The sequence below is a fragment of the Hirundo rustica genome, chromosome 1 (genome assembly GCF_015227805.2).
Source record: "Hirundo rustica isolate bHirRus1 chromosome 1, bHirRus1.pri.v3, whole genome shotgun sequence".
Lineage (NCBI taxonomy): Eukaryota > Metazoa > Chordata > Aves > Passeriformes > Hirundinidae > Hirundo > Hirundo rustica.
The window spans coordinates 28,700,292-28,844,470 of record NC_053450.1 but is presented as its reverse complement, the minus strand read 5'-3'; the positions used below and the strand labels follow the sequence as shown (position 1 = coordinate 28,844,470).

The following is a 144,179-nucleotide window of genomic DNA, read 5'->3' as shown; positions in this document are numbered from 1 at the left end:
GTGAAAAAGAGGATGTTTATTCCTGTAGTGAAGATCTGCCACTTAGGAGACCTTTCGACTGAGCATTGTGTTAAACCTTCCCTGGTACTTTATGTATGGAATTGTCAAAGTAAAAACACATCTTACTCTTGTGTGGGCCTGACATTTTTACATCTGAAGAGATTTTAGCCTGCTAGCAGTGCTAACTGTTTCCCAAGCAAAAAGTTCTCGAGAAAACTTCTTCTCAAAACAATCTTGGCAAAACAACTATCCTTTCCCAAAACAATCTTTCTCCAGGTGGTGCTTTGCTGTTTCTCTAGTTTCACCACTGGAATTAGAGAGGTGTTGTTCCTATTCACCAATCATGTCGGGTCTGTATCGGAACACCTTATAAAAGGTGGTAAGAATTAGACAATAAAGCCTTCTATGCTCTTTGCCTTCTGAAATATTTGGAGTCTTTTGTCTTTCTTTCGTGTCCTACAGCGACACTCTCGAACGTGAAAACAAAAGTTAACAGTTATGACTGCTTAAAAGGAGGCTTCTTTCTCGAGTTCCTCCTTGTCCCAGCAGGGCAACAGAGAAAAACTCCTTTGAGAGCTCTAGCTGTCAAACTGGTGACTACCAATGAGCAGCAGTGTATTGTGCTGATGCACTTGTCTCCATAGTTCTGCTACTGTTTGGATAAAAACTGGCATGAAAAGACATCCGTGGCTGATGACATTGACAATGGCTTCCGTTGAACACTTCCTTAAAAGGAACCTGGCCTCTGTATTGCGTTATTACTGGCACAGGTGGCAATATTCATAGTCAGAAGAAATTCGTATCCTTGGCAATGCTGTAAAAATGGAGATTTTTCCTTATGCAGGGAGGAAACTGTGGCTTTGATGGAAGCTTCTTGTTCAGGCACCATAACACCTGTTGAGAAGATGGGCTATAACAGGTCTCATGTTAGGAAGGAGGGACCATATCACACATTCTGATACTGCTACAACTTAGAAAAAGCAAAAACCTTTCTTAATACTTGTCTGGCTGGGTACCAGGCTGGGAATTTGCTCTAAGGCCCCAGGGTAGCTAGAAGAAAGGTGATCTAACTCTGGAGCAGACAAGAATAGGTAAAGGAATGCCATCTCTGCTCACAAAGTTGTGACTTTCACTTCTGATTAACATTTGAAACAGGTGAATTGCCTTGGACTTCTGCTTAGTCAGGAAAAGGTATAACTAAGGTTCAGTAGTGGTATTTTCCTCTCTCTTGGGGAAGGAAGTGAGCAGGAGAAAAAACCAGGTCCTTTTCCCTGTGCTAGGACCAGGACCAAGTTGATGCTGCCGCACTTGTGATTGTGGCTTCAGACCTCATTCAGAACTGAGAGTACTATTGCAAATGGTGACTTTGTTGAAGGAGTCAGATTTGCCAGCAACAACTGATCTGTTGTTTCCTTGAGTGTGTATTGGCATTACTTACCCCAGTTACACTTCTAGACTCTGACATTTGGGAACCTCAGGCTGGTCTGCCCCAGCATCTGCTTTTTTACGTTTTGTGATTCTGGGTTCTTTTATTTCAGCTTGAACTTTAGGCCAGCCAGTGAGTCTCCACACCCTTTAATAGGTTTCCAATATCTGAAAACAGAACCATGAAAATGAAAACATTTAAAAGGTGTTTCTGAAACACTAAGCTAAGTTTGTGGTAAAGCTTTTAAGAACAGAAATGAAATCTCATAACTCTGAGGCATAGTAAGATCAAGCCCCAAACAAAACCCAGTGGTTGACTCCATTAACTTGCAATTAAAATATGCATAGTTACGTTTTCTGAACTTGCTTTAAAGATGAAGAAAAAATGCAGATATGACTGGAGGGTACAGCAAACCTCTGGGCCTTTGCCTTCCCCTGAGAGACAGCTGAGATTCTGCCTTTTCTCAGCAGATGGCATGGCAATAACATATGCTCTCAAACTTCTGTGGCTCATACAGGTGATTGCTATTCCTGAGGAAAACCTGGACTTCGCATACTCTCTCCTGTCATGCTCATTCCTGGAGCAAGGCAGTTGGCAGTGTGAATTTTAGGAACTGCAGGCTATAAGTTAAATAAATATCAGAATATCAGAAAAGTAAAAAAGGATGAGTATTTGCATATTGGGTTTGTTGTTTTATTTCATAGCAATGAGAAGAAATGCAGGTATACTAACTCCTACAGGCACGAAGGTGATGGGCTTCCAGAAGCTAATGTGGACATTTCTGTATAAGATTATTCAGAATGTCAGAGGTCCACCTCATATATCCTGTATTCAGTAAATGCCATAGTGGGATTAGTGATAAATTGAACTTCATGAATGATGAATGTTTGTATGAGAGAAGATCTTAATTTTCTGGCTATAATGTAGGCATTGCAGAGGCTTCATGTTTCTAACTACCTATGGATTTCCGTGATCTAAAGAACAAGTTTAAAGTTGAGCACGTAAACCCTTGCTGTTTTCCTCTCTACCTTCCCCCCACCACACAAATAAAAAGGCAATCTTCTTTTCTTACTTTTTTATCCCTAAACTTCACTCTAAATTTAGGTATTGCAGCAGAGTTGCAAATGAAGAAAGAAGTATGTTTCCCAAAGCACTTTCAGGTTTCCTCTAGCAATTTGAAGACTTGCTAGAAGACTAGACTTGCTAATACTATTCTGAAAGTCCCTTTGCAGTCCTTCCCCAGATGCTCTTCTGAATTATCCCAGATCACCCAGCTGAAACCCTCTCTCGAAGCCTCCATCAGAACAAAGGAAGAAAACTGTTGGTTACATCTACTTTGGGACTGCCCAAGAGGACTCCATCCCAGCTCTGCCTTGTTCCTGCAGCTCATGCAATACCACCTGTTTTATTTCCATACAGATCTGCATTTAGAAACCTTGTACTGTTTTGTTAGTTTGTTTCTTGTTAAATATTTTTTATCAAGCTGAAGAAAAAAATCTTCAGATAGGGATGAGAGAGTAGCGCATATTGGCAGCATGCAATATCTTCTAAATTTACGCTATTCCTGTTCAGTGGTTGTCCTTCTCTTAACAGTTGCCCTCTTGTGAAGAAAGAGCATTTCCACAATTTTACTTGTTTCTAACCTAGCAAAAAAAGAATGAAGTTTAAGAGCAATATTTCAACAAGACTAAAAAGACCCTATACAAAACATTTAAGCTCTGCTGAACCTAAGTAAAATATACATGGTTTTGGCAGCCCAGTTTATGATGTCTTTCTGCATGCTGCAGTTTCTGGCTTCCTATGCTTTCAATCTGACAGCTTGCTCTGAAATTTGCAGAGAACTCCTCCTTGCACTTGCCAGAAAGCTATTATTGCAGATGCATTTGGATCACCTCCAAAGACCCAGTGCTCTATGTAAAGGAAAGTAAAAATATCCAGATATGAAATGCCCTTCAGAGTTGAAGCCTTCCAGAGGGCAGGCCTCTCCCTGCAGCGTGGCGAGGAGCTGGTGGGTGTGAAGGCTGGCAGCTCCCTGGCTCTCTACAGCAGTTCTCTAATCCTCTGCAGCTGACTGCTGCCCCGGGTGCTGCCAGCTGAGGCAGGGAGAGGCAGCCTGCAGCTGCTGCCCAGCCGCTGACCTGCCAGGGCCAGTGGCCTCTTGCAGCTGCCCTCACTGCAGCCTCGCTGCTGGATTTCATCATCACTGCCAACCTCATTTCACCTCACTTTGTACCACATATAATAGATTTGGAATCAAAAGGAGCTCCGAGGAAAGTAATGCTAAGGATCTCTAAAGCAATCTGTCATACCTGCCCTTCCCACTCTGGACAGGTCTCTTGCCAGAAGCTAGACAATGCTGTTTATGTTCGACATGTGAAAACACACATCACGTCTCCAACAAGGGAGTGTCTGTAAAATGCATTGCTTAATATAAGGTAGTAATGCAGATCCTTGTTGAAATGCTGTTTTGGGACTAGAAGCACAGGGCAGCTTGCACAGGGAGGATGGAGTTTGTGCAGCAGCCCTCCTAACACCATCTTCAGCACATGTGGGCAAAGAATGTCCTACAGCTCTTTTGTCCAGATACCTAACTACATCCAAGCCTTATTTTTGGTACACAGGGTCTCTAAATCTGCTACCCTGAAGCCCAAAAATTACTTTAAAATTCTGTCTACTTTTTCCCCTGTGGAGGATTCCATCACAGCTGGCAGGCTTGGCAAATTGTGTGTCTCTATTGGTGATGCATGCCACAAGGCTAAATGCATGCTTTTTTTTAAGAGATAATGTTTCTTCCTCAGCTCCTGCAGGTTCCTTGTTCTCTGACATAATTTTATTCTTGCTGACAAATTATTTAAGCTGTACATAACTTAATTGCTTTTATGGTCTGATGTGGGTTTATGGATTGTGTTCTAACAATATTTTCTGCATTAGTTTTGTTAATGCAGCTTCTGGTAAGCCAATACTAACTTGCTGAAACTATTGAAGTATCAATACAACATGTATCTGAAAATCTCTCCTGTCATTTTAATTTAGAGCCTGGCTTATTTCTCCTTCAAACTACTTACCCTAAGTAAGGCATGACTGTGCCCAGTCATTGGCACAGTCACCAAGTCTTCCATGAAGAAGATCCCTGCCCAAGAAAGCTGATACACTGAGTGTGTTTGTGGGGGTGGGGTATGCAAGCTTGAATTCCCTTAGTCTGAAGTGGCTACTGAAGCTATATCACCTGCTACTCAGAGAGTGGGAGACAGGGAAATTTTGTTCAGCTGTTTTTGTTACTTATAGTTGTTATATAGTTCTTCCTCTGCCTATACAACAGCTCACAGAATCACAGCTCACAGACTCATTTAGGTTGGAAAAGACCTCCAAGATCACTGAATCCAACCTTTGACTGATTTCTACTTGACTGATTTCTAGAGCACAGCACTAAATGCCATGTCCAGCTGTCTCTTGAATATTTTTCCAGGGATGTTGACTCCACCACCTCCCTGGGCAGTCCATTCCAATGTTTATCAACTCTTTCTGCGAAGAAAATTTTCCTGATGTCCAAGCTGAACCTCCACTGGTGCAGATTGAAGCTATGTTCATTTGTCCTGTCACTGGTTGCCTGGGAGAAGAGACTGACTCCCACCTTGCTACAACTCCCTTTCAGGCACCTGTAGAGAGTAATAAAGTCTCCCCTGCACCTCCTTTTCTCCATGCTGAATACCCCCAGCTCCTCCTCATAGGACTTACGTTTCAGCCCCTTCCCCAGCTCCATTGCCCTTCTCTGGACATGCTCCAGCATCCCAATGTCCTTGCTGTGAAGGGTCCAAAACTGAACACAGTACTTGAGGTGTGGCCTCACCAGTGCCCAGTACATGTGAACAGTCACCACCCTGATCTTGCTGGCCACACTACTGCTGATAGAGCTCATTGGCCTTCTTGGCCACCTGGGCACATTCAGCTACTATTGACCAGCACCCCAAGGTCCTTTTCCACTGAGCCTGCCACTTTTCCCCTAGCCTGTAATACTGCATGGGGTGGTTGTAACTAATGTGCAGCACCTGGCACTTTGCCTTGTTGAACCTCATACCACTGGTCTCAGTCCATCAATCCAAGTTCAGTCTAAGACTGAATTTTTAGCTGCAATTTTAGCAGATTACATGGATTGGCTCCTTGATTACCATTATATCTGCTTGAATACCATTATATCTGAACCCTCTTTGTATTTAGAAAGGTTGAGAGATTACTTTTGCTATCTCGCCCCCTATAGAAACATACATTTTCTGAAGTGGAAACAGCATTATATCCTTCTTGTCTTGCCTTACATCTTCTTCTCAGACAACACGGTATTAAGCATTTGGTCCCATTAGCAATAGAAGAACTCGGCCACAAAACACAATGTTGGAGAGTCAAGCCAGAGAGCTTTATTTGCCAGTTCCAGCAAGTGTCTAGTAGGATTATGATTAGACTTATACTACTTGCTGCTAGTCAGAAGGTGTGCAATTTGGGACAGTACTGAAGCTACTGTGTCTTGCAGACCATAGTGACACAGCCAAGAAAACTACTACCCTCTGATTCCACAGGGTGAGGCTGCCATATGCTCAGAAGTGCTTAGCTGCTACTAAATCCAAACTAGTCCAAGTCAACATACTGGCTCATCCTTGGGTGAGCATAGCTGTCTATAACCAAACAACTCAAGATGGTTGATGCCACAAAAACACTGTGTGCTTAATATGATCTAATCTAGCTGCATATCTGCTCTGTGAAACAGAAAATATTGGAGATTGCTTTCTCAACTGGTTAAACAAATTACCCATATGTTTCCTGAACATTTGCTGGTACAGAACCTAACTATAGTAACTGTTTAAAAAAAAATAAATCTTTCTGGTTGGCAGCTAGCTCTACGATCAAAGCGCAAGACACTGAACCCAGTATCTGCACTGGCGCTTGAAAGTGCTGTTCACAGAATCATAGAATATCCTGAGTTGGAAGGTACCCATAAGGATCATTGAGTCCAGCTCCTGGTCTTGCACAGCACCATCTCCAAGAGTCACACCATGTGCCTGAGACTGTTGTCCAAACACTTCTTGAACTCTGCCAGGCTTGGTCCCTTGACCACTTCCCTGGGGAGTTTGTTCCAGTGCCAAACAACAGATGCTGAAGAACCTTTTTCTAATATCCAACCTAAACTTCCCCTGACACATCTTCAGGCCGTTACTGGTTACAGGTAACAGGTCCTGTTACTGGTTACCAGAGAGAAGAGAGCAGTATCTGCCCCTATGCACTAACCCCCTGCAGTGTTACAGGCTGGGGACGGTGTGGCTGGACAGTGCCCAGGAGGAAAGGGACTTTGGGGGACTGGTGCCAGCAGCTGAACATGAGCCAGCAGTGTGCCCAGGTGGCCAAGAGGGCCAAGGGCATCCTGGTCTGGATCAGGCATGGTGTGGCCAGCAGGAGCAGGGAGGTCATTCTTCCTCTGTAGCTGGCACTGGTGAGGCCACACCTTGAGTGCTGTGTCCAGTTCTGGGTTCCTCAGTTTAGGAAGGACGTTGAGATGCTTGAGTATGTCCAGAGGAGGCAACGAGGCTGGTGAGGGGCTTGGAACACAAACCCTGTGAGGAACGAATGAGGGAGCTGGGGGTGTTTAGCCTGGAGAGAAGGAGACTCAGAGGTGACCTTATCACTCTCTACAGCTTCCTGAAGGGTGGCTGTGGTCAGCTGGGGGTTGGTCTCTTTCTCCAGGCAGCAACTGACAGAACGAGAGGACACAGTCTCAAGCTGCAACAAGGGAGTTATAGGCTGGATATTAGGAAAAAGTTTTCCACTGAAAGAGTGATAAAGTACTGGAATGGCTGGTCTGGGGAGGTGGTGGAGTCACCATCCCTAGAAGTGTTTAAAAAAAGACTGGATGTGGCACTTGGGGTCATGATCTAGTTGAGATACTAGAGATGGGTTGGACTCGATGATCTTGAAGGTCTCTTCCAACATAAAAATTCTGTGATTCTGTGTGATTCTGTGATTCTCTTCTTCCTCTCACGAGGAACTTGTAGACTACAATGAGATCTTCCCGCAGTCTCCTCCAGCCTGAACAGACCAAGTGACCTCAGCCACTCTTCATTTGGCTTCCCCTCCAGACCCTTCACCATCTCTGTTGCTCTTGTTTGCATGCTCTCTAATACCATAATGAGTTTTCTTATATCGTGGTGCCCAAAACACTTGTCCAAGTCCACAGCACTTGAGGTGAGGCCTCCCCAGGACAGAGCAGAGTGGGACAATCCCCTCCCTTGACCAGCTAGCCATGCTTTGCCCAATGCCCCCAGGACACACCTGACCCTCCTGTTCCAAAGTTATTAGGATGAGGCTAGAAGTAAAGTCTTATCCTGAGGGGACCCATATCTTTCATAAACAGTTGGGCAAGTGTGGAATCTAGAGTAAAATTCCTACATTCATAATCAACCTGAATAAGTCAGAAGAGGTGGCCTTTGGATTCACATTTACTTAAGGTGAAATTTGTAAGATTCCCTCAATTCCTGATGTATATGACAAAAACCAGTATGTTAAATACATCAGTACTTTAGGTTAGCAGAATATTATTTTAAAGTTACATAATTAACACCATCTTGATTAGTTTCTACTTATGTGTTCTAGAAAAAATGAGGACGCGACACTTGGGGATACGGTTTAGTTGTGAACATGGTGATGCTGAGTTAACACTTGGTCTTGATGATCTTACATGTCTTTTCCAGCCTTAAAGATTCTGTGGTGCTATGATTCTACTTGTACCATATTCCTGTTATGAAGATAAATGCAAGATTATTAACACTGCATACTAAAAGAACAGTTTAATTCTAAACGGGTCATTTAATGTCATATTGGAGATAAAAGGAGTTCAGGTCGGCAAGCACACATACCAGGGTAATTCCAGGTTAAAAGGTTGCTTAACATGTGAGAAGAGACAATGACTTTTAGGTACTTGAGTCTGCAGTGATGTCAGCCAGCTGAAGTCTCAAAATTGAATATTGCTGGAATGACCAAAATAATCTATGGAAACACCTTACTGAGTGCTCTTGTGCAACAACCACCAAGAGCTGTTACCAACTATGTAATTTAGTCTTCACACTGAAATGGCAACTTTCCTATTCATTGTAAGAGAGTGTCAAGTGCAACCAGAGTACTTCAATCTCAAATTTCTCTCTATTGCATTTCAGAGGCAAGCTGATCCACCTCCTGCTTCACCCTTGTTTTTACCTTCAAATTTGATTGTATTGTTCAAAGGAACACATTTGAACAAGAAAAATTATGTTGTGCATTGATAGAAAACATTCATTCTGAAGAATTAATGGAAGTTAAAAATAAATATTCTGAAATAAATCTCTTTGGATTGTTTCGTTTAGTACTATTCAAAGTCACAATGGCTCAAATGTCTGTCACTGGATGGCCAAGTTTTTGATCTGTTTTTAGGCAAGATGGCAGTCTGTGTTGGATAACCTGGGCTAAATTAACACCTAACTTCTGCAGAAAGCATGTCCCTCACACTTCAAAACCTAGCTTCTGCTCCCTGTCTGATTACTAACGAGACTCTTCGGAGAGCAGAAAGTACACAAGATTCTTTATCTTCTCCTTTTTCTTCCTTTATTACACAAAGCTGGCAGAAAAAAACCTTTCTCTTTTGAGAAAATAGAGCAGTTGATGAGCCTGAGATGTGCCTGTCTGTGATCATGTGTGATCTGCTTTACGGTGTGAACAAGAGAGCCGGGGTGCTGCCAGGAACCAGAGTGCTCAGAGAGGAGAGTGACTCTCTCTCTCCTAAATTAGGGCTTGTTAATGCCATCAAGATGAATGGAAAGGCAGGCACTCACTCCAGAGAGCTACATCAAGGAGACTGATGAAAACAGAGTTAATTGTTTCTCAATCAAGTTTGTGAAAAGGCAAAGACAAAACAGAAAAGAATTGTTGCATTATTTATTCCTCTCTGGGTATATTAGCAACTTTTTATGCTATAAAGTTGCTTATTTTTTTTAAAGTTGCTTCTATTTTTTAGTTTCCAAACTCAAGCCATTGTATTTTGGAGCCTTTGTCTTTGCTGTGTCTCCTCAGGCCTAGATATTCACATCTCTCTTTCAAGTATTGGTGACTTTTTCTCCCTTCATGTGCCTATCAAATGACGAACCTAATAGGGTGAATATGTGAAGCTGGGTAAGAACAAGGCAAGGCTCCTGAACTTTTAAATTTTTTTAACACAATATTAAAATGAAGCCTTTTACAAATTTGATATAACATTTCCTTTAAAATCAAATAACTTTATTCCTTTTCCTGACTCTACAGAATTCTTTTAGTACAGGTGAGAAAGCAACAACTTCCTTTCTCAGTAAAAGACTGAAAATCAAGTTTGTTTTCTGGGCCATGCAAGTAAAAGAAATGTCACATATTTGTTCACCTCACCAAGGAATGAAACAAGTACATGGTGGAAGGTAAGTATTTCCAGCTATAGGGACCAAGCAAATCAACCACACCTTTTTCCCTTCCTTGAAAAACTATTTCTACAGCACAAGGAAGAAGGATCTTACTCCTTGAGTTTTATAATAAAATTATTTTTGGGGTTTATCCAGGGATTTATTTCAAAGCAATATTTATCTTCAGGCATCTGGAAAAGATGAGCTACTTGCTTGTGTCTGACATTCTTACTGGAAGTTCTGTGCTGTGATATTGCTGCAATAAACCAGCACATATAAAAGAGTCTCATGATCTGATTAAACTCCAAGATCAATCCCCAAGAATATTTGGACTTTTTAAGCAATCCATTTCTCAAAACACTGAAATAAATGTCACTGTAAGTCTGCACCTCCCAGTATCAGAGTAGTAGCATGTACCTGTGAACCATAAGGAGTTGATGGCTTGGATCTTCAGCTTTAGCTGTGATAATTAAAGGCAGATAACTTCAATTCATTCATAAGGTTGTCATTTGCTGAGCTGCAGCACAGGTAATTCACCAGCTGTTCTGTAGTCACCAAGAGAACCATCTGTAATTGGACTACGTCCTTGTGGCCCCAGCCTATGTCACACAGAGGATTTAACCCTAAATGTTGCTAAAGAAAAGCTTAGTAATTTCATATTTTATGACTACTGTGATTTGGCTGATATCCAGGATGAGAGTGTCCTGGATAAATGTGGATGTCTAGAAAATGGGTATCTATAAAAAAGCAAGTCACCTTGGATTCTTCTTTATACAGAACAAAGCGGTGGCTTACAGACTACGAATGCTCTCATTTTTAGGTCATTCCTTATGCTAGAAGAATACTTTGTCAGCTGTGTTAATATACTGTAAAAATAAGCATAAGTGCTCCTATGTGAAGCTCTGTAACTCCATTTCAAAACCTAAGATGAGATACACTCTCCATTATGACAACAATGATGAGCGTTGGATGCACTCAAGGTTTCATCCATTTGCATTAATGGAACTTGACCAGTTGAGGATTATAAAATTATGGTTGTCCCTACCCCTAGTAATTAGTGTTTTTCTCTTGAATCAGAATCTACATGACAACTGAGTGTAATTTTCCAATCATATTTTGAAACACTGGTCAGCATTCAATCTTCTGTGTATAAAGTTATAAATCCTTTCCTTGACCTTCAATTTCTTCTTTTTGTCTTTGTTATTCTAATATCCAGATGATATCTTAAGTCCTAAGTAACTGCTGCTTTGTATCCCTGCAATCATCAGGGAGCTAATAAAGTACAGCTGATGAAATAATCTCAGCAATGTAACATTTAAGTCAACAAGGAATAATAACTATATTGCAAAGACTTTTGTATATACTGCAAGCCTGATTGTAAGAATTTTATGTATTTTTGGGAAAGAAGAACTATTACTAGATAGAAGGATTTTTTTAATACTCCCTTGACTCTTTTTCTTTTTCTTTTTTTTTTTTTTTTAATTTATTTCTTAACAAAATATGATAATATTCTTCTGATTAGCTGAAAAATAGTGTTCAAATTGTTAGCAAATATGCTGTGACTCCCTTTTGTGGAAGTAGAAGGTTTAATATGGCACACAATTTCCACAATTTTGAGCAGGTGCTGCAGTATTTAAGAAAGAATATCTAATGACTGAACAAGAAAGCACCCTCACCCTCAGCCCCCCTGTCAGCTGTAGAGGCAGTCAAAGAGGGGGAGGTAGCCACAGCAACCCCCTTGACTTTTCTAGAATTCCAGGCAGTGTCTAAGAAATTCTGAGAAACTCAAGTAGTCTCCTCCTACTTCACACCTTGATGTGATTGATATGCCTATGGCTTCTTTTGAATTTTCTTCACCCAAGAGGGAAGGATATGCATCTCCTGGGGTGACTTTTTTGATGCTTGTATCCCCAGTTGTCTGTTCTGTTTATGCTGTATTTTAAGTTTTGAGAGTGAAGTGGGGGTATATAAAGTTGTATATAAAGCTGTATATTAAGTTTTGAGAGTGAACCAAAACTTAAGTTTGGTTTTGAGAGTGAAGTGGGGGGAAAGAAGAAGTGAGCAGTTTGTTTGCAGAAATTGTATTCTGCTCCTGGACTGTGCTGTCTGCAGCACGGACAGACAGCAGGACAGAGATCTCCTTTGCTTTATGGTTAGTTCTTAGCTAGCTGAGGCAGAGAAGTTCCCTGGACGGTTTTTTCCCCTTTTTCTTGAGACTCTTTAAACCTATCCTGGACTGAAAAACCCAGAGAGACACCCAGGGCTCACAGCTGCAGCCCACCAGAGCCTGGACCTTTTCCAGCACCAGAGGCCCTGCTAAAGAGACTGAGCGAGCTGAGCTACACCCCACGGCAAGGACTTTCTCAATTTTGCCATCTCTGTTCATAGCGATGAGAGTTTTCTATTGTTTCATATTATTCATTTTTATGCTTGTGGGGACTTTACTTGTTGAATAAACCTTTTTTTCCTCTTTTCTCTAAGGAGATTTTTTCCTGAACCGACTGGGGAAAGGCTGTTTGGGTTTGCTTCCCAGAGGGACCGCATTCGGAGGTTTCTTCCCAAATTTGCCCTAAACCAGGACAGGTCCAGAAAAGATTATTTCAGTTATTTTAGACTTGGTTATAAATCAGGACCTGTTGTTCATAATGTACCTCTCATTTTCATTGACTCCATCATGTTAATTTACCTGAAACTTGCCCTTCAGTGGATCACGTTCCTGGTGTTTGGACCAACTATCCAGACAAGATGGATCATTTCAACAAGGCACACGCTGAGCCACTTTCTCACTGGACTGGAGGCTGAGAAAAGGCTTCTGTCCCCTCTGTTGTCTGTCTCTTGATTATGTAGTTTGTGTTGTCCTGTTTCTGGACCTGTTTGGGTGACTTGCTCTCCACAGACACATTGCTGTGAGGAATAGCAAGGTAATCACAAGCCTCCTGCACATGCTACAGTGATGCTTGAGATTACAGTGGTATTTCAGTTTGCTTCAAGGGATAGTGTTTTTGTTCTACTGAACCACAGAGGTTTGGGTTCATATCACTTAATTTCAGCCATTTCACCGTTAATTAGTCAACTTAGCCATGTTAGTCCACTAAGCTCCAGACAAGGTGCAGTGAGACAGTCGGGTCCAGGCCACATACTAATGGGGTATATTTTACAGCAGGAGGCATGTGGAAGTAAATTTATCTTTCCATTGGCTACAGAGGGAACATGAATAAGTATCTTAAAATTAAACCTCCTTCTTGCACAGATTTTGGTCTTGCGAAATCCAGGAGTGATTATCCAACACTCAGAAATGCCCACATGCTACCCGTATGCTGCAGATCAATCACTTAACTGGTCTAGTGTAAAACTGCTGGGCAGCAGTCAGTACTGACTCAATCTAATAGCTTTATTGAAATGGAAATAGAACCCAAATAAATCCAGTGGATGACACAAACACTGGCAGAATGATAAATTATGACAGACGAAAGGTTGGTAGTGCAGCATGAGCTGGTAACAAACAAAATGTTCTGCAGTGTGCATTAAAAAAAATGGAATACTGGAAAAAGGTACATTTGTAAAGGATTTTGACCAGACCACCAAATGTTATTACCAGTGTGACAAGCAGGGCTAATATGATCATTGGGGGTGTTAAGGAGAGTACAATACTTGTTTGGTATAAAGACTGATGGATGCAAAATGAGTTGTGCAAATTTTCTGAGGGATAAAAATATGTCAATCAGTGAGGAGCATATATGGATTGAATAGCTTATGAAAACTAAGACTGAGAAGCAAGCTGAATACAGTACAGTCATTTGCCCTCACTCAAACACACAGCAAAAGGTTACTGTTATGTTGATATAGCTCCTCATTCTGATGTGTAACAACATCCAGTGTCTCCAAATGGAAACAGGAAAAATTAAACATAGTATTTAGGTACACTCCCTAAGCAACTGAGATTAACAAAGCCTGACAGTTTTTCTCTGTATCTAGTTTACAAGTCAGTACCAGTTATTTTCTTCATCATCATCATCATCATCATCATCTCCAGAAGATATTTTTTAATCAAATTCAAATTATCTATTCCACTTGCAGTCATTACTGCGTGAAGTTAAATTATTTAGGAAATACTGAAGTCTGGTCAGAAGAATACCTTAACTTCTATGAATGTAATATAGAAAACGTGCCCCTTACGGTTTAATTAAAATCCTTGGTCATGTCTGCTCCTCGGTATGGAATACCTATTTCCAATTCAGCATCTTTTTTTCTAAAAAGCATTTGGGTTTTACAAATGTTCTTGCTAATAAGCTGCATGTCTTTCCTCATTTTTCTGTAACTATAGGCAATTTAATGGAATTGTTTCATTTTTACTTCTGTTTTACAGACACGTGGTGTGTTTTGCTTGAACTCATCACCCAGTGTGAAGAAGATCGTGTTGCTTTAAAGACATTTTTTGTTTTGATGGCAAAAATATGTTTTTCAGCACTGTATTTGGCTAGTCTGCCTGCTTTCCTTGAGGATAAAATAAAAATTAAAAAAACCCCCAAATTATGTAAACTTGGCCAGAAAAATTAGCAAAATCCTGTGGAATTGAATATCCTATAAATACAAAAGTGGCACTGATGGGAAATGCAAATATTTCATAGCATGTGATCTTGAAGAGCTCTTAGCATCTGAAATATTTAATTTCCTGCTGAGGCGAGGATGTGATTTATCATTTATTAAAGTCAGTGACTCTTATTTGCTGAGTAGGAAAGACGTTTTCCAACACTGCCATCCCCTGATGTCTTTTACAACTGCCTTAGATGTGCTTTGTAGGATATTCTATACACGTGTGGAATGTGACCCTGACCCTGACCCTGCAGTTATGATCAGAATGCACTTCAGGAGGTGTGGGTAAAGGCATACATTAAAACATCATCATAATGTGAAATATTATTAAGGGCAATGGTTCATTCTCCTTTTCAGCTTTCCTAGTCAAATAAAATAGTGCTAAAAACTGATCACTAAATGGGGAACTGAACACAAATAAGAATACATGCTTTTGGCACATGTACTGACTTCATAAAGAAAACCACATGCATAATAGCACATAGAGCTGTAAGGATTCTGCGCATCAGCTCCATTTACTGCCAAAGTTACTCATGACCAGACAAGCTGAAATAGAAGACTTAAACATCCAACAAGGATTAGGCCTGAAAACAAACTAAGAAGAGAGGCAGATTGACTCATTTCTCTAGCAATACTCTTCCAGAGTCCAGAGAGAACTGAAGAATGAAGATAACATGATATTCCAACTGGTTGAATCTTGTTATCTGAGATGTTGCTTACACAAAAAATGAATCTGTGAACATTTTGTTGGTGTATAGTATTCACCTGCAGCTTACAAGCAACCCATCCCATTCCACACTGAAATGAGAAAGGATCACAAAATCCAGGTGGGCCATCCCTGTCCTGGGGTGCATCAGGCACAGCATCACCATTTGGGCAAGAGAGTGGATTGTACCGCTCTGCTCTGCTCTAGGGCAGCCTCACCCCCAGCGCTGGGGGCAGTTTTGGGTGCCACAATATAAGAAAGATATGAAACTATTAGAGAGTATCCAAAGGAGGGCCATGAGGATAGTGAAGGGCCTTGAGGGAAAGCTGAATGAGGAGGGGCTGAGGTCACTTGGTCTGTTCAGCCTGGAGAAGAGGAGATTGAGGGGAGACCCCATTGTAATCTGTGATTCCTCGTGAGGGGAAGAGGAAGGGCAAGCACTAATCTCTTCTCTGTGGTGACCAGTGGCAGGACCAAGGGGCCTGAAGGTATGTCAGAGGTTTAGGTTGCATATCGTGATAAGTTTTTTCACCCAGAGGGTGGCTGGGCACTGGAATAGGGAAGTGGTCACAGCACCAAGCCTGACAGAATTCAAGATGCATTTGTACAATGCTCTTGGACACATGGTGTGACTTTTGAGGTCTCCTGTGCAGGACCAGGAGTTGCACTCAACAATCCTTGTGGGCTCCTTCTAACTCAGGTTATTCTGTGATCTTGAGTCAGAGAAGCCAGGGTCTCACAGAGATTTGGTGCTCAGGAAAAAAGGACAGCAGCTGTAGAACCCATGAAGGTTGAGAAAGAGCAAAATGCAGCATCCTGCTAATTCTGGGGGTTGATACCAGCTGAGTTACTGCCAGGTTGCCTGATGTTAAAAGAAACAGGAGACTTTTTCCTGAACTTGCATCCGAGGTGCCTGGGTGGTCCAAAGCTGAAAACAGCCCAAGTCATCACGTGCATTGCATGCTGTTGACACAGACATGTGAATGTTCCCTGACAAGGAGGCTGTGACAGCTCTGCTTCAGACTGGAGGCTGCTCACACATGCAGAGATGTCCGTGCCAGTCAGCACCACATTGTGCAAACAGCTGCATCTACCTGACCATGCACCTGCAAAACCAAAACCTCTCCCAAGCCACTTGAAGATGAACCACAAGGCTGAAGGAAAAATCCAGGATTTCACAGAGGAAGGAAAAATCCAGGATTTCACAGAGATGCTAATTAGACTGAGCAAGCTGAAACAACTCCAGCTGATAAATCTCATGAAAAATATTTGCAACATTTATAGCTCTGTGCACTTTGCGGAAAGCCATTAGGAACTAACCCCAGAGCCTGGTCTTTCACATTTGCCTTTTATTTATTTCCAGCATAAGTTTCTCACAAGTGGGAGATGGGCAAAAATAAAATATATAATGTACAATTCCTGCTATGGTAAGTGCCATTATGACTGTTGTTTGATGAGGTTTTCTCTTCAGCATTGCTAGCACATTTTGAACCCTACCTCCTGGCTTGCTCAGTGCTGGATAAAGATGTTTTATAGAGGATAGTTTTGCAAGTAGTTTTCTCCTGAAAATATCACTGATTTTACAATTCATAAAAATTGAGACAAAATAACCTCTTCAAACTTCATGCCTTACACAGTCTGAATGAAGGACCATCACAGGAAAATCTTGCTTGCAAACCCCTTGGGATATTCTGTAACATCACTAGGAGAGCAAAAGTTTTCAAGAATGAAAAGCAGTTGTGTTCTTAAACTGGTGCAGCTTGGTGTTCAGGGAACACTTCACAGAACCAGAGGGATTTGGAAAATTATTATTATTATTAGAAAATATGCCTATGATTAGTTGTAAAATGTCTCTATATTAGATTGCAAACAGGAACATTGCAAAAGAGATTAAAACAACTAAACACTGTTCCACCCCCCTCCCTGAGTAATTTACTTATTTCTAGCAAATGAAGAACAAGTGTCTCTGCTCGTATCTTCTATGTCTTTCAAACGTTGACTATTTTTAAAGTGTTCTTGGTATGTAAAAGGATTTTCATTAAAATACTGTTTCCTTGCCTTCTAGATGCAAAATTTCATCCTTTTGATTAAGGTTTTGATGTTACTCATCAAACATGTTTCCCATTTTTGCTTATGGAAAATAAAAATAATCCTTAAGATATTAAAACTTAGCTTACCTTTTAACACTATTTCTTTGATAAACATAAAATTTTTTACCAAAACTGCTTGTGTCAGAAGATTGACTTATGGGTTATTAGTAAGTGGATGTAATAGCAGAGAGCTGACAATTCTCTTCCATTTGAAGCAGATTACACAGCCCATGCAAACCTCCCGAAACAAGTTACTCCCTGCAGTCTAATTTCCAGCCTTTGCTGAGTCTATTTTTATTTCTTTGCCTACAAGATAGTCTACAGATATTCTCTTTATTCATAGTTATTGCCACCTTATTCTTGCAGGTAAGATAGTAAACTTTCTTTTCACACTTTCTCTTCTGTCTGTTTCTCTTATTTCTGTTTCTAAGTTGTCAATAAGTTTTTAAAAAAGATAATATCATATATGCACTCACATATATTCAATACTTTCACATGTATACATATATGTGTGTATATACATATAAAATATACATACAAAACATGTCTTATTAAGTTCTTTCATATATTACAATAATTTTTTGCAGGAGGTTGATCTCAATTTCCTAAAGGGTGATCAATGACCTTTCTGGATATGGTGAAGGATAAAAGAAACAAGTGCTTTGGTATCATGATCCAAAGAAGATTCATTTGCACTATGTCCCTAGGTGACCCTATCTGTGTGACACATAAACCCCAGAATTTTCTAGTGAATGATGACACATGCTACTTAGGCAGAGCTGATGTTAAAAAGTGTCTCAGAAGCCAATCCATAAGCCCTTCACTTTCATATCTCAGTCTTCAACCCCCAGTATTTCACTTTTCCGATTAACAATTCAGCTGAGTCTGAATTCCCATTAACAATATTCATCTGCTTCCTACTCCTCTGCTCCATTCTCAGTCATAAGAGGGCAAGTCTAGATAGGTGAATTGGCAGTTTTGCAGGGAGGCTGATGAGGCTGATATGGCTTCCCAGAGACAAAGGATGCTCAGTGCTATAGTCCTTGGCTGAGCATCAGCAATAGGCAGGAAGTATGAGAGGGAGGGAGTGGGGAAATATCAGTAAATATTAGTAAACCTGGGTTTAAGATGTGGCAGATGATGGCTTAAGGTTAGTGTACAGTGATGCTGAAGAAAAGAGCAGAGGAAAAAATGAGAGCTCAAAGGACAAGAATCTCTGGGTTTGAGAACCAGATTATACAGTCTCAAAAGAATTTTTCTGGAGCCTTTGAAAGACAAAGCAGGGGTGAAATGTCTAGGGGCACTGACTTATTAAAGAATATGGGTACTGATCCGGTATCGATACCCAACTGTGACGGACAAAACCTCCAACAGTTTAAAGTTAGAAAGTGTACGTTTATTACGACCCGGGCAGTGTGTGGGATACCTCCCAAATACACACCGCAATTTACAGGTGATCACAGAGTCCTTTTATTTACAAAGCATTGAATACCCAAAACACAAATGCATATTCATAACCTTGGTACATCCCATTCCCCACTTAGTATGGTAATTAGCTAAAAGTCCATTGAGCATGCGTAGTTCGTTCTTTGAAATGGGTCAGTGGTCCTTTTCATGGGGAGGGGTCCACAAAATGAGGAAGTAAAGAAGTCTTCCTCCTTCTGACCTTTCTACCTTTTCAATGCAAATGTGATAAATGAACCCTTGGTAGAACTCCTATTTCCTGTCTTCGTGACTGTTCAACGGGTTTCTGGGCAGAGGAGGCCTACAATTGTCTTATGTTCCTAAAAGTTATTTATCAGTTTCTGTATTCTTCATTATAAACAGAGCTAACCAAACATAAAGTTGACAAGTAATCAGTTATTCTAATATGGAAGAGTGATCCCAAACCCAGCTTCTCTTAGTTAATGACTAACTTTTAATTTCAGCAAAGCTTACCAATCTACTTTAGTTAATTTCAGCAAAGCTTACCTCTAACTAAAATCTTAACCCCTCTAAAATCCTTAATTCTCTAAAGTTTATGTCTCAGCACTGGGAAGGAATGACTGCCATTGAAAAGGGAGTGAAGAGATTCAGCGGTCTGCTAAGAGTACAGAAACAGTGAAATCACTTCTGTACGTCGGCAGCAAACAGAAAAGAAAATAAGACAAGTATTAAGAGCTCTACTCAAATAGTCTGAGTGGCTGGAGGAAAACCTAGCCAAACAGCTTCAAATATCCAGAGAAGGAACATGAGTTGGCAGTTATCCAGGCAGTATTCAAGGATTTCTCTGTGTAATTGATGGAGATGCTGTTGTCAAGGGCTGAAAGCTGTATATGTGTTTAAGTATTAACTAAACAACTGCCCTTGCCTTCTGCTGGTGCTACGCGTTTTTGATCCTGCTTCTCAGTTACGGCATACAAGGGCAGGAGCTGGGAGACCAGCAGGTCCCACCAGGCTGTCTGGCCATTCCACACGTTTTGTACCACGGTGCTTGTTAGCGTTACGTTTTTTGCAATAGCCATTGAGAAGGTGAATAATTTAACCTGAGTCAGATCCCAGATCCCAGTAGAGGAACTGAAGGAAAAATAAGTTTCCTGGGTAGAGAGATGTGCTGAAATTCTCACTTATGCTTTCTATTGCTTAAGTCCTTCCTTGGTGTTAGAAGCAGGAGCTCGTTCTGTAACCTTTTACTATCTTCACCATTGGGGTTCTAACTATTTCACTTGATGTAGGTCATCTGGCACATTGCATTTTAAAATTAATTCATACTTAATGTCTGCTGAATGAAAGTAAAGAAATTGACCAAATAATTATTTTAGAATTCGGCAAAAATCTTCATGTTTTTGGAGTGGCTTATTTCCATGGGGATGCACTATCTTTAATATCTTTATTATCTAATGATTTAAACCAACTCGCTGGTTGTTGAGGACAAAGGTAAGCTAGTTCAACTTTCATAAGACTTTTCTTCAGATCTGAAATGGATGTAACCATAGGAAGACTAAGGTTGGTTTGGAAGTAAAGATTTTCTCAGAGGAATTTCTTACTTCTGAATGGCTGTATTTATCATACTACCTTTTATTCCCTGTGTGTTACATTCAGGTTCCAGAGTAATTTATAATCACAGAGGACAGCTGAAAACTACTGTTTGTTTGGGAGTCACCTTGAAGAGTTTTCAGACCGTCCAAACCTGTCATTGTGTAAAATTTAACATGATATGGTAGGTGAACATAGCCCACCCACCACTCTGGAGATTTAGGAAGCTTTGTTAGACCCATGCTTGGGGAGAGTGAGGTTGGATGGATGGACCGCTGCTCAGTGCACTGTGCAATAAAAGGACACCCAAGGAGGGCTTGTGCACAAATCATGAGAATAATGTAAGCAACAGAGAGTGATGTAAGCAATTACAGCTCCTAAGATTAATATTTCCTGCTGGAATTCTGTTGCTTCATGATGCTCTGTGAAAGGTCCTGGGAAACTCAGGTGCATCGAACCTTAATCCCAATGAGACACATCCCACTGCAGGTAATGCTGACCAATTATTCAAGCTACCAGTGAGTTATTTCTGGTGGCCAACTCTCCATGCCCTTACCATTTCCCTAATCCTCTTTTCACTAAATCATTTTCTAAATAATTACTTCAGAGAGAAAGTAGTACCAGATAAAGCAGGATTAAAATACTGATCTTCTCAATGAGCTGAGACTCAGAAAAATGAAGGTATCTCGCAATATGAAAGCCACTAAGATTTAGTTTACTTCTGCTGAATAGGATTAAAAGGATTTTGACAACCTGCTGATGTTTCCCCTAAGGCTCTCCTCCCCAACACAGTACCCCAGACAATCATGTAGAAACCTATTGAGGAAATTGAAGAGTACTCTGAGTTTGAAGTTTTAAAATAAATCTTTAACTGAGTCATAGACTGTGTACAAAAAATACTGAATGATGTTCAAAACCTGATGATGGATATGGCTTTGTGATGTGGTGAAAACTTGTTATTAAAGAAGCGGTTATATCACCATTAGGGCATAACAGTCCAAATACTCTTCCCACACCTTCACAAGACATAGGCAGTTTGCCCTCGGGAATAAATCTGGAAAAATACATGCACCCTCCAGTACTTAATGGGAACCTTACATGTGCAGGCAGGGCTGGCTGATAAAAGTCTCAGATGTACCAGCAAGGCTGGCAGATTGCTGCAACTGCATTTTCTTTCCAGAGAAATTAAGTTTTATTTGTTTGTTTCTTAAATGTAGCAGGTGCCTTGCTAAGAAAAGCAGTCCAAGCTGTGCCAAAGGAACAGGAACTGATGATGAAAAGAGCCTGTAGCTGTGTGGCTTCATCTTTGGTGAGCATAACTGTGCTTGTCACTGCTAAGATTGATCAGTTGTGAATTAAAAAAAAAAAAAACAAGAAAAAAAAAAGAAAAAAAAAAGGGAAAACCCCCCCCAAAACCACAAACAACCAAAAAACCCCCTACCTTACCATTCATCATTCCTAGCAAAACAAGATATATTATGCTGTGTAGAACAACAGAGCAGGCATTTCTTGCTTTCACAGAAGATGTGAAATTCTGTTATGACACAGATGTTGAAGTTTTCTGCTATTCAGCTTATTTTTCTCAATGTGAATTATTCTGTGCTATTATCAAGTCATTTTGAAAAGCATCTAAAACCAATCAAAGCACTATAATAGATTTAACCTTCCTTGTAGTTTTCTTTAGACTATTTTTTTCCTAATAAATGTGACCATTTTCTGATTCCATCAGCTTTGGGATTATTCTCCACACTATCTGCACAGAATATCTCTACTCTGCTATCAGTGTTTCCAGCTGATGGTTTTACCTGCATTTCTCATTCATAGCTTCCATCAAATCCCATGGGAGACAGATGCTTTCATTTAAAATTTGAGTTTATAGCTTTGCTGACTACAAAAAAGCCCAAACCAAAACCCCACTGAAGATGTGTACCTGAAAAGAAAAAGCGCTTAATTTATCAGTTTAAAATACATATATTTAAAATTAGTCATATGAAGCCATCATTGTTTATTGGGGATTTTTAATATTGGGGACTGACTACACTGAATTTCCTTATATATATATTTATTTCTCTATAGCGTGGCTAGTCAGAGTTTGGTGTTGACTGACTATGTCTTTGCTAATGTCACATATGACCTAGTCTCCTCTGGCTTGTACCATCAGGGGACTCTAAATTTCTGCTGATCCAAACCCATGAAGACATTTAAGAGAGTGGTGGGCTTTGTAAAGATAATAGCAGTGCTTACAGAAAACCTGATCTGTAGAAAGAAAAAAGTGGACTAACTTCTGAGCCCACCAGGTCTCCCAAAGTTGTCTTTGATTTTCAGCCTTTTATGTACAGAGATCTGCAGGTACATCAGCGCTGTGGGCTACTGCCCATGAAGCAAAAGGCCATCCGCTCAAAATCACACAAACTCTAACAGCAGCTCCAAAACCTGCAGTTTTGTCAGTGTGTCCATGAGTTCTGCAAGCTGTAGCAAGATCCTGGTGAGCTGGGTTGCTCACTTCTGTTTGAAGGGCTTCCCACCAGGCATTAGGGCTGGACATGGCTCATTCAAGGGAAATTAGGTGTCAGCTCCCAGACCTGGACAAGTTCCCAGCCATGGGCAGTGTAGTCATCCTGAACAACTACAGTGGCCAACAGTACCAGAAGCACTGGCCCCCTGTTCTATTGCCATGGTAGCCATGACTCTGGACTCTGTCCATTCCTGGCTTTCCCAGGTCGCACTCGTGGTGTGAGCCATGCATGGTGTCTCTCCCTTCACCCATTACTGGTGGCATTGCAGCCTCCACTGCAGAAGGAGTTCTGCTGAGGACAGGTCCCAGATCCAGAGGGAGATGCAGTAAGCTGGTAATGGGAAGACGGCGAGCAGACCAGATAAGCTATACCTACAGCACCCATAATCTTATGGACCCATTATCCAAGAAACCTCGGAGTTATGGGTGATAAAGCAATACTTTCCTGATATCATCACAATGATAGATTCAAACGGGTTTCTCATCTTCATACATTGTGCACGTATACACAGATAGCTGGGTGGGTTATTTGAAAAACAATTCCCTGGCTCTTTAAACTTTGCCTTCTCTTTGTTACTACATGAGAAAAAAAAAAACCCCAAAACTACAGGGCCCAACCTACTGCTCTCCTATTTTGTGCAGTAAGGGAAGGCATTTTTGCATTTTGGAGACAAACTCTATCAAAGGACTCAGCAAACAGAAAAAAAGGAATCCTTGCCTCGCTACTTCTCTCATCATCTCCTAAAATGAAATTACCTTAAAATAAACTTAATTTTCATCATATGGTTTCATTCCATTTACTTCTGTGCCTTTAGAGTATTCTGAATTGCAATGCATCTAGGAGAGTGAAAAACACATTCTTCAGATAGATGTTGTAAGTGTAAATTTTTGGCTTCTGATTGGGTTTTGAGAAGACAAAATCCTCGAAACCAAGAAACAAAGCACAGAATTTATGAAACATTCTTCAGCTTGGGATAAGCTTAGTACAGTTAGCAATACAGTTGGCATAGCTGCACTGCAGCCATAAAAAGGAAGCAGCAGGTTTTTATGAAGCCAAATGATGCTGTCAGACTGATGGTTTTAGGCAGAAAAAAAGGGGTTTACTTTATCTTGATAAACACGACGTATATTATTGTAGAGTATATTATTGTCTGGTAATCAGAAACAATGAGAAAAACAAAAGAAAGGGTCTGGCCCACTGTGGATGAATTATAAAATACCTGGACAGGGAAAGGCCTCTAAGAACAGTGTGAATAACACCCATCATACTGACTGAGGGCTGCCTGATCAAAGCAGAGCACAAAAGTGCTCTGGCACTGGCTGTGATTTCCTTTGGAAACTACTGATGGTTCATTTTAAGAGCACTGAATATGGAAGGGTCTAAACTCAGGGGACTCCTATAAACCTGGATCTCTCCCTTCATCTTACATACGAATACTACTGAGCATCCATCATACTCAGTATCACCCACTTGTAATTAAAGAGTTTGTGGATAGGAGCAACAGATTTTAACAACACTTTTAGGAAGAAACATTTTCCTAAAAATAGCGGACACCCGAATAACTTAACTAGTAATTTTTAGCTCTCCATTTTCCCTCCAAAATGTTGTTCATACACAGCAGAACAGCATCATAGAGGCGGGCTGAGATGTCTCGCTTCCGCAATGTCCTACAGCTTTTCAACTAGGTCATGAGTCTTAAAAGGAAGCTTTGATGTGCCAAATTAGGTGTAGAAAGTAATTTGGCCTGGGTTTCCCATTTCAAACTATGCAAGATATGAACATCCAAGATTCCTTGTTAGCTGTTTTCGGGTACGAGCAAGAAATTATCTGACTCCAAGAAAAGAACTGGACTTTAACTGGATAGATGAGCTTTTCCCTGACCTGGGTAAAAACCAGGTAAATCTGAGCTGTATGGGGATTCTTACACTCCTTGCCTACTTTGAGTTGCCTCCAACCATGCTCAGTTACTATCATCTCCATGTTCTGGCTTTTGTGGGTGCTGACTCTATGACCCTTCCTTTCCCCCTTGCTCTTTGTTCCTGCCATCCCTGCTGACTAAAGGAAGGAGACCTGAGACAAGACATGATGTGGTCCAGACAGCTGGAGACAGGCTCCCTGGAGCCTGCTGGGACACACTTTGGCCACACTGTGTGCTGATTTTGGCTGGCATAGTGCTAATTTTCTTCACAGCGGCTGGTATGGGGCTGTGTTTTGAATTTATGCTGTACACAGTGTTGATAATATAGAGATGTTTTTGTTACTGCTGAGGGAGGCTTGCACAGAGCAAAGGTCTTTTCTGCTTTTCATACTGCCACACTGGTGAGGAAGTTGGGGGTATTTGGGAAAATGTGAGGAGACACAGCCAGGACAGGTGACCAAAGGGATATTCCAGATCATATGATATCAGTATATAAAATGGAGGGAAGAGGAAGGAAAGCTGGGGGTACATTTGGAGTGATGTAATTCGTCTTCCCAAGTCACTGTTCTGTGTGGAGGGGCTCTGCTCTCCTGGAGATAGCTGGACACCTGCCTGTCCATGGGTATCAGTGAATTAAGTCCTTGTTTTGTCTTGTGTGCGTGGCTTTTGGCTTTTTTTGGCTTTTTTTGTCTTTATGTCAGCCCAGGAGTTCTCTAGCTTTTACCCTTCTGATTCTGTCCCCAGTCCCTGGTGTGAGTGAGTGACTGTGTGGTGCTTGGCTGCTGGCTGGGGTTAAACCACAACATCCCACCCAGATGTGTACCCATATTTCTGTGTGCCTCAGTTCCTGCTTTGCAACTTGGCTCCTTTTTCTCCAGTTGCCCAGTGAGCACCCATGAGCTTTTAGGTCAGTCCTGTTGTTCCAGAATACTTGTAAAATTAGTTTCAAATATTTTTTCAGGTCAGCATGACTCTGGACAATTTATTTATTTATTTATTTATCTATCTATCTATCTATCTATTGATCTATCTATCTATCTATTTATTTATTTATTTTAAACAGGAGTATCTCTTTATATTTTCCCAGCATTGCCTAATAGGTAGAGAGTTTGGTTGCATTACAAAATGCCTGGGCTGGGCTGCTTGCATTTTGCTGCAAATGTAGCTGAGAGTAGAGAGAGAATGTCCAAAAACCTGAGATCAGAAATCAGCAGGTCTTGTTTTAACAAGCAAGTTGAATCCACTACAGGCTTTTTGCTGAGTGCGCAAACAACAAAGAATAAACTTCAGTGCCCAGGTGGTGCAACTGCTCTATTCTCTTTCCAGTGGCTCACATCTGACAGCTTGATGAGCTAAGCTGCAGAAACAAATGGGACACCTTTCGCTGCCTTCATAAATGTCTTAAAAACAATTTTCCCCACTTTCACCTGGACAAAATCCAAGCCACTGCATTTGGCGCAACATGCCTGTTCAAGATCAGGATTTTCTGTATGTGACCTCAGTTCTACCATTTTGTTAGAGGTTTAACTAACTCCATAATTAATAGCTAGGGTCCTGATGGTGTTGACATAACAGAGGTTGGAATCTCGAGTGCTGTAGTAGTGGTGCACAACGGTGATTAGAGAACTTCTCCATTCCCTCCTGGTGCCACAGCAGATGAGAAACCTACTATTACTTGCTACTATAAATATTTATATCTTCCAACTCTGCAGCAAGCCCTAGAGGAATGAAAGTAAATTCTGTTTTCAACTTTGAAGTGTCCTTATACTTATGATATAAGCAGAAGTTTTGATTTCTGCTTCCATGTTTGTTTGCTTTTTATAGTCAGACACTGTCCCAGGGGCTTCCAATCTCCTGAGGTAAAGAAACAAAGGTGAAAAACCTTCTAAAGTTTTTAGCTGGATTTTGCTCCAGTTGCTAACTTCTCCTGTCATATCTGCATCTGTTTGTATCCTATCATAGAAGTCAGGCAATATGGCTGGAAAGGACCTTAAGAGGATTTGGCCCTAAAGAGATCAGCACTAACACTGCATTTCTGATGGATATCTGCCTAACTTGTTCTTGGCAACTTGCAAATAGATATTTCCCACTCTCTCCCAGATTTTTTTCTATGAGAATTAATCTTTCTTGCTGCAGTTTAAATCTATGATCTCTTGTTCTGTCTTCGCTGAATGTTCATTATTTTACTTTTTGCAGAAGCTATCGGAACATTTCAGGCAATACTGAATATGCCCTCACTTTTCTCATTTCTCTTTAACAAATTTCCTCCTTCACAGTCCCAGTCTTTCAGGTGCATGATCCTTCTTGATGCCTTTTTCTGACCTCCCCTGACAAACACAGCAAGATGGTCTTTTTTAACTTGCTGCTTCCTTATTGCTGTCAATGCTAAGCACATGTTTCAGTTTTTCAGCAAAAAAACCAACAAAAAAACCACAAAAAAAACCCTTCAGTAAGACTCTGTGGCTGGTTCTTCTGCAGAAACCAGTTTGAAATACACTTTCATTCTGAGGTGTATAAAACCAGATTATGAGGATAGTTACAGTCTACAGGCTTTGTTTTCTTAGTCATCCTTTCTGGCAGAAATACAACATTTATGCAGAAAGAGCTCCAAAAGTCTTCCATGTACAGACTTGCAAGTAGGAGGAAAGGCAATTAGTGACCCATTTATGTGTAGAAAGAGAGGCAGGTTCTTTGTGAGGAAAATGAGGAGAATTTGAAGAAATTATTTTCCAAATGAGGAATTAACGGTCCTAACCAGAGATTTGGGGGTTGCAGCATGCAAACACACAAGGTGATGCTTTGAAATTGTATGAACAGTATACTGAATGCTCAGTCTAAACTCAGCTGGGTAAAAGCATTCAAATACTACCTGGAACATTTTCTCTATGACTAGAATATTTTCCTTTTGTCACCAGAAAGCAAAGCAGAGCTTCTGCTGGTTCCATGCCTGTGCTCCTGACACATGCAATCACTCGGTGATGGCTGAGACAGATCAAGCCCCGACTACATCAACCACCTGGGAGAAATGCTAAGAACACCCCCAGGGTTTGCATCATGCATCTCTTCCCTGTAAACATTTATTTCCTGCATTCCTCTACTTACACCGACAATTCAGCCAACTGTTGAGAACTCAGCAGATATATTCATTTTTTCCAGTGCAACTTACCTGCTGCCTGGACACAGGGCTAACTTCCTTCTGCTGGAAAGGTTTTAGATGCTGTTTTCACTAAATAAAGTTTTATAAAGTGTGAAGCTGCAAATGACCTAATAAGTTTGGATACAGTGTTGTTATCAAGATCATGAGGCTTTTATACACATACGGTGTGAAGCAATCTTTACAGTCAGAGGTGTTTGAATCATAGAAAATTATGGCTGGAAAGAGCTTCCACAGATCAGCCATTCTACCTCCCACCCAGACACTGGATAAACTCTACCTACAACTTTCCTGGCAGATATTTGTCTTATGTCTCCGTAAAAGTCTCCTATGATAAAGCTTTTCACAGATTTCCTTAGGCAATTTATTACAGTGTTTAACTATACTCAATCATTTTCCTAATGAGTAATTTAGACAGAATTATCTTTAGAGAAGAAAGCAGTATGATCAGAGAAAGGTAATGTTTCTATTTATCACTAGAATGACTGCAATAAGAGAGTGACACACTTATACCTTGAAAGCACTAACCCAGAGAGACCTGTGTATAAACGTACGTGAATCTGAGCATGGCAGCAGCAAAACTGACAGGGAGTTATGCAAACAAGGTGGCTGGAAGTGCTGCGCTCTGATATTTTACTAAAGTTCCTCCCTCTCTGGGTCATTGATGGCTGAGCCAGTGCTATGAAGTAACATTTCCCTCCATGCAGATTTCACAGCTCTGAGCCTTCACCTGGGGCACCTCCTTTATCAGCAGGTGCAGAGCTCACTCCCGTTCATCAACACAGACCGGCAGGAGGAACAGACTTTTTATAAATCACTCTGTTGTGGAGCATTCAAGTGAACTGAGGAAAATTGGGTTCAATGCCCTCTTTTGCTTAGTGAGTCCTGACTCATAATTTGCACTCAAGTGCCTTTTCAGATTGCTCAGTGTTCCGCTTTTGCAACGCCCTGCTTGACATGAAAAAAAGTTTAATTGCACTAGAAAGCAAGAGTGTGACTTATAGTATTGCAATTAGATTCTTACAGTGAGGCTTGGAACAGTTGGTTTGGGTCTGGCCACAAGGATTGCATCAATATTATGTGCAATATTTGTTTCATGTAAAATGCAAACACAAACTTTGGCTGAAAGAGCATAACTCTCCAGCCCAACTGCTTCTCTCAGGAATCATGCTTACTTTCTGTGACTCACTCAGCATTTAACTTTTCCACACAGTGGAACAAGTTCAGCAGGCGAAGCAGAACCTTGGTTACACACCCTTTGGAAGGTGAGCAATGGTGGTTTTAATCCTTTCCCACAAAGAGAAGAACAAACTCTGCACCCTAGTTCTTGGTGATTGTTACAGAGTGTTTAAAATATTTTCTATCTAGCTACATTTTGAAGGAAAACAGCAACTTCCATTGGGCTTCATGTGGATCCAAGGTTGACAGCTCAGCAAGTGAAGTACTGACTTCATTGTGAAGTACTAACAAACACAGGTCTTGAGGGTTAAACAATTGGACTTAAATTTACTGCAAACAACTGGAGTTATATGTAAATTGTCTTCCTAAGAATGTGCAAGAGAAGTATAAATCTGAAAACTTTTCATGTCCCGGTGAATGAAGCTTAGCCTTGTAATACCACTAATGTGTTAGGGGATGTTGACTGCTTTTAAAAAGGTTATCCTGCATTTTAGAGATCAGGACACCAATTAATTAATGTAACCTTCTTACTACTCCTCATCAAAGAAATTTTATCTAATTATAGTAATTTACAAACTTTTCCCCAGGGAGTTTCAGGCTGTGGTATTGCTAGATGTGCTGAATTAATTAAGGATGCACGTTTCTAATTCAGCCGTTCAGGTGCATTGTAGAGCCTAATTCTCACAGAGTTTCTTATCTCTGTTGTTTTAATTTCTGTTGTCATGAAGTTAATACTGGAAATTACTTTACAGCCAGTAGAGAGAATCTGATATTGAAATTGGCTTGCATAAATGTGGACAAAAGAAAGAGAATTCACAATTAACAGGTGAAGAAAAAGGCAGACTAAGAAAGCAAAACAACAGACTTCAAAAAGGTATACTTGACTAAATTCAGGTAGTGCATTCCAAAAAATTTCATGTGAAGTTGATGAGAGGGAAGGTTAAGCTAAGAAGAATGGCTGTCACTCGGAAAGGATTAATAGGAAAGACAGATACAGAAACAATCAGATGGAACAGAGGCAGCTTGCCTCCCTGTCATTTCATCACTGCCCTCAAATTCAGGAGGAAAAATAAATGAAAAGGAGGTCATGTTCATAGTTACAGGAAAAGAAGAATGAGCTTGAGAAATTACAGACAGGATCTGAAAGATCAAGGTATTAAAGATGTCAAATAACAAGAAATTTGGCTTTAAACAGCCTTAGTAAGGGAAGAACATGGCAAAAGGAAGGCCTCTGCTTCACTTTCAAAACAGCTTGAGGTGGAGGAGGCCAAAATATTCAGCTCTTTCTTTTGCTTTTGCTTCAAATATTCAATGATGAGCAGGTCTGTAATAGTTAATATAAGTCCAAAAAGTGTAAGATTTCAGCCTTGGTGAAGGATGGGATAGGAAGATCTTGGAAGGTAAAATTCTTATATGTTTGATGTTTCAGCATGGCTGATAAATTGTTCAGAATGATATTTAAAGACAGGCTGAAACCACCTCAGTGGAGAATATACAGGAAAAGAACAAAAGAACTGGAGGGGTGATATCAACAATTAAAAGCTAATTCTAAGTATTTGGGTACTGCAGAAAAATTCTGTTACTTGCAAAATTATTGCAAGAGGAAATTATGTAATTTCAACATTTTCTTCTTCAAAAGGACAATTGTGCTTACAGTTCAGGAAGGAGTAATATGCCATCTGTCTTAACTTTAACAGGGATCTTTGACACTCCCTTTCAACGTTCCTACAGGGATATTGAGGAGGATGGAACCAGAAATAAAGCACAAGAAAAAGTATAATTTCCCATGATTCACTGTCAGAATGGAAGGACTGATTTTCCTACAAGGTTGTCACTTAGGTAAAATTCAGCTTTCTACTTGATATAAGAAAAAATGTTGTTTTCCAGGCTCACATGGAATAGAAGAAGTAATGAGCTGAAGCTTTAGAAAAACTCAATTTAGACATTAGTAGAAACATTTCTAATTGTGTCATAAAGAGAAGGAAAGACTTGCAGAGTCTGTGCCACTGTAGGTCTGGAATAACAATTTAAACAAACAAAATCATGGAATGGTTTAGATCGTAAGGGACCTTGAAGACCATGTGATTCCAACACCCCTGAAACGGGCAGGGATACCTTCCTCTAGACCTAGGTTGCTCAAAGTCTCATTCATCCTGGCCTTGAAGAATTCCAGAGGTGAGGCATCCATGACTTCTCTGGACAACCTATCCTGGTACCTCACCACCACGACAGTAAAAATGTCTTCCTTATAGCTAATCTAAACCTACCCTCTTTGAGAGTGAAGCCACTACATTTGTCAGGGATGAACAATTGTAGTTGACGCTGACTCTTCTCTTCCTCCCTTTTTGCTGTGATTAGAAGCATTCAAAGAAAAAAAAAGAAAAAAAAGAAAAAAAGAAAAAAAAAAAAAAAAAGAGACTGCAAATGCAATAGAAATAATTTCTCCTAACTCTAGAAAAAGAAGAACCCTCCCATTAATTCATGGAGTCATGCACTTGCACAGCTTTCAGAATTAAAGCCACTATCACATCAAATATCCGTGATGTATATGAAGATCACTATTCATCTGTACCTTTATCTTTGTTTCCAGCAGCTGCAATCATAATTAAATTCCAGCATTGCTTTTGTGGCTCATGCTAAAGCTTCTTGCTTTGCTGTGGCATAGCTGAGACACCTATTAGTCTCTGGTGATGTTAATTAAAGAATCAACATTGATGGCAGAGAATATTACAAAGGGTTTGTTGTGGGAGAAAAAGAGCTACATCGAAATGCAGGCATTTATCAAGAGAAGCAGCAGCACATGGAGAAAATAACTCCAATGAGTGAACATAACACAAGAGCTTCAGCAGATCCAGTTACCAAAAAAGAAATATCAGTGTTGCCTCCTTAGACTCAGCATGTGCACTGCTGCTTCTTGGGATGGAGGGCTCTGCTCTAGCAACACCCTCAAATCTTTGCATGTCCTGATACAAACAGCCATAAAAGGGGCATGATGAAAATTGCTGAGGAAAAGAAAATGATCTACTAAAAAAATACAGACAGAGAAAAGCCTGCCAGCTTGGAACCGTGATACAGGGTACTAGGCTTGGGAGAGAGAAACATAATTGAGGAATGCAGCGGATATTTTTGAAGTACAGCTGTGTACGTGTAAACCAAAGACAACCTGAGACACCAGTGACAGGCCCCAAAATAAGAAGTTTTAACAGCAGCTTATTGTCTGAAAAACTGGAAACCGTCTGGGAAAATAAAATGGTTCAATTGGAACAGGAAACAGCATCATCTGTTGGTTGTTACATGTGCAAAAATGGAAATACACAGCATCTCTTGGCTGCTTGAAGTGGTGACATCCCACACCCCCTTATGCCTCCATGGTCTAAAAGGCATTTTCGTCCAAAGTGAAGCCACTCTCTGAGTACTTCCTATGCTTCACTTGTTTTTCTTTCCTAAACATGTTAAATCCCACAGAAACTTTTCGTGAGCACTTGGATGCTCACCAGGGATGCCTGGCTGACTCCTAACTCGGTGATGCAGATCATCTCCAAAGTGAAAATTTTGCAAAATTATTTTACTGTGTTCCCTTTGGGCACAGTTTTGGGAGATTGTCCTACCACCTCAGGGATGGTTGCGTAGCCCTCCGGGGTCAGTTTGCCCTCTCCTTTGGGATGGTTTGGCCCCTTCTGAAATCTGTCTAATTCACTTGACACTGGCCAGTATTATATGCCCATAGAAATAATCCAGTGCAATCTATTCCCTAATTATATTTGTAATAACCTGAAAAAATATATACCCCCTTTGTTGCTACTACAAAATTGGCTGCTGATATTATCTGCCATACTAATGATTGATACCATGTTATTGGATTGCTTATCATCATTTTTATTGCTTAGTATATGTATATCTTCATTTTATTAATCATATCCACTTGCTGTTTTTGATTTTTCTGCTAACCTGTAATAAGGTAGAGGAAATTAGGGGATAAAAGTATCCATGTCTTTGTGTGTTATGGAGTGCTAGAAACCACAGTCATGATCCCTACCCACCCTCAAGCCAGGTAGCCCATTAGGTTGTGATGTGTTCCCAGGCACGTGCATAGTTTCCCTAAGCACACACCCAATGGTGCCATTGGGAATACAAGTGGACCTGCAGGTAAGGACGTGACAAAATGTTTTGCTGGATGTACACAAAGCTGTAAAAATCTGTGACACCCCACAGACAGGATCACATAGGAGGTACAAGAAAGGGAAAACACAGCTCCATTAATCAAATGGATTCCCATCCACTGAAGATGTTCGAGAAGAGGGTGCTCTCTTCCTTCATATCCGTGGGGTTGCAGGGTTCAGCTGCTGAGCACCGAGCCACTCACAAGGCCAGAAGCAGTGGGTGATCTGAACACTTGTCCCCAGAAGCTGGGGGAAAGAGGACTATTTACCAGAACCACCTCCTCCTTTCTGGCATGGTGTTGGTTTGTCACTGCTGAAAGTGGAGGCTCAGGGATGTAAAGCATTTTGGTGGTGATGAGAAGAAAGTATTTGACTCAAGGTCTCCTAGCCTAGCTATGAGAAAAATAAATTGACGGGTGCAAGTTCAATTAGTATTTATCAAGCAAAAGATTAAAAAATTAAATTCATTATGCACAAATTTTTACAGGAAATTTAACTTTTCCAAACCTGCTCTTCACTCTTTATGTATGTGGATATTGCCTAGGTAATAAATATGTATAATATAGATGTATTGAATTTGGTAGATTAACGTAACACTTTCTCCTCATGCTACTGGGAGTCATTTCCGTGGCTCCTGAATGTGGCAACATGAAATCAGTAGAGTTACACATAGAACTACCTTGCCCATCTAGGTTTCCTCCCCTGCCTTCAGTCACCTAATTAGCTCAAATTGCATCAGCTACAGTCTAGTTTAACGTGACAAAGTACCTGCTTGTACGTCTCTTCAGGCCCACCTACGTACCTGCTGTGAATGTGTTTGCTTTAAAAAGCCAGTGAGCTAAGAGCCAAAACTGAACCAAATCAAGCAAATTCTGTTGCATGAATCTTCCGTCTACCCAAATATCTTCTTTCTAGCAGAAAGCTATTGCAAATTGCCTTTTCTATCATTAGCTTGCAAGATCTCTGCCACCATAAGACAGCCCCCCCCAACCCCCCTTACATGCCCTTTTCAAAACTAAATGCATCCTGTCGATGGTGTTGCTGTCTGAGTTCATGAAGTTCGTGCTGTCTTTGAAGTCATCGAGAGAAGATATTGCAACAGGCAGGGTGGGAGTGGATTTACGGTTCCTGCACTGCGTTTGGAAATGCTAGGGATAAATTTTCACAGACTGTAATGCAAGAGTCACACATCTGAGACACTGCCTCCGTGTGTCATCATGCATATGTTGGAGGATATAAAGCAAGGGGGGAGAAAAAAGCCTTCAAATGAAACGAATTTTTAATGAGCATGCTCAGATAAAGATGAACAGCAGAAAAAAAAATCTGTCTTATTTGATTTGTTGCCTAGGTTATCTCAACAGCTGTAATTTGATTTTGGCGGTTTTATTGTAACTGATGCCACTTCTAGAAAATCATTAGTCTCTTTATAGGTTAAATTGTAACAGTTTTTTCCGCTGTCTTATCTTCTGTTTCAGCTTCTATGCAGATGGTGTGTTTTCCTGTGAAATTTAAGTCAATTAAATAGCTTTAAATATTTGTGAAAAATTGACTGATTACTTATTTTCCTAGATGTTCTGCTAAAATAAAATTATTTTTCAAAGAGATGCAAATATCTGTTTTCCAGAAAGCTCAATCTAATTTACTATGGATTACATCAGATCCAGAGGGCTCTGCGTAGGTAAAGACCCTCCTGGACCAGAGCCATGTGGAGCTGGAAGTAACTGCCTTTAGTGCTCATTTCAAGTAAATAAAGAGAAGTACCTTCATGTTTTTTTGTTTGGTTGGTTTTTTTTCCCCCTTCACTTCTTGAAGTTGTGTCATTCTAAAAGGGAAAACAGGAAGGTATTCCATCTTGAAGAACTCCAGTGAAGAACATGTTTTCCTGAGAGAGAGAATGGGGTTGTGATTTTTCTCTCTGCTTCCCATCCATTGAATATTTTTCCCATAATCCTTTCATTTCAATTAAAAAAACCCAAAAAAACCCCCCAAAACCCCCAAACAAACAAACAAACAGACAAAACCCCCAAACACCCCAAGCAAACAAACAAACAAAAACCCCCACCAACCTAGACCTAGACAATCAACTCTCTATTCTGAATTAACCTGGAGTCAATAATCTACTTGACTTCAGTTGAGATGCAGTGAAGATTACAGTGAAAACTTTGGGAAGAAGAAATAAACACTAGTAACAGAGTCTGCTGAACGGGAGGAGCTAACTGAATATAGAGTTGGGGAGGCACTTCCTAAAACCTCATGTATTAGCTTTAACAGCTGGCAGGTACAACTGGCAGAAAGAAATGCTTTTGACTAATAACTTCTGGCTAATAACTACTAGTCATTAATTTTCCATGATATTTAAACAAAAGATAGGAGGAGTTAACTGAACTGGAATGTGTACTGTGGAAAACATATTTTCTCTACTAATTGATTTGTCAGACTGAATAGCAGTGTTTTTCAGTGTCAGCCACACAAATGACTGTTGATGGGAATCATTATGTCCAGGTTTGCACTTCCTTTCAGTGGAAACTGCTATTAACATCTAAGTGCCCACAGAAGCAAAGCTTTTTACCTCCCTCTGCTATGGTAGTTTGTCATTATGAATTCCATTTCAACACAGTGAGCTGAACAAGGTGCACAGATGAAGTGAGGTGCAATTTACTTTTACACAGCTATTACATTGCTAATTGCAACTAAATAAATATTGAAACGGGAATTCCTAATAACATTAACCATTACTCTCTTTTAAATATGTTTTGCTGGAGGACTGTCGAGAACTGTAACTACAATTTCAAGTATAATGAAGCAGAAATAAAGGGTGTTTGTATTATTTTTACCTTTCAGTAGTGAGGTGACTGTTTGCCTACAACAGGCCAATGCAAATGTCCAGTAAAGTGGAGATTTATGCCATTAATATTAAATAAAGTCATCCTGATGAACTTTTACAAGTGAATTTACTTGTTTTAATTCTGGAGAATCTATAGAAAATTGAAAATCCCTACAGAGGCTTTCTATATACGTCTATAGATGTCATACCTGTTTGTCATGAGAGCTGGAAAAGAATTATATTTCTAAAACTAGAAATATTCCCTGCAGGTACTAATAAAAGGTGGTACCAAACTAGGACCTCCAGTCCCTGCTGCTGTTAGCCTTTTCTGGCCAAGTCCCCCTCCTACCTTCCCCAAGATCCCACAATGCAGCAATCCCCAGGTCAACCCATCTCAGCTGGGACCCTCTTCCCACAGCTATTTGTCCTTGGCTAAGAACCCCAAGTGCCAGAAACAGCATTAGGAACTTTTCTCTTGTCCAAAGGGAAATTGGCAGCTGAGGAAGGAAGGACAGTGTAGCAGTCTTGCAATACCATAGAGAAATAGAATAGTAGAAAAGTGATATACTTCACTGATCCCAACTTATTTTAATTCACCTTGAGAAATATTAAAGGGCATTGCAGACAGTACAGGACGTATCTCTCCTTTCACTAGTTGCTTTAGGAAGCAGAGTATCTCGGGGTCCCCCAACAGTGGGGATGTGCTTGGGAGTGTCCTTATGCTGGACATGTTCTGTGTGGTGTGCCCTGGCAGGGCATCTCCAGATGGGTTACAGTGAAGGCAGGAAAGTCTTTTCCTGGGAGGCAATACCTCTCAACAGCCACACTGAGATAAACAGTGAACCTTTTGTCGGTAATGCATTGGCACTTAACCTCTAGGCCACTGCCTTCATGGGCAAGGTCGTAAATACAAATAAACGTTTTACAGGACATAGCACAGAGACCCGGGAAACCTTGAAATAAGCAGATGTGTTACCTGTCCATGCTTGAGCAGGTCCTGAAAAATATAGTCTGAATGTACTCTTGTACAGGGACAATGCAGACAATATAGTTCCTTCACATCATCACATTTGGAGGCAAAATATCGAATTTGTATTCCCTTTGGAAAATAAAAGAGTTGTAGCTCAAAACTCATAACGACCTGCTTATTTGTGTCTGGGTTTGTTGTCCCAGGGCTGTATCTGCATACAGATTAATACACACAAGCCCAGAAGATTATCTGGTAGGCTTAAAGAAAGGCTTTTAAAAAGCCATGTCCTAATTTATGACAGCAAAAAATACAGGGGAAATTACTACAGACTGAAATGCAGAATAATCTAGTGACTTTTATGGGTTTTTTTAATCTTATTTTAGCATTCAGATTTCTGATCTTTTGTGACTGATACCACAAACTTCAACATACATTGAAAAAGAGGGAACATTAATTCTGCTGGCACAAGTACTGTTTCACACTCTTGCACAAGTCACAAAAAACCAGAGCTAAAATCCTAAAAAAAATTTTGGCGTAATTATTCTGAACAGCTCTCAGTTTTTGTATCCAACAATAACTACAGGGAGCAGAAGGAGGGTGGAAGGGAGGCGTGGGAATGTTCTCTAACGCGAAGGAACCCTGGGCCTCCTGGTGCGCGTTTCCCTGGCTCCGGCTGCCATCTAGTGTTGTGCCGGGAGCGGGCAGGGCGCGGCTCCTGGCGGCTTTTGCGCATCTTTCCCGAGACCGCCCTCCGCCTGCGTCCATCGGCGGGATAGAACAGCACCTCTCCGCGGACAGCAGCGGAGGAAGATGTAACCCAGAAAGCTGAGGAAGAGCTCCTATGAAATGATTTCTTTAGTATCTGCAGTACAACCGCTTCTAAACAAAGTGATCCACGTGGTTGTAAACGTAGTCTCTGCTGGGCTAAGGAGAGACATAACAAAATGTAAACCTGAATCTGGCGCTGCCTGAAAAGGGGACGTTGGCTTTCCTATTGCTGTGGCACAGACATTGCCATTGCATTTTCCTCCTCTTTTCCTTCTACTTTAATGGGAGTACAGAAGGCCCAATTCCCAACTAAGGCGACTTTTGTATTGAGAGAATTGCATCCGTGTAAAAATTATCACTGGGATTGTGCAAACCCGGTATGACACAGTGTATGCAGGCAATGTACCAGTCATGAAGAGAGGCTATAAGCTTCTAGAACAGGATGTACACTCACCATTATTTTTAGCATCTTAATAGCTTGCCTTGTGATAGGAATTTAGTTTTGCTTTGCTTCGGGAGAGAGCATTCCATTCCTTAATCTGTTCTCCTCCTCAAAACAGGCTGGAGTTTGTAGCTCTTTCATACAGTGCCATAATGTGCTCTCGGCTGAGCGCAGCCCTCCGATCTGTTTGTTCTAAATGCTGCACAAGGCTTTGAGGTGTGTCACGTCTTCTTTGCCCTGTTGTTTTAGCAGGCAGACAGCAGATAGTGGGCACAGAGGATATTTCAGAAGCTCCTGCCAATCTTTAAGAAAGCGCAGATCTTTGTGTGAAGTTTGTACAAACTGGAGTGACGTGACAGACTGCATTCACTATTGCTCTTGGTGCTGGACAAGCTGTAATCCAGAGGCAGAATGGATTTTGCCATCCAGGAGATCTGGCTGACAGTTTTGAGGTGTCACATCATTGACATCCTTGTGATGCTTGGAGTGTGTGCAAATAAAGGCAGCCAGGCCAGCTGCTGTAGATCCAAACCCAATGTGGTGTTGGAGAGTTGCCTGCCAGCACTTCAGTAACAGGAAGGAATTACCTCCCTCACAGGTAATGAACAGAATTGAATTAGCAGCTGGCTTGGAGAGGATGGGAAGAACCTCAGGAAAAGAAAAGGATGTTCCTTTTTTAAAATGTTTCATTACCAAGGCCACAGGATGACATTTTATATGTAAGTCAGAATGCCTAGTTCCCACAGGCATTAGACTAAGCAAAATTAAACCACAGCTTTAGGTCACAGATATTATGAGGGATAGTCCATATACCATAAGGGGAGAGGGGGCAGAGGAGTCATTTTCTGCAGGGGTTAAGAGGGCTGGGCAAGAGCCTGAAACCTTTTGTGACTACAGCAATATTTCATGGTGGGAAAAGTTCTGCAGGATTGCATCTACTGGAATACTCTGCTTTGCAGCTAGAGCAAAGCTCTGCAGGCTGTCACAAATTATCAGCATATTATCAGCAAATCAATAAATGGAGAGGGCCAGTGATGGACGATTGCCACGACAGTAGATGAAGGCTACCTCCCCTCCTGCATACACAGCGGTGCTAGAAGTCACTATTACCTGTTTTGTAGTACTACTTGTTTTACTGCCAGGCTAAAAATCAGTCCCCTACCCTGAAGATGTAGGTTAAGACAAGCAGTAGGCTCTGCAGTAACTGTAGTGACAATCTTTACCATTTAAATTTTCTAAGTAAAGGCAAAGGGACTGGTTAAATTCACTCATATAGTCCTTTAATTTCCAGTAGTATATTTTTTTTTTCAATTTTTTCCACTCACTCCAGTTGCTGACTCAGTCCACTTGATCTTCTTACACCTGTAAATTTTGAGTGTTCTTCACTCAGAGCTGAGGTTGGAGTCCTGTGTTATTCACTGAAAAGCTATGCAAGAGTTTCCCCTATACTCCATCCTTCATGAGGAATATTCATTACCATAATTTGACAGTTTGCCTGTTCAATCTGCGGTAAATTGCCCTTCCTTTCCAATTACCTCATTGCTCAGCAAAGCTATCTTGTAAATACATAATTTTATCTTAAATTATTAAAAAAAACCACTAAGAGGATTAATTCTGCCACTCCATCTTTTGAAGCAACAAACGCACACTTCTTACAGTTTTGAACATTCAAGGACTACCTCCTATAGAAACTCTCAAAAACATTTTGAATATATAGCAATCTTGACTTCTCTGTTTTATTACAAAAACTTGTCAAAATTGCAGGCCGGAACAGAAACCAAATGTCTTTAAACTTAATAATTACATTTCAGTGTCCTTTCACATGACAAAAGAAGTAGGCACATATTGAAGAGGTATCTGAGAAGATAATGCTTAGCAAAATGGCTAGTTTCTAACACAAATAGAGTGAAGATAGACCTCCAACACAAATGACCAGCAACATAATCCATAAAGTTTGAGTCTGAGGTTGGAGATAAATAATGAACCATGATCTCATTGGAACAAGTTGAAATATTCACTCCAAATCCCAACTGCAGGTGCACACATAATCCTACATCTAAAGGCACAACAGTTTATGAACTATGCATATAGAGGCCAAGAAGAAAGTGTTCCACGCAGATACTTTGAGGGCCACAGATCCAGCTTGATGGGTCACAGCACTGGACCTGATGAATGCTAAGAAAGGAAGCACAGCTAAAGCCACTGCTGCTAAAGTGTATTTATTTCTAACATGTTCTCCCATCTTAAGCACTTTTTAGACATATCTCCACAAATAAAGTTATGCAGATTTTGTTATACAAAAGCCACAGAAATGGTATAGAAGACATCTCAAAAACAGCCATGATCTGACACACACTGTTTACGGCAATAAAGTTACAGTGAAATGCTCAAAAGATTTACATCCTTGTCAACAGGAATTTAAAAAGTAAGGTAAGTCTGGCTTTTTGGCAAGACCTTTACATAGGAGTCTGACCTTGTTACCATTAATCATTGGGCATTAGATACATCTTAAAATTATGTGTTTCTGAAAAACCTGCAAGAATCAACTGATATAAAAACCTGACATTTATAATGTGCAATCTGTTGAAACTTTAATATACCATATTTCAAAGCAAGAAGTGGGACAGCAGTACAAAAAGTCATGTCTTCCAAAGCATTGCTGTGTCTTAACGAAACAACTAATGCGACAACTTTCTTTTCAATGCCAAAAAAACCCCCAAAACAGTCTAAAAACTGACCTGACATCTTTATTTTGTAAAGTGCATTAATTATCTGAACAGTGCACTGATGCTTTTAACAATCTTAAATACAAAAGTGCAGAGAACCAGTATAATTTTCAAAGTTTACAACAACTGACACCTAGAATTGAATCACTCATATTTCTGAAATTACAGACCCTTCAGGTTCAGGTATATATCTTCCCCTGTGCACATTCTATAAAACACAATGGAAACCTAGTACTGGTTGGTCATTGCTTTTGTAGCTTATGAAAAATTAGAAAATTATGTAAAAAATATGGACTATTGGCTTATTTTTTTGCCAGCTTAAGTACTGAAAACTCTCTTGGATTTAATGATTCCTTAGACTTTGAAACACATTCATGAAGAAACCAAATCAAAATTAACAAAATGCAAATCATACTGCACCTTAATTTCAAATAAGTACATTTGGTGACAGGTGTGTTCAGAACTTAATTCTGGAAGATGCACACATTTTTCTGGCACAGTAACTATTACTTTCAAACTTGTACTGGACTTGCAAGTGTACTGGCCACATACAAGGCTAAAGAAGAGATTTTGTGCAAACGCCATTGAAAAGGTAGAATGATGACTACAAAAACAATGACAGATAAATAATAAAGGCTTTAAATTGTAGCTGAAACTACAAGCATCCAACCAGTTAGGAAATGTGTGAACCACCTCTACAAAAACTGCAATAAGGTAAGGAAATGGATACACTGGAGACCAGGTAGAGAAAGACTGGATAAACAGTAATGCCCTCAACTTTTTGGGTTCAGGATCAGATGTGATGACGTGGTGTTAGGACAATGGGTTTTGTTTTTGTCACTTACAGAACTAGAGATCTTTATTTATCTATACATCAAAGAGTCTCTTGCTATGTGTTCCAGTACAGTATAAAACTCAAAAAAAAAAAAAGTTGCATATATTTGATTATTTTTCTGGATTTTTATCTATTTGTGATGTTAAATAAAATACTCAACAGTTAAAGTTTACTTAGAAAGTTGTTCAATCTCAAAGCTCTACTTAGCAGCCACACCAGTACCATCTACTCAACGTGTAGAACGACCACCGTCTGGGAATATGAGATAACATTAGATAAGGACATTTATGGTGCAGCTTTGGCGTTCAGTTGGTCGCATCATCTCTTCTCAGAGGAATTACTTGAAGTGCTTTGGCTATTCTTTCTCCAATAGCTCGACTACTCGCTGCAATTATTCTTCGAGACATCAAATCAAATGGTCCACCTAGAAAGCAAAGCAAACAAAGCAACCAGTTTATATATGAAGTAAATCAAAAGTTGGTACAAAAATAAGCACTGAAAAAAATTGAGTGTAAATTATTCATTATTTATTATAATTTAGGACCAAGTTTTTCCTCTGGACAAAAATGTATTTAACACAACAGGTATCTCATATGAGCTGCATTTAAATTCTCTTCAATGTATGTTTACTGCCTTTTTTTACTTTTCCAGGAATTCAGCCAAGGGAGTAAAGGTTGTCTTGCTGCTTAAAAACATACAATTAACCCGTTCGCCATCTATTAACGGGTTGGGAACTGTTCAGGAGCGGTAGCTTGGAAAGAGGACTGAAAAGAACTTCTTGCCTTCTCTTCAGCTACCTTTTGCTTCCCACTAGCCATTTAAAAGGACAAAAAAAATATTACGCAGGCCCATGTATTTACCTGTTACATCCAGCAGTACTCCACCAGCCTCAGTAATAATGATTCCAGCTCCTGCCATGTCCCAGCAGTGAATCCCCATTTCATAATAGGCATCAGCTCCACCCGTTGCCACAAGGCACATGTTCACAGCGGCTGTACCAACAGCTCGAATCCTAAAGACGATACAAGATGTTGCTTTAACTGAGAAGAGTTTGCAAAAAAGTTACAGTGTCTGGGAACACTGCATAGAGAACACAGAAATGTCATGATGGAAGTGAACTGAACAAGAGCAAGCATGATGAAATGTCGCAGTGAAGCATAAAAAATGGGGAATGGAGTGTTGCTTAAGAGCTTGAAGAGTTTTCAAAATACAGCATATTTCTAGAAATTATTATTTACAAATTCTGTTAATTTTTGTTTTGTTTAAACAAATCTTAAATGGTTTCTTAAACTAAATCATATTATGAAAGATAATTTCCCATGAAACAGTAACACTCTATTCTGCTCTTTGAATACAAGAACTAAAGGAGAGTGTACACTTTTCAGTGCTGAAAACCCACTTCTTTTTCAGTTTCTCTGGTGATGCTCAGTAAACACCTCTGACTTGCCAAACCCTCTAACAGTAATCACAAAAAATAAATTACACAGCATAATAGCAGTGAAGGTCTGGATATCTTCACCAAGCCCTCGTGTCACAAATCCCAGTTTCTTTTGGAAATGTCAACGTACCTAGCAAGTAAGTGTGACTTGTACAAAAAAACTGCAGTTATTTCAATTAACAGTAAACTACACATTAAATTGTAATTGACAGCAGCTAAAGTATTGCAAGAAGCAACTTAAATCAACTCCAGTCTCAATCTATTGTTTACAAATACAATGCCTAAGCTGAACTCACAATACATCTAAAATGTATTTCCTACTTACATCTTAGCATATATTCTTTAACAACATCAAAAGACTTTTTGGAAACAGAAAAAAAAATCTACATGTTAAGTGTCAAAACAAGAATCCTGAGAATCTAAGCATAAAACTTGTTAGATCAGAAACATGAATATGGTTTAATGAAAAACTGTCTACTGAAACCAACTTTACACAAAATTGTTTGTGGAAATGCAGACTTTGGCTTATCTGGAAGAAAAGAAGCAGGGAATGCAAACAAAATAAGAACAGCTTATGGACAACTTAAACTATTCAAACAAATTAAAATTGCATGGTTTTGAAAGAGGAAAGGGAGATCTACTTTCGTCTTATATATATTATATAAGAAAAGTAATATAGCTTCTGTTCATCCAGTTTTATCTAGAGGAAGAAAAAAGCATAAAATGGTATTTGGTTTTTTTTAACTAGTAAATACAATTATCATGTTAAATAATTACCATATTTACAATACCAACCACTATCAGTACATATAAATATACATATATAAAAATAGAAAGTATCTTACCCATGAATAGGAATACTGAGAAGTCTTTCCATATTAGAAAGTATTATTTTTATAGCCTCTGGATCACGATTTGACCCCAATTCTGTTACTAAAAGGGATTTTGTAATGTCTGGAAAAGAAACAAGATCTCACTCTTCCAACATCACAACTTAAATAGTCACAGTAACTAGCAGAGTTTACTTCATTGTTTTCTTGAAAGACTGAATAAAAGTGAACTATCTTAAAAAAATATTACACATATCAAACAAAAATTTCTGTTATTATTTGGAAAATGGCAGGAAAAAATAAAATACAATGAAAGAAGCATGATCTGCTCCAACTGTGCATATACATTAATCGATGCCAGTACTAAATAAAATTCTATTGCTATAAAAATTGAAACAATCTTGAGATACTTGAAGATGTCATTTGAAGTACAGATTTTACTTGATGTAGGGTTGTAAGCATAGAAGAGTGGTGCTGACTTAAACCAACAGGTCACACCTGGGAGAAGCTGAATTGTTTGGCAGACTGTTCTCTAGAGTAAATCCAATTTCAAACAGATTGCAGATATTCAGGGATTTAAAAACAAAGAAACAAACTGACAAAACTACAACACGTGGGAAATAAAATCTTCAGTTACTGAATCCTGATTTGGCACAGATCACATCATATGCATCAAAGAGAATATAAAAGGTGTTTCTCAAAACTAAACAGCCCAGAGCTAAGAAATACTAATATGTCCAGGTCCCAAATTTCTCCTTGTCTCACTTGCAATCTGGTAATTACGAGAAAGAAGCTACTCAGTTCAGCTTACCTTCTTGGCCCGATACTTGAAGTTTCTGACCATTGCAAAATGCACCTTTTCCTTTTCTGGCAGTATACATCTTGTCTTCTATACAACTATACACAATTCCAAACTCTATCTGCAACAAAAAGGAAAAATACCCTGAGGGGTTTTCCCTTTCTTCCTATTTACTGTGAAATAGGAAATTACAGAAGTTATTTGTAACTAGAAGCAAGCAATTAATTTGGATTTGATTAGATATTAACTAATAAAAAGCATACCTTTTTGTTTACAACAAAGCCAATTGAAACTGCCACAAATGGAAACCTAAAAAACAAAGTATTTCACTAATTTATAGCGAGATACTAAATTTCTTTTATTATCATGCTTACTCTTAATAAAGACAGTGTTCATTTAAATGTAATGTATATTTCAAAAACAAACTTGGACTATACAGAACAGTTTTCTGGAATTAGCACAATTCAGCTGAAAACAGAGCACACCAACATTGATTACTACTTGAAATACAAACTTTTCTACCCACTAGGAGCTGCCATTCCTGTTACAGCTGTTGCTAGCCTAGGGACTGTTTTTGATAGCCAAAGAATGCAAACAAGCCTCTACGCTGCTAACCCTTCTCAGAAGGAACAAGCTGGCCAAAATGGTCTCATGAAATGAACAAAGTTACCTCTCCCACGACCTCCCCTTTTCTCCACCAAAGCCATGACAAAGATATTGAAGAATGCAGGAAGAGTGAAGACAGTGGGACTATGTAAGACATGGTGGATTGCATCTCAGTCTAAGTTTGAAACAATTAGCCAATTCATTAATTATTATTTGCCTTTTTTTTTTCTCTAATTTCCAGACATTTGCTTTTATTCTTTCTGCAAAAAATACCAACTTTTAAGCCTGTAGATTCAGTAGAATGGCTTCTTTTCTAATAACTTTCTGAACATGTTATTTAGCAGGATTCAGAAAAGCCCACTGGGGCCAAAATCCACCACATTTAGAAGACGTAAGGAATCGGCTGTCAGTGTTAGTCTCTAAGTCCCCTCCTCATCTTAGTGCAAAATACCACTGATAACTACTGGTGATATCCTGCTTTCTTTCATAGGTGGGGCTCCTCGATCTCAATGGATTTGAAATTTCTTAGAAATCAGCACCTGAAGCTGTTATGCCCTTTCTGAAGATGTTGCAACTTCTTATTCTGAATCCAGTTCCTGTTGAAATCTACCCATCTATCTTTGGAATCTGTGCCAAAGGCTGCTGACCCCTGCTATATAATACAGCCTCGTACAGAAGAACTGATGTAGGTAACAGAGCAAGACTATTACAATACTCACAAGAATATTAAAATGCTTGCAAAAACTGCCCAATGGGTCTCAATAAGTAGCACAATGTCTTTTTAAAAGCAGTTTTAAAATTAAAAACAACCTTACTTTCATGGAACTGGATAAAGAAAAAGGGTAATCAGTTGAGGTTGCTGACATGAAAACAATGAAAAGGTGAACCTGTGTACAAAGTTGGTAGTTCCATCAATAGGGTCTATAATCCATGTGGGGTTATCTGTCAGAATGCTGCCCTCTCCAGCTGCAACAGATTCTTCTCCGATAAAGCTACAGCAGAAAAAAACATTTAAAAGACAGAAGTTGTTTAAAATGTCTGAATTACAACATTGTCCTTGACATTGAAATTCACAAAAGGAGATGAAGCTTTGAGTAGCACCAGTGATCATATGCAAAAAGCTGAGGAATACAATATTTATCCAGAAAGCACCAACCATGTCTGACCAAGCCTGCATGAGCATTTATGATGTCAAGGATAACACAACATGTGGGGAAAAGAATTTTATGGAATTTAGCATCCTGAATATACCAGAAAAATACCAGAATCTAGCATTCAGAACACTGACATTTTCATAATTTTTTTCCAGTAACAGCATCATCAAATTTGTTCAAAATACTTGTAGCTATTTACACCTTTCAGCCTGTTTGTGCTACCTACACACAAGTTATTTTGTAACTTGTGTTTTCAGTGAAGAAAGCCTTTATGGTCATATGTACCTGGTTAGAACACTGCAGCAACTAAAAGTTAAATTTGAAGACTGATTTCAACCCAAATATGACAGAAAGCTGCAAATCTCAACACTTTAGTTTTACAAGCATGACAAAATGGTAACATGATAAAGGGATGAAATTCAAACCAGAGTTCCTGAAGATGAGTGACTGCTCAGCCGCATTACCAAGCCCCAGGGACACAAAATGCACAGTGCCATAGCACCCCAAATTTCACAAGTTCTGCTGCTCATCAAACTGTGTTAGACAGCAAAATTATTAGAATGAGTCTAAGTGGGTGGAATTCTCTTTGAGGCCTTTTGTAGGTTGTCACAATTTATCACACATTACTCAACCTACGAAAAGTTTGCAGCAACCACATGCTTTCCTACAAACACATATAAAATAACTGCTCAGAGGAAACAAATTAGGTCCCTTTAATATTGATTGGGAGTTTTATGATTAACTACAGAAGTGAAGATGACTAATCAGAAAGAAACAGCATGTTTCCAAAAAGCAGCAGACCTTCAGAAAAATGAGACTGAATATAGGTGGATGAGTAATTCACTACGAAAAGAAGTTCAGCGCCATTATGTCTAATGCGACATTGGTTACCTAAAACAAAAAGAAGCTAAAATATTTTAAAATGCTTTTTAATGTCACGGAAACTGTTATTTCAAGGTCATTCCACAGGTCTGTATGCTTATACTAATTTGGTTATGGAACTTTTGCACCACCTCAGTTGTTCCAGCTCTACACAGATTCTTATGTTTCACATATACAGCCACAATAACAAAATCTCCCAAGAAAATGAAAGAAAAAACCAGCAAACTGTATTAAACTTGAGCCATTGTCAAAATGCTAAAGACAGACCCATGTAAGCAAAATACATACAGATCACACTTCAAGAATACATCTTTCAGGGGTTATAGAGAAGGGCAGGAGAAAGGAAAAAAAGGGAGGAGCAATTAAGAAGATCAGTATTTTGTATGACAGTCTTTCTGTTATGCAGAACATAAAGATGCTGTTTTCTTTTAAGGATGTTTTATGTTGTAAAATTGTATGAGATTTGCAAAAGGCACACTCAGTTCCACAGGACCCATCCAACACAGACAGCAAAGGAACGCTAGTTTCAAAAGCAGACAAGAAATTTGGGTTCCAGGTCTCCTGGTGCCACCTTTGATTTTCCAACAAAATAACCAAGAAGTTTCTTACAGTTGACTCAACTGGAGGTGACTTCTGGCCTAAGTTTTGTCTCATGTCAGTAGTCCTGAGGACACCCTGTTTTGTTGCTTCAGCCCTGGGCAAAATTTCAACCCACTACTGGTCTAAAATACTTAATTTATTGAAAATAAAGGAGAATGCTACAACTTTGCAGCAAGTCAGTTGTAATAAAACCTTACCAAGCAAAATCATAAACTTTACATTTGCAAAATCATAAACTTTAAATTCTTCTTCTGTCAAAAGCACACTGGTAACAAACCATACCTGTGAGAAGGATACTTTTCTTTTATCAAAGAAATAATGAAGTTTTCTACTTTTTGATCAGTTTCTGTCACTAGATCTACAGGTGAACTTTTAGTCATAACAGATATTTCTTCTTTGAGTGCTCCACGGATTATCTGTTAAAAACAAATAGAAAAAAAATCTTTCACTGTTAATGATATGGAAAATATTAGTTTTCAAAAAAACCCTTAAGCATAATTTTTACAGTAATTTTCTATACTGCACACACAAAACACAAGCAGTGACATAACGTGGATTTAACTGCAGGAGATAGGACTTGCATCTCTAGCCCCTACTCAGTACAAAGTTTTACACGGCTTTAAATCTAAGTACAAAAGGAATATCTCCAGGTAGATGAAACGGAGGTCCATTTTATAAGGACAAGTTTTAGATTCACAAATTTAAATACCAGAGTTGAATAAAATACCTAACACTGAGCTCAAGTCAGCTATTTTTAGCCAGACCTTGCATTTATGATCTTAAAACTATCAGTATCAGCTTAAGCAAGAATGCATGCCTCACAGCCCACAGAATTATTTTATTGTAACTCAGAAAGATTTCCTGTGGGAAGACTTTAATGAGGTCGTTGCAGAGACAATGTTCCACAAATTTTGCAGCTCCAGGGGAGAGAATTAGTACACGTGCCACCTTCAAATGTACTAAGCAGAACTACTAAGAACCAAAACATTTGGTAACCACTACAGCTTTGCCAAGATGTACAAACTACTTCTTGTTCTAAGCCATCTTAGATCTCAAATGGCAAAATATCATCACTGTTAGGGATGGCTTTTATTTACAGACGGAAAGCAGTCTTCAGGAAGAGAGACAATCATAGAATGGTTTGGGTTGGAAGAAGCTTTAAAGACCATCCAGCTCCAACCCTCCTGCCATGAGCAGGGACACCTTCCTCTACACCAGACTTAGAGCTCCATCCAACCTGGCCTCAGGCACTTCCAAGGATGGAGAGAACACAACATGGTTTTGTGTGCCATCAACAAGCCACTGTATAAAGCTGTTTGAGGTGTTCACAAGAAAGACTGTCACCAGCTTTCAGGTGGTAAAATAATAAGGGAGGCAGGAGTAGTTCAAGGGCAAAAATCGAGATGGCCTCTGTTTACCACAATTCTAAATTTTACTTTTTAAATCAAACTCAAGGAACAAAAGTTACTCCTTAGATTTTAATCAGACTCCAAGATGAGGAAAAGCACACAGTTGTTTTCTTAAATTAATCAAGTCGCAAACATAAAAAAAAACCCCACTCTAATCTCGCACTTGAACATCACAAATTATTCTGCCCATTTAGATTTTTGACAAAACACTCTTCAAAAGAAAATCCAACATCAACCTCCTTCAGGAGCTATATACATACTAGACTCAACAGATCACGTTATTATTTATAAAGATCTTATACATACCTCCCCAGCTTTCCTTGCTAAGCCAACTGCATAATCCATACATTCTTGCCAGGGATCTGCCATCTTTCCCGAGATAAAGAACCTAGCAAAAAGAGAGATTAATGCCAAAAATTATTATGGCTTGTTTTCTTTTTTTTTTTTTTTTTTCCCCCCCCCCACAAGTTCGGAGTTTCCTCCTTCACCCGGTTTAAGTAGTGTCCAAATGCGGAACTAGGCTGAGCGCACGCCCCGCCCCGCCCCGCCCCGCCCCGGGGCCGCAGGACGCGCGGCCCCCTCACGGCGCCCGAAATGGCGGCTGCGGCCCGCGCTGCACTCACCGCCTCCGCCGCCGCCGCCGCTCCCGCCCAGGCGCAGGCGCACGCGCGGGGCCCGCCTCCTCCTCCGCCGCCGCTCGGTGGCGGCCGCGCCTGCGCGTGAGGGAGCGCGCGCGGCCGCCTTGGCGCCGGCGCTGTCAAAATTTCCGGGGAAGTGTTGAAGTTAGACTTTGATGTCGACTTCTGGTTAATAATTGGACGCGGCAGGGCGGAGATACCGTAAATGCTCTCCCATGGAGCACGCGATTGAAGTTTGTCATAGAGTTGAAAGGATGGTTTGGGTTGGAAGGAGCTTTAAAGATCCTAAGGAATCCTGGCCGTGGCCAGGGACACTTTCCACTTGACCAGGTTCTTCAGAGCCCCATCCAACCGGGCTTTGTTCCCTTCCAGGGATGGGGCAACCACATCGTCTGTGGGAAACCTGTGTGTCAGTGCTTCAGAACGCTCACGGAGGGCGAGTTCATAGAGTTCAACGATTTTTGAAAGCAATTTGCAGTGCAGCTGATGTACCTTCAGTATTAATTAAAATCATACAGAGGAAAAAAAAAAACCAAAAAATTCCAAGCCTGACTGATACCAGTTTCAATATTTTTTTTTTTTCCCTCGCCATGGTCTTTTGAGCCTATTTTCTGTCACCAAGTAAAGACAAAACACCGAGGGCATGTTTTGTCCTCACAAATTGCAACTGATGTAACTGACTGTCCTATGTAAAATGGCGATCTGCCTAAACAGGGCAAGGGCTGCAATTTGCTTTATGCTTAAAGTAATCCTAAAATGTCTACCACACCAAAAGAAGCAGTCTTACCCCACTGCCCCAATGCCAACCCAAGGCACAGATAGGCCAAAGCAGGTTAGTTTTATCCTTTCCACACCACTAAAAAACAGTTTCCACTCTCCCTCAATCCGTTGTGTGGGGCAAGTCACTCTGCAATTCCACATTTCCTCCTTCCCATCTCATAAACAGGAATAAGCCTGCTTTTAAAAGTATTCATAGTAATTAAAGAACTACAGAGATTATAAGATTATTATTTTGCAAATCGTTCTTTACGAGGTTATACCAAAAGCACACACACTATTGAAAGAGGCACTTTGGGTCAGATTCAGTTTGTGTTGAGATAAGCAGTTGAACATGCCTCAGTACAACCTATATAGGACTGCACGAGTGCTATGAAAAAGGGCTTGTTTGACATCATTAATATATACTTAACATTACAGCAAGGATTTCACAGGAGATTGCAAATTCTGCATTCACCTTAGAGATCAGCAGAAGACAGGAATGCCTGAAGTTCTCTCCTAACAAGTATAAGAATTTTCCTAATCCAAGCCACAATGTCTATTCCAGCTGAAATGAAATTTTGTATTTTATGTACAAGGCTACTAGGAGGAAAACTATGGTGCAAGGTGTATTTTTAGGTGACCTAATGATAAAAAGTCTGCAAACCAGACTGATCACAGCCCAGGGTGCACACTTTTCCAAAACAGGCACAGAAACAGAAAATTGTGAAAATAAAAGTATGAGAGATTACTGCCTGCTTTCTTAGTGTGACATATTATTTCTTGTTTAATACAGCATTGCCCAGCTGATCTAACAAGTCACATATCCATGCAGAATTGAACTCTTGGTGTTAATACAACCCTTTCCAAACTGTTGCCTATATTACAAACACATGCCAGGCAACCTTGTAGCAATTTTTGAACTGGAACAAGGCCAGGAGCTGCTACCACAGCATCTCATAAAATGTTTGTAAATCCTTGACCTTATGCATTCTCTAAAATTACAGCTAGAACAACTAAAATGCTTGATATTCACCTATTTTTTTAGTTTAGCTAAAAGCACAGTTTATTGTAAAATCAGGAAGTATTTCTTTTGATAAATGCCTCTTCTTGCTAGCACAACTTTACATGCCTTTTTTTTTTTTTTTTTCTCCTACTAGACGTTAAAGTTTTATTTATTAACTTTGAAGTGAAACAGCTCAGCACTGTCTAAGCACAGGCCTGTAAAATTAACAGTAGTTTCAAATGTGTACTGATTTCTCCAGTCTTTTGGGGTCTTTTTTTCCAAATCCAGTTGTTGAACTTTCTATATGAAAATGTGCTAAAATAATAAGTTAAAAACAACAACAACAACAGAAAGCTAAGTAAAGATATCTTGGAATCCAAACAGGTAAAATGAGAGCAATTCTAGTCTAGGCAAGATCCTAAAGGTCTGGAAAGGTTTCTGCTTTTGTTCCTAGTACCATTGATTAGGGTGGAGGTTTCACCTCTTCTCAATTATTTATCTGTCAGACTAATATGGTTTTGCTTCTCAGTTTCTGAAAACTACCTGGAATGACTTTCTGTGTACAATCCTAGACACATTCCTGGAATAAGATGATAGTGAAAACTTTTCAGAGTCTTATCAACTGTGACTTGCCATGTTTGTACTGTCATTTACAGGCTTATAGCCCTTAGCCATTATTGGCGATGGATGAAAGCAACCACGCTGGTAAAACCTTTGAGGTCTCCCCAAAGATTTACTTCCTGCATCCCAAGTCTATCTTTTCTTTTTCCACAAAAAAGTGTTATTTCCATTACTTTGCCTGCAAATGCTAAGGCAGAAAAATCAGGGGCAGGAGGAAGAGTGTAAGTAGAAAACTCTTGAAGGTTTTCTGCTAAAAAAAAAAGGGGAAATGATTCTGTTGCACAGAAGTATTTTTCCCTGGCTTTTGTAGCAACAATGTGGGGGAAAAGGTTCTGTTTAGTACTCTTCTCAGCCCATTGGTTCCACAATGCTGGTTGGGCTCTTACTGCATATTCTGTACCACAGCAGCCCAAGATGAAAAGAAAGTTGAATAGACAACTGCAGATGAAAGGGAGGAAAATAAATAACGGGAAAAGGGAACTGTTCCTCATGTACTGGAAAGCATGATAACAACTGGAGAGACAAGCAGGGGAAAGCAGAAAAATGCTCCGGTACTTTCAGCTGCCAGGAGACAAAGATTTCCAAAATATGCAGCCACTGAAAACCCTTTCCTTTATGGAAACCGAAAACACCTTCCTTTGTGTGACATCCACACCACATCCAGTAATTTATTCATACTTAAGTCATGTTAAAACTACAGTAAAGAGTGGTGTAAAGCAAAATAAGTGACAGGCATACCAAGATCTTTTATCCCCCACCTAATCACCCAATGAGATTTACAATCAGGAAGACACCTGAGTGAATTTACTTTTGCTTTATAAAGCTTTCCTTCTAAATGTCATTAAACTATTATAAGAAAAAAAATGGGGTGTATGGACACTGGTGTGTGGACAGTGCTGATTTCCAAATGCAATCAAATCTGTTTGTGTATATGCAGAAGAGATGCTGCAACAGTGTTATGTTTCTTTCCTTCAGAAAACCATCATACTGCAAGTTTACATTTTCATTATTTATTACTTACACAAAAATAAATACCAAATTTAAGAAAACATTGATATTATACAGCTCAATAGAGCAAGAATTTATTCTAGAATGTGAATATCTGTAATATTCACAGTTACTATCATTTTCCTTTCAGGACATAGTTCTTCTGTCAGTAAAGCAACTGAGAAATCGATGGGAATTGTGTCATTACAATAGAAGACAGATTCTGGCATACCAGTGATTTAAAAAGAAAACTGGACTTGCTTCAATACCATGCTTCTAAAAAACATTGGATTTTTTTTTGTTTGGGAAAATTTTTTGACTAACTAAAGTAGGATTCTGTATCTTCTATAAATAGAACATTGTTATCAAGATACTCCAGAATTATATTCCCTCCATTGTACAGTGGATAGTCTTTATCAGATAGCCATGTTTCCAGTGTGTGCTCAAATGGCAAGGCTTCTCCAGAGGCAGCATGGCATAATCTCAGTTTCTGTAAGACAAATAGCACAGAAATTAACACCAAGATTTCCCCATCCAAGATGAAATAAGTGGGGTGGGAGAGGCACAAAAGGCCAAAGAAAAACTAAAACCAAAATGCAACAGCCTGGAAAAAGTTTGCTGTTGCTGACTTACCTGGGATGTGGCTTTGTTGTTGTAATTTTTAAGGCTTGCTAAGGAAGCTGCAAAATCTACTACTTTGCCAATACTCCACTTACTACAAAAGAACATGGGTTTGCTTTTCTCTTTGTTCCCTTTTGGTAAAAATACTTGAAAGTAAATTCTTTCTGTCTAGAAAAACATAAAAAATAAAACCAAAAATTATCCACAAAAGAAACGCATTATTCCAGTCATATACATCTATTAAGTCTTTTTTAAGTAAAACATAACTTTCTTAAGTTTTTCAGAAAAAAAAAATTTAAAACTTCAGCCCCAAAATTACCAATTGAAATTTGTTTTATTCCATCTGGACAATTATACTGCAAACTATAAATGACCAAGATCATCAAATTCAATCCTCTCCAGCTGTAGGTGTATACAGGATGGACAAGAAGTTCTTAAAGGTGGAAAGAACATCTTTTCCTACCAGTCCCAAAGCACATTATTAAATACAGACCTGAAGAGATATCTGCCCTTGTGAGAAAAAGGTGAGTTTGAATAAGCAGTATTTAGTTTTGGCAGCAGTATAATGTCTCAGACTGGAATGCAAAAGCAGTTAGAGCAGTTCAGTGTACTAGAAATGCCGCCTTCACAAACCAGCATTCAAATCATGACCAGCTAATCCATTATCCTGTACTGTATCCTCCTTTTATGTACTAAACATTCTTTCTACTAGACTGAAAGATTTAAGAAATGTCAAGAGTAATCTATGAGGGAGAGATTCTGAATGAGATTGGGGTAAAATATAGCAAGCATGACTGCTATATATTCATCATTTAGGATCATCCTTGCTGAGTCAAAGCCAGAAACTATCAAACAAGACAGAAGTCTTCTTTTTAAAGGATTTATTTGTGGATTCCCTAGGAACATATGGAACTACCTCAACCATGTTCATAAAACTGACTCTGAATTTAATCCTGTGCTTTTTCCTTGAAATTTGAGTGTTCTCCACACAGAAGAAAAGAGAACCATGTCCTGGAGCTATCCCTTGAAACATCAGAAAATATTAGTAACTGGAGTAAGTTTCTGTAAGTTTCTTATTCAGTTGTTAAGGTAAAATTGGAGCTCTCTTTTGTCTCCCTGCATTCCCCCAAACCAGCAAATGCAACCAGGAAACCTAAGATATTCTGTGAACTACATTCAGGGGAACACCCAGTGGGCTATGAAAACAATTGAAGAAACAATGCCAGGGCCTCCCACAGGAGGTCACCTTTTCTGGGGTCCAAATGGATTGTGGGCGGGAAGTAAGCCCCCTGGTACACTTGGCAAATTCGTCATGTTGGACTTCTCCCTTGAACACCCGAGGAGTGGTGCTACACCCTTACTGGAGATAAAATAAGGAAGGCTTAGGGAAAGCCTTGCTTGTGGTAAAGCTGATGGTTTTACCACTCCGGCAGGATTTAATCAACAGTTTGCTGACATTCCTATGCCCTCTGCTGTGCAATTTGACAATAGCAGTCATTAAAAGAAAAAAAAAAAAACCAAAAAAAACCAAACCCTGGAATGGTAGGATGATCATGGAGTTGACTGTTCCTCAAAGTAATGGAGGAGTTAAGAAGTGGAACAGTCCACTAAAATGAGCTCTAGGGCAAAGTTTCCTTATGGGGAAGTGGGGTAAAACCCTACTTAAAGCTGATGTTTAAAATAACCAGTAGACATTCACCAGATGCCCAGTGGAAGAAGCTCATTTTCCTGCTCTCCAACCAGTAAAATGTCTAATAAACCCCCTACCGTCAGCCTTTCTCTTTCTTCAGGGAGACAATGTTCTTACTAACTACTCTTACGAAATTTAAAATACCTGTCTGTCCCTTTACTAACTCCCAAAGTAAAGGACACATGAAAAACTGTTTCTAAATCAGGACTCAGTTTACCTTCACTAAGGTTTGGATAATTCCCAAGAATGAGTAATTTCTTATAATTTCAGGAAATGAGTAAATCTTGGACACTTTTTTTTTTTTTTTGAACAAACTAGAGTATGCCCAAGGAATCATCATTTTACCTTCATAGAAATCTCAGCTGTAAAAAGATGATCACAACACCCACGGTATTGTACTGACCATTATCTGTACCTCCTTCCCCCCTGTTTCAGGAATGGGATGATAACCATGTCACTCAGTTTATGAAAATCATTTCTCAAATGGGTTTTTTATAAATACAAATGGTGTTGTATATACAACACCCTCAATCTTCAGATGCTAATTCTGGGTGAGTAGCTGAATCTGCACCTGAAATATCTTGCTACCAATCTAAGTTGGCATACTTATCCCCCTATACTCTCAAAATTAGCAAACTCAAACTTTTAAGTCACATTCTTATAATAAGACTACATTGTCCACTACAATGCCCCAACATATGAATTCAGACTGGGTGGGAAAACCAAGCAATTACATGTTACAGGGCTAGATGATCTGAAATATTGATATTGCTAGCCAAGTATTAAGATGTGACACTATCTGCAAAGGGTCCAGGTGATAAGGAACCACAAGCTAAGATGTGCTATAAAATTCTGCGCTGTGTTACTTACAAAATTGTGCTACAGCGATTCTAGAAATTCTGTTCTAGTCTAATAATAAAATTCTAGGCTCTACTGATCATCAAATTCTGCTAAAAGAGTAAGCTTTAGTACAACTTAGTGCTGTCATCTTTCTGCCAAGAATCCCCAAAAGACCCTGTTTGTCTCTGCAATGCTATGTGACAGCCATGTGGCAGGCAAATACATTTCTGCTATAAAATAATAGAATTTGACTCCACTGCTCCAAACCCCACACAGACATCTTATAACAGACAAAAGACTCATGAGATTGCTTTTGGGTACCAGGCTGAAATATACATTTAAGGAATTGTGGTCTTGAAAAATTAAATCCAAAACCAAGCTGAGGGAACTCCATGAAGATCAAGCAATTTAAAAAACTTTCCAGTTCCTTTGAGAATTCAGTTATTGAAAACAAACATCACTGACCTGAGGTAAGGACTTGTCCCCACATGCGTGCATTTTCAGTTTCATTAATGCCACTTTTGCTGCTGTCTCACTGTTTTTTGCTCCTTTACGTTTTTTGCTTTTCACTTCGTCACTTTTTTTGGAATCTGAGAGCAATATTATTCCTGTTAGTGTGATCATTCTGACAGTTTCCTGAGCATATTATATGACATAGACCCACTTAGTGTGTTTGGTCTCACTGTACTGCCAAGGATCCCATCCCTTTTCGTGTCTGTTTATATTCTCCCAAAGTCAGGTATAAGATTTTTTAGTTCTAGCTGAATTCCTTTACATTGAAAGGTAGATGAACATTATGACCATGTAAACACAGGCTGCAAAAAGCCAAATAGATACAAATTCTTAAGTTTCTACCCCTGTGGCCATCACAGCCTTCCTATGTCAACAATTTCAGGTCCTCCTTTCTACACATAACCCCACTGTTCAGCTGGACAGTGCTGTTCATTCTCTTTCCCATCCTAAAGCTTATTTAAAACCTGCAAAACATCACATGGTAGAATCAGACTTTTCTGGACATTTTGATTGTGTAGGTGTGATCTGAGCAAACTGACATGCACATCCAACACAACTGCATCATTTGCACATGAATTATTACGTAAATAATAATGGCTAGGTACAATTCACTCTATTATAGTACTTGACTTGTAGAATGACAACAAGACAATAATTCTGAAAGAAACCTGTGCCCCATTTGTTTTTTAGAGATTCTTGTGCTGTTGTATTGGCTCAGTTTAGATGAACAGTATTAAATGCTAACATGCAAGTTTAGGGCTATTTAACCAAGGAACTCCCATCCTTTGGGAGTTCTCATTTGGTCACACCTGGCCCCTCAAAGGAGGTCAGAAGCTGAAAAAATATAAGAAAAAGAATATATATCCCTCTGTACTTGCCTATAATATCTTGAACAAGTTGCTGGGTGGCAGCCATTCGAGGTTTTGGCGTGTCCAGCTTCTCACATTCATGGTCTGACTGATGACGATGTCTGTAAACAACAAAGTGAAACTTCTATTGCTTTTTCCATATATTAGTGAATGAATATTGATGTTCCACTCACCTGAGACAAAAATGTTTTTCACAATAAGGACATAACACTGGCAAAAGCTCCTTTCCATTGCAGTCCTTGTATGAGCATGGGTAAGATCTGTGCTGATCAGGTTTCACATTACTGTTTCTTATGTTCACCTAGGAGTAAGTAGAAAATATTTTGTATAAATAAAGATACTACACATGTAAGTTACCATCCCAGCTTTCTCAAAGATCTGTGCTAGCTCTCCATTTTATGGGCAAATCTGGTCCAGCTATTCTCTCCTACTTTTGCCCTGGTTATGTTTAACTCAGAGGCACAAAAATAACTATCATCCTACTCAAAGTCAGTTTACTCCTGAGAGGAAGAAAAAGAGCAGATTCATTTTTTTTAAGCTTTTTGCATTCTCAGTTAAATAATTCATATTTATATAGCATATGCATTCCTCTAGTCTGAAAACACACAGCTAAATTGCATGGAATTTTAATTAAAGGCTATCATTTTATTATTACTTTACCTCAGGACACCCATGAGCATCCCGGCTCCTGTGCTGAAGGCTTTGAGGAAAAAGAAGAAAATAACACACAGTTATCAACATTCCAGGAAAAAAAAAAAACCAAAAAACCTGCATGTGAAAACATTTAAGTGTTTAAAGAGTATTCTGACAAGTTTTATCATAGGAAAACTTCAACTAGATAATGAATCTTCTCCAAAGTTTGTTCTATGCTATGGAATCTTGAATGGATAGATCATATTCTTTCTCAGAATGTAAAACATTCAGCTTTTGGAATTTATGCCTCAAGATAAACCATTTCAAGAGAATAAGACATTAGCATGCTTAAGAGTTCAGTTCAAAGCAACCAGAGTTTGTCTGTTTTAATGGATTTTCAATCACCTTCCATAATGGCAGAAAGCCCTTGAAGGCTTCTGGTATGTTAGAAGTGAAATCTGCCCCCAGTCTCTGAGTTTCCTCTCAGGCTCCCTCTGCTAATCTGAAGTATCAATCAAAGTGCAGGCCCAGATTTCAACCTTGCAAGAAACCTCTAATTTTTTCAAGAATAAAACAATTAGCCACCTCCTTTTGTGACAAGGTCACCCATTTAGTTCATATTGCCAGCAGATGTGGTGTTTTGCATTTTAGCAAAGCTTTTGACATTGCCTCTTGGAGCATCCTTTTGGAAAAAGGTCCAGCATACAGCTAGGTAAGTCTGATGGGTGAGCAACTGGCTGATGGTTTAGGCTCAGAGAGTCACAGTTAATGCAATTGCTTCAATCTGGTAGCCAGTGGAGTTCCCTAGGGCTGTTTTAGGTCCAGTGCTCTTTAATATCTTTATAAATTATCTGGATACATATTATGGTTGCCAACCATACTAAACTAGGAAAAGCTGTGAATTCCCTTGAGGGTGGAGAAGTCAAACAGATTCTGTATAGACTAGAGAGCTGGGCAGACACCAACTGTATGAAATTTAATGAAAGCAAGTGTGAGGTTCCTCACTTGGGATGAAGAAATCCTGGTGACCAGCATACAACATGAGGAAATGGAAAGAAGCTGTATCACAGGAAGTTCAGGTTGAATATTAGGAAAAGGTTCTTAGAGAGGGTGGTTGGGCACTGGAACAGGCTCCCCAAGGAAGTGGTCATGGCATTAAGCCTGTTGGAGTTCAAGGATTGTCTGAATGACACTTAGTTGTATGCTTTAGTTTTAGGCCTGTGAGGAGTGGGGAGTTGGACGTGTTGACCCTTGTGGACCCCTTTCAACTTGAGATACTTTGTGATTCTATGAACTTACCAAAAGATACCTGAACAGCCATCACATACAAAGGGAAGAAAATCTGAAACAAAGAGATTTGTTTTCAGTTAAGACAAAATGCTTGTTGTTTTGCTTAATAGTTTCTAGCTTAATTTTCACATGATTAACTTTTGCTTACCAACATAATAGGGTAGGTATCTTTATAATAATACTTAGCAACTGCATCTACACTTTAGGTAGAAGTGGTTTTTGTTAACTCCCCTAATTAATATTACAGAAAAACATATGAGCAGGTAAATTATACTTATATACATTCCAGAAGTTGGAAATAGGCTTTAATTTTTCTTTTTTTCAATATCAAGCTATTACACTGGAACATATGGCTAGCCATCAAAATTACTAGTTATGTTAAAAACTGAATTTATTGTGAGACCACTCAGAACACTATTTAGTGACAGTGGACAATTTACATTTTTTTTAACGGGTGGCCGACTGAAGGAGATGCTGGCTCTTTGGAAGGGAGAGCATCTCCTCCACTGGACAGTCACAATGACCCTGCCCCTTCTTCACATCATATTGTCCATACTGTCCTTGGCTGATTAAAATTGCACACACAACCTAAGCCTCTGTACACAACCCCTGCCTACCACGTAAATTCTTACAGATCAAATCACTAGACTCTGCCGAACTCTACCACATCATGAATGGCAGCAAATGCCAGGTCCTGTCCATTACTCTGCTTCTCCATGCTTCGGATTTTAGATGCTGACAGACCACCACGCAACGGGACCAGGCAGCTGAGGTCACGATCATCTCAATCCCTTCATCTCTGAGTGGTCCCTCAGAAAGCTTTCAGTACAGGCGGTTCTTGCAGCTTCTTTCTGAGAGGTTACATTTCCAGTGACACTTTCCGAGATCACTGAGGGCAAGTGTGAGGAAGGGGCAGGCGGGCTATTAACCACCCAGTGATACAGCCCAGGTGACAGGCGCTGGTACTGGACCGTGCAGGGCTGCAGCCCCATAGAGGAGTCCCCGAGCGGGGGGAACGCCCCTCGCAACCCCCGCACCGTCCCCGGCCCGCCATCCCGCTCCCCTTACCGAGCTGGCGGCAGTCGGGCACGCCGCAGTGCTGCCCCACCTCCAGCTCCGCCATGTCCGCGGCGCGCAGGAGGCGGAGAAGCGGCGGGGCGGGCGGGGCGGCGCTGCGGAGGGGCCGGCGGGACCCGCCCCGGAGCGGGCGGGGCACGGGCGGGCCGGGGGCCAGGCCCGCGCTGGGCTGGGCCGGAGCCGTGGGTGTGCCGGCGGGACAGGCTGCTTCACCGGGCTGAGAGCAATCTGCTCTGAGCAACCTGCGTCGGCCCAAGCATCAGACTTCAGTGGGCCCAGAGCTGCGGCTGGTGCTCCTCAGGCTGTTCCAGGAAAAATAAAAAAAGGGCATGTTTTGTGTTGTCTTATTTGTGTCGCTATTTGCGTTGTCCCTGGACGCAGAGGCTGTTCCTGGAGGCAGAGCGGAGGTAGCCCGGCTTCCCGAAGCACTTCATGCACCCTGTAACCTGTTGGATTCCCTGAGGTTTCCTTAGCGGCGCACCCCACCACTTTTTTTAAAAAAAACACGTTCCTTCAGAATTTAGGGTTATTTTCCGAGCCCTGACCCGCGTGCACGCCTCTGCCCCGAGGGTAATGCCCTCCCTGCGGTATGTCTCCAATTCTGGGCTCCTCACAGAGAAAGACATGGAGCTCCTGGAGAGGATCCAGCAGAGAGCTACAAAATTTATCAAGGGAATGGAACATCTTCCTTCGGATGAAAGACTGAGAGAGTCGAGCCTCTTTAGCCTTGAGAAGAAGCGACTGAGAGGGTGCCTCACCAATGTCTATAAGCATCTTACTGGAGGGTGCCAAGAGGCTGGGGGCAGGCTCTTCTCCGTGGTGCCAAGCAATAGGACGATGCAATAGAGACTGAGCCGCCTGGATGCAATCCTGTGCCATGTGCTGTAACATGACCCTGCTTGAGCAGGGAGGTTGGAGTAGACGACCCGCTGTGCGTTCTGCGATTCTGTGACATGGGAAAAAAGTAGGAGGAAAGCATAAACTCGGCAGCCGCCTCCTCAGCGCCGGCCCGTCCCGGAACCCTGCGGCTGCCCCGCGGAGCTCGCCGCCTCCTCCCGCCGCTCTGCTCGGCGCTGGCTGAGGGCAGCGGCAGCGCGGCCTCCGCGGAGCCGCCCCCGGGCCCGCCCCGCCGCCAGGTGCGGTGCCGCCGCCGCCCGTGGGCTTAGGGAGTGCTGTCACGGCGTGTGTGGGGCAGGGAGGCTCCTGAGGACCGGGCTGGCCAGACCTTTCCGTCGGCGGGTGCCGAGCCGGGATCGCCGCCATGAGCAAGATCTCCAAGTTCTTCAAGGGGGGCGGCTCGGCCGCCTCCAAGGGCCGCGGGGGTCCCTCGCCGCAGGAGGCGCTGGCCCGGCTGCGAGAGACGGAGGAGATGCTCAGCAAGAAGCAGGAGTACCTGGAGACGCGGATCGAGCGGGAGCTGGCGGTAGCCCGGCAGCACGGCACCAAGAATAAGCGAGGTGAGTGCGGGCCGGGCCCCGCGCGGTTAAATCGCGGGGCTGGAGCGCCCTGGGTACGGGGGGGACTCGGATCTCGTCGGGGCTGTGGCTGGGCCGGGTCACCTGGCTCCGCAGGTGCAGTGTGGTTCGCCTGTGGGCTCCGAGTGAGGAGCGCCGCACCCGAGGCGCGATGGTGGGTTTGGGTCTTTGGCATCTATTAGCGTTTAATGAACTGTGGATTCACATAGCGGGATGGGAATCTGTCATTCCCCACAAATTTTACTATCTGCGGTTTCCTGTGCGATTCTCCTGTTCGTGCTCTGAACCACAGTCGGTGCAGGTAGTGGCTGCATACGGAGGGCAAAGGTACTGCTCCTCAGCGAGGGGAGGCAATCCCTGTTTGGGGGCCGAGCCTTGGCTGAACGAGATGAAGGATGTGCGGATCTCGTGTATAGTCGTGAATAAATGCACATTGTCCCCATTGCTGGCAACTGAGGAACAAAGTGATGCAATACTCTGTCCAAATCATGTAAGAAGTATATGATAGCATTAGTGACTACTGCTCTGGGGCGCTGTTAGCTACAAAGGAGAGCATGCTAAGGGTTCAGAAGGTCTGGCTCCTGTGTATACCGATGTTGTCATCCCTGGGAAGCAAATGATGGTAGTCAGTGTCTTAGGGATATACAGGCCTCTGAGAAACAAGTTAATTACTTCCTGAAGTCACATGGAGGCCTATTTGTCTACTCTGTGCTGTGTTTTAATTTAAATGCTTCAAAACAGAAGAAGAACATTTTGAATTAAAGATTTGTGATGTAACAAGAAAGTAGGTCTTTTGCCTGCTTGTTCTGTTACTCAGTAATTTAAAAAATAATGCCCCGTAACTTTGAATTTGTGTGGAGCTGTGTGTTAGAGGGGCCCTGCTTAGCCATCTAATGTATTTTTAATACTTAAGCATTTAATAATTATCAGAAAAAGGCAGTTTAACTAAACTAACTTTTAGTTAAAATGGATTTAAAATCTTGGGTCAAGATGGACAGATTTGAAGGCACAGTTGGGAGAGTAAAGTTAGTTGAGAGCTCAACTGAGCTGCTCATGAGGATGGGAGCTCTCACAGTTGTCCCAGTTGCACAGTCTCTACTCCCCTGGCTTCAGCTGAAGTGTCTCTTGGTCCCTTGTCCAGGTAGTGGCACCTCTGTACTGTCACAGTGAGCTAGTTCAGGAAGGTGATCCAGCTGGGAGCTAATGGGACAAAGTGGCCGGGCAGCTCCTGGAGCTGAATTTATTGTGCAAAAGCCTGAGCTGCAGGGCTGGTGCAAGAAAACAGGTTGGTTTCTATGACAGTAGCAATTCCTGGTTAAATCCAGACATGCTGCTCTGGAACTTCATCCCAAACCTGAACTATAAGCTGGCACATTTGCGGAAAGAAAAAGCATTTCCTGCCTCGCTCCTGCCCTTGTGCTGCTCCCTTCCTTTCCCTTAGCAGAGCTCCCTGAAGGGTGTGTTTCCAAAAGCTGGATATTGTAAAATATTGTGTTTTCCTTTGTCTGGGTTATTTTTTACCCAGGATGGTTTAAGTTCCACTTATCCAGTTGACCTGGTAGCTGCATGAGAGCTTGTGCACCTGTGAAGGAGAGAATGGGGTGCAGACAGGAATGAAAATTTGTTGGGAAAAGGTGGATCTGTTTGTTCTTTAACTCAGCTGGTTGAGGGTGGTTTCAGGTGTGTGTTGGCCTTTTGCTTCGGGCATGCAGCATTTGATAGTTGAAGCTTTTCTCTCATATTGTTGTTTCCACTACAGTGCTCAATGTGCAATTGCCCTAGTTTTTATCTATGAAATTGTTCATGGAGTCGTATTGCAAACTGTAGTGTTGAGCTCACCATGGTTAAAAATAACTGCCTTTTATTTTGTCATTTGCTCAGGGACCAACAGTTAAGAGCAGTAAAGAGGCAAGAGTAGGGCTAGAAGTGCTGTGTGGCAGTTGTCATTCATGCCAAAAATGGTTCTAAAACCAAAATGGGACAACGTAAGTATAGTCAGAGTATGAGTATGAACCATATATTGTTTAAAATATAACCTTGCTGTGTCAAAGTGCTAGCAGGATAGTCAGTGAACTTAAGTCCTCAATAATATATCTTCATTTGATATGTCAGTTGCTTTACAGTTTAATTACTGTTGATTTACATTGACAGCATATGAACTAGTGTACAGCACTGTATAGTTCAGAGAAAATCTGTGCTAACCACCATCTTTTGTAACATTATGTAAACATACACATAAATGAGAGAAAAAAGGTTTTACTCGACATTGCCTTGTTGAAGTGAGTGTTTCAGAGGGACATCACTGGTAATTTTAATGTAGTTTTTTTCTTCATTGCATCTGTGTAGAAGCCGATGGAAACTAAAATGGGGCTGTCTGCAACTGGAGAAAGATGTATTTAGGGATAGAAAATGCACCAAGTTAGCATGATATCACTTGATTTTTAAGTGCATGAGTCTGAGTCAGTTGCATCAACACAAGTGAGAGCAGATTCAAGCACCAGCAATTTCTCATGACTTCATATGACTCTTGAATGGGTTTTCATGTGACATCAGTAGGCTCAACTTGATTTGAAAGCTGTAATGTGTTAGCTATGCCAGAGATGTGAAACATCACTGAAATACTCCTGCATTTTCCTTTATGAAGTATTTCTGCAGTTCCTGTACCTAATCTGAAATTAGCTATACTTTTGAGGTGATACATTTCCAGCATTCCCCATTAATATCTGATTGTAACTAGACCGCTTCAGGGTTGTTTGCTGAAATTCCTCCTGAGGAGGCTGTGTCATGAGAAGCAATATCTTTTTCACAGTTTGCACTGACTTCTAATGTCTCTCCATTCCAAGGACAAATTATTTTTTAATGTCTTGCTGTACTTTTTGGTGGTTTCTCAGTTTCAACCAGTGCATAGCTGCCAATTCCATCTGCATATTGGCTTTTCTTCTCCATTATTTTGAAGGACGCAGAAGAAAATGTAAAGAACAGGAAGTGATACTGAATATTTGAGAACTTTGTTCAAAAGGAAATGTGTTTTCTGAAGCATGCCTGCAATTGTGAAAGTAACATACACATGAAGGTGTGTTGTTTCAGCCCAGTGTCTTTCACAGATCATAAAAATATTAAAAAAGTAATAAAAAGTATAAAGTTAAGATAAGCCATCCTGAATAGGATTAAATCTTAACCATAAAGAACCACATAGTACTACTGAGGACAAAACCTATGAAGAAAGTGGGAATAACAGGGAGGAGCTGCTAAATATGTTGTGTGTTATGTTTGGGCAGGGCTGATGTAGCCGTGTAGCATTCCTTTTCAATGAGTTAGGTGTAACCAGGAGGCTCTGGAAGCCAAACAGTGATGCAGTAGTTGTGTGCTGTGATGGACAGGAGAGTCATGCCTACGGCAGGCTGTGGGACAGGTTGGGAGTGAGGGTTTCTGGCAGGGACATCAAGGAAGGCCCTTGGTGTGTCTTTGCTCTGTGAGTTACAGTGATTGTTCTCTGACTTTGCTGATCACATTTCAAGTGTCTTGCCATGAACTGGAATACTTATAACTGGTCCAGCTCGTTATTGTTCTTGATTTAGCTCCTCAGTTATAACTGCGTGTGGCTTCCTCCACAAGGCTTTAAGGATTATGAAGTGCTGATAATGAGCCTAATTAGGGTCCTGTGATTTTTATGGCCTCAGCAGCACTGCCTTCGGTTGTCCCTGGAGTGAGAAAGATCGAAGCTGCAGTCCACAAATCCCTTGCAGGTCTGAGATGGAGGTTTGTGAACTGATACTTTCACAGTGGTGTTACACCTTCAGAAGAAACGCTCTTTTCCTACTTCAGTAGTTTCCTCATGGGAATTATAAGTATTATTAGACAATTGTTTTATTTCTGCTTCAGAAAATGATGAGATTGTTGGTGCTTTCTGTACTGATGGGTTTTGGCAGTGGTCTTGACAGGTAAAGGTGGTATTGTTGCACTGTTGCTTTTCAGTCTGATCTGTCATGAAATCATGAGAAGGGTGCCACCTCTTGACGACAACTCTTTCTCTGTCATTACTTCTGTTTTTCCTTTTGAAATCTGGATATTCAGCGTGGCCAGGATTCTTATTGCCCAGCTGGCCTTTTCTGCTTCCTTAATAAAGTGTCAGCATTGTAGTGATATTGGAAAAATGCCCTTCTATATGTTAGTAAAAGGAGTTCATTAATATGCAAATTTAAACTGTCATCACAGTCTTCTTTTGTTCCAGACATCTTGACTATAAAATAAAATCTTATATTAAAAGCAGTGGTTCCTAATCTATGAGCTGTATCCTGCTTACTGGACTCAGGAGTACAGGAAATGTGCTAAAGTCCAGCCAGCTGCTGACCATTATAAAATTCAGGAGTTGAATTGGCTTCTTTGGAGCACAAAAGAAAAAGTGTATGAGACTGCTTTTGTTTTTCCTTCCTGGAGAAGCCCTCCACCTCTTCCTGAATTAATTGGTGTTAATTACACTTGCTTCGTCAGATTCTACCTCTGCTCAAACTCATCCTCCTCAGGCTGTCTTCCTTCTTTGAGATCTTTGGAATGGGGAACACCATTTTTCAGTGCCATTCTTAGACCTTCAGTGAAGTGAGTTTGTATTCTCTGCTCAATTTAATTATATTTTAATAGATACATTCTTCTCCGGTTTGGTAATTAGAATGCCATAGCATTATAAAGTGGAAGCATTTCAATCCTGTAAGACTTGCACACAAATTTAAAAATTATTGTAATATGCAGTAGAAAAGCACTAAAAGTTCTAGGTACTTTGTAAAACACAGAAAAATAGATTTCAAATTACAAGAAAATTATCATAAATTAGTGATAGGAGATACTTTAGCAAAATACTCTGCCATAAAGAGCATTCATTTAACACAAATCAGGAAAATCATATAGTGTAGTGTGAGAATTTATAATGCTTTGGCTGATAAGGAAGGAGTATGAATTTATTTCTTAAGAAGTGCTTTATTCTGTAAGTCACTGTAAGAAGGAAGATAATATGTTGCACCACTATAATAAGGAAAAGCTGCTTATGAATGGCTGAAGTCACAGAGAGTTTAGCTTCTCCTGTGTTTTCTTGATTTGGGTGTGGTTTAATTAAATGATCTTCAGGATTTTGTAAACAACTGCTTCACGTGTAACTGAGGAAATCCATTTTCTCAGTGAGTAGCCAATAATAACAGCACCATTGCAGAGTCCCATTTCTGAAGAACACTGACTAGAAAGGCTGCCCCATGGTAGATGCTTGCTCCAGCTGAAGTCTTTCTGCATCAGCTCGTTAGTGGTCCTCAGTCCCCAGGGCCTCAGAGTCCTCTCTGGCCCAACTGGTGTTATGCACGGTGTCAGACTGCTACGTTTGTCTGGAACCTCCAGCTTCCTAAACTAAGAATCCAGAATTTAATTTGAACCAATGGAAGTTAAGAAAGGAAGTAGCTGGTGTCTTAACACTACCAATATTAAGCATAAAAAAGTAGGGAAATAATAAAGTAGGTAAAGATTATTTGGGATTAAATCCAAATTATTTTAGAATTGCCAATGAAAATTTTACAATGCTTACATTTGCCATGTGCCTGACATCATCTGGTGTTTTGCAGTTTCTGCAGAATATGCATGATCTTTGAACCATCCCCCAAAACCTGGGAAAATCTTGGATTTGAATGCTGTGATTAATCTGTTGGGATTGTGGTTGCTGTCCTGAAACATCCCACTGCAGGTGATGGAAGGCATCTTAGCCTGTGTGAATGCCTGTCCTCGTGCAGCTCATGATGAGCAATTTTGATCATGTTGATTCAAGCATTTGTCAACAAAGCATTAATTTTTTTAGTGTGCTGTTACACACTGTGCCCTCCTTGGGGAAATCCTGATTTCATTTGAAAAGTTGTGTACCCCAGTGTCAAGGTTCAGGGTTATTGCAAATGAGCAATTTTTACAGGATTGCAACAGCAGCTGCTGCTGTTGAGTTTGGGAGGCCGCAGGGCTGCTGGGGTTTGCAGGCTCTGAATCTGTTTAAAAAATTAAATGTAGGAGACAAGGGAAGGAATGAGGGTGCTAAGAGCATTGAAAGAAACCCAACAATGGGTTAACTCAGTCTTTTAGTTTTGTTTGGTGGGGTTTTTTTTTGCCTGGCACATGTGTAGTTTGGAAAGGATTGACATCAGGAAATGCTTGTGGCAAAATTGTGTGTGTTCCACACCCTGAGGCCAAGAGAAAGTTCTTTTCTCCTCATGCTTGTCACATACATTTATTCTGGTAATGATTTACTCTGGGCAGAGTACGCTGCTCATAACTTAGTAAATATAAAAGACTAATCTCAACAATTTACAAAGGTAATAGGGTGTAGCTGATTTGACTGTGCCTGTGTCTACAAAGTTCTTTATGTTTTCAAATTCTAAGGTTTAAAGATCACGTTCCTAAGTGATTTTAAGGAATAGATGAGCTAAAAGCTGGAGAAATGCAAAGTCCTTCTCTGCTATAACTCATCTACCTGGCTGGGCCATTTGGGCCCTCTGTTGCACTTCAAGTTATTCCTGCTGAGACAAAGTTTAGAAAGTGCCATTGGTGGAGTTGTGTTTATCATGGCAGATCTTCTAGCACTGTCTTAGGTTTTACTTATGTTTTGCAGCTTATTCTTTTCTTCTCTCTTCTGTTTCCTCCCTTCTGACTTTTCTCTGATGTTTTTCTTTTTCCTTCCCATCTTCCCTGCTTTGCCTGTGTGCACAGGATGGAGTTCAAGATCTCCCACTGTGGAGGAAGAAACTGCTTTTCCTTGTGGCACTAAAAGGAGTTAATCTAAAAGAGGCTTCCCAGCATGTTCATGCAACAGCCTGTTGGTGACTAACAGGCTGCAGATCTGGTGTGGCCAAAGTTTGTCTCCCTCACAGTAAGGTAGGAGGGTGAGAATTATAAATTCTGCAGGTCAGCTTGGTGCTGAACTATTGTCTTTGCATTTGCTATGAAAACACACAGTGCACTTTGCCTCTTCCCATTCCAGCTGCCTTACAAGCACTGAAGAGAAAAAAGAGATATGAGAAACAGCTGAATCAAATTGATGGGACACTTTCGACCATTGAGTTCCAGAGAGAGGCATTGGAAAATTCCCACACCAACACAGAAGTGCTCAAGAATATGGGTTATGCTGCACAGGCTATGAAAAAAGTACACGAAAATATGTAAGTGTTTTCTAGTAGCTTCCAAGTTGAACTTAACTAACCACTTTCAAAATATTCCGTCACTCAGACTGTTGTATCAAGTTAGATAGTTTTGACTTCATTTTTGGTTTGGTCATTGAGTGTCAGGAAGGCTAATAGTGCTACAGTGTTATATTTGGCAGAAAAACATCTTTTCCTAACAATAAATCTAGAAGGAAGTTCACTTAACTAGTGAGATCTGTTTTCTTAAGTCTGTCTTGGCAGTGGAGAGTGGCCTCTGCCTTTGGTTTGTCTAGAAGAAAATCTAGTCATGGAAACTAGGTGGACTCTTTTTCTCAGAATCCATAAGCTGGGACTGTGGGATTCAAAGTACTAATTAGATCCACCCCTTCCCCCCCACCCCACATAAAAAATAAAGTTTTTTTTCATATGTCCTATATTGTTTCAGGGGGTGTTTTTCTGCCTGAATAAACAGAGTTAAATCAGAAAGGTTGTTCTGGAAGAAATAAACAGGAATTGAAACAATAATGAAGTTAACAATAAGGGGAAACCTTTAAATGGGGGGCAATTCTGTTAAGTTCCCCACAGTTCTGGTGAAAGCTTAACATCAAAAAAGATCCATGAAATCATAGAATAGTTGGGTTCAAAGGGACTTTTAAAGATAATCCTGTCCAAACACCCTGCAGTGAATAGGATCATCTTCAACTAGATCAGGTTGCTCAGACTCCGTCCAGCGTGATATTGGATGTTTCTAGTGATGGGGCATCCACCATTTCTGGCAACCTGTGCTAGTGTTTCACCACCCTCATTGTAAAAAACTTCTTCCTTGAATCAAATCTAAATTGACTCTCTTTTGGATTAAAGCTGTTACCCTCTGCCCTTCACAACAAGCCACGTAAATGCTTATCCCCATGTTTCCTATAAGCCCCCTGTAAGTACCAAAAGGCCTGTAAAGACACTGACCTTGGGGATCTGCCCAAGGGCTGTGACTGGCTGGCAGAGGTATGAGGAGCACGGAGAGGGAGAGACACATTCTGCTGCAGTTTGACTTTTGTTATAATCCCAACATGGAAGTAGCTGGACTGGGTGTAGGTGAGGGAAAATGATTCCCTGTGAATTCTGCTGTTTATAGAGTCAAGGGCATAAAACCAAATAGGCTCTGTTCAAGTGAGTGTGTTCTGTAGGATTTGAATGATACATCTTTAAAAAAATGTTTCCATGTTACTTTGCCAGGGATTTGAACAAAATTGATGATTTGATGCAAGATATCACTGAACAGCAAGATGTTGCCCAGGAAATTTCAGATGCTATCTCAAACCGAGCCACCTTTGCTGATGAGTTTGATGAGGTTAGTACTTTAGGCCTCTGAGGTTTAACTCCATATTTGCTGTGCAGTGGTTTGTTTCTCAAGAAGTGTGGAGATAAAATTCCTTGGTCCTAGCTTACCCTGTCTAGAACAACTATATAATTTTAATGTAAATATGAAAATTAAATAAAACTATTATATACAAAATATATAATGTAGTAAATAAAAATCTGCAAATGTAAAAATATAAACATTATTTTTATTTTTGGATAAATTTTAAGAAAAGCATTTTTAACTGCACTCCTGTAGTTATTATTCTCATTTGAGCCTTGGAAGAAGGTCACTAAAACATGTAATTTGTACTAGTCCGAGTGGACACTGAAACATACAATTTTTTGTTGCTCCAAATAGACATCCATTTGACTTAAGTGCATGGCCTTATGTCATAGACAGGCTGCTGTTCATAATTCTGAATATCTGGACCATTTTTTAAGATCATTTTTGGTGCTTGGAGATGCAGGTCCTTTCCCTGTTGCCCAGACCACAGAAGTAAATCTGATAGGTAGAAGTAACCCCTGTTGGAGGCAATAAGGTTTCATTCTAAATCTCTTTTCTTCTGAAACCCCCACAAGGTATTTAGGACCTTCTCAAAATTTGTTGCAGGAGCTTTCATCCAGTGCTCCCAGATTTGATTTTGTACATCTAAACAGGAAATAACTTATTTCTGATCCAACAATGGTTGAGGACTCAATCGTCAAGGTTACTCAAAACTCTTGTAGTCTGTGGAATGCAGAGATGGGTATGAAGCTCAATATCACAACCAGTTTTGTTTTGTTTTTCAGTTTTGTTTCAAAATGGCCAAGCACTAAGAATCATTTGAAGAATATCCTGAATACTCAAACCATTCATTCTGTTCCCAACTAATTTGTTCCTATGTGCCCAAATGGACAACAAAGAAAAATATAAATGCTATATTGCACATATTTGCTTGATTGTGAGGAAGTTTCATTGAACAGTTCTAATTTGTTGAAAATAAGAATAATTCTTTGGATTTTGTTCCTATTACCTGCTTTCCTGTATTTCCACTTTGAATGTAAATAGACTTTCCAAGAAGCATTTAGTCATTAATTGCACAAGGAATGGGATTTGGCCCGAGCTTCAAACAAATTGAAAAACATCCTGCCACCCCAAAGAGCTGTACAGTGCTTAACCTTTTAGAGTCTAGGCTTAGTAAGCATGTTTTAGATTGCTCTGGAAGTTCCTAAGGGATACCCGTTGAAGCTGATGTGCACTGTTCCTGTTTGGGAAATAAGCTCCTGTCGCTTGGAGCATCATTGTACCAGCTTTTGCATAGGAGCCTAATACTTACAGCACTTCTCAGTAACTGGGAAACCTTGCTTGCAGGCTACTGCGCCTTAAGTGTGCTAGAATCAGTGACTTAATTGCTGGGATCTAAGGTGGTTTGTTGAAGGATAATATTTAATTTTTAAATTTAATTTAATTTTAATTAATTTTTTTGAAAGGATGTTTTTTCCATGCATTTGGATGCTTTTTCTCTTCACATGTAGTGAGACCATGGAAGCATGTGATTTCTCCTGCTCCAGACAGGCACAGAAGCATAAGAGCTCTTTCCCCCGGGCTGGCACAGTGTATGTTTGCCTTAAATTATAAAACCATGAGAAAGTAAATTCACTTTCTCATGGGTATAAAGTCCTGTGGTAGCTATGCAACCATCATTTTAACTTCTACATTGGTGATAAATGAAGTATAACGCTTCCTTTCTTTGGGAAACTTCAGCCCAGGAATCAGTTCCTTGCTGTTTTTGAAAAGCATACAGCCTTTTTATTTTTAGTGTTGTACGATTTGATCATCTGTCCAAATCAGCCTCTGCACCTAAAAGCCCACGAGTACTGTGTGTTTCAAGAGTGTGTAACAGGACCCAGGAGGACAGTTTTGATTCCAATGCTGCTTTGAAATCACACATAATCCTGCACTTATGTGATAGGGCCAAAGAATAACATTTAATGACAGTCTGCCTTATAACCAGTGGAAGGTGTTTGCCTTTTAAAATGGGAAAAATGGCACATTAAAGTTAGAATCCATTGAAGAATACAGGCTCTAGATTTGGAACAAGCCTGAGCACAGCAGAGAGGCTTTTTACTCCCATATTTGCCTTTTTGGCATGTATTGTACTGCTATGAGTTTTGTTTCTAAGTTTACTCCTTGTCCTGTTTCTGTCATTGTCCTATTTTCAATGTTCAATTAAGGTTTACTTAATTGCCCATACTTAGTTAAAATTATACGTTTAATATGCTGTTTCTTGGTATGTCCTTTCAGGTGTAAACGTTTTTTTCAGTAGTACTTTGCTTCATGGAGGTTAAATGTGCCCTTGCGTGTGATCACTGTCAGTATTTATAAATAATGTTTTCCTTGAATTTAGGATGAGTTGATGGCAGAACTGGAAGAACTGGAGCAAGAAGAACTGAACAAGGGAATGAGAGATGTCAGGTTGCCAAGTGTTCCGTCCACATCGCTGCCTTCTCGCCCTGGTAAAATGCCTGCTTGCCATTTTACATTTCTCATGATTAAGCCATGCTGTGAGAAAGGGGAGAGGAGGAGAGGATTTCAGATATGCATTTGACTCTGTTATAACTTTCAAAATGTTATAAATTCCTTTTCCTATTTTTGTATCTGCTTAACAGACAAAGCAGAGTGGGATTCCATCTTGCTCTGTGAAAACATTTAGGACCAAATTGTCTGTAGATTTGGGGTGACAAACTCAGGGAACTTGACCTTGCACATATACTGTTGAATCTCCTACTGGAATGTAGTAAGATCATTGAGGAATGATCTTTTTTTACCTCTTCTTTTTCTTCTTTTTGGCAATTAAATCCTTAGTCTCTTTCAATTAGAGTCTGACCTAGATTCCAAATGTTTATGTCATAAAGATCCAGCTTTGCAGGGTAGTGGTTTGATATTTTCCGCTGGTATTTTAATTAGAAATGAAGGAGGCATTGGGAAGTACATATTTAAAGACATATTTCCATTCCTTTGCTTTCTTTCAACGGAACAGGTTTATTCCTGATACTAAGCTCTGGTTTTATTTTTCTGTGGTTCCGCCCTGTTCATTTTGAATTCAGCCAGAGGCAGTCAACTTTTACACTTCTCACTGTCAGCTGAAAGACGTGCTGTGTGCTGACATGAGTAAAAGTACATAAATACTTGATGGTAAGGACAGCACACATGTGACACAGGTTGTTTATGGTTTCTGCTGCAGAACAGGTTGCCTAGACCAGCTCCATATCAGATACTATGATATGTGTTTTGGCAGATGGCACTTAAATCCTGAGAAGCAGTTTAAAACATTCAAGCTGAAACTGTGGCCTCATCTACTCAATTGCAGAACAGCTAGTTTAAAAAAAAAAAAAAAAAAATTAGAAAAACAGGGAAAATTCAGTCTGGCCATTTATGATTTGTTTATACATTGTCTTCCAGATATCCAGCTGTGCCAGTTGACATTTTCATTAAACCCAGACCATTTCCATGTGCTTCTTGCTGTTTTAATTTTCTACTTCATCCATTTGCATGGCTGCTTGAGGCAAGATGAACTGGTTACAATTATATAGTTCAAGGTTGTGAAAAACTGGCACATGTTTTCTGAAACTTTCTGCTTACTGTTACACAGCAACAGCAAAGTCAGACCAGTTGATGGATCTATAATGCTTCTTATTGGAGATGAGGGAACTGCAATGGAGAGAGGCGTAGTGACCTTCCCCAGTGACACAGTGAACCTGTGACTCTTGCAGAATAGGGACTGGACTTGTGGCCCTCCATGTGCTTCTCCCGCCCTTAGTCCCTGCAGGGGGTGGTTGCTGTTTCCCTCAGGAGGCTCCTGGCCCCTTGGCTGCCTCAGGTGGGAGCCAGCTGGCTGCTGTAAAGGTACACACACTGGTGTTGGACCCAGTACCAGGGTTCCACTGGTGGCTGGAGAGATGCCGAGCCAGCTGTGCACAGCCCACAGGTTGAGGGAGCAGCCTGAGGCTGAACCTGGGCTCTTGGGCATCAGGCTTGCAGGTCAGCAAATGAGGGCTTATTTGGATGAGGTTTTAGTTTAGTGAAAGCAGGTGATTGGAGATTCGGGTGTGATAGGAGATTTGGGTTCAAAGTGTGTATGGGACCTGATACAGAGCTGGGAACTGCTGTTGCTGTGAACAAAGTAGTTAACTGATGCCACCTGAGCAAAGCAAGTTCAGGAATGTCTTTCTCCATTTAATAAATGACATCACCCATTAAAATGGAGTGAGTTCATTCAGAGACTTGCATGTGCAGAACCTCTCAGCACTATTTGAAAAGGTAGCAGGGTGTGTAGCTGGCCAGAATACGTCACTTTTGCTCATTTACATGATGCTGAGAGAACTGACAGCATTCTTGTGGACCTTTTCTGGCTGTGACAACCTTTAGAAATTAAATGTTTTTTCCTGTGTGAGTCTTTCAGCAGGAATGATGTCAGACCTATATTGTGAACTTTACGGTTCTACAGTGTGCTGGTTTTGCATTTATTGACATCTGGTGAAGATACTAGAAAGGTGACACGCCTCTGGGAATACACATTAAAATCAGAAAAAAATATGTAGTTACTACTACATATAGAGATTAATGTTGGGGCAAAATAGTCACATCTCTTATGAGCTTCATTCCTGCTTTACTCATGTTCAGCTTGCTACTCAGTAAATTGGTCTGAGATCTTCAAATGGAAAAGCACTGTGCAATTCCTCATGCTAACAGATGGAATTGTTCTGACTGTTACATTAGTTGATGGTTATTGTCTCTTTTATCTGCAGCATCGACCAGGAAAAGAGCAGAGGATGAAGATGAAATGAAGAAACTGGCTGCCTGGGCTTCATAAGAGCATGGTCTTTTTATAACACCAAACATTATAGTGCAGGATGTGAAGAGCTGTACTGCTGTTTTATAACCGCACTGATTTAGTGTGGTTCCATTTCATACAGGCTGGGGTTTTTTATGGCACATCTTGCTGAGACTAGTGTTACTGCCATATTACAAAACTAGCTTAAAAATCAACAAACAGAAGACTTGAGTAGTGTCTAAACCTTCAGGCATCATATTTTTTCAGCCTCGTCAAGGGATTTGTTTTATTGTTAGTATCAGTTTTTAATAGGTACTATCTTACCATATCTGTTGGTTTGTAAAACCCGTGTGCCTCACTTATGCTCAAAGCTGGATTCACTTTTGAAATGAGAAAGTAAGTAAGTCATCAGGGCCCTATAACTAGAGGGTTATTTGGTTCAGACTATTTGAATATGAACAAAACAGCTTAATACATGTCCTCATTTGCAAGTTCTTTGAGCCCAAGGACTAATAACTATTCATTTGGGCATGAAGATTCAAACAGCCTGCCTGGAGCAACTTATGGTGTCTTAGATATTAAGAGGAAGCTCTTCTGTAGCCCTATTGAAGTGGGATCTGTTATTTGTTTTGTTTCAACTGCCCAAAATGTCCCATGCACTTCTATAGGTCAGCTTGAATTGTATTTTGGGCTATTTCTGGCTAGGTTACAGAATTAGTGATCGAGGAAAGCAAAATGTCTAGGTTCTTACGGATTCCTGCCAAACACTACTGATTTTCATTATTCCTGTCAAAAATGGAAGAGATTTGACATTCCTATGTTCTCCTCTACCTTGTCTTTCTAGAATAAGTCTTTACTTTGTATGATATTACTTATCCTCATTGAAGGAATTAGCAACATATACTTAATACCATTTCAAAATAGTTTTGATTTCTGAGCATCTGGTTCTTTTCTCTTACTCAGTTTGTGAACAGAAATAATAACCATTGTGTGTTGCATTTTCAGTGCCTTTTAAAACCCTGGTTAAAAGCTGATTCTGGGTTGCTTGTAAAGTTGATGTATTACTGTCTAACTGACAGCATTTTAGCCTAAGGAACAAATGCCACTTTTGAGTGCTAAACTACTGCATATATGGAGAAATTTCTGGTCAAATACAACCCCAAAATTAAATAGGCTGCTTTGTACTAACAAACTATTAAATAAATCTTAAGCTGTATGCTAGTAGCCTGCTGTCAATCATAAGGAAATAGTAAAACACTGTGGAGTTCTTAGGGGTGTAGGAAGCAGAGTCCTTGATCTAGGTCTCTTGTTTTCAAATGAATTTAAATTTAGTGATGACTGAACCACCTGGGGAATAGTGGTGGACTTGTTTTCTGTAGATCTTCAGCAACAGAAGACTGACCCCTTCTCCTGTTAGCCTGTGATGTGCTGGGTGGTCAGCTTCAACAGGCTTCAGTTTAGTGGATTTTAGGTTAAGTATAAGCAAATATGTATTTCTAGAAATGGCCTGCTCAGAGCCTTTTAAGTTGAGCCCCATGGATGAAACCCAAAATGTATAAACCATGGGAAGAGATTGACTTTTTCAGAATTTTCATTCTCTGTGAAAGAATTGCTTTTGGATTGTATATGTATGAGAGCTGAATCAAGCCTTGCCACTTTGGATAGTTTTCTTACTGGAAAAAACTGGGTATGCTAATTCTGTCCTAAAATTTGGAGGTACCAGGAAAATTGTCCTTTTTTGCTGAGAGTAGAAATAATCTGGAATTATTTAATTTTCGTTTTAAATACAAAATAAAACATTTAAAAAAATAAGAAAGAAAGAAAAAAAAAAAAAAAAAAGACAGCTGCCTTACATTTAAAAAGACATTTTGAACTCTCAAGGAGTAGGAAACCAAATACTGACAAAACACTACTTGGTTTTAATGCTTTCTGAAATTCAGCATGAGATGCTAGCTGAAAGCAGGAATATGTAGTAAAATAGCAAATATTCTAAGTTATTTCCAATCCACTTGCTAACCCTTCTGGCTTGAAACCTGTGTTCAAGGTGTGCAGTTTATACAGGTCTCTGAATAGAGTACAGACCATATTAGCACACACTGGGTGTGTGACTGCAAGGCTGGCAGTGTGCTTGTGGACACTTCTGGTATTTCTAAATACGAGGCCATGCCAGCATAGTCCCATAGTTCGGAAAAGCTGGCTTCCAGCCTCTGTTCTTGGTTGAATTAGTAGTTTAACAATGCTTGGCTCTTATGTAGCCCTTGGCATATTTGAAGTGCTCTACAACCTAACGGGTCTCTAAGCTTCCATTTTGAAACTAAAGTGACTTTCAGTCTGCGTTGGAAAATGTGAGCCTGAGGTTTTAGAATTGGGACTTTTCATGTGAACACCCCTCACTGGAGACAAAAACAAAATCCTGTAGTGAAGATCTCCTTTGCAAACCAGCTTTTGACTGCTGATCTCCAGCAATGTTTTGACCAAGTGTTAATCCTGAAAAAGCTTCAGGTTTATGTTCAGCTTATTACTCTCAGACCAAGCACTTTAAAAACTAAATTTTTGAAAGGTGAAGAAATGAAACTGAATATTCAGGTGAGCTGCTCTGAAAGCTTATGTACAGTCTGAAAGACAGACTCATGTACCAGTTCACAGGTGTCATGGGTTAGGCCAGGATGTGAGGTTGGTGAAACACGCAGAAACATTGTAGTGTTCTACAGAAACCAAAACACACCGTAGACCTCCATAACTGGAGTGTTTGTAGCCATATTTTTTGGGACACAAGTTTTCTTCAAGGGCAAAGGGGTTGTAGGGATTTAATTCATCTGAGGGAGTGGCTCTTTCCTGTGTAAATTCAGATAACAGTAGGACAAATGGCTCTTTCTTTTTTGAACATATGCCTGTCTCCGTGCCGAGATGTTATTTGTTTAGTATGTAAGCAATCAAGAGGGGAATATTGTCAACGTGTTATTGTAAATGTACCCTATTGACTGGAACATATTTTACAGGACTGTGGCAGTAGACGGTGTACTATAACTGACTTCCTTTCTTGTTGCTTATTTATGCTGAGATTGTTTTTTTCTCCTAACAGGCTTAGACATTTTTAACTTAAAAAGGGGGAAAATATATTAATAAAAAGTAAAACCAATTCATATATGTATATACATATATATATACACACTGTAAATAAATATTTTGATGTCATATTTGTGTTACCTGCTTTTATTAAATTTCTTTTCCTATCAGGCAGAATTGTAAGTACCCTCCTTACACAGTCATTAGGATATAGTGCTCTTTTAAAGGATGTGAGAATATTTTGAAACTTTTTTTTGATGTATTAATCTTTCAGCAGCCAGTTGGAATTCAAGAATTCTCTGAAGTCAATTTGGTTTAAAAAACAACCAACAAAAAACCCCACCCCAGTGGAAGCTGTGGTGTTTGGGCTGCGTTCCTTCACACTTAACCACTGTGTTGCAAGAAATTCTTCTGATTTAAAAATCTAAAATACCTCCCTCTCCTCCCCTCCCCTCTGACCCAAAGATCTAATCATTGTCTCAGTAATACATTTTTTTCACTTTCTAGGCCTTACTTGAAAGGAAGAACGATCAGGTCTTTTAAAAATGAAAAAGAAAAAAATATGATAGACAAGGATGAAGTGAGACAAATATAAAAGGCATTTTTTCATTCATCTTACTAGAATCTCTTTAAAGTCTGTGTGTGTGTATAGTGTCTCACCTTTTATGTACACACACATATATTGACATGTATGTATGAAATGCTGGAGCAGTGATTTAGGCCCACCATTCATTATCTGGTGTGGAAAGGTTTCAATTGCTTGGGCAGCTTCTCTTTTCCTCTTTGTAAATCTTACAGGCTTTGTCATGAAATGCCAAGGAACTGCTGTGGTTTGAGCACTGCTGACTCTGTCAGGTGGGAGAACAGGGTGAATGCAGTGCAGGGGGAATATTCAGAAAATCTTGCCATCTTTCATGGTATAGAACATATTTTAATATGTCATTTTTTTAGAAATATAAGGAGAAAAATTTAGTCTCAAAAATTATTTAGCAGCACATCTTAAGAATGACAAGTAGGTACCTGTCATGTTTTCTCACACCTGTCCCCATTGCAGAGACCCACCTTCATAGCACTGTTGCGTCAGGTGTATATTGTAGGGAAAGTAGAGCTGTTTGATGTGACTTTGATCATAGTTTAAATGGTTTGGTTTGTTATCAGCATGTAATTACCTGGTCACCACTGAACTATACTCTTAGGATCAATATCTGCAGATAAAACTAGATTATATAGTTATGAAATGTGCCTAGAAATTTCTGAACAATCTTATATACCTAAGATGACTGTGTCTGGCAGGGTCACACAGGCCCCTCGCTGCCCTGCTCCCCTCTCCTGCACACTACACTCGTGCTTTCATGTTTGCTTGTATGTATGCTAGCTGACTTTTCCCCCTGCAACTAGAAGTTTTCTGATAATTCCCTGGTTGCTATTTACTACAGTTGATTGTCAAATTCCTCTTTACCAAAGACAAACTTTGGGCAAATGCCATCTTGAGGAGTTTGGGCTTGACGCTCACCCACCCCTGTACAGCCTGTGCTGTCTCGGCGGGCACTGCTCCCCAAGCTGTTTTTAGGGCAGCAGGGCAGTGTAGATACCCCTCAGCTGGCTTTCTCAAAGGGCAGGCATCCAGTTCTCCTAGGACTGAAAGGCAAGTTGAGGATCTGAGCTGGTGGTCTGCTCCCATGGAGATGATAAGTGTCAATACCTCCCATTCCCCTTGTGATATGAGCTTTCAACACATAAATCGTGGGGCAAGGAGTGTTTTGTGGGTTCAAACAGGGTTTACATGGACACCCCAACTCTACCCTAAGTTTAGCACCCTTTCCTCAAAAGATTAAACTTGCACTTTAGGAGTGAAATGAGTGTTTGGTTACATTTAATTTATAAATATATCCAGATATCTTAGCTTTACTTTTGTACTCAGCTTACTAAAGGGACCTTGGTGCAGGTGCTGGACAAACTAAACTCAGCTGGGACTGCAGATGTATAGGCAAGTGTAGGGTTTTTGTATTACCCTATACCTATCTTTTGCCTGTACCCTGTGTGTATCTGGGGTGTCGGAGTGCCTGGTGTGGCTGCTTTGCTGCCCAGCAGCAGTGGTGAGCTCCTTCAGCGGCAGGGCTGGCACTCTGCAGACCTCCAGGAGGAGCTCTGGATTCAGCATACAGCGAGAAACTCCAGCAGGCTGCAAAGGGTGAAGCTTTCTCATAGGACCTGATTTCACTCTCACTGCTCATGCTGGAGGAAAGGGCCTGCGTGGAAGTGCTGCTCGAAACACAGGGGTGAAACCCTCCCACTCTTCCCAGTCCTCCCACAAATCCCCACTTGTTCAGAGCTAAAATGCTCCTTTAAATACTAACCCACCTTCTCTGCTTCTCTGGCTTCTGTTTCCTTCCCTTTCCCTGTCTATGGCCACCTTGGCACCCAGCTTTGTTCCCTGCTCTGGACTGATGCAGGAGCTCAGAAGCAGATCATCATGCAGCAGTTTGCCAGCCCCCTCTCTACACACTCAGGCCAGGGCAAAGAGCTAAGACCAACCTCAAAGCTTTAAATCTGTTAAAAGTACTAAAGTTCAAGGTGTTTAATACTGGTTCAGTGATTTGTGCCTTGCAGTGACCAGCTGCAAGCTGAATGTCATTGGAACACACTGAGGACACTGAATTGCGAGAGGGATTTCTCAGTCAAGTCTGTCTCAGACCCTGTGAGGGTTCAGGGCACATCAGAGATTGGGAGGTAATGTCAGTGCTGCTTTGGGTTAGGTGGGAGCATGTGGGACCTGCCTGTAGGGAGGTATTGCAGCTGCTGGTTTTGAGGGTGTTGATGTTCATGTGTAAAATGAATCACTTTGATTTACTGTGGATTTGGATCTTAAAAGGTAACTTTACCAAGGAGAGGGTTTATTTGGCATAGGAAATTCCATCTGAACTGACACCTTCTTACAGCTGTAATGCAGTTTAAGTTCATAGATAAACATAGGTTGGAGATGCCACCTTGCACTTTTCAGGTTAAAACCTTCAGCTCCCAAAGCTTTGCAAGCTGTCAGCTTGCAAATATTTTAGCCAATTCAGTTTAACATAGCCAGGGGAAAAAAATCCCCCTGTGTGAACCAAGTTGTTCTGGAAAATGTTTGTAACAGCACAAACCTGAGAACAGATGTTATCTGTATTGTAGCAGACGCTTGTGGTTGAACATAAAGGATTTAATTTTATAAAGATAATAGGAGAGAAAAAATTATGGGGAAAAATGATAATAAGTTGAGACACTAATTTATGTAGCCTGAGAATCTGTCTAGAGCACATATTGTATCTGAATAAACTGAAATCTGAGTCAACAGCTGCTTCACCAGAGCAGAACATAGAAGCCTCTTTGTTGAGAGATCTTGTCCTGTGACCTTTGGATAATCATGAGTGTCATGTAACTCACGTCATTTGAAAAGTGAAAGATGTTAGTCTTTCCGTGGTTTTCTAGATTCAGATGTGAAACTTGTCTCATGGAGGATGCTAGTGAACTACAGCCTGCTGACAGCAAAAATAGATAAAAGTAATAACTTGCATGTGTTCTGTTTCTCATGTTAACTCACAGCAAAGTTGAGCTGAATTTTTGATTGTTTAATGCTCTTTCATCATACATCATTACTTTGCACATTAATTTTGCTGCATTCTTAAATTATTTTTTAATTGCCCATTTATGTAGGAACAACTAAGTCAGATCTGACTGGTGTTCTCTGCAGTTATCTCTACAAGAAACATTTTTTGGGCTGCTTTTGTACACCTAAGCAGGAGCAATGTCTCTATAGGCATACAAACATCTCACTGAATCTTAGAAATTTTTTTTTTTTTTTGCAAAAGATTACACAGAGTGAGACAGTTTTCTCATCTGTTTTTTTTTTTTTTTTCCCCCAATGCAAGTTATTATCCTCTTGCCAAATTAAAATCTAAGAGGAAGCTCCTGATGTTTTTTTTGTTAGGTTTACAATTATCCTACAAGCTGTGCTGCAAGATTTCTAAATTCATACTCCACATCCACACACAAAAAACAATCTTCTCAAGGCAAGACCTCTAAATATACAAAGCAATTGCCATAATAGGGTAGAGCTCTTGCCTGCAGGTGTATTTATCCTGCAGAATGAGGGGGAAATGAGACTCCATCACACCACAAACAATCTACCCCTTGTTACCAGAAATGCCTAGAAAAGAGCCACAGGAAATCTGGGAGGAGGGATCCTGTAGTTTTGCCACATGTTACAGCTGCTTCCTAAGCTCACTCTATCTATCTATCTATCTATCTATCTATCTATCTATCTATCTATCTATCTATCTATCTATCTATCTATCTATCTATCTATCTATGTCCTTATTTTTCAGACAATGCAAAGCAGTTATGAGACCTTGAAAGGTCAATGTGAACCTTCTCCCAGTAGGTGCTTGCCAGATGAGCAATTCTTGACAAACCCATGTTAACTGCCAAACAATCAACCAAGCAGTGTTTCATAGTCATCCTCAAAATTTCCATAAAAGAGCTGTGGCAGCTGTGGTTTCTTCTTGATGAAAAGCATTAATCCACATGGGATTGAAAAAACAGAGGCCTGCTTCACCACATGCAAGCATCCTAGTGTGTTCAGTTTGAACTGGTAGAAAAAAGGAATATTATAAATCAAGAAGCAGTAAATAATTTATAAGCAAGGATATTTAAACCTACTTGAAATCCAGTTGAGATATCCCAAGACAAAGTTCCTGTATTGTACAGGCAGAAGTCTCACTGGATCAGCAAATCATCCAGTTTTGCTGCTGACAAGTCAAGGGGATCAGCAGTAATCCTAGGACTGCACCAACTGACTTACTGTGCAATTAGGGTGAATCATGTAATTGCTTTCTTCCTCAGGTCCCTTGTTTGCACAGCAGAGGGAAATACAATATCCATCTCTCAGATACAAAGTGGGGACAAACTTTGGTGAGCACTCTGGTGGTGATCCTCAAGACAAAGAAGTGTTGAGTATGAATCAGCAAGCCTTTAGGGTCTCCATGAAGAGCTTAAAAGGGCTAAAAAGGGGAAAGGTCTCCATGAAGATTGTGCTGAAAACCTGGAAAACAAAGGTTGGAGCACTGCTTTTGAAGGCTTAGCAAAGCGTTAAGGTGCAGTAGCTTCCTTGTAACTTCCCTTAAAATAGATGAGACTTGGTCACTGCTGAGAGTTGATCCCAGAATCCCATTTATTAGGTCAGTGCTTTAATCAGCTCTGCTAGAAGGAAGAGCCATGCTGAGGGTTTCTGCACTGTGGGGAGTGATCTCCTCTCTGACAGGTGACACATGTCCCTGTATCCCAAAGCTGAAGGGTTCAGCTCTGGCTAGCAGTGACTTCTGAGGACTGAAATTATTACTCCAAGTTCAGCACTCCCACGTCCCTTCTCTTTCTCCAGAGCCATGCTGCCCTGCTTTGCAGTTCGTGATATTTGCAAGCCGTACCAAAATTCCAGCCTGGGCTGGATGGTCTGATATCCTTAATGAGACAGAAAATGCACAGGTCATACAAAGGGGGGAAAGAAAACAGTGAGGATCTGGGTTACACACAAGAGAAATGCATTGAAGAAATTTTTCTCAATGTCAGGTGGAGGTTAAAGGTATAAAAAGGACAAAAGAGAAGCTGCCAGTTGAGCTAGAACATCACTAGTGTTCCTGAATTTTAATTTCAGTGTCACATGCTGTTCTGTTGCAGGAAGACTTCATGTAAAAAGTTCTCATTCTCTTAATTAAGAATAGCCTACACATCAGGCTTTCTGATTTATCCAGCTAAGCAGAATTACATTTGAGAACTCAGCCAATTACTGAGCTCCTTCAGCCTTCCTGTTACATAACAGTGAAAAATGTGTCTTGGAAACATCCTGCTTGTGCACATCCTGTGCTCTGGGCAGCATCAGTCTAACTCTGCCTGACCCTTGTTAAACGGGATTCTTAATCCTAGTATCACTTTGTTTTGATGATGCTGGATAAACCTGCAGTTTGGGGCTTTTAAATACGACCACCAGAAGAAAAAAGATGCTTTGTATGTGACACAGGGTTATGCTTAGACATGTCTCATGACAGCCTTTTCCTGACTCTAGAACAACTATCAGAATAGTTCTGAACGCACCAACCCAAGGAAAAATTTCAAGAGAAACCTTTTGTAGTCCACCGTAACACTCAAACTGTCCAGCAGAAAAATAATCTGTAAACTGACCAACAGTCTCTATTACTCTGAGGATGACGTTTGTCATTTATACCTATTACAAAATAAGGATATCTACAGATACATTAATATTTTATTGTTTAGCATAAAGCGTGTTTATCTTAAATGTTTAGCATTTTCCCACTCTTCTGAATCTGCATAGTTGCATCAGAAACAAAAGGTAAATAAAATCTTGGCAGATCAAAAAGACTGAACAAAAGCCCTGGGCTCAGTGTTTTCTTTGCAATGCACAGCCTGAGATGGACTGAACACAAAAGGTTGTCCTCCGAAACAAGACTGGGATAAAGGTCAGCACAGTGAGGCTGGGAAAGAAACACCAGTGCTATGGGAGAAGGTGTTCCTGAATTGGTTACAATTAACACAGAACCTAAACCACTCACAGCACAGAAACTAACACTTAGTGGAGATGCAGTTCTGGTCAACAAGTGAGTGAACAAATTTTTACTTTCAAAGGGGAAAAATGCTCAAGTGTAAACTATGGACAAGGCAGTCCCAACTTTCCCATCTATCTTTTCCATTTTCTCTCGTCTTTCATCTAAGAGGTTAAGATCCTTTGCATTAACAATGTGTTGCAGATCATAAAAATGTAAAACAACCAACTCCACTGGTCAGTACATTGACTGCTCAGCCAGAGTACAAACTCTTACAAGAGACATCTTTTGGAGATGGCTGCATTATCAGTTCCAAGATTCCTCATTAGATTTAAACAAACATGGATGTGAGGATACAGTTCAGTTACCCAAGCATCCCTTAATGCAAGTTCTGTATTTTATAGGAAAAATATGTATCTAGCTTGCCTAGTAACCTGAATGTTCTGATCTCTTGTACAATGACTTAATTGAAATACAGAAAGGAATGACAGGAAGAAAGACCCGTAAGACCTGGCATTCCATAGAGTGTTTCCTATAGGATTGTTCCCTTCCTTGGTGATTTGTGACCTTTGTTTATCTATTTGTGTTATCTGACATTTCTAAAAAAAAACCCCCTGATTTTAGCAGCAACTTCAGAACATTTTTGAATTCCACACCACTCACCCAGCATGTATCAGAGCCTGCCACAGCTAGCATAGGAAAAACTCCTCCATAAACAAACCACATGAAATTTCCTACAGAAAGTTCTACTCAACATCAAGTATTTTCTAGTAGAATAAATGCTGCTCCTTCATAGCTACATTTCAAAAAAGGAATAGGAACTGCAGAGAAAAAAAATCTGTGTTCTAATGAGCTGCACAGAGTAAAAACTGTCTGGGGCAGACATATCATCTAGTACAGGAACTTTCCTGGTCCCTCTTCACTTCAACTGTAAGACCCCAACCCCTTCCCCTGGAAAAAAAGATGCCTAACACAAGGAGGAGAGCACAAAAGCCCCCTGGAAAGTGCACCATAGAGGCTGCTCTCTCCTACCACTGCCAAGTGCTGTTTGGTGAATTCATTTCCTCCCCTCCTTGAGCTGGTTCAATTGGGACGATTGTCAACTAACTCAGAGCTAATGTTGTGTTGTGTGTTCTACACCCAACTAATGGCTGTCACAGTGGGAAAGGTATGGAGGAGGAGTTTATAGAGTCTCATGCTTGATTCAGTACTAGTCAGCATTTTAATTGATATAGCAGTGCACAAATCAAAAGCAGAGAAGTGGTGTGTGCATGTGCTTTGGAGGATAAAAAAATCCTGCAGGATTAAAAGCTGTAGTATTAAAGAAAAGCAAATCCTCAGTAAGATTAAACTACACACTGTCTATTAAAATCTAAAACTAAGGGGGAAAACACTGTTGTAAATCAGTGGCTGAACTGTTAATACAATCACCTACAAGAGAAAAGAACAAAGTGTTACCGGTTGTGATTCTTGTAACTAGCTCACTCTGCTACAATTCCAGTTTGAATATTCCTCTGCGCTTTTGCCAGGGTACAGAACTGCACTGTCAGTTCTTACAAATGAAATAATGGAAACTTGGCTTCTGTATTAAAATTTCAGAAGTGAGTGAAAAAAGAAGGAAACACATGGAATGCAGTGCCAGAATGGATGCAAGTGCACCAGAAAAAAAATTCAGTATGGGACTGACTTGGATTAGAACTTGATCAGCATGTTCAAAGGCCACAAACGGGCTGTCCACCTCAAATTCTGCCTGTCCTTCAGGGAGAATAACCATTCACTAACCAGTAACATAGCTGAAGTGATACCACACTGCCACTGAACAAATTCACTTTTTCCAGCTCAGTTTAGTCCCCCTAAACAAAAATGTCTATTCATAGGATACTAAATACTTTGGGTTAGCTAAATAACTTTTAAATCTTGAAGATTTCATTCCTTTGCCCTCTCATGACTAAACTGTAAAAAATATTCTTTCTTTAGTGTCTAGATTTGCAGATTTACCTGCTGTACTTTAAAAATCCTGGGCATGCATGACCCAAGCACCTTTTCACTATTTTTAAATTCTTTATAGTTGTAAACCTAACAATATTTTATCAGAAAAAGTTTGACCTTTTCAAATATATAAGTGACATCTGACACAAGATTTCATGTATTTTCAATAATGTGCCAAAACTTTATTGAGTTTACTCAACATCTATGAGGATTTATGTAGGATATTAAAAAAAAAAAAAAAAAAAAAAATCAGTTTCTTTTTTACTTTCACCTTCAAGAAAAGTACAGTAAGGTTTCTGGTGTCACATCATTCTCATTCATTTTCATGCAGACAATTTTTGGTACAAATAGGACTCAGACCAAGGCTGAGTAAGCGCAGGAAATCTCCAAGGTAAGAAATGTCTCATTCTAGGCAGTATTTTATACTTCTACTAGACAAGGCATTAAATGTTTGGTTATTTTCTACAATGCAAAAAAGAAGACAAGTGTTTTGTCCAGTTTTATTTCACCAGAAAGGTTTATACAGTTCTGCATAAAGGTCATTGTATGCATAGCCTGAAGTACAAAGCTCCCTTTGAAAACTCCAGCACAAAGACACTGCATATTGACAACACTAAACAACAATGTGGGTGATACAAGGAAAAAAAATAAAACAAACCAACATTCTTCCTATTGGAAAAGCATAATAAAACAAGGCACTTTCAGTAAATAAGTGAAGAACAGAAAAATGCTGTATCAAAGATTCCACAGAGCTGACCCAGAGCACTGTAACAAAATTCTGCAGTAATGAACAAGTAAAATACAAAAAGGCACTACATAATCCTCTCCCTGCAACTCCCATTTCTCAACCAATTAGCCAACTGAACTTGGCACAATGGAGTCTTAATTATAAAGTGCATCTCCTGTCTTAATATATTTTGAAAAACAGGTTATACAACATAGGTACCAACATCCCCATGTGTACAATATTTTGAAACAAAAATACACTGCAACCAGATTCAATCTAGTTATGAGCTGTGCAGGAAAAAATATGGCTTCTTTACAAGTCTTTCAATAACCTCCATATAATCTGGAATATTTTTAAACAAACACGAATGCATTAGCAAGGTGGTAAGAGGTAGTGTTCTGAGTAAAAGGCAAACTTTCAGATTTTGTTGTTATATGGGTATATAACAAAGGTATCCCAGATTTTCAAAGCAGCATCACTGAACAAAAAGTATTACAGCATGCTGTCTTGGGGTGAAAATACACAGTGTTTTGGGGGTCTCAGATCAGTTCTTTCAGCAAAAATGACCATCTTACAATGTCCAACTATGATCCCATTTCGTAACTACTTTTCTCGGTACTGGAAGTTTTCCTATTGCATTGCATAAAATTTCCAGAGAAACTTTCTTCAACTTTAGAATTTAAAACCAACACATTCTCCATTCCTAAACATAAACAAGTCCATTTTTACTTCAGCAAGCATTATTTTATGGCTATAAGAAAACACAAATACCAAACAGATGAACACATCAAATGTGTCACAACAGTGGCAATATATGACGCATGAGTTAGATGTGTTCCGTGATTTAATGTGAAACTCTCATCATTCTGCTAGGAAAGTCAGCCAAATTGTCTATGTACACTATCTAAACTTTAGCTGATTTTAGCCCTTATTAGACTTCAATATATTAAATAAGTAAGGGCTAGATAAAAACTGAAATCAAAGCAGCACTGGGTATATTTCTTACATTAAAAATTTGTAAGGATTTATGTAAACATTCAATATGTGCATTCTTGCTCTTTGCTGTAAGTTTTTCACAGCTACTCTATGATCCTACCCACAGATACACCCTCAGCATGAACCCTTCCCAGGTAACAGCCGCTGCAGCTCAGCTATTCTTCATCCGCAGTATAGGCTACTTCAGCAACTTCAATTTCTGGGACAGAACTTCCAGCCAAAGAGCCACTCCAGCACGGCCCATGGTTCTCTTTGTCTGAGCTGCAAAGACAGATCAATAAGTGGAAACTGGTATGATTTTCTACAGCCATTTCATGCAGACAATCCACAAAACATTGACAAAGCTTTTTTAACTTATTGCTTATTCCAGATCTAAAATTATCTATCCTGAGGGCCTTTATGCAGCAGAGAGGTGCACTAAAATGCTGGATTTCTCAGCTGTGCAGAATTAATGCGTGACCAAACATTTCAGAAAACATATTTTAAGAATAACTAAAATACAAATAAAATAATAGTATTTACCAGCTGTCCTCACCCAGGGCACCCTGGTCTGCTTCTACTGCAGAAGACTCCACCTCACCACTGCACTCACTTTCTTCTCCTGACATCTGACGAGTCATTTTTCCTAAAGATAAATCCCTACAACAGATAAGAACAGAGTACCACCAATCCATACAGAAAACATTTGTCACTGAAGAACTGTTTGTTTCATTTTAACCTTGGCGGTTTCTACAAAAAGATTGAAAGCGACCTTTCAATCTCACTCCTGCATGCCACATTGCTTTTAGTGGTACAGGAATGGCAGAGCTTGCACTGGATAGCTATTTAAACAGTTTATTTGCTCCAGCTGCTTATTCCTAAACTAACTTCAGTCCTCTAAATCTCTGGGCCACCAAGATGATTAGAGGGACGGAGCACCTTTCCTATGAGGATATGCTCAGAGAATTGGTATTGTTTAGCCTGGAAAAGAGAAGGCTTTGGGATGACCTAATTCCAGCCTTCAAGTACCTGAAGAGAACCTAAAAGAAAGATGCAGAGAGACTTTTAACAAGAGCCTATAGTGACAGGACTGTTTCCCCAAGGGAGAATGTTTTCAAACTGAAAGAGGGTAGGTTTAGATTGGATATTGGGGAAAAAATCTTTATTGTGACGGTGCTGAGGCACTGGAATGGGTTGCCCAGAGAAGCTGTGAATGCCCCATCCCTGCAAGTGCTCAAGGCCAGGCTGGATGGAGCTCTGAGCAACCTGGTCTAGTGGAAGGTGTCCTTGTTCATGGCAGGGGGTTTGGAATTAGATGGTCTTTCAGGTTCCTTCCAACAAGGCCATTTTATCATTCTCTGGTTGCATGACAATTTCGTAGCTTCACAAAATTCAAGTCCCAGAGGAGTGTGTATGACTTAAGGTAAAAAAATTACATTCAGACTAAGCCACACACATCTTGCCTAAACGGCAGAAGGATTTTAACCAAAATATACTCAGAAGGAAGACAGGAGGATGACAAAATGATTTCTTCAATAGTTTCTCAAGTTTCTCACTCAAACTTTACAAAACCACACACAAAGTTTCAAAGCAAAATATTCTTCCATTAGTGATAAAGACAATTTTTTTTCTTAATGGCAACACAAGATAATGGCCCAGCTAGCCTGGCTATAAATGGGACTGTGTACATATGGTCATGTAGGTTGACCAAAGAAATAGGTTTTTTCCATTTCTCTATGTGGAAAATACATCAATTTAGCATTAAAAGCTGTGACTTGAATTGGAAACAAAAGCTTATGATCTATGTTGTGTTTGAAGTTATACTACTATATTTCTCTTTTAAAATTGCTCTAACCACTGTTGCTATTACTTTATTTCAATGCATGCATTTTATGTAAAGCCTTAGCAGCATTCTGTAACATGACTATTGGCCTATGTTTGATCCAAATCCAGCAATAACAGTAATAATAATAATCCTGCAAGTTTCAGGGCTTGTCCAACCGTCCCCTTCTGCCTCATATCCATTGTAGGTACCTGGCCTTTAGAGCATGTAGGCATAAGATGCTTAATTCTTGTTGCGTGATCAAATAAAAATTCTGCTTCAACAAGGCCAAAGACAGGCACATTTCTTTTGGGTTCATTTCCCACCACACAAGCTAATCAAGATGACAGTTTATTTGGTAATTTTTACAGCTAAAAGTCACAGAAGTTATTTTTCATGGAGACTTCAAACACATTGTGGCTGACTTCTGACTTTCACTAATTTTTTATGTCTGGGAAACTAGCAGTGTGTTTGAATATCTAAACAGATATTCCTATCTTCAGGGAAAACACTAAAATATCAAGTCCCTTGCTATTCACACCTTTTTATTTTCAGTCACACAGAATTTCTTATCATGATGTTTTAGCCAAATGCAAGCTATTTAAGTTTTCCTGACTATTTCACTACTTAAGCCAGCAGCATGTCGTAAGTTTCTTATCAAACAAGGGAAGCATTTTCCAAATGTCATTACTTGCCTTCAGGAGTAAGCAACAAACTGAATACAATATTCTGATCAGAATTTTCAGCCACAATAATTCCATTTAAAACCTCTTCCAAAGGTAGTCCACTAGAACATTTTAAGGTGTGCTTTTTTTTTAGTCAACCTAGATATGCTGGACTCCACAACCCATTCAGTATTACAACGATTTTTGCTCCATCCCTATAACTGTTCAAGGCCAGGCTGGATGGGGTCTTGAGCTACCTGGTTTTGCAGAAACTGGATGATCTTTAAGGTTCCTAAATAATTCTATGATTCTGTGAAATTCTAATGGGACCATAGTAATTCAGTCTTTTGCGAAGGAAATGCTTCAATACTGACTCAGCAGCTCTAATGGGACACTGGATAGCACAGCATCAATTCCTCAGCTCCTGCTACAGAATTTAGCAGACAGGTACAATTTTCCCTTGGGTTTACGTGGACAATCTCCCGTGCTATTTAAATGGTATCTGCATCATCTCATTCCAAGCAATTCAGAACAAAGTTAAACAAATTATTACAGATATATACATATATATAAAACTGCTTGATCACGATGCTCTGTCAAAGCTTCAAGTACAGACAGAATTTTATAACTCAAGGCAATTTTCCCACTCATCTCTAGCAGGGCATTTTACATTTTCAACATTTCAAAAGCAGAGCAGAATCTCGGTCTATCTTTATAGGACTTAAAGGATTAGGAAACAATCTCAGTTACTTTAGAGTGAAAAGATAGACAAATTTCTCAGCCATTTGTACTAAATGGCTTTTAGCCAGCATATGAGAAAGAACTGAAAAAATTGCTTTGTATGTGGTTATATAGAGAAAATGGTTTCCAAGATACAGCTAAAGCTGGTGCTTGTGACTAGACAGAGAAAATGCATTCATGGAGATAACCTCCTTAAACCCTTGAAATTTCTACATACCTAATTCTTCTTTCAACAGCATCGATATGAAGTTGCTTTTCAGTTAGTAATTTCTTCAGTGATTCAACCTCCCTTTGTTTTTCAAGCAGTTCTTTTTGTAGGCGGTAATTTGTTTCCTCCAGAGTTTCACAGAAAGCCTAGAAGACAAATTTAAAAGCATCTTCAATTTAACTTCCACGGACTGCCTTTACTGAGCTATCTCTTAGAAATATCAGCCTGTAACAGTGTTATAGCTGCTTGTCTTCAGATTGATTACTATAAAAGCTATGTAAATTTTAAACTAAAATCTTATCTTCATAATGCTGCTTTGCTTTGAATTATGAATTTATTATGCTAAACTGCGATGCAAATACTTTAATCACATAGTTTGTCTCACAACAAGAGAGACACTAGAAGAGTAGTTCTTGATTTTGAACCTTTTTGCCTCTATGGAACATAAACTGAACTCCCTGCTCCCTTTTCTCCTCATAAAAGTTTTGTTTCCACATGACTTGAAAGACAGTTTCAAAGTATCTGTATATTCCCATGATGTGAGGAATATTTAGATTAAGCAGATATTCTTTCCTTACTCAGGAAATAGACAAAGCTGTACAGTTCTGTACCAAACACCTGCTACAAATATGAAATCATGACAATCAGAAGACCAGTACAAAAATATTTTGAAAAAGTTTACTAGGACGTTGTGAACACTAACTACTCAGCCATGACAAATATGCTGTGCTCCTCTGCTGAGCATGACACGTATGTATCACACACCCTGATGGACGTGTCAGTGAGCATTGACAAAACCTACCGTGAAGAGCCCGTGTCTAATGCAACATCCACTGAATGCAGGAAGTGGCAGGAGTGTTGGCACAGAGTCTCCTCATCTATTACTGGAAAGCACAACTCTTCCAACAGTAATGCGCAATTCCGATTTAATAATTTACACATTCTCTATAAATAAGAACCCCACGTGGGAGGCTTTCTTGGCTTAATATTACCTGCAACTAACCACTAATTCAGGGTCCACTGAATATAAACATTTTATATGAGCTCAGTTAAGAACAATGCTGTTAGGACACTCTTTTTCCTAAATTTTAAGACAGGCTACGAACATGAAGAATATACTGTCCTTTGCTTTAAGTGAAGCAGACTTCATGGTCCTTAAAATGTTAAGTTTTCCTGTAATTATACAATACAAACAAATGAGTTTTCAATTCAATAACCCTATTTTTTTCTGTGGAATTTTTATTTATTTTACTGACTCAGCAAATTTATCTTTGTTGACAGGCACTTGAAAACCAGTCATGAGTTTTATTCTTGTTGACTAGAGCCAAGAGCACGTGTCATGCAACTCATTCTCGAGACAGCATTTGTAGTGATTGCTTTGGCTACCACTCTGGTTAAGCAGTCATCCCATTTCAACCAAGCCAATTAAGTAAATTTTTCTGCTCTTCGTAGAAATATTCAAGGTTGCGGATACTCTAACTGAAAATTGGACATTATTTCCTTAAGAACATAATTAAGTTTATTGTTTCAACCTTTAGATGCATGCACATGGAAATTTCCCTATACACAAAATAGCTTAAAAAATTGCACAACTGTTGAAAACTGTTTCATTGTTCTGTATAAGAACTGAATAAAGCCTTTTGGAAAAACTCATCCCTATGTGCAATCCGGGTATGAACTGCCCAAGCAAACACAAGTACTGTTTGCAACTAAGTAAGAAAACATTGATATATTCTGAAGGATGCTGTAATAGCAGAAAAGTGAACCAAAGCTGAGAAAGGGAACAGAGTGTAATGAGCCATCTTGTTCTTTAGACAGCTGGACACCTGGAGTCTGGAACAGTCTTAATACCCAGGTTGGACTAATTTTCCCTGTAATTCTGAGAGGACAACTGAGAGACAGCTTTGCTTCTTTCTTCAGATCATGAAACAGAGATGGTTGGGAAAAGATCTGTGGGAACAACTACCAAGGATATGAGGGAAAAAAAAATCTAGTGAATATTTTGCCTGCTTTTCTAAGATTGAATTTCTGGGCCTGCCTGATCAGCTTCTAAAGGAGCAGGTACCTATATCTCTCCCCACAAAAAGATAAATGTGTTTTGGCAAGTCCTTGGAATAACAGATTAGACAGAAACCAAATAGAAGATCCATATTTTCCATAATCAGAAAAACAGAAGATTTTTTCTGGAATGCTTTGGATGGTGATAAAAAGGCAAAACAGAAGTAAGTTTTGAGATCTTTTTAAAGATGAACTCCAGGAATAAGTATGTGAACCTTGGTGCTCTTCCTGTATAAGGCGGTTCAGGGAAAGAAAAAAACAAACAACAAACAGCAAGGGATGGATATAGATGCTTTTAGTATGCAGGATTTTAGGCTCCTAACAATCAGAAGCAAGACAAAAAGCGTGACCACAACCATGGATTTCAGGTTGAGCAGACTTCAAAAATCTCCTTAGAAACCTGCTTGGAAAAAAGAATCCATGGGAAAACACCTTGGAGCAAAGAACACTCCAGGAGAGCTAGTTGATATTTAAGGATCACCACCTGGAGAGTAAGTACAGATCAACAAATAGAAAGTCAGGCAAAGGCTGCAGGTGGCCTGTGTGGATGGGCAAGGATCTCCTGGGCTCAGACATAAAAAGCAATTCTACTAGGGGTAAAAGCATAGAGAGGACACAGGAGGAATGTAAGGCTGCTGTCTAATCTTACAGGGACAGGATTATGAAAGTGAAGAACAACCTGGAGCTGAATCTGGCAAGGCATGTGAAAAGAAACAAAAAAAAGGATTCTACAAGTACATCATCAACGAAAGATGGGAAACCATGGACTTGTTGTGTTGATTGGAAAGACCAGACTTCAGTAAGTCCTTCCTTGCAACCAGAAGGAAGGTCAAGATAAACTCACCTGCAGTGAGGGAAGACCAGATCAGGGAGTACTTAAAAAATTGGACATACTAATGTCCATGGCACCTGAGAGGTTGTACCTTTTTACTGTGCTGGTGATCAGCCACTGGAGTGAGGCTGTGAAGTCTCCTCTCTAGAACATTAAAAACCTGACTGGACATGGTCCTGGGTAACCTGCAGTAGCTGACCTTTCCTGAGCCAGGAGGGTTGGAATAGATGATCTCAAGAAGCCCTTCCAACCTCAGTCACTCTATAAATAAGGTGTGTTAGCTCTTGGAGAATTTTATGACAGCCGTCTCAACAGCTTCACAGAAATGGGCAATAGCTAAAACTACAACAACATAGCTGTTTTAATGGTTTGATTAAATTCCAGTGGAAGAATAACACATGCATGCATGACTGAAATCTCAATAAAGGCACTTAATTTTTTAAATTATCTGCATAAATATTACGTTAATTAAAAAAAAAATCATCAGCTTAAATATGAGTGATGAGAAAGGGATTGTACAGAAATCAAGTATGAGCTTGTGACACAAAAACACACCAAATCTCACACATGCACATAGTACTGTAACAAGAGTCAATATGCATACATGCAAAACCAACTGGCAAGTATAAATTTAGTTGTACGAACACCATTTAACATTCGTAATTTCTGTAAGACTAACAATGTATGTAAAATTCTAAAACATAGTTAATCTATAAAGCAAGAAAACTAGGATAATCTGCTCTAGACAACCTCGATACAGCACTGCATGTCAGTAAAACTTGCTTCTAATAAAGCAGGCTGCAGGACACAGTATTATTTGTCCAGTGCTCATATGCATGTTGAAAGGCTGCTGGCTTCTAATATTACTTAATTTTCTGCAAGAACACTATTTTTGGTGGCTAGAATTAATCATTTAACTGTGTTCATTACATGAGAAGGCATTCCTTCCCATGACAGGGCAGCTGAAAAAAGGCGATCTTTAAGGCTCCTTCCAACCCAATCCATCCATATTCTATGATTCTGTGATTTTATAGCAAGAAATATTTCCCTGCAAGACCTGAAGTTTAAGGTAAAAACATTGTAACAATGTGCTGAACTTCTACTTGTAAAATCTCTCCTTATGTTCAGTAAGCGCCTTATACAGTTGCTTTACAGAAACTTCATCCATGGCTCACAGAAGTCAAAAAAGATATATTTTGGGACAGAGATGAAGTACAGTAGTCAAAGACAGTCAGTGTGCACCAATTATCAGACTACATCCATTCAAGAAACACTTCTGTGATCTTTGTGAAAGAACAGAAACAGAAATTCCATATCATTACACAGGTCTTAAAATATTCTAACAACTCTTGCCTTTTGCATTCTGTTTCTATCCTACTGTTTAGTACTTACCCTGCTCTCTTCTAGACTGTCAAAAGGACCTGGAGGATCATCCAGACAAAGAAATTCTCTCACTGCAAGGCTTTGCCAAATAAAGACAATGAATTACTTGAAGTACAAAACACTTAAAAATGATCACAAAATGAAAGTATTTCTTTACGTGACATAAAAATTTACATCCTCAAATTTACTTCCAAGTACTCAAAACAATTAACAAATAAATATTTAACAAGTCTCAGGCACAGACTCTATTAAGTCTCAGTCGTATGTGTTGACCAGGGACAGTACTTAGAATATAACTTATGAAGATGAGTAAGCAATTTTAAAAGATAATTTTTCATGACTTTTTAAAATTTTCATAGAATTTGTTGCTGCATGACAACTGGCAAGTTTATCACTTTGCTATTGAAGTGGTTTGAAAAATTCTCCTGGAGAAAAATAAGTATTATAAAATAAGTATTATACGATGGATGAAAAGTACGCTGTTAAAATCCATATTCAGGTAGTATCAGGGGATTTAAGCATGAGTACTGAAACATGTTCAACACATATACATTATATATTTTTTATATATACAGCATATATTTTTATAGAAATAATAAGTTATAAAATAATAGAAGAACAATGTGCTATGGATCTACTACACAGCCATCTCTGAACACACATTTCAAACAAATGCATTCCATTTGGATTTGTGTAACAGTTGCCATCCCTCTCTCTGTGCGTTGTTTTGCAAAGGCCAAAAGAAGAAAGTAGGTGTAATTCTGTGGTTTACTACGGACTACTTCAAGCATCTGTCTCATTCTACCTTCCAAATTTAGATTACTTTTCACAGAACTCCTAAACATCTCCAAACACATCCTTTCAGCCACCTTTTTAAAGCCTTCCTTCTTGGCTGTATTCATTCTTCTTCAAATAACCTCAAATCAGAACCCTGTATTCATAATTAATTAGCAAGTAGTAACTTAGGAGCAATGCCATGCTTGCACTCACTGCTGTAAATCTTTAAATCATCTCCTACTAAAATGAGTGCACAAAAATGAAAAATGTGAAGCCAAACTTAATTTCCTGTCTCTTCCTCCCACCTGGGTCCCATGTAAAGGTGAGAGCAAAAGGCAGTAATTTTCTGTTTTCCACTCATTCTCTGCCTTTGAGGTTTTCACAAAGTACAAACACAAGAAAGGAAACTTTCACATAACTACCATCCTAATCAACCAGCTTCAGGTGTGGCAAGCAAAATGAGGAGAAATTTCTTCAAACACTAATCACTCATTATACTATCACTTTTTGTTTAAAAACACTCTAAAGAACATTTATCTAAAGTACACTGAACATTTACCTTGTTGTTTCTTTACCTAAAATAGGCACCTGATGCATGAACATTTATTTGCAGCCTAGTTTTGCTCTGAGAGCCTGCTCTGACCCCGCTCTCCTCTCCATGTGTTACACCTCTTCTTTTCCTTTCATGAATGGAAGATCCTGCCTTTAAAGTACCACAGGGATTTTTTTCTGTCCTGAAACAGCTTGCTGTACGTGTCCTGGCTGACATCCCTCTCCAGCGGGGAGCAGTGCCAGCATTAGGGAGGGCAGCAAGGGGCAGTGCAGCACATGGGATCCCTGACTCCAAGCTGACCAAGTTCCTCCCTTCCAAGCTTTTTATACAGGGTGGAGACAGGACAGCTCTGTCATCTATATAAAGCCAGATGATGCCTCTGTTTAGCAGGTTAAACTTCTTTCTCCCACTTCACACGCTATATGAAATTTTCCTGAGCACGATTTAACTCTGTGGGTGGATTTCAATTTGATCTTTCAATACAACGTAAAACATGAGAAGTCTACAAAACACAAACTCTAAATTTAGCCACCTGCATACGTTATCCTCCATTTTATCTTTAAAATACTTTGTGAATCTAGTTTTATTAAAGAATAGGTATAAAAAATGAGGTCTCCTATCCCTGAAGGGCAAATTTCCCACTGTCAATACAGCACATTAAGTATAAAGAGAAATAAACCAGACTTCTCTACAAAGAGAAAAGGCTTTTTTGGTTTAGGTCTGACCCAAGCAGTTTGACTTATTTGCAACACTGGAGAAGTAAATGGCGAGCTTTAAAGGAGAAAACAGGGTCAAATGCCCACCACTGCTCATGTGAGGGACAAGCATTAATTCCCATTAATAGAAAATTTATTCTCTGATAAGTGGGTAAATATATTTGACTGATCAAATCACCCTCATTCTAATCACTTCTTGAGGAATTCAGTCCTTCCGTAGACCCAAACATTAGAACCATATCAACAGGCTTAAAAGTTAATTAAAAAATTTTGTCTTTATGCAGAGCCCTACTCGGACAAAAGTTCTGTAAACCACATTTCAGTTAACCATCTCTTCATTAGCCAAAATACAAATTGATTCCACAAACATTTTCTATTAATTCCTTTTTGTATCTGTCTAAAAGTTACAATTTGGAGTATTTTGCCTTATTTAGAGTATTTTGCCTTAAACTATGACAAATACTATTTTGTCCAATATGGTCCATCACTAAGATACAAACAAGCCAGGTGAAATGCTGAACTAGATACAACAATATGAAGCATAAAGACTTCAGATCTATTTAAGCAAGTCCATTCCATCCACCAGTGTCTCTCCTGCAGCATAACAGAAGTTACATTTAGGGACTATTAGAGATTGATTTCTTTTCTTTTTGGCACACCTATTATTGTGTAATTTAATTATTAGGGAGTTTTTAAAATTCTCAGCTGCATACCTCACCCACATAATCATACTTAATAGCCACTGACACAGAAAGTCGTAAGTTGAGCCCCATTTTTTCCTGAAACCATTTAAGCTCTGTCTCTGACACCTCACAGCAAAGCTTTGCCACTCAGCATGACATACTCCAGGATGACTATGAATCATCAAAATATTAACATTCTTTACTCACCTTCCCTCTGCCCTTTGATGATTTCACATGCCCTGTTTGTCTCACTTAAGACAACAGACCAAAGAGAACTCTTCTTGTGGGGAAGTTTTTCTGCAGCTTTATCTGTTCTTGCTTGCTTTCTCTGTACCTCTAACAGACACCTCCTTTGAAACTGAATGCTGTGTTTTAGCACTGAACTGTGTGGAAGTACAATTCAGATTCCCCGAGCTGTAACTTCTTTTTCCTTTTTTAAGTTCCTCTAATGATTTTAATGAAACATTTTTACTATTGCTGAGTACTGAACTGATTCAGAAAACTAGTGGTATCAATACCAATAGTTATTTTCCAGGTTGCAAAAACCAACTTGAGTTCATAAATCTGTATGGCTATACTTACTGTCATTTTCTACTTCAAGACATGAAAATTCATGTTAGTCACTCACTACCTCAGGACCCTTCTACAATAATTTGTGATCTCATTGTTCATTCCGTTCTCCAGATTATTTCAAGATGTTCTGAACATCAATGTCCGCAACTGTGATCTAACATTCCATTGGTACCACCCCTAAATTTCCATCAACTCTTTTCCCCTTGTCTTTTAATCATTTTATAGGAGCCCTGTCATAACTACTTGTCTCTATAGGAGACATTGTATCATTTTTATTTACCTGCTTACCACTTTGGTTTTTTTTCACTACAAGCAGTACCGAAGTTAGATTGTTGTACAAATCCCTGTTTGCCAGACCCAGCAGCTGAATGCCTTATAAAACATATCAAATGTAGCAATGGCCCTTCTACTAAAAGGTAAAGTAGGTATGAGCACTATATGGTCTCATGGTCCCACACCACAGCTTGGCAATTTTAAAATTTTGTTCCTTTAAAAGTCTCAAGGGAATTAGGTTTGCTTTAGAATTATTTCTTACACTTTGTTTTGAATGAAGTTTCAGATCACGACAGGTTCTCAGACACATTCCTCAAAGAATCTCTAGTATAGCAACCTTAACTTTTTTATTTCTGGTGCTGGCAAAGGTTTTAACAACTAACTGCTTTGCCTCTAGCAAGTTGCTTACTTAAATTCTCTTCTTTTTTTTTACATTTCATTTGTCATAATTACATTCTATTCATTTTCCTGCTTTGGAAGAACCTCCCACTTTGTACAAAAAAAAAATCTTTGCATTTTGCTGCTTAAACACATTAAGTTTTTTAAACTATTAAGACTTTCCTGATTTGTGGTTTACATTTACTTATGGTACAGGAATCTGTAAAGGTATTCCTATTACTGTCATGTCATGTCAATAAAAACCCTGTAGTTTAATACATATTTTAAGAACTAATTGCATAGTAAGTGTAGGTTCCCTCCATTACGAAACCCTAACATACCTAGTATAAATTAACAATATTATTAGGTTAATACTACACCTATAAATTAACAAAATTCTGTATTAAACACAGAAAAGTAGTGTTTTAAGAATAAACACGGGACTATTCTAGCATTTTAAATATTGCAGCTTTTAGTTATCCCTATACAATTCAAAATACTGCAATTCCATCTTTTTATGCTAAGATAAGACTAATTTAAAAGGACACTGAATAAGTCACATAATGAACCAAATGCACAACATGAATGTTACTGAAATCCCTCACCACGCTGCCGGAGTTTAGGAATTTTATAAGAGGAATATGGACAGAAAAAAAGACACAAATGCACAAGCAAAGGTTAATCACATACCAGTTAGCAATATCTTTGTGAGCTACTAGGTTCTGGAGGAATGCCTGCAGCCCCAGCTGTCGATCTTCCAAGAAGTCAGGATTGTAATTATCCTTGAACCAGCGCTTTGGTGGAAGGGCCAACCGAAAGCCCGGAAACATATCTTTTAGCTGAAATTGAAATTAAAGACAAAAAAATTAAAAATTCGAGAAAAATGCTAATCTTGCTACAGGCACTGACTTTACTCAGATTAATGAGGTATTTCTGACTTCTGCTAAGTTCAAGCACAAGGTAAGTCTCAACCATAAATACAGTCCAAATCACAACTTAAAAATGTGGATACAGTTCTGTCACTTGCTCTGCTGCCTTATGCAATAGAGTGCTTTGTATTTTTCCTAAAATTTAACACATAAAAATAGGAATGAAAACCTGTGCTTTGTTATTTAATGTCTGAGTCTGCTATTTACAGCCTTTGAGTCTGTAAACATAAGAAAACTGTAAATAAAAAGTGTAAGATGAATAATAATTTCAGTGGTATTTCTTCTGAAGTACTCAGGGATAATAAGTACCAAATATACAGATATATAGAATAAAACCCCATTACAGATCTACAACTCTGCAACTTGTCTTTCTTGGGGGGCTAGAAGAATAAGTTACAACACGTGCATGAGATACTTCTTGTAAAGAGTAGTTCTTTGTACACCCAGAATAATAAAATTTCAATATGCAAGTATGGCTCAAACCCTAGTAATATGCAAATTTGTATTTCTGAGTTATTTAAATAGCAATGGGGTAGCTGACATCCAAAATACTCAGATTCTTTTCTCTGAATTCAGAAATAAGATATACAAGTGAATGAAAACACAAAATTAATTATAAGCCAGTTAGCCTGACCGCAGTACCTGGTAAGGTAATAGAGCAGTTTATACTGAGTGTCATCATGCAGTACTTAAAGGATGGCCGGGGCCTCAGGCCCAGCCAGCACAGGTTTAGGAGAGGCAGGTCATGTTTGACCAACCTGATCACCTTTTATGACCAGGTGACCCGCCTGGTGCATGCAGGAAGGCCTACGGATGTTGTCTGTTTGGACTTCAGCAAGGCCTTTGACACTGTCTCCCACAGCACACTCCTGGATAAGCTGGCAGCCCATGGCTTGGACAGGAGCACTCTGTGCTGGGTCAGGAACTGGCTGGATGGCCGGGCCCAGAGAGTGGTGGTGAGCAGTGCTGCACCCAGCTGATAGCCAGGCACCAGTGGGGTCCCTCAGGGGTCTGTGCTGGGGCCAGTTCTGTTCAATGTTTTTATTGGTGACATGGATGAGGGTATTGAGTCTTTCATTAGTAAATTTGCGGATGACACTAAGCTGGGAGCGTGTGTCCATCTGTTGGAAGGTAGGAGAGCTCTGCAGAGAGATCTGGAACAGTTGGATGGATGGGCAGAGTCTAACAAGATGAAGTTTATAAGTCCAAGTGCTGAGTCCTGTAGTTTGGTCACTATAACCCCCTGCAGTGTTACAGGCTGGGGACGGTGTGGCTGGACAGGAGGAAAGGGACTTTGGGGCACTGGTGCCAGCAGCTGAACATGAGCCAGCAGTGTGCCCAGGTGGCCAAGAGGGCCAATGGCATCCTGGCCTGGATCAGGAATGGTGTGGCCAGCAGGAGCAGGGAGGTCAATCTTCCTCTGTAGCTGGCACTGGTGAGGCCACACCTTGAGTGCTGTGTCCAGTTCTGGGCCCCTCAGTTTAGGAAGGATGCTGAGACCTTGAGTGCATCCAGAGGAAGCAGCAAGGCTGGTGAGGGGCTTGGAACACAAACCCTGCAAGGAATGAATGAGGGAGCTGAGGGTGTTTAGCCTTGAGAAAAGCAGACTCAGAGGTGACCTTATCACTCTCTACAGCTTTCTGAAAGGTGGCTGTAGACGGCTGGGGGTTGGTCTCTTTCTCCAGGCAGCAACTAACAGAACAAGAGGACACAGTCTTAAGCTGTGCCAAGAGAAATATAGATTGAATGTAAGGAAAAAGTTTTTTATGGAAAGAGTAGTAAAGTACTGGAGTGTACTTTATGGGGAGTGGCGGAGTCACCATGCCTGGACTGTTTAAAAAAAGACTGGATGTGGCACTTGGTGCCATGGTTTTAGTTGAGGTGTTGGGGCATGGGCTGGACTTTATGATCTTAAAGGTGTCTTCCAACCTAGTGATTCTGTGATTATACACAATGAACCTCTCCAAGGCTGCCAATTATTTTTCTCATATGCATGATATCCAAAAAACTTGACCATTTTGATAACAAACAATTTTTCAAAGTTATGCTTGACAAAGAAAAATCTAGGAGAGGATTTACAACCAACATGAAAAAGCAAATAGGTTTTATATAATCTGATATCTCAGCTGCCACAAGAATTGTTTCATCCTTTTTTCTGAATACAGGATCTAGCCAACTTCTGTCAGAGATGTTCTGAGTACACTGATTATATTAATCTGAATGTTGCAGTGATAGAAAATTCTAATGGGCAGCTCTTTCACCAGATTAAGTTTTAGAAAAGTTGGAACAGATACTACATTTCAGATAGAATCTCTCTACACACTTTAAAGGAAGAACCACATTAATGGATCACCTTTGCTTATGTAAGTATTGTTGCACAGCATGAGGTGCTTTTTAAACATCACTGTTTATTCAAATAGCCCATGATAAATACTGGTTTATTGTCAAAGCCTTGCTCTTTATTTCTGAATTTAATTATTTAAGTATGTTTTCCTCTTATTGAATTTTATCTTGGTATTAGACTCTTCTTTGTATCGAAGTTTATCTTTGGTCCCCCAAAGCTCCTTCATCTCTTACCAAGTTATTAATACCATATATATATATATAAATATATATATATAAAAGAATGTATCTGAATAGAACAGAACCCATAGAATATAACAAAATGGGTTCCTGTTAGTTGTACAGAAGACTGCAGACTGGGAAAACTTCTCAACCACACAGATTTATGCTTAATGGTACTTTTGCTTGTCTGGTCACACGGATCACATAATTTAACTCTAAGAAGAGAGTAAGCCTATCCACAGATGACTCCTTTTGTGGATGAAGAGCTGTCAGTGGACTAACAGCACAGTCCTGGGGCATTCTTGCTTGAGCAGTCCTCAGACACAGCAGGAAAACCCGAGGATCAGACAACTTATCCGGGCCATGATTGCTTGCTTGGATTCAGCACCTTTCCTATTCCTTCCTACATCACCATGTGACACACTACATGTCATATGAGTCCTAGTCTTGGGGAGAAATGGTAAACTTCTTGGTTCTTAAGACTGGCCATTTCATTACATGCTTTCAAACTATTATTATGTTACTATTTTGTAATTCTCTAATATTTCCTGAATGGTAGTATGTATAAGCTCCTAGAGCTGACATTTCTGTATTATAAAAAGTATAATGTCTTACAGACCAAAGAGTAAATGGTTTAGATGTATACTCAAAGATGAAAAAGCTTCAGAGAGTGATACAAATTCTAAAAAATAAGAGATTTTTCCTTTAAACAGAAATATTAATACCTAGAAATAATTGTGAAAGTGAAATATTTTTGCCAAACATTTGATGGCAAAGACTAAAGGCTTCACATGGAAAATTTAAATATTTATTTAAATAGATATTTCGGCGTTTTAATTTTTCAAACCACTGACAACCACACTGAAAATCAACAGAGTTAAGCCAATTCTTGACCTATACCTGACACAGCTGATTTAAAATGCTGAGTGCTGTATGACTTGACTTCCAAAATCTGAGTTGAAATACCAAGATCATTGTCTCAAAAGAAGTCTTTTGCCAATATCAAGATATTCTTTAATTTAAGATAGACCATATTTAAGAAAGAAAATCTTCTTCAGATAGAAATCTCTAAACTAATTCACATTTAGCAATTTAGTTTTAGACTCCACTGGTGTTTCAAAGGTAGCCTAGAAGATACTCAATAGGCCAAACCAAGAACCCAGAGAAATTTAAGAATTCAAGTCCATTTTCAAAATTTCAGCTGAATTTAGCTTAGTTGATTTGGCACATAAATCCAAAGTGATAACCTATACAAAAAATAACTTACTGTGGGTAAAGAAAGGGTGTGTTGTAAGGTTCACGTTGAAACATGAAAGAACATACTAGCAGAAAATATGCTGAACCAGCAATGAAAGATTATTCTTAGGGGTGCAGAGTGGATAAAGAAAAGTGCTATTGTTTCTCTACTTTTGATAGCCAAACACTGTTTAGCTACCATAAAAACCTGTGCTTTTCCAACAAGCATTTTTTCCTTTCAAGTATTCTAAGAAAGTTGTTGACTCAGAAATCGCTATTTATCTGATGTTTCCTCCATCTTTACAGCTCTGATAAGAGATTTTCACTATTAACTTTGAAGACACTGAAAACAACTAAAGACTGACCTATATACAAAGAACATATTTATGTTCATGAAATTTCAGTTTTATGAGGAACAAAAGCAGAAAATAACTAAATAACTACTAGATCATTCCTGCAAGAGAATACAAACCCCTGGATCTCTTTCTATGCAGGAGATAAATATTCAAGAGTTAATTCCTTTAGCATATAAATTAGGAATGAAGTTTGAAGCACACTAACAGCTTCAGAGGAAATTGTAACATCTGATTTACATCAATGGTAGCTGTTTCATGTCTATTTGAAAAATGAGGAATCACCTCTTTCTAGTCATTAACACAGTATGTGTTTTATATGCATTAAAATCAGAAAAAAAATAGAACATGTGACAAAAATGTAAGACACAAAAGAAGTGAGATAAGATAGCTGACAATTTACCGGTTTATAATTCCCACCTTGTCATTAAGCCTGGAGAAATCTGTGTACCGTCTGAAAACCACCCAGCTTTCCTCCGGACTTCTTTTCACCAATATTTTGTATACCTGCATGGAAAGACAAAAATATCAGAAAGATGTGCAAAACTTCACACTGCGTTGTCTGGAAGGCTGAAATGATACTTTATTTCTTAATGAAACAAAACTTGTGGATAAAAAATTCTTAATTCAAGAAATGCAAATAACAATTATCAGTACAAAGAGATTAAATTAATTTCAGAATTTAAGTATGGAGTTCCTGTAATTCCTAAATACATATAACTATTTCTGTCTGTAAGAAAGAATGTATTGCCCAGCAGAACAGAAGACTCGGCTATCAAAAAAAGTAAGGGAAGCGTGTTCCAGTGACCTACTTCAACCTTTGCTAAATTACAGTTTTACTCATTGATCCTGGAAGCCTCTCTGGTTTTAAGATGACTGTTAATAATCAAGTTCTGAGTGTGATATTGTTTCAAAATGTCTCATATGACTTGCTTCACAAGGATAAATGATGAAGAATAAAATTACATCCCCCTTTGCATTTGTTTCGGACATTAGGTTTTGTCTTTCCAAGCAAAATATGACTTCACTAGAAAATTGCATCAGATTGAGTATACCAGCACTGCACAACTGAGGTAATGGATACTTTGAATCACATTTAGCAAGACAACAGCACAGCAGTACCATACTCCTATTTAAAAACAAATGGATAAAGAAACAAAACAACGATGGATAATGATACTACAATTATATTTTAGGGGTATTAATAATCCAATGCCTGAACACAATGAATCTAACAACACAACTTCAACTAGAAAACATTAAACAGCGTCTAATGTCATAACCTTACTCTCTCCAATGTAAGGAAAGGCAGGTTCTGCAATTGTACTGGATTATTTTTCCCCGTCTGTATGTAAAAAATATAATACAAGAAAGAAAGAGTTATTTTTAGAATCATAATGATAAACAAATCCTCCTTTAACCAAACTCTATTTGAAACATTTTCTAATCTGCTAAACAGTAAAATCCTTTCCAGGACTTCACGCTGTCACAGCAGGTTGTCTTAGCTGATAAGTGTATTTTTCTTACCGCAGTCCCAACATGTGATAACCCCAGTGCTAGCCAACTTCTGTACATGTCTGAGACTGTTTCTAGTAATTTTTTATTCCATAATATATTAAGTTCCAGATAGTTACAGAAATTACAGATAACTAAGGTGCAAAACAAAAGCAATTTTTCAGCAATTACTTCTCTTATCTGTTTTAAATGCAATTTCAATTTCAAGACGCATCATCTGTGGAAGTCATGAATTGTGACAGAGGAAAAAGCAATTAGCTTTTAAAATTCAAGCTGCAGGACATGCTTAAGAAAACAGCATTACAATATATTTTTTCTGTCTTGCATTTTATATATAAATGCTTATCCAAATATGTTATTACTTTGCTGTCATACTAAAAGTATAAGCAGTTTTATTTTCATAAATAAAATTAAGAAATAAATGTAAAATTGTGATGACTCTGCTAGTGCACAGTAAAACACAGAATAAGAAACTTTGGATATGTGTGTGAATTTACTTGCCAATCAGTATTCTGCTCTAAGTTCTACAAAAGCATCGTTTAAACATGTATATAAGAAAAAATTGAATCATTTCCAAGTGAACATTAGATAACTTAAAAAAAAAAGTTCGCCAATTACAGTGAACGTAACTGTAACAGGGAGTGCAATCAACTTGCGATTACTGGCCTCAAAATTATGGGCAACCTGAAACAAACATGTTTTGTTTTCCTGCCAAAGTTAAAAAAAAAAAAATGTGGTTGGGTGTTTTTTGGCTTTTCTTTAAGGTCTACAATTAATGAATAAGATGTAGAACATTACAAAAACACCTCCCAGTTCCTTCATATAAGATCTTGGGTAAAAATCACAAATTAATTCAACAAATTCATTCTATTCCACTCAATCATGAATTGCTTTATTCTGTAAATAAATTCTAAATTCTATTCTAAAAATTATGAATGAAAATATACCCATATGTGGTAACAATCCCTGGCTGATTTAGCATCTCATTATCATATCTACTTGGATTAAAAAAAAAAAAAAAATTGCTAATTGAGCATTCCAGGACTGTGAATTCACTGAAGACTAAATGTTTACAAGAGGACATTTTTCAGCCTAGGTTTTCTCTCCCATAAGCTTCAGCAACCATGTAATCTAACATGCACTAACATCTAACTCCTGAAGTCTGGACATCATTCAGCTGAATCAGATTCTTATTTTTGGAAACTATGAGATGTTACCAACAGCAAAAAAAGAATTCAGCAAATGAGTCTCCTCTCTTTTACAAGTAATTTTAATTTGATTTCCACTGTCTTCCATCTCACTGATTTAGCACTGCAAAAGCAACTCAAATTCCTGGGACTAATTACTTGCTGGCTTTAATGCACAACAGCACACTGCATGCAGAACATGCAACTGAAAACAAACAGTTAATTGTGTGGTTTCAGAAATCAACACAGCAATAGAAGTGAAATTGGGAAGAGCAAAAATGCATCCAAGCATTTTACAATGGAAGAATGTTTCACCTGTACTGTGACCTGGCCTTCCACACACAATAAGGAAACAAAGTTGTCATTGTTAATACAGAAGAATACTTTACAAGCACACTGGAATATTTCTTGGCAATGTCTTCAACAAAGACACAGAAGAGCACGTCCAAAGAAGGGCAACAAGGTGGTGAAAGGTCTAGAGGGTAAGTCGTGAAGAGTGGCTGAGGGAGCTGGGGATATTTATCCTGGAGAAAAGGAGGCTCAGGAGAGCCCTTATGGCTCCCTACAACCACCTGAAAGGAGGCTGTAGCTAGGTGGGAGTCAGTCTCCTCTCCCAGGCAATCAGTGAGAGGACAAGAAGACATGGCCTCAAGCTGTGCCAGGGAAGGTTCACGCTGGACATCAGGAAAAATTCCTTAAGGAAAGGGCAGTTAAACATTGCAATGAGCTGTGCAGGGAGCTGATGGAGTCACCATCCCTGAGGGTGCTCAAGAAATGACTGGATGTGTCACTTTGTGCCACAGTCTGGTTGTCAAGGTGGCTGAACTCAATCTCAGAGGTCTTTTCCAGCCTAAATGATTCTGTGGTATTTTCAGACAAATCTTTGTACATACGACAATACTGACTGTTGTTTTGTTTTGAAGGTCATTATTTAAAACTTTTTTAAATCTAACTGGTTAAAAAAAATATTCTGCTCTTCTGTTATGCTAACATGCACAAAGATTTTTAGCAACTGAAAATCTCAGGAAAAGATGGTATCATTCTCAAATAATTAAAAAGCATCATTAGTTAACTTTTTGTGAAAAGATCTTGATTTCATTAGTATTTTAACTGTCACAAAGATTCTGCATTTCTCTATAAAAGAAAACAGGTGGCTAAAAAGTTTGTCTGCTATTTCCTTCGCCTTACCTATTTCTGGTTAATGCTGCTTGTCTTAAGTAATATAATTAATAATCAGTAACAGCTTCCATCAGTCCCACAAGCACTGCTCAATGTATTACCTCAAAGAAATATTTCAACCACGCCCATAAAAACAAATGTAGAAGTACATTGATATATTTATGGCATGCAAAAAAAATGAACTGCCAGCTACAGGGCACTTTGAGAAAAATCAATACAAACCAGTTAGGCTGCTGTTCTGGAAAAGATATGGCATAAGTTACTTCCCAGTCTGTTTTCAGAACAAATTTCCCCTTAGTAGAAACTGAGCTGGGCAAGAAGTTGAAACCTACATGTTTGCACTTTTGACAGAAATGCTGTAAGCTAATTGTAACTGCAAAGGGTTATATACGTAAAGGTTTCTTATCGCTCATGTCAAATAAGAGACTACATTTTATTTAAGAAATTTAACTACACAGAACTTATATAAATTCAATTTCACAAGAAATTGTAACTGCAAGGAATTCCTGACTTTTTCAGCAGAAATCGATACATGAAACAGAATTAATTCCTTCTATTCCACATACACAATTACAGGAAAGACTGCTCTCTAGTCCCAGTTTTCCCACCCCCTTCTGGTCAGGAAGTACTCTGAAGCTAAACTGGTAACATCCCTGAACTGCAGGATAAATTCCTGAAAGACAATGCAAAGCACATTCAATTGTTATCTTGTCATTACAGGATCAATGATACTGTGCCCAAGACTTACAGTGAATTTTGCCCTTTCCTCCATCACCTCATAGCCCAGAATAGTAGGTGTGGATGGTCGATCTTCCCAGTTCCTAGAATCTTCATTCTGCTCTATTTCTTCTACAGGCTGAGTACAGTATTCTATGGATGTATCCAGACCTGTAAATTTAGTCCTAACAAGTGGACTGCTACACGCAGATGATGTGGAACCAATCTGGTCAGGCATGCTCATCTTTTTAAAACTATCAACTGTAGAGTCCTCCAGCTGTCCTTTAGAGGAGCTGGAACTTGTTGAGATGCTCCCAAAGGAAGAACTTCTTTGGTTTCTGTTTGTAAAGCTGGATGATGAACTTCCAATAGGAATAGGAACAGGAACATATGGTGTTGCCATCCTTCATGAAAAAAAAGTCCTCAGTTTTTGGTCCAGAAATTTAAACTTCATTTGCTGTATAAACCATGTTTCATCTTGTTTTCAGGAACAGTACCTACAATTAAGTACAGAAAATATTGCTGTCATTTTTAAGGCAAAGCAACACTAAGAGCTTTGGAAAAAAGTCCGTATTAGCTCTGAGATGGTACACAGCAGTACTGATGGTAAAACATTTTCACAAGGAATTTGGCTTCATATAAAATGGTTGTATCTCAACCATTTGACAGACAGCTTTACAAGAGCTCTGTCCTCCACAGCTATAAAAATTAAAATGGCAAAGCAGTAAAGCAAGATTACAAAAGAGAAAAATCCTTTTGTCCTTTAAGACTTAAGTGCTATATGGTTTTATCCAGAGTCAACAATTTTTTGGCATATAAGAAGTAGTTACAGTGATGGTTTCATTTAAACACTACAAAAGGTTTTCTCAGAATTGGTTCTGTAAGACATCCACTGCAGACTAGGCAAGCCAAACACACAGGCAACAGTATACATGAATCAAAAGAAATGACAGAAAACAACTTTGGTGAAAACATTTTTGCATACTGCACATTCACTGAAGTATAATGGATCTGTTTTCAACACAAAATATTTTTTCAAAACAACTCTGTTGTACATAATGCTGCAGACATTTGTCACAATGTTAAATACGCACATTTTCTGGAGTCTGAATTGGAGCAATTAAGTTTTACAAGCACGCACATCAAAAGCAGGGTTGTTACAGCAGGTAGTTTTCCATTCCAGAAGATTAAAATGGGGAAAAAAAAAATAATGCTCAGAAAAAAGATAAAAAAAACCAATTTAGTATTTTCTCTTCAACAAAACAATTTCAAATGAGACTTTTATGTGCATGTGTACATATTTCTGGGAAAAAAAAAAAGGCAAAATAAAATTAAGACAGCAGTATCAAAGTGCCAAAAAAGCATCGTCTCCTCATTTTAACAACGTACCCAAAGAAGAGCTCTTACATGATGCAAATTAAATGCCACCTCTTTGGATTAACAGGATTTGAACCATTATCCATTTCACCCAGGAATAAACCAATCAACCAGGAGGCTGCAGGAAGCTGTGAAATGGGAAACTGCCAACCTGATTCACATCAGACACTCAATCATCTACTGCAGCAAAACCAAATGAGATTACTAATTGTGAGGGTGAAACGATGCTTTCCTAGAGCACATGAATAAAGAAATAAATTTTAAATGAACCAGCGTAAGCAAGACGGAAAAATTTTCTCGAACAAATTCCTCAAGTGAAGGAGAAAACAAACTTATTCATCCTTTCAGCTACATAAGAAAATCTTCACACACTGTCAGAAAGTTCAGTTAACTTGATCAAGAGAACAATTTCAAACTGGCAGTCATTTCTTGGAAACATCTCTGCTTCACTGGGGAATGAAGCTGGACATTCAGAAGCATCTGAGGGAGCTGAAATGTCAGTATCGTAAACCCCTGCTGATTCACTCAGCTGGTCAGGGACGGGATTTGAAGTATCCAGCAGCTTCTGTTGCAGCACAGTCCTGTGCTGGGTTGTGTGAGTGAAGCCACGTGTCAGACATCTGACCTGCTTCAGCCTCACTTAGTGTGAGAGAAGCAAGTCACACCTGTGTCCAAGACAAGATGTTCTCCTAGAGCTACACCAGATCTAAATCCCTTTTTTCACCCACACCTCAAGAAGAAAATCTACTTCCCACCTTGAACAATAAGCTCTGCAATATTTTTTCTTTAATGCAAGGTGTGAAGCATTGTCTGATAAATTTTCTCTAGTAATATTCTCTGAACAAGTGAGTATCTAAATGAAACACTAAAAAAGCTAACTCCTTTTTTACTTGCCACTTCAGTGACTTTTCCACGTTACCAGCACAAGGAATCAAGAGTATGCCCTTAAGAGTGTCTCAGCCAGCTATATTTTGGGAGATGTAGGATTAAATTCCTGTAAACAGAAGAACCTAAGTGAGTCCAGACTGCAAAAAAATCAAATGATCTATATGCAAGAAGTGATTATCTTCTATTGCATGACTGTGAACCTGGAGTGGAAAATAAGTCCACATCTTAGGGAATCTGATGAAGTTAACTTAGGAGTTTGTGGAATTTTAAGATGCAAAATAAGCTTCTACTTTTCATCACTTTATGAAAAGAACCAAACCAAATCCAAAACCTCACAATGACATTTTCACCAGTTACAATACTTGTGAACAGCCTTTCCTAGAGCAACTTCTTGCTTGAAAGTGAAATGCCAGTCAGTAACTTACTATCTTGAGCTTGTTTACTTACTACACATTACTCTTAAACGCACATAAGTTTCTGAGCAGCTGCACCAATCTGGCAAGCAGGAGAGCTCAACACAGACCACCCTGGGGATAAAGCCCCTGGTGTTTAGAGACCGACACCTGCACTGTACATGCTTCAGCAGCTTTCATTTCAGACCTGCACTAATTCAGTACCACTACCTGGATACTTATTAGCAGCTGGACTACACTAAGCCTGCTCCCAGGGTACATTTTCTGGTTTAGTTTCTTTTGTACTCTGTAAGGCCACCCCCAATTGTGAGTCAATGAGTATTAACGGTGATGATGACACTGCCTTCTTCCGAAGGACATTCTTGACTCAATCTGACATAGTAAACATGCCCACGTACAAATAAAAGGGGCTGATGCTGCCTGTGTCACACACAGATTCCACTAACTTTGAAGAGTAGCAGGTCAGTATTCTCTGAGTAACAGAAATGTCAGTTCAAGTGAGCAAATGGCACACAGCTTTCTTCACTTAACCTGAATATCTTTTTTGTGAAAGTTGAAAAAGATATACAAAAATATTACATTACCAGACTCACAAATACATATAAATTCCTGAATACATATGTAAATTCATCTTCAACTGTAGAGGTATCACAATTCCCTAGTATGTAAAATATTTACATGCTGTGAGTTACAACAGGGTTCAAAGTTATATCAATCTGCACTTTATGAAGCCTGCTTAATATCAGAGAAAAAATACAATGCTCAAACGAGGGTCACAACCCTAGGAATCCAGCCTTATCTATGAATATAGTTTACTGCCACTTCACACAATAAAAGGAACTGAGAACAATTTCGTTTTAAAAAAAAAAATCCTTTCACTCTCTAATTACCTTGGCACAGCAAGGAGGGTTTGTGTGCTCAGTTTGCTCCTACCCCAGCTGCACAGAAGCAGCAGAATCATTGCAGCACACCAACTTTAACAGCAAACTGCTCATGACACCTACGAGATACCCAAAGACTGCACTTTCTTGTCCAACTGTTTACTTGACATTTCGCAAGAAATTTGCTTCCTGTTTGGAGCCTGGTTTTTGTTTAGTTTGATATTCAGCTGTGAGTGAAGAACGAAAAGAGAAGGAAGAGAACACTTGCTGGAAGCGCTGAACTGCAAGATCTGAAACAGGATAGGACAGTCCCGGGAACGCGGCTGTCACATGCTACAAGAGCAGCATGACACCAACTTATCCTGGTGTTTACAGCAGCCACCTCCCTTTTTGCGGGTGAAGCAAATAGGCTGTAATAAAACCACTTAAAAAGTATTTGCCTGCAGCTTGCAGCTATCGCAGTTCCAAACCTTTTTAAGCTAATGGCTTGTATATTCAGTGAGAAACATGTAAGCCACACATTCAAGGATAATAGATTAGAAACAAAACAATCCGTACTTATCAGCTGTAATTGGATTTAGAAGACTTTTAGCTATGCAATACTATTTGTGATCTGGTTACATATATCGTGCCTCTCTTTGGACAACGCAGACCAGCTGATCTCTAATGTTTAGGGTTTAAGCGCTACTGAGGAATGTCAGCTGAAGAACAAGTGGAATATAAAAAGAAACAACTTCCAGACTTAGGCTTCACGATTTTTAAAATAATAATTTTGTACCGACTTCAGCCAAGTTACCTAACAACATTTTTTACCTGTTTATGAACTCAAAATGGGGGGGCTATTTATCGCACCTCACACGAACATACACAGGGGTAATTCCTGCCCCAAAGAGTCTGTTACGGAATTAGAAACAACAGCAGGCACCTTGCTCCCAGAACGCGCACATCAGGGAGCGCTACTTCTGACTACGACCGGACGGTTCTGAAACCGAGGAGAACCAACCCAGACCGGCCGGTACCGCTGGGGCAGCGCCCGGCCCGGCTCGGCCCCGCCGCCGAGGGGCCGCGCTCGGGGAGCGCCGCGGCCGCTTTACGTAACTCCAGGGGCGGCCCCGAGCCCTCGACACCGGCGAGGCCCGGGGAACCCTCCCGGTCCGTCCGCACGGCTGCGGGAACCGGCCGAGGAAACACCTGGAGGCGCGGCGAGGCCCCGCCCCGGGGAACGGCGGGCTCCGTACCCGCCGTCCCGCCCGAGCAGGACCGGACTCCGCGGTGCCACCGCCCGCGGCCGCCTCCCCACAGGTGCGCGGGAGCTGCGACAGCGGCGCGGAGGCGGCGGGGGCCGTTCCCGTCCGGCGCGGGACGGGCAGCGGCGAGGTTCCACTCCCCCGGCCTTCCCCGCGCGGGCTGCCCACTGCCTCACTCTCTGCCTCCCTGCCGGTCCCCCGGTTCCCGGTGCTGGCGCTCCCGCCGCTGCCCGCCCGCACAGCAGCCCCGCTCACCTGCTCCCGCCGCGCGCGCCCCGCTCCGCCGCGCCACCGCCGCGCCCGCCCCGCACGGGGGGCGGAGCAGGGGGCGGGGCCTGCCCCGAGCGGCGGGAGGGGCGGGGCCGTGCAGGGACTACAAAGACCGGCGTGCCCCGCCGGCCAACGTGAGCGTCGCCTTCCGGTGCGTGGGGCGCGGTGCATCTTGGAGCTTGTAGTTCTGTGGTGTGAGTGCAGTCTCGTGGGGTGGAGCTGCCCCCTGAGGGTGGATATGCCTCCGCGCAGGGAAGGCGGGCGCGGGACTCCGGAGGTGTTCGTATTCCCGGTTCCTGGGCAGCGGAAGGCTCCATGGCCTGTGCGTTGTGCGGGTTCTTAAGGTGGTTTCGCCTAGCCCTGCCATAAAGCCCCGCTGTACGGCGGGTTGCGTGCGCAGGGCAGCGCAACAGGCGTGGTTGTGGAGCGCCGTGTGAAATTTCACGGATTAAAGCGATCTGGGATTTTCCTGGGTGATGGGGCGTGATGGGGAAAGCACTGTTCTTAAGTAGTGGAGAGAATAAATTAGTGTTGCGCTGTCTCGTAGTGATTTAGGGTACATAAGCAGCAGTGTGAGAAGATCTTAGGGTACGTGAGCATTTCTGGAGAAGATGAAAGCGGCGCAGTTTTTGTTAAAAAGAACACTTTCTTCATGCGTTTTACTTTCTTTATACATAATTTAAAAACACAATACCCACTCCCTGAGATCTCTCCTGTGTTCAGGGGCTCTGGAAAATACTGCACCTCTTGTGCTGCACAACTCTGCTTGCTTATCATAAACTCAACGCCTTGAGCAGGGCACGGGCACACGAATAGCGTAGCGAAACCGCGCTGTAGGTGATCTGGGCTGTGGCTGCAAACAGGCCTGTGGCGTTGTCCATGTCACTAAATACTGCCCGTGGGCTAATGCTACCACCGGAGTGCAATTCTTCTGTTGGGGTTATATTTTTTGCATGTTAGGGATTTTTTTTTTTTTTTTTCCCCCTACTCTGTCATGTTGTTTCAGCCACACATTGGACTGTCTGGAATTAAATTTGAACTTAGTGTGTTTTCTGTATGCTAGTCTTTCAAGAAATAGTCTCAGATTTGGCAGGGTAGCTCTCATTAATCAGGAGTAGAATTCATACATTCAAAAAGTATTTGTGAATGACTAGTTCAGAAGCCATACACTTTTTTGGATCCAATTCTATTTTGCGTATGTAATACTGGGAAGAGACAATGCACTAGATTTTAAAATGCCATATTAAATCTGAGGAAATTGGTTAAATTACATTTTGAAAATGGCACTGCCAATCCAGATATGCTGAGTATATAATTATTATGAACTTTAAACTTTGTCTTACTTAGGATAAAAATATCCTTTAACATAAAGCAGGAGAAAAGAAAAAAAAAAGTTAGAAGCAAGAGAATTCTAATTTCCAGTTGTTCAGAACACTTTTTAATAGTAGTTGATCATGTTTGATCATTACAATAATTTACTTGCATATTCTATGTTTAGATTTATTTAACTGTAAATAGTTACTTATAAAGTTTCCTTCCTATATGAAGCTCCCTTAATTAAAAAAAAAAAGTTGGGTTTTTTTTCACATCTAGAATAATTTGATAGTTAAAAGAGCACTTTTTCCAGTTTGCTAGCCTCTTTTCTCAACAGTTTCTGACAAGATTTTCTTGCAGAGGTTAGCATAAAATTTTTACCAGCCCCCGGGTGATAGTGAGGTCAGGTTTCATAACGGCACTGTCGATTGAACAGGATTCCTATCCCATGCCCTTTGAAAAGAACAACATCTGTTTTGTCACGGTGAGCAGGTATAGGAACGAGGCGTGAGGATGAATTTCTTCGGTCGTTTGGACGTTCCAAGGAAGTCAGTGGGATTTTTGGCGGCTGAGGGATGTGGGCTCGTTGCCTTCGTGTCACAAGGCTCTATCCGCCCGTAAAATCATCCGGAATGACTGCTGGTTCACTGGCTGGAGAGAAGCTATGAAGGGTTAAGATGAATTAAAACTGGGTCTGTGCTTTTCCTGGTTTTCTCTTGGTAGTAGCTCTTCCCTGTGTACTCCGATTGTAGCAATCCGGCTTTGAGAAAGATCGGCTTTGCTTCGGCTGCTTGTGGCGGCAGAGGAAGCTGTGACTCTCATCGCAGGCGAGATGAGCCACCCTGTGGCAAAACCCTGCAATTCACCTCTATTGAGTATTGAGGCGAAAGGACCACAAAACTGGTTGCTGAATGTGTAGAATAGTGGAAAGTATTTGCTGGCTTCTTCTTCTCCTTTTTTTTTTTTTTTTTTTTTTTTTTTTTTTTTTTTTTTTTTTTTTTTTAATTGGTACCAGATGTCACGCGTGTTCTGCCTCCATTTGCTTGGTTATTTAGTTTTACAGAGGATTGGTATAGGTATATTATAGGCCTGATCAAAACCTGTGCAGCCATTGTAATCCTTTGTGCTAAAACCATGAGTTTTGCTAATGGCTGGCTCACTAGCTTAATTTAACCTTCCTAAGGGGCTAGCAGAATCAGGAAAGCCTATTAACGTAAGAGAACTTTATGCAACCTCTGTGAACTTCCCAGCGCTTTCTCCGCTGGGAAGAAGAATGCAGGAACTGCTAATTGTGTAACACTAGTAGTTCAGCAATGCCACCTTCTGTTGTAAAAGGATAAAACCCAAGAAAGTAATCCTATAGGTGAGAAGGCTGGGTTATTCTTATTGAATTAAATGCAGCTTCTTTTGTTCTAGTTGAGTAATAATGTGATATGTTTTCCGAGTCCCACCTGCCCCCACGATCCTGCAAAACACTGAGGGCAGACTTTCAATCAGGTTATGGGATTTAGGTGCTCAAATCTAATTGCATTTCAACTGGATGTAGGCACTTAAATTCCATTGTCATTTAGAATGCATTCATTCAATCCCATTATATTCCAATGGGATTTGGATCTTTTTCTCTCAGGATACTATGAAATCTGTGATTTGGAGAATCACAGATTTTAAAAATTATTGTTATTTTTTATTTTTGAGGTTTTATGACAAAACAGCCAATTTTCTTTCACAGCTGTAGAGTCTTCCATGTTAGAAGTGATGGAACTTCTTCTAAAGGCAATTCTTTAATTCCTTCCAAATTCTGTAAACTGCACAGCTTTAGAAATGTACAGCTGGATATTTTGAAAGTAGACTTAAGCATTGAAGCTGGGAATTTTGTACTGGCAGGAATTTCATATGGGCTTCCAGATCCTAAGTTGTGATCCTTTTGATACTTCCAGCAGTTACCCTGTCATACTAATGTCTCCACTTCAGAGAGGGTGTATCAGTGTGTGTGGATGTTGTATTTTAATACTTCCTGTGCCTGTGTGATGTCAGCACATGTTCAGAAGAACCTTGGTTTTTGAAAAGCTAAAAAACCATGACCTTTTTCACAGATCCTTTGAGAGCTCATGTCCTTGGGCGGTTGTAATACCGCATTTTAGGTTTCCACAAAGGACTTGAGGAGAGGTAAGAGATGGGATATAGATCCCATTGTGGGCTGGTTCCTTGCAGGTTTGGTCTGTCTCTCTGTGATTCACTGCTCTGGCTGACTGTGTTCAAGTTTCCTTTGAAATCATTGTGGGGCACCTTGCCTGTGGAGTGTAGGCTCCTGGAATCCTGCAGTTGTTGTTCAGAGTTTAAAGTAGCATGCTGAGAACTAGGCTTTCCCAAAGTCCATTTTTTGTTAGCTGTAGATCTTTATGGTTTCTAGCTCAGGTTTTGAATTTCAGACTTGACTTCAGGTGTGGGAGACTGATTGCCTCTATGGCCCCTAACCCAGCCTGGTAACACCTGTATAGTGTCTTCTGGTGCTTGTCATTAACTGTATTCATAATATCCTGTTACAACTAAATTGGTTCCAATGTGCTATAATGGTAATGGTTAATTTATGGAATAAAGGTAGATTTGATAAGCTTTTTGTGGAATAACAGGTTCACATGTGGGGTTCAGCTGTTGTGTATTATTCTGGGCAAATAACTGAGTTAACAGTTTTCTGTTCAGGTATGCCTGTTGTGCTTGTCTCTTAGGTGGGAGTCCTCAATGAGAAAGCAGAAGCCTCTAAAGAGTTAAAATTTTCCTGCCTGCCACAGTGTAGGTCTACTTTGAATTATAAGGAATATTTCTCTCAGGGCTTGCATCTGGGTAGAGAAACTCATGGATGTAATGGCCAGAATTTTCAGATGAAAGAACAATAAGCATGAACTTTAAAATAATTTGGATGATAACATTTGCTTCTGTCCAGTAGCAGTTATTGAAATGCCTCAAAAACTGTGTCCTTCCTTCTTCCTTCCTTCTTTCTTATCCTTACCATTTCCTGGCTGGTTATATCTTGCTTCAGCTTTAAAATGCAAAAGTAGTTATGATCACCAACTGCTAATAATGTTGTGTCATTTATAAATAGAATCATAGAACCATCAATGTTAGAAGAGATCTTTAAGATCATCTGGTCCTACCATCCACCTAACACTAAACTGGATCACCCAGCACCAGTTCTAAACACTTCTTGAACACCACCAGGGATACTGACTCCTCCTCCTCCCTGGGCAACCTGCTCCAGTGCCTGACTAATTTAACAGTGAAAACAGATTTTCTAGTATCTAATCTGAATCTCCCATCTCACCTTAAGGCTGCTCCCTCTGTTCCTGTCGCTGTGGGCACTGTAAGGGAGACTGGCCCCCATCTCACCACAACTTCCTTTTAGGGTGTTGTGGAGAGCAATGAGGTGCCCCTTGAGCCTTCTTGAGACTGAACAAACCCAGCTCCCTCAGCTGCTTCTCATAGGGCTTGTTTTCTGGACCCTTCATGAGCCTTGCTGTCCTTTGCTGGACACACTCCAGCACCTCAACATCTTTTTTGAAGTGAGGGGCCCAGGACTGGACACAGCACTCGAGGTGCAGTCTCACCAATGCCAAGTATGAGCAAACACTCATCTGCAAGTGGAAAGCTGGAATTGTTCAGCCTGGAGAGAAGCAGGTTCAAGGATTCCTTGTCCATGTGCAGAAATACCTGACTGGAGTGTGCAAAGAAGTTGGAACCAGGCTTTCCTCAGCAGCTCCCAGTGACAGGAAGAGTCAGAGGGCACAAACGGAAATAGAGAAAATTCCACCTGAACATAAGAAAGCACATTTTTATTGTGAGAGTGATCAAACACTGGAATAGATTGTCCAGAGCAGTAGTTGCTTGATGGTATTTAAAACCTGACTGGACACAGCCCTGAGCTACTTGCTCTAGCTGACCCTTCTTTAAAGAAGGGGCTGGACTAGGTGATCTTGAGAGGTTCCTTGCATCAGCAACCCTTCTGTGATTTTGTAAGCTTAGAGACCCTCCATCCTGCTGTTGCTGAAGAAAAATGTACCAGCACTGTTTCTGTTTTCTTAAAAGCTTCTTCAAAGAGTATGGGAGAAAAAATTGTTCTCATTTGCTGTTGTGTGATGAAATAAAATTCAGCTTGTGGCAAGTTGACAGGTAATCTTTGAATGTACTTTCTGATGCTTTTTTTTTTTTTTTTCTGAATAAGGTACTTTTTTCTTGCCTTCTTTTTTCTTCCCTGTAATCATTGTGAAAAGAACATTGTAAGGAAAACCCAGGGAGCAGAGGATAAGGAATTATTGTTAATTTAGTAGACTACATGTTTTCTTTTCAGTATGAATAAAAGTATTATAGAAGGGATTACAGGCATTTAGGTTGAGGAGTCATATTAATATACAATAATGAGCTCTTTACATGGCTGTGAAGCTTCAAGTTTAAAAATAGTTAGTTTGCTCTTAGCTAAAAAGTAGTGATGGCTTAAATGGTCTTGGTTTTATGTCATTGAACCATTTGCTTGCTTTCGCTGCAGGAAAGAGGTGGTTCTTTCCCAGTAATACCCTTTTGGATGCAATGGTACCCTGGGTTTTAATGTGATGCGACAAGCTTTGATACAGCTTTTCTTGAAGGTTTTGTTTTTCTTTCCTAATGCTCTACAGCTTACTCTTTTGTGTAGTACAGTGTATTTTAGGATTGATTTGTGAGAGTCTGAAAAGTATTTTTTTCTCTGTAGGGTAAAGAGAAGAAGCTTGGTCTTGTTAAACATGAGTGGAGACACACAAGTGGAACAGACTGTTAATTGTTTCCAGTGTTTCTCTGTGATCTTTCACAAATCACTTAAATTTCACTTTATTGTCGATTCCCAGGTTTGCTATAGGCTCATTCAGCAAGCTAACAAAGTTACAGTGAATATAATCTTCTAAATCTGAAAGGCATCACTATTACTCTGCAACTCTGTGTTCTGAATTTAAAGTGATGCTTGTCTTTACTGCACGACACAGCTCTGTTACAATGCATTCCTTTTGCCCAAAATCACTAATACAGCCCTACAAAGGACAGCGTTTATTAACCGTATCGTGTGAACAAAGGATATAAGTTTGGTTGCTTTAACAATAACACAGAAACCTTTCCATTTATGTCCAAAGTTCAAATAGCTGCAGTGGTGTGAAACAGCTTTGTCTAGGAGAAACCTGTGTTGCATTGATATGGAAATGAGCACACCCCGTGCTTCAGTAAGTGCCAGGGTGGCAATGTTCAGTACTGCCACACTTAAGTAAGCTTCTGCATTGTGCTCAAATTCTGTTCAGCCAGCCAAAATTGTAGCAGCTTTTCCTTCCGTGTTAGAAGTAGTGTTTGAAATAATACTGCTATACCTGACATCCACACATGTAAAGCTGGATAGAATCATACTCTTTTTCTTGTGAAGTAGCAATGTGGAGTTAGTTTTAGATGAATATTACACAATAGTGTACTTAATTTATGGCTAACAAACCTGCAGATAATTTGGACGTCTGGCTTTGAAGCACAAAATCTCTTTTTCAGAAGGACTTTGTTTTCTATTGTTTTCTGTTTATTTGGCCTTTTGATCTCTTTCTATTTCTACTTTTCTTCGTGAATTGCAATTAAAGGATATGTTGCACACTGACATGTTAATTAAGCATTAACATTTGCAGGCAATTCTAGGGCTGGAGGCTACTGTTTAGTGGTCGTTGTTCTTGGTATCTTGCAGAGCCCAAGGTATGCTAAACATTTGCAGAGACAGAATAACATCACTATTTTCTGGATGGATTTGTAACTTTATATTGAACAGGAAGAAACAAGTGGTGATAAAAAACAATTCAAACAAGATGATAAGAGAGAGCAAGGGTTATCACAGGAAGATCAAACAATTACTCATCTGAGGCCTTGACTTAGAATTTATTATCAGACAGTATTTATTTATGACGGATGATTACATGGATCAGACTTTTCTTAGGAGAGGCGAGGTCTAGAGGGAATGCCTTTGCAGATTTCAGCTGTGTCAAGTCTCACTGAGGAAGCATGGTAGGAAACCCCCAACCACAAAAACTGGGAGGCAAGGCTGCCTCACAGAGTTTTCTGCACTACTTGTCTTGCTGTCATCTGCATGCGGTTCCAGGGGCTGGAATGCCGATACCTTCCTTCTGAACTGCCCACATGCCTATTTTCCCATTGAATGTAAGAGTATGGGAGGGAAGCAAACATTGGGATGTTCCCAGCATGCTGACAGGATACAGCCATGTCTCACACCAAGACTGGGGAGAAGGGTCCTGGATACCACAGTTCAGAGGCAGTAGTGGTAGTTTCACCTAGAAACATAGACACAACAAATTACTGGCATATAGCAGCATTCCCCAAAACTCAATAATTATAAATGAAGGGGAAAATTAGACAATTGTATGAGTCAATAATATCCTTTATGTGTTCATGAGGAAGGCAGTCATTAAGATGCCCTTTGAATGAAAACATTGCTGAGGCTGGATGTAATGGGAAAGGCAGGTGTTGCAAGCATAGGGTGAGGTGGTGAAAAACAAGGGTGGATGTAAGAAGGGTAAGCAAAATTAGATGGTGATTTGCTGTCAGAACTGTCACAGGTATTTCAAATGGGGACATCATATACGATGGAACAAAGGCAATATTAGAATAGTCAGGTATTAATCAGAAATCAATATTGCCTTTCACCACTACAGGCATTATTACCCACATCCCCACAAATACATACTACTGGCATAATTGAAAAAAAGCTCTTATTTTTGATGGTGTTGCTTTCATAAGTGTTCCTAAATGGTCTCATGTTATTCTGACTCACTGTATGATAGTGAAGTTTCAGCATAAAGACCTTGGCTTATTAGGTCCAGAACTGACAATGCACTAAAAATTAATCTTTTAATAAGATATGGGAAAAAATATACCTCAAATTTTCAGGTACTTTTCTTTTTTAAGTGTTTTTTTTTTTTTTTTTAATACATTTTAAAATAAAAGATGCAAAAATATATAATACAGTAAAAAGTAAGAAGTGTTCATTTAATTGGCATCTCCTAATTCTTTTCCTTTGTATATAAAAAGATTTTAGAAGGGGGTTCCTCTAGTTAAACTATATTATAGGCAATATTATAGACTTTATCAAATGTCTTTTTTGGAAAAAGAAAAATGTACTTAGAATGGATTCATGCTATTGTTTTCCCAAAGTTTTTGCTGTGATATAATTTTGCTGGGAACTGAACAAGACAAATAGACATAAAAGGGAAGAGAAGAACAAAGGCTGATGTTGCACAGAATACCATCTCTGCATCCAGCCCAAAACCCAGGCTAACCTGCAACAACCACTTTCAGTGGGTTGACAACAAAATAAAGAGGCTGGCTAAAACAGATTTCCACCAAAAAGAAAAAGTGAAATAGGAAAGAACAAAAATAAACCAGAGCAAGAGAGAGAAGAAGAAGAAGAAAAGGAAAAAAGAAAGAAGAAAAGGGAAAAAAAAAAAGTGGGTGGGGGGAAGGAAGAAATGTTACATGTAGGACCCAAATCCTATATTCTGGATGGTGTTGCAGATTAATCTAAAGAGCAGTGAACAATTTTGCGACAAAGAGAGCTGGTCTTTTCTTACTCTGTGCAATGTAGAATACAGGATTTTATACCACAAGGCTCCCTGTCTGGCATTAAATGGAGCTTTTTTTGGTGTGAAATGAATTGTGTGCTGTAATTTGAATGTAGCAATCTGACTGTTTTGCAAGAGGAATGGTTGAGAGGAAGCATAAATAATAACCTTACTATTTCTTTCTGACATGTAGATTATGCTGCACATTAGATGATGAAGATATTTCTGTCCTTTGATATCCTGTACTCTCACAAAAAAAATTGCACATCAAAGAAATGAGCTCTGAGTCGAATGATAGTAAAAGTGATGAGCTAGAAAATAATGTAAAAAGCTAGTACCTATGAAATTACTGCAAGTATCTGAAGAAATGGGGTAAAGGAAATTGCTCACAAAGTTGTTCAAATAACTTAAGCTGCTGTCTGAAAAATAAATAATCTGGGAGATGACTATTAAAAATGAATTGTGATTAGAAGCTGAAGTTTTTGAAGCACTGTGTCTGATACTGCATTACAAGCCATCTTTCCTTAACCTCCTTCCCTGATGAAAGTTTTAGAAAGATTGTACTGGGGGCAAGTAGAGGGCAAAAGGTTTGCCAATATTGTAATTTCTTATCTAAATCATTAGTCCTTTTCCAGCCGTGTCAATTGTAGTTTGAAGCTGTCATCACCAGGAGACTATTCAGTGGTCTATTTGGTATGAGTTGATTGTTTTGCTCTCCTTCTTATTAGATATTTACACACACACACACACACACACACAAAAAAAAAAAAAAAAAATTGCCTGGAGTTTGAGTTGTAACACCCAGTTGATACTGAGGAATAAGCAGTGGTTGAGGATTCATTGCCAAGAGAAAATTGTAGTTAACACGACAGACAGTCCTTGTAGGAAAAAGTTAAGTGTGTGATGTAGAATGGTCGGGAGACTTTTCTTTTTGATGACTAGATTCTTGTGCCATCTGGTCTACTGTCACATCAGTGGAGTGTCTTTCCTACCCACTCAGGAACAAGGCTTCTTCTTACCTTTGTTTAGCCATCTAAACTTATGTTCAAAGTGGATATCCCTAGTAGCCCATACTAAACAAAACGACTTTCTGAGGACTTTAGTTTTTCTGCAATAACCTTTTTTTGAGATTCTTTTTGGATCATTTTGCATAGGTTTCCATGTACATAAATGTTGGACTGCAATTCATCCATGGCTGAGCCTCAGTTTTGTTCTTATAGCCAGAGAGGAAGTGCATACAAGAACTCTCAAGTAAAATGAGATATGGGTTAAACTTTTCCATAGTAGTTTAATCCACAAGATTAAGAGCAGAGATGATATATCACGTATTATATACATAAGAAGATATATTATGTAATCTGGGAGATACTCTTCCTTGTTAAAAAAAGAAAAGAAAAAGAGGACAATGTGATATTTTAGTGAATGTTAAATATTCATGCTGAAAATTTTAGTGATGAAATCTACTCTGAAGGCTGAAAGCAGTGTTTCCTGTTACTTAAGAGCATGGACTTTCCATGACTTCCTGCAGTGAAAGCTCGTCTTTAATAACTTTTCTTTCAGGAGTCTCAAATTAGTCATTGAGGTGTCTGTTTCAATTTTGGAGTCAATAAAAATGGGAAAAATAGTATTGTCTCTCTTCCCTCAAAAATGTTACTTAAGAATTCAGTGTTGAATTACAGGTCAGCAGTGGTAGGTATGTGCTGTATGTGTTCAAAGGCCCAGACTAGCACCAAGATCTCTTGAAGTGGGTGTTACAGACTTAGGTATCTACCTATCACATTTCTATCAGGCAACAAATGTAAATTAGAATTTTTTTCAGCTACTGCTTTGAAGTCCTCCCTTGTGTTTCCTTTTTGGCCTTAATTTTTTTATTTATTTTATTTTATTTTTTCAGAGGGAAAATACAGAGAAGTTTTACTCTAAGGTGTGCTCTTGGTTACATATTTGGATGTTATGGGAAATTGAAAAATTAATTATTTCCATGTTTTATTAAAGATCCGTGTGTCTGGACCGGATGTTTGTTCTACAGCCAGTGGTGCTAGTGAGGAAAGAGATAACTAACCATAACCTGATTGATTTCTGGGTGAAGGTTCATCTTTGCCTCTACCCCTAGGAGCTGCATGTACTTTCTGTACTGCAGAGAATTCACATTTTCTGTATTGAAAAGAATATTATCTAGTCTGTCCACTACCAGGACTTAGGGAAGAAAATATGCCGGGAAAGGCCAACCAACAGATCAGCACTCTTTCTTTAGGACCACATTCATCCTTATTTATTTAATGTACCTAGACAAGTGAGTTTCTTTGATTGTACTTGTTTTACTGCTTCTATTGCCTTGAAGTGTGAGTTGTGATTGCTTAGATAAATGCACTGAAACACTGTCTGTTCCCACTTCAGCTTCCTGAAATAGCTCATTACGTTTTTCAGTGAGATACTGTTTTGCAATTTGCAGCATCAGTCTCAATTGTGTGAATCTCTACACATATCTCAGCAACCTCTTCAGGAGTTCTGGGTATGGGTACCATTTCCTTCTGCTTTCCAACAGTGAAAGAATAATGCTCTCACAAAGCTATGTGAAATTAGAAGACTATCTCTTTCTGTGCTAACTCCCTATTGTCATGTGTGATTTTAAGTCAGTGTGGTTAAAGAAAAGGATGAGGCATCCCAGCTTTCTGGGTGGTCTGAAAAAATCTTTTGTCTCCCCTCAGGTTTTCCACAAATGTACTTGAGCTTTCCTTTAAGTCTCCTATCTGAATTTGAGAATCCCCATAAAGGAAAGGAAGATTCAAGGAGTCTCTGAATGCAAGTTTTAAAAGCTGGAAATTGGCCTAATGGAATCTCAGTGGGTGTCCCTAAAAGATAATATAGTGGTAGGTGCTGAATAGAGCATACTGTGTGATTTGCTGATGAATGCCGGGATATTTACTTAGATGTAGGATCAGCTGCACCGAGAGCAGATCAATAATTCAAGCACTTCTCCTGGGTGACAAAATGCTGTCTTACTGTAGCTGAGTTAGTGCTGAAAGGTGCAACATGCTAGCTCATATATTTTCAATAGAATTTTTTAAATAGAAGGCAATAAATTTATTATCTATTCTATAAAGTCATAAAAAAGGGACAGTGTGTAATAAATTGCCCATCATTTATTTTCAAAAAGGGTTTCTAATGGAAGATTAGCAATAACTGAATTTAATTACACTGTGAAAAAATTGACAATTTTCCAAAACTTTTAGACCTTATTCATAGTTATTCTACTTTAAAATTCTAGATTTCTATCTCACCTGCAATATCTCCACTTTTTTAAAAAATTGAATTTAAAAATAAATAAAATTAAAATAATTAAAATAATTAAAAATAAAATTTAAAAAATTTAAAAAAAATTTTTCCTAAAGACCAGAAACTACTTCCAGTATGAACTATAATTGTTTATAGGCAAAATTTTGAATCTTGACTAACTAGTCCCACCTACAGAACAAACTTTTCCTTTTTACTACAAAAAATATGTGGTTATATTAACTATTAACAATGTATACTGCTCTCTTTAATCTCTTTATCCATATTGGCTTATCTTAACATTTTTCCTGTTCAACAGAAAAAGTTGGATGATTTTAGAGAGTTTGGGGTGTTTTTTCTGCTGCTAGTCTCTTTCTAAATTTATCCCCATTTAATTGCATATGCTGTCTGCTTGCTTACTTTAAAACTCTTCTGTTCTTGATTGCGTTTGCTGTGATCTTTGGCTATGTTTTCAGTTAAGTATAATCTGAAAAATTTACCATTTCTCTTTTTGCCTGCTTTCTTTTCTCTTTCTTTTCTAACTCTTAAAACTAAAGTGAAGCAAAATTTACCTGATCTTGAGTTAGGTTTACATCCCAAAAAGGAAAAAAAGATATTGCTAAATAAATGAGTTCATATTCGTTCTGAGAAAATTGTCTTCTGTTTCTACTTAATTTGCTTCAATATGTTTGAGTCCATTAAATTATTTCCATTGGGGAAAAACCCAAAAATGTAGTTTATTGCAGGATAAATACACTGACACATAGAAGATTGCCTTTTATACTATTAAATACCCTTTACTTTTTATCCTCCATGCAAATAAAGGATACTTTTGTAAAAGTAAAATTTTGACAAGTGAAAACTTGTCACCAGTCGAGTGCATGAAATCAACTGGTTTACTTTTTAAAAGTCTTTAAAGATTTCTCTAGACACTTCTGTACATGTCCCTGCAGGCTGAAAGGACTTCTACCCTCAGAAACTCTATAATGGACTGAGACATCAGGGCTTTTTAGCACTGATGAAATAACACCCTGTCAAATACTTGATGATGAAGGAAAGGTAAGTTGATCACTCAGCTGACTGACCAAGTCACAGTCTTAAAATTTCAGGGTAGAGGGAAAAAGGTTGCTTTTGTTAAGGCTTTCTTTCACATTAAGATGCCAAGAAGGCAGGTGATGTGAAGCCAGTCTTTTTAGGAGAGAGTTCTTTGCCCAAAGCCACTTTTACATTTCTCCCTTTTACTTAGTTCATGCTTAACTCTTTTAACCTAATCTTGTGTATCATTGGTAGAATACAAACTAATTTCCTTCAGAGTGAGTTCTCTCAGGCAGTGCTTACTTTTTTCAATGATAACTTTCTCATGCTGGATTTTGAGACATGCTTCTTTGGGGCCCAGTCATGTCTCAGTGCTTATGATAGACTTTTATATAGTTTGTAATAGAAAGCATCAGGAAAGCTCCTATGTTCTCAGTGACTCCCACCGGTGGTCTAAGGGTTGCAGTTGCTGCTGTTGTAGGGCATTTTCCTTCCCCTCTTTCTCTGCAAAGATCTACATTTAAACCTCTGATAAAGGAATGGAGCACTGACTCTTGTGTTCCTTTAATTCCTGTTATTTAGCCATACCCATCCTCTAGTCACTTGTCTGTCTGCTGTGCAAACACCCCCTGTGTCCATCATTCACACTCTACCTTGCTAATGGCTGAGCAGTATGCATGAACGGGCGCTGGTTTTGATCTGACATTTGCATTTGCACCCATTTCAAGGTCCTTTTATACTGCCAGAGCAGTGCAAATGGGCAGTGGCATGTATCTACAGATTAAACCCCCTTTAAATAGGAAGGGTTTGGATCTGTCACCCTGACTCATTTCAGGTAATAAATTGCCTTGCTCTAAAAGTGCTTCTTGGTTCAGTGTATGTGTTTATGTGACAAAGTGCTGCTTACGTGAGAAAGGGTGACAAAATCAGGGTGTCTGCGCTTGAGCCCTGTGTCGCGATATTAACTCACTCTGCTACGGAAGAAGAGCTGTCATAAAAGAAGTGTTTGATCCTGAGAGAGAAAGAACAAGTCAGTAGGATAATGCACCTGTATCGAGGTTCCTCAGAATGAACACAAGCAGTGATTATACTCCATTATTTGACAATATTCCCCTTCTGTAATCTAGAGCTGGGTTGGCAAAATTGGTTGCAGAGCTCAGGATTAACTCTAGTGGGTTGCTGGCATCCAGGTAAACCTGGATGGCTTAACTAGTGTGAACTGAGTGTGATTGGTAGCAGACAAACAGAAGGCAACTTGGTCAAAATGCCTTCTATTATATTTTCAAGGATGTTCCCTGTAGAAGAAAACACTGCTTTGAAATGGATTTGTTTTGAACAAGTTATACCCACAGGGCTCATATTACCTCTGAAAACTTGAGACTGAAAATTTGAGTGGAATCTGTGTGCAACAGACTCTACACTTATGAGCTACATTTTCCCAGCATGCATAATTCTAAATATTGAGTGATGGCAATTACTAAGGGCATTTGAAGAGTGAGACATTGAGGAGTGTTGTCATATTATATTAGTTATGGGTAATAGCTGCTGACTTTGGAACAGTGATGTGAAAATTAGACCACTTCAGAAGCTCAATTTGGAAGCTGGGAGAGTCATGCAAGGTGACAGATCTGTACCAATGTAGGAGATGTCTTGGAGGCAGATAACTGCTGTTTCATGCATAAGTAGTCAGAGTCCCAATATTTTTTCTATGCAAATCAATGTCAAAATTCAGGTTAACCTGATTAGGATCATCTCCTTGCAGAAAAGATTTTCTGTTGCTACATCACAGATAAAAGTTATAATTGCATTTTAGATGGAGAAAAGTTATGAATTCCATCATTTACATAATACATTGAATCTAGCAGCCCTAGGAAAGTTCTTAATATCAGTTATTGTCTGTATAGAACAATTCTTGTTCAGAGAAACAAATGAGGAAGGTGCTCTTCTGTGAATTTAGGAAGGCAATATGAATTGGTATGCATGGTGTGCATTTGTGCTGATCCTGCATTATGCATTTCTCATAGATGTATCACTAATTCACATTTGGTGAGAATACTTTGAACATTCCAGCAAACTGCTTGCTCATCTTTGGTAGTTTGCCTAAAACAGTGTGATCTCCATAGCTAATGATGCTTAAGGTTTTTTGTTGCATCTCATAGCTCATCTACATGGGGTCACCTTTGTCGTTTTTGAAGAAAGACTCCCACAAAAGAAGGGTGTTCAGGAGACATTGACAGAGACCTGCAATATTTCTCAGGGAGGAAGGAAGTTTCTCTCTAATCTGTGCTATAAGTAATAAAATGTGGCCAGGCAAATAATTTTTCTTCTCTGGAAAAGTTCAAATAAACCATAAGGGAGATATTATGAACTCATCCAGCATATAAAACCCCTCAGGTTCTTGTTCATTCACAAAGTGACAATAAAGAATTTGTGTCTTGCATATTTATCATTTTTGGATGTCAGAAGTATTGCTTTCTGTTATAATTTTAAAAGATTTTCTAGCAAATCCCTCGCGTCTTCAAAAAAAGATGTGTATTATACCAGGAAAAGAATTCTTTTGCTATCATAATATAATCTGTGTTTTAGAATGGAATTAACTGTATTCACAAATCACTGTTTTTAACATCTAGTTATCTAGTTTAGGAGTGTTCCCAAAGTAAACAGAATTTTCAAATGGGAAAATTTTGTTGATATGGAATTATCATGGACTATGTAATGGCTTCCTGAACATGCTGTCAGGAAGTATGTCAGTGCTAAGATTTGCATAAACAGTGTCTTGTTAGGAAGAGGTATTTGCTGCAGTGAGGCTGCTTTAGTCGGTTGTTTTGCTCAATATAGAACATTCAATGGTCTTGGCAAGTGTATAATTTCAAAGTTCCCCTGATTTGTCTCAGTTTGTTACCTCATTCCACCTTTCCAAACAGTGAGACTCCTATTTCAAAAATGGGTCTAATGTTATCACCAAAATTAGTTCTTAGGTGATAAATCCAAACATTCATGCAATTTTTTTGCCCATTGAAAATTATAGAAATGTGGTTTTGGATGTACTCTTTCAAAGTAATTTCTTTACTTCTTTGTTCCTGTGCCACTTTTTGCTTTTGTAAAACCTGATTTTCTTTAAGTGGTGTGACAGAAAAATACATGGGCGTCTGTTCAGGTTATTGTTCGCATTATTTTAGGATTAAAATGGGAATTTTGTGTTTTAGTGTGCTATCAAGTATTTACAGTGATATGCAGACTTGACTATTAGCCTTTTTTAAGAATGTAAAAGGAAGGAAAAGCAGAAAAATGAACAAACTTTGAATACATGAATTCCTATTGTTATGTCTTGTATATAGCTCCATTCTCCAAGTAGTAAGGGTTGTGTGATTGTAAGTACACAAGAACTGTGCAATTTTTAGTACTTAAAGTAAGGTTTGGTTTTGTGTCTTTAGACAACTCTGGCCCCTATTTCTTTATATTTCGAACAAAGTATAATATACCTAAACTCAGAAATAAAAATGGAGCATAATATGCACTGAAGCTGTATCCATTATATGATGGTAGATGTTGGTTATGACAAGATTGATTGCATTGTTACCTGGCCTACTTTTTGTGTAATTTCTGCATTAATTTTCATAATCTTTCCCTTTCTAAGTATTGGTCTAAAAGGGATTTTAGAGATGAAATAGTGGGGAGAATTTTTTCTTTGCAAAGCAAACATTTGGCTTTTCTCCTAGAAAGTGCTACTGGTATATTTATCTTTCTCTTTTGATAACTCTGGGGTAGAGGGGTTAAACTGCAGTAAATCCTTATGTATACCATGTATTGCATATTTAATTATGTCTGTTCCCTGATAGACAAGCAAGAACCTTAACATTATCAGTTCTGCTGTCTAAAGTTATTTATTGCATTTTTTTCCATAAGTGAATGCAGTGATAGTACAATGAAACATTTTTTCTGGAATCAGGTTGTTGATTTTTTGCCACTGTTCGAGAAACTTGAAAACAATAGGAGACTCCTGAATTTGGTGTCTTTGCATGTACTTGGAGAAAGTAATTTTAAACAGGACAGCACTGTATCATTTTAAAACACTGAAGAGTAAGTAATACAAAATCAACCAAGAGGATAATCTCTGACAGTTACAAATATTTATAATGGCATTAGTTCCAAATAAGTTAGCTGAGGCAATTTGAACCTGTAGACCCGAACAAATAAATAAACATGGCTTGCCATCAGATTTTTCAGAAATGTACCCATATTGCTGTGGAGCTTTGTGCATCCAAATAAGTAAGGAGATCTACTAGATTTCTCTGGGACTCCCTTCAGTCAAGACACTGTCTGCTTTATTAGGAAGCATTTCACAAATAGGTAAAAATGTTGTGGCACAGAATTTCTGGGCTTTCTGAAATTTGTGCTGCAGTGATTTAGAGCTGGTCTAAAACTAATGGGTTTACTAAAGACTTGGAGATAGGGCTTAAAGTTGAAATTAGTTTTAATGAAATGTCCCAGATTGGCAGGTATTTGGCAATAGTTTCCCTTGCCCATGAAATTACTTTGTTCTTTATGCAACTTAGCGCAATGGTTAGAATGTGTTGCCAGTTGAGCCAGACCTTGTACTTGATCCCAAACCGACTTTACCAAATTCACCGAACCCAAGCCAATGCTGAAACAGTTTTCCACAAGCTCTGAGGAGTGCAGAATACCAACTGAGCTGTGTAAATTTTTAGCGTGAGTGGAGTGTTCACTTAGGAAGGAGAGCTAAGCATGGGTGTGCCTGCTTTTTCTTAGCATCTGTCCCCTGCCAGAAGGCCAGTGGCACCCTGGCCTCTATCAGGAATAGTGTTAGAAGTGATTCTTCCACTATACTCAGCACTGGTGAGGCTGCGCCTTGAGTCCTGTGTCCAGTTCCGGGCCCCTAAATTTAGGGAGTATGTTGAGGTGCTGCAGCATGTCCAGAGAAGGATGATGAAGGTAGAGGGTCTGGAACACAAGTCCTGTGAGAAGTGGCTGAGGGAGCTGCAGGTCTTCAGCCTGGAGGAAAGGAGATTCAGAAGAGACTTTATCACTCTCTACATCTGTGTGAATGGAGGTTGTAACCTCATGAGGGTCAGTTTCTCCTCCCTGGCAACCATCAGTAGGACAAGAGGATGTAGTCTTAAGCTACACTGGGGGAAGTTTAGGTTGGGCATTAGAAAAAAGTTTTTCATAGCAGGAGTGACTGGGCATTGGAATGGGCTGCTCAGGGAGACGGTGAAGTCATCATCTTTGGTGGTGTTTAATGACAGACTGGAAGTGGCTCTTAGTGCCATGGTCTAGTTGACATGGTGGTGTTAGGTCACTTAGGTTGGACTTGATGATCTCAAAGGTCTTTTCCAACCTAGTTGATTCTGTGTGAATGAGCAGTCTGAGGGCCAAAGGAGTTTGAAGACTAATAAGCAAACACTGCAACAAGTCATGCGCAGAGACTCAAATGTGCAGGATGAGGCTGACCACTAGCAGAGACCCTTCACAGGACAATGTGCATCAGGGTCCCAAGTCCCTGCACCAGCACTGCTCCTACAACCTCTAGCCCTCCAAACTCAACTCCATAACCTAAATATTTGCCCTGAGAACCATCTGATTTAAATTAACTTTATGTGGTGTTCAAATGAAAAGCTTGTCTTAAAAGTAGGGGATTTACAGAAGCACAACTGAGAGTTAAATTTGCCTTGTGAAGCCTTTATTTCTGGTAGTAGTGTTTAAGATGGAAAAAACCCAGCTTGACTTCTGTTCCCCAGAGTGAATTTGTGGACCTGAGATTTAGAAGAAAAAGTAATTTTTCTGGTATATTGAGATATTTAACCTGCAAATCTATAAGAGAAGACAAAAATGTAATTCTCACAATGCTTTGGTTGCATTTATTTAGAGGAAAACCATATTTAGAAACTAGAAACAGTGCTAAATGCCAATTGTAAGATGCATGCTTTAGAGCTGATTTCCTGCTACCATCTGTTCTGTAACAAAAAGGCAGTCTCAGTTTCTGGGTCAGAAAAAAAGACTCTGGTAGTAACTTTGTACTTGGAGGATGTGTTGTGCTTTAAACCAATTCACTCCTGTGGTGCTGTGCAGTAGGAGGTCATGTGAGAAGTTTAAGATAACCCAGGACAATTTAAATCACACAGTTTTAGCAAGGCTCTGTTAGTTTTAAGCACTAGCACAGTTTGGCCATGGACTATGTGTAGATTGATTCTTCAGGGTTAGTGCATATCTCAGTAGGACCTGGAGGCTTGCTGGAAATAGTTTTATGTTTATTCTTTTTCAGTACTTCTTTATAAAAGTTTCTAACAGAGTGATACTTTCTGGTTTATACCAAACTTTTGTGTAGCCTTCCCCACGAGACTAGACGGCCGCCGAAGGTAGAGTCTTGACTCTCTGACTTCGGTGGGATAGTTCTGCTTTTATTCTTATGTCCTGCTCAGCCTTGAGACCCTACCAGATGGAAATCCGATGGCAGAGAGTGCTGGCCCCTCCCCTGCCGTGGCTTTTTCCCCCAGGGGGCAGGGCCCAGAGGCGATTCCCCAGAGGCTTCGCCCAGTCAGTGATAAAACAGGATTAGGTTACATCTCAGTGAGGGGGATGGGCACTGCTGGGCAGGGACAGATAGAAAAGAACATTACAAATATAAACCCAATTAATGCATTACAACACTTTTGTAATGGTGAAACTTAGAGTACAGGATGATAATCTATCCTGTCTGCAACTGCAACTACAGTCTCTTGGAATATAAATCTGTTGTCTCATTCTCTATATTATTGTTTTAATGAAGAGCGGCTTTTTGTAAAAGATGTCAAACAAGTAGTCTTCTGAGTTAACAGCGTATAATATATTCAAAATGTTTCAATTGAGTTTTTACATGTACCTGAAAGGGCAAATTATTCCATTGCCATGGTGTGTGATCTAATGGTTTTGTGTGTATGGAGTTCTGTGGGAGCTGAAAGACTTGCTTTTTATTACCAATTTTCTGAAATTACTCTTCTGACCTGTTTTTTTGTCCTGCTTTTTTTTTTTTTTTTTTTTTTTAAAAATGAATTTCATACATTCTTCATGAAAAAAAAAATATAATAGCTGTTAAAGATTTTTCATTTGATTGAGTACTGCTTTATCAGGTTTTGTTTGGGTTGTTTAGAAGAAACCCAATTTTTAAAAATATCACCACTTTGGAAATAAATTTTGAGTATTCTAAGTAAGGGTGGAAATATCTTGAAATTGGCATAAGAAAAGGCACCAGCATTGAATGAGGATCTAGTCTTCCTAAAGTGAAGTCTTCCTTCCTCTCTCTGCTGGCAGCCTAGGGAAGGAAGTGTCCCCAGCATCTTATGGAATTCACTAGCGCTGGGATGTTTCATCTGAGAAAACAGGAAACCCACAGGCAGACAGGGTGGTCATAATTGCTGGTCTGGTATTGGAATTGTCACCCATCTTCCACAAGAGTCAGGGAACACTGAAAGTCAACATCTTTTACACAAGAATCAAGGGAAACTGAAATGACAGGCCCTGTTCCTGGGGAGTGGCGTGCACTTTGCATGGCTGGATCGTCAGATAAGCTCAGGCCTGCTTCCCAGGGAATGGACATCACTGACCCCTGTTTCCCTTCACCTGTGGAATGAGTGGGCTTCTTGGAAGCCCCACTGCCTGTCATGGTTCCTGGGATGGTGCCCTGCAGGCTGGCCCTGATGCAGGATAGTGGGCCTGCATTCTTCCCTCTCATGCCGTTGTCAGTAAATCACTTGTAACTTTTTCAGGCACTGGAGTCATTATGTTTGTCTGCCTTGTCTTTTCTTGCTCTGGATCTTCACTTGCAGGTTCAGTGATGGCCTCCCAATGCTTTTATTAGCCTGTGATGTTGATAGGTGGATTTAGTCACCTAATCATATGTTGTGCTAGAAAGTAACTGCTTCAATTGCAGTCTTTGACATTCAGTGCATTTTCTGGAACTTACTGAGTAATTGTCTGCCTTCTTTTCTTTTTCTCCTATTAACCTACAGATGCTAGTAGTTGAATTCTGTCTTTATTCAGAGAAACGTGGTCAGCGGCTCAGCAAGGCTGCATATCACATATGCATAACACAAACACTTGTGAGTTTACCTTGCCGTAATGGAAGCTGAGGACAGAATCCAAATGGAGAGATTAGAGCTAAAACTTGGAAGTAAAATGAAGTTCACAAGTGGTTTATTTGACTATTTAGTTTATTTGTCTAGTTGCTGCCATCCTATGTAGTCCACCTGTTCCATCTTGATAAAGTGATCATTAATCGTTCAGAAACATGACTCAGTTGTTTCTGTGCTGGTGCACACAACCAATGCACGTCATTAATGCCATCCAGAGGGAGCAGTTTGGAAGATGAGAGGATAATTTACTCACCATGTGCATTTAGTCCTTGGCCACCTTGCTGAGATACCCCTGCTGGTTTGGAGTCTGTTTTTGTATATAAACCTGTTCTACCTGTGACAACCAGAAATGTAGCGAGCCTACTAGTGTAATTCAGGGATAGGATGGTACAAATTCTCGTTTCAGTCTTTGGAAATCAGAAAGCTCTGTTCTGCTCTAATCTGCAGACAGATGCCCAGTTCTGGCATTGCTACCTCAGTAGGAGTTGAGAGCTACATTAGGAAAGACTGTGAGATAATTACCATCACTAAAATATGAATAGGCTTTCATCCATATTAGAGAAACCAAAGGCTTTGCACAACAAGTAGATAATAGTCATGCAAATGCTCAATAAAGTTTATCAAATAATAGAAGTGGAAAAAAGCTTCAAAAATCAGTTGATCAGTGTTTGCATTGTATGAGTGTATTCTGGTCTGTGCTACCACCATCATAATCAGTAGCAGTCCATAGGGAATTTGAGTGTGTTTCAGTGAAACATTTAGGATGAGGGGAAAAGTCTTCCTCCTTCATCATCACTGGAGACATTGTCTAGAGGATGAGGTTCACCTGGGACCCCATGGCTGCCCTTACTGACTGGGCTCCAGAGAGTCAGAGAGTTTTTTCTCCCCCTCTCTGCATTTTCCTCTCCCCTGTTCTCTTTTCTCTGCCCTTCTCTGCTTGCCTTTTTTTTTTTTTTTTTCCCCCTCAAGATTACTTTGTTTATTAAGTTGATATGTGTCATCAGCAATGGATCCTGCTAATAAATCTTTGTGCACATTACCCTGCCTCAGTGTCCTTTCTGCAGCAGGGAAATTGATGATCAAGGCTGAAGGAAAAAGCTATAAGAGAAAGTGAAAGGTGGTAATTCAGGCAGGTGAAAGCTGACAACGGAAGAGGGGTCAAGGTGCAGGACTTTAGGCCAGATGTAGTGCTGGTATGGATGTGCTGGTGTGGTTGTGCTGATCTCTGCTATCAAAGTGCTCTTGCTGAGGGTACAATTTGTAACTGGAAAATTATTGTATGCTTTCAGCATTCTCTGCAAAATTGCAGTTTTTCTGGAATAAACACATCTGGGCAAGGACACCAGGGCACTGGTATGTCAGGCACAAGGACTCTTAGTGCCAGAAAATGTTTGTAGGGGACAGAGTGTGTCTGTGCATGTTGAAGAAAGGAGGATGCATGTAGAGGCACAGGCTTGCATCCTCAGCAGGGTCCAGCATGCTTCCTCTGACAAAATAGGATGCACAATGTGTCAAAATTCTACTTCTGCCGCTGAATCACTCTGGCTTTTCTGGTTTGCTTAAGTGCCTGTTAAATTGTTTTCCTCCTTCCTGCTACAGAGGGTTATGGACACTGTGTTATCATAGAACCGCAGAATTGTCAAGGTTAGGAAGGACCTCCAAGAGGATCAAATCCACCATTAACTCATGCAGGGAGGCAAGCATCCCAATCAGTGAGTGCTCCTGAGGCTTTGTTATCCCAAAGGCTGGTTCATGTGCAGGTACACTGCAGGGCTGGGCTAGGCACTGCATCACACCAGCAATCCCTGCCTCCGCCTGTAACTCCCAGCAGAGCTCCCAGCACCCATCAGAAACCTGTCTGCAGGTCTGTAGGGCGAGGAGACTCTGTAAAATGAGCTATTTCTACATTTGCTACTCTTTTTGCTTAGAAAAGAAGACTTCGATTGATCCTTATTTTTAGTTTTGTTACTCTTGTGTGTATGCTTAATTGTATATTCCATGGAAAAGTATAACTGGGTGACATTAACAAAGAGATACAATATCAAATATAGTGCTATTTTTTTTTTTTTCCTATTCATAACTATCTGATAGAAAACAGCAGGTATTATATTTTATCCTGGAGCAGAAAACATTCAAGGAAGTAGAAAAGAAAACACTCTCCTTTTCCCATGGGTATGGGACTTATAAATTTTTCCAATTATAGGTAAGGGTAGAACTCACTAAGTAACACAGCTTTGGGAAAGAAAATCACATAACAGTAATAGTGATAGTAATAATATCAATAATAAAAGGTGAATGTATGCGTTCACTGCTAAAGCCTTGTTTGGATGTAGAGCTCCAAAGCTTTGCGTATTATTCATTCTAAAAGAAAACTTGTTATTGCCCTTATATTAAAAGAAGCAACAAAACAAGTCTACTGTACAAATGGAGTGGACTTGAGGCTTTGACTGACAGTAGCTATCCCAAAATCTTTAATTTTTTGCTTGTTTTTCTACATTCGTGTGTGGCACAAAATTGAAATCCCAGTATATGAGAAATCTGTAACTCCAGCTGTATTTGCATCTATCAAATAAGGAGAATAAATATCCAAATTCTTCTAAGGCCCAATAAAATTCTCAGGGGAGGAAGTTGAAATAAGAGAAGAGGAGCCACATACCTCTCCCTATTGTTTCCATTGGCTTGCTCTTGATCACGAGGAATATTCCTTCAGCATGTTTCTTCCACTGCTCTTGAGCTACTCTTATTATCTAGTAAGTACGTCACATATCCAATGAGTTGCTGGGATTCATTCAAAGTTCCTGGTCTATTATATAACATCTCTGAGCACATCCTCAGAGTGACTGATTTGAGAACACCATCACAGTTTCCACCCCATTTTTTGGTCACTCTGAACCCTCCTTTTTAATTTGATAGTTCTGAGTCCATTCTTAGTGACTTGCTGGCTGCTCTTGCCGGGGTCTGCTCTGCCTGAAGCTGTATGCCAGGTCTGGATCTGATGTGCAATCTGCTGTCCTGTGCCTGGGATCTGCTGCATTGCTGGGGCTGCTCTCATGGGCTGGAGGATGGTGAGAAAAATCCATGTGGAGAGTTTCACCAGTGAAATCCACACCTAGACCCTAGCCAAGATAAAATTTACCAGATGGTCTGGATGTTGGCTGGAGTCTGTCATTGCAATACTTCTGTCAAGAACAGTAAAGAAGAAGAAGAAGAAGAAGAAGAAGAAGAAAAAAAATCACTGATTTTTACAGACTAGATCATGGGCTCTGTGCACAGTTATACTATTTAAAAAGTTTTGTCTTGTTCACTCCACCCAATTAATCAACATGAAAATAAGAAATGATTGAAAGTTGTTTGTAATGAATACAAGAGAATTAACTCACAAAATTCTTATATATTCATGCAGTCTGTTGCTGATTATATATTTTTTCGATATCCATCTGAATTTGTAATGAATTTCTTCTGTGTATTCTTCACTCTTTATCTACCTCAGGTGTATTTAGATAACTAGCTGGCTGTGGTGCTGTGCAATTGATTTTAAATTATTGCTGGATTGTAGAATAGCTGCTTGTAGTACAAAATAATAAATGTAAGCAGCTCTGAGGTCTGCTCAAAAGCATTTTGGAGATCATTCTTTAATCAGACCTTGAGGAATTGGGCACAAATCTGTGCAAGTCAATGAAATTGCTTATGTAGAGCTGAGTGTGCTACAGTGAGCTATGAGTTGAGTTTGCAAAGCTTGTGACTGCACAGAACACCATCTGAAATAAACCTTTCTTGTTGGTCTTGGTTCATCATAGGGAAAACTTTAGATACCTTGAAATTTTCTAGAAAATAATGAATGCAAAGGTGAAAACCTGCTATAATGGAACAGAAAGTATTCAGGTGTTTAGGACATTAAAAGTATATAATGGTAAATAAAAGCCTGGATCTCTGCTTTCCTTAGCCTGAAATAAAGACATAAACATAGTTATCTCTCTTTTCTGAGGTCAGCACAACGTCATTTGCCATTTGGCTCTTCCTTAGGTCATTCTTCATCTGTTCTCTGACATGGCAAATCTAAGATATGCTTCCAATACAAAGGTACAGATGCTTCATTCTGGAAATCTTTGCGTGTAATAGAGTTTTGTTAGAAATTAGGTTAAGCTTAACATCATTTTCACCTAGCTTGCTAGTACATTCCCCTTACCTGAGTAAAGCCTCTTACCTGTGTCTTCAAAGCAACTGAATTTTGTGCTAGGCGTCTACCTACTCTTTGGAGGTAAAAACAAGTGATAACTTGTGATTTTAAAAGTTGGGAATTTTAATATGAATGTCAACATAGATGTTTAGACTTGATGATATATTATGTAGAAGCTCATTGTAGTTTCACCCGTTGTATTTGCCCTGGGAAAATGATGCCTCTCTGCTAGTGTCTGTATATTAAAGACAAGGATGGGCTTATTTTGTGTTTAGCTTATTAGCAAAAAACTCAGGATCTACTCTATTTCTTGGACTGATGGATTGTAAATAGGGTCAGAACTGAATCAGGGATTTTGTGTTGTGTTGCCATTCATTAAGGAGACTGAAGTTAAAAGAAAGGGCTGAAGGTCTAAGTCGCTTGGCAGGCAGCAAGGGAGAAATCCTGAGCTTGCAACTCTGCCATTCAGTTTAAAATGTTGAATGCATCTGACAAAATGGAACATTATTCCTGCCTGGTTTAATTCTCTCTAAAACTTCTGTAGTCTGACTTTTCCCAAGAAACGTGAAGGTTTCTCCTCTTCTTTGGGCACGTCCTGGAAGATACCTATTGTTCCCAGCTACCTTTGAACTAAGGTGCAGGTCAGTTAACAAGACTCAGTTTTGCCAGTTGTATCATTTGAATTGGTCAAGCAGGTGAGAAGAGAATTTAAAATAACTGAGCCAGAATAACATTTTAGTGGCAAATATTTGGCATAAGGAAAATGTCCTTTTATGGGTTCTAGCTGAAGGAGAACATATATTTTACGAATGTGAAGGAATTTTCATCCATCCATTCTCATCCATTTTTCTTGAAGTGAAAGGAGGGAGCCAAGTTCTGAAGCAATTTATTTTAAAATCAAAAACCTGAGTAGCAGGTTACAAGGAATAAAAAATAATAAGAGTATGTCTGTGGACTAATTTCTGTACTTGGAAGTACAGAAATAACTTTGTCAGTTATTTCCTTTGATGTGGTCCTCTGTTTACCTGAGATATTACACAGATAAGAATGTTTGACTTTATTGACACATAATAGCACAGATTTTTAATATAATTCTGAAATTTTAAAATATGAATATTTTAGTAATATTTTGCAGACCCTAATGGTGATTTTGAATTCTTACAGTCTTGGTCTGTTGATAGCTTTTTTCCTATCTGACCAGTAGTCCAAACATTATAAAATGGGTATGTTATAGTAAAACATTTACATTGCCTTTCACATTTTTTCAGTGATGGAGGCATGCTTCCTTATTGTTAGAGTATTGCATTTCATCTTATTGCCTACTCTTCTATCCAGTTGCATACTAAAATTACTCTTGCAATAGAGAAAATGTTTTGATATTAATATTATTAAACTTACTAACAGTAAGACTAGTGCTAGTACCAAGCTATACCACAGACATTTTGACTGATCCTGAGCTTCCTTCCCTGTCTATTAAAAAGAAGAAGGAGTGTTGATAGCTCATCCTTTCTCCCATTCTTCTTCTAAAAGAAACTCATTTTGCAGAGTGTTTAAACATAACTTCGATGTCACTATATCAGAAGTTTATGTGTTTCCAGCTTTGCTTAAAGGAGCATAGATATATACCATTAAATCCTTTCCTAAACCAGGATCTGCAGGTTATTCAAGGTAAGAAGCACCCTGAGAGTGTGCCTGTGCTGGTACCCCATACGTTGCACCTGGAAGGAAAGAGAGTTCAGAAGGCTTGAGTAGTATAAATGGTTGTGAAGGGTTTTTAGTACAAGGTCACATGAATAATCACCACAGCAAGAACATTTTGTTTTGTCTTGGACTCTCTTCAGAGAAAGGATTTCTCTTCATGTCTGCACAAACATTTTCACATATCAGCTTCACTCTTCAGGCTGTTTCTGGTGCTCTGGACCTACATCAGTTCTGCTACCACAGTGTATCTGGAGGTTGGGCTGAGGTTTCTATTTATCATGTTGAAGGATTCATTTATGGTCTGTTTCATTGATTTCATCGTGATTCTGCCAGGGTTGCATGTGAAACTACTCTGCAATCCTATCAAATTGGGGATGACTTTGTCCCCTTGTCTGCAAAGGGGGAGTCAGCAGCTGCTGTCAGAAACTACTGAGAAATTGAAACAGTGAGATCTTCCCTGTTTCTGTCTTGCTAAACTAATGGTAAGCCAAACAGCCCAGCAGGGAGTCAGGCCTGGTCTGGTCTCTTTGTCAGTCGATGCTGACTGTGAGCATGGTATAAATAGTGACCTGAGATACAGTCCTGGCCAACATTGGCAATCAGTGTGAAAGGAGTATACTTGTTTCTTTGCAGAATTGGACTGCTTATGACTGGAGTTGGTGGAACAGAGGTTAGACTGTAATTTTACTTACTTAATCCAATGTTTGAACATTAATTCAAAACTTCTTTTTTCTTCCCTGGGGAGAAGATTATCGGTTTGGCTTATCATTCAGTAGTGTTTACGCTATGTCTGCATGGCTTGCATAATTTAATTTCAAAGTCTGAACTTAATTTTTCATTTTGAATCCCCTTTCTCCCCCCAGTACTCAGAAGGGCTGGAGACTGGTTTAGCTGTCTCATTACCTGTGGGCAGTTGCATTATGTTTAGTTTTAACCAAGTTGTGCATAAACAAAATGCTTGCTCTTAGGCATTTCTCCTGAACATTGAGGAGGTAGGATTCATATTATTCTGTAGGAAATATGAATTAATAAACACATGTTTTTCCTCACTACATGATTAGTAGGAGATATGTAGTGAGGATTAGAACTATCCAGACAGCAAAAGAATTAAAAATAAAAATCTGCTGATATTTTAGTTATCTACTTATTTAGGGAAGAGACTATAACAAACTCCATATCCCTTCTCAAAAGAATCTTATTTGTATTTTAAAAAAAATCTGAGTTATTGCTGGTACAGCTGAATGTTTCCTTCAGGGACTGTGCGTGTTGAATCTGATTTGGATCAACTTTCTGTGTGGAGCAAGGCATCCTTCTGGAAGACAGTAAACACACCTACGTTTATCT

The 144,179-nt window shown here is 39.5% G+C and overlaps 4 protein-coding genes across 8 annotated transcripts; 1 reads left to right on the top strand and 3 right to left on the bottom strand.

The window, feature by feature from the left end:
- Positions 1-40,164: 40,164 nt before the first annotated feature.
- IMPA1 (inositol monophosphatase 1) lies at positions 40,165-50,134 on the bottom strand. 2 transcript variants are annotated; one of them, XM_040075269.2, is made up of 9 exons: positions 50,102-50,134; positions 49,785-49,866; positions 48,352-48,485; positions 46,321-46,425; positions 45,091-45,136; positions 44,840-44,948; positions 44,044-44,152; positions 42,621-42,772; positions 40,165-42,184 (listed from the first exon to the last, which is right to left on the bottom strand). In XM_040075269.2, the coding sequence occupies exons 2-9, from the start codon at positions 49,845-49,847 to the stop codon at positions 42,066-42,068; spliced, it is 837 nt and encodes a 278-aa protein (XP_039931203.1). In that variant the 5' UTR covers positions 49,848-49,866; positions 50,102-50,134; the 3' UTR covers positions 40,165-42,065. The 2 variants fall into 2 exon arrangements, with proteins under 2 accessions (XP_039931203.1, XP_039931194.1); XM_040075260.1 differs by lacking the exon at positions 50,102-50,134 and adding an exon at positions 49,967-50,034.
- A 3,143-nt stretch (positions 50,135-53,277) lies between these two features.
- Positions 53,278-61,090, bottom strand: ZFAND1 (zinc finger AN1-type containing 1). The gene is made up of 8 exons (XM_040066693.2): positions 61,011-61,090; positions 59,952-59,994; positions 58,680-58,719; positions 58,193-58,320; positions 58,029-58,120; positions 57,103-57,227; positions 54,120-54,275; positions 53,278-53,976 (listed from the first exon to the last, which is right to left on the bottom strand). Exons 1-8 carry the CDS (start codon positions 61,063-61,065, stop codon positions 53,806-53,808), a joined length of 810 nt encoding a protein of 269 aa, XP_039922627.1. The 5' UTR covers positions 61,066-61,090; the 3' UTR covers positions 53,278-53,805.
- A 1,089-nt stretch (positions 61,091-62,179) lies between these two features.
- Positions 62,180-79,006, top strand: CHMP4C (charged multivesicular body protein 4C). The gene is made up of 5 exons (XM_040085455.2): positions 62,180-62,476; positions 69,492-69,669; positions 70,882-70,996; positions 73,395-73,503; positions 75,796-79,006. Exons 1-5 carry the CDS (start codon positions 62,281-62,283, stop codon positions 75,858-75,860), a joined length of 663 nt encoding a protein of 220 aa, XP_039941389.1. The 5' UTR covers positions 62,180-62,280; the 3' UTR covers positions 75,861-79,006.
- An 8,948-nt stretch (positions 79,007-87,954) lies between these two features.
- On the bottom strand, positions 87,955-115,622 carry SNX16 (sorting nexin 16). Of its 4 annotated transcripts, none has more exons than XR_005701312.2 (8): positions 115,573-115,622; positions 110,543-111,008; positions 106,334-106,420; positions 101,521-101,669; positions 96,887-96,956; positions 92,614-92,750; positions 89,712-89,814; positions 87,955-89,450 (listed from the first exon to the last, which is right to left on the bottom strand). XR_005701312.2 is itself a non-coding variant. In XM_040067129.2 (8 exons), the coding sequence occupies exons 2-8, from the start codon at positions 110,912-110,914 to the stop codon at positions 89,345-89,347; spliced, it is 1,038 nt and encodes a 345-aa protein (XP_039923063.1). In that variant the 5' UTR covers positions 110,915-111,008; positions 115,573-115,622; the 3' UTR covers positions 87,955-89,344. The 4 variants fall into 4 exon arrangements, 3 of the variants coding, with proteins under 3 accessions (XP_039923063.1, XP_039923072.1, XP_039923082.1); XM_040067129.2 differs by having other exon boundaries at positions 89,712-89,828; XM_040067138.2 differs by lacking the exon at positions 115,573-115,622 and adding an exon at positions 111,901-113,041 and having other exon boundaries at positions 89,712-89,828.
- Positions 115,623-144,179: the final 28,557 nt, after the last annotated feature.

Bases quoted from the DNA above. Each gene is read 5' to 3' on its own strand.
- IMPA1 (XM_040075269.2), bottom strand. From the start codon at position 49,847: ATGGCAGATCCCTGGCAAGAATGTATGGATTATGCAGTTGGCTTAGCA. The intron at 46,426-48,351 runs GTATGGTTTGTT...TTTCTGCTGTAG, and splicing joins GAAAAGTATCCTTCTCACAG to CTTTATCGGAGAAGAATCTG. The intron at 44,153-44,839 runs GTAAGCTGAACT...TTTCTTTTCCAG, and splicing joins TCAAGTATCGGGCCAAGAAG to ACATTACAAAATCCCTTTTA.
- ZFAND1 (XM_040066693.2), bottom strand. From the start codon at position 61,065: ATGGCGGAGCTGGAGGTGGGGCAGCACTGCGGCGTGCCCGACTGCCGC. The intron at 54,276-57,102 runs GTCAGTGATGTT...ATGTTTTTCTAG, and splicing joins GGGACAAGTCCTTACCTCAG to ACAGAAAGAATTTACTTTCA. The intron at 53,977-54,119 runs GTAAGTCAGCAA...TTTGTCTTACAG, and splicing joins ACAACAAAGCCACATCCCAG to AAACTGAGATTATGCCATGC.
- CHMP4C (XM_040085455.2), top strand. From the start codon at position 62,281: ATGAGCAAGATCTCCAAGTTCTTCAAGGGGGGCGGCTCGGCCGCCTCC. The intron at 69,670-70,881 runs GTAAGTGTTTTC...TTACTTTGCCAG, and splicing joins AAAAAAGTACACGAAAATAT to GGATTTGAACAAAATTGATG. The intron at 70,997-73,394 runs GTTAGTACTTTA...CCTTGAATTTAG, and splicing joins TTGCTGATGAGTTTGATGAG to GATGAGTTGATGGCAGAACT.
- SNX16 (XM_040067129.2), bottom strand. From the start codon at position 110,914: ATGGCAACACCATATGTTCCTGTTCCTATTCCTATTGGAAGTTCATCA. The intron at 96,957-101,520 runs GTATGTGATTAA...TATTTGGCAAAG, and splicing joins CACAAAGATATTGCTAACTG to CCTTGCAGTGAGAGAATTTC. The intron at 92,751-96,886 runs GTAAGTACTAAA...TTTGTCTTCTAG, and splicing joins ACAGTCTAGAAGAGAGCAGG to GCTTTCTGTGAAACTCTGGA.